The sequence below is a fragment of the Rhinatrema bivittatum genome, chromosome 6 (genome assembly GCF_901001135.1).
Source record: "Rhinatrema bivittatum chromosome 6, aRhiBiv1.1, whole genome shotgun sequence".
NCBI classification, from domain to species: Eukaryota; Metazoa; Chordata; class Amphibia; order Gymnophiona; family Rhinatrematidae; genus Rhinatrema; species Rhinatrema bivittatum.
In genome coordinates, this window is record NC_042620.1 from 310,636,853 (window position 1) to 310,781,031 (window position 144,179).

The following is a 144,179-nucleotide window of genomic DNA, read 5'->3' on the forward strand; positions in this document are numbered from 1 at the left end:
GCGCAGACTAGCACATCTACTTTAGGGAAGTGCACGCATTCTCTCACCACCGGATCCAGTGGGTATAGGGCTTCTAATGCTCAACCACCTTTAAAACTTGCTTCAGGGGCATCCCAGGTCAGTCAACTCCTGGATGGCTTCCACTACTAGAAAACAGCAGAAGGCTTTCCATAGACACCAGAATGGGATTCTTCTTAGGTTCCATCATAGAGTCTGCCCCAGCAACTCCCAGCATCTTCAGAGTCTGGGAAACCAGGGCTAGCAATTTGTCTCTATGGAAAAAATGTAAAGCAGATTACACCTGACGAAGGCTTGAAGGCCTTGAAAAAATTCCACCCAAGAGAAGGCCACTGGGTCCATACCTAGCCCAGGAAGAACTGGAGCAGGTGCTGATTTCCCTCTCCTATGGAAGACCCAGCCCAGGGATTATTCAGATCCGGGGTGCTTCCGGTTAAGGTTGTGGCTGACCCATCCTGAGAATGGGAAGAACCAGGCTTGGTAAAGTCTGGGGAGGTCACCTCTCCCTGGGCCTCCTCACAGTGCTGACATAAGTAAGAATCTAAGTCAGACTGAGTAGCCCTAATATGACAAGCAGCGCTGAATGGCGCTTATGTTTCTTCGCTGTCGGAGCCATTAGAGATGGCAGTTGCAAATTCAGCCAGCTTGCACTTGAAGACTTTGTGTGCACACAGATTTCGGGCACTTAAACGGGGCCACTGTGAAGCGCATGCACAACCTGTGTGCTCGGGAATTCTGTGTCCTAAGTTGTTGTGTGAGTAGACTGTGTGCGAAGTTGTGCTCATATGACTGCACGTGCACTTGTGCGCACATCAGGAAGGCACTGCGCGTACTGATGCTGTGTGGAGGGCAATGTAAGGCGCACAAAACTGTGCGCAAGAAGGTGCTGATGCGGCCTACCACGCACGTGGTGTGCTGACCAAGCCTGAAGCGGGGCCTAGCCCAGTGGGGGCTGCTCAACCTGCTCAGATTCCCACTTCCCTTTACAGCAACAGATCAGGAACAACGTCGGTACTGCACGCCAAGCAAGGAGACCGAAGCAAGTGTTAACTGAAACCCCTCCAATGTCTCTGAATGGGAAGTCCTTTTTTTTTTTTTTTTTAATTTACCTGGGCTCAGCACTTACCGGCCGAGTACAGAGACGGTCTCCGGCTGTGGGGGGGGGGGGGGGGGGGAAGAGGGCTGTGCTCGGCTTCCTACACCCACTGCCTTTCAGCTGATTCAGCAGCAAATTCCATGCTGGAAACCGGCTACCGGACCAAGGCACACCTCTGAGGGATCTTGGAAATCGCCTCAGGAATTCTTAACTGGGGGAGGAACCATTAGGTATCATTGCAGGAGAATGGGCTTCAATCTACATTTTTTCTTCTAAATAGTACGGCAATCCCGAAAGGAAAGCATGTCCACATCTGCTAGGAGATGGAGAGATACTGAATGGCTGAGGTCACTGCGTGTCTAGGGTGACGTCAGCTTTGTAACCCGACTCCGTCTCCATCTGCTAGCAGGGGAGCATATAACCCATTAGTCCTGAGTCTATCTGGCTACAAGCTAGGAAAAGAGGCAATTTCCAAACTCTGCATTTGGGAGAAAGTTCACTAGTGCTTTTACACCTATGGACTCTGCCCCAAGTTTGAGCACACTTTTGTTTTAAAACATGCTGCAGGTACAGAGTTCCTATGGACATCTGCACTTTATTTTCCTTTCAAAAAGTGTCTAAACCCCCCCCCCCCCCCCCCCCCCAACAGAGTCAAAAGTACATTTTATGGGTATTATTCCCGCCCCCCCTTCTAATGCAGCTAAAAGTAATCGTATTGAAGAACACCATGCAGGCATTTAGTTGCATTGAGGGAGGGTAAATAGCTTTGAAAATACTCTTAAGTGACCAGAAATGCGAGGGCCCCAGGGAATAATTGCCATTGTAAACTGACTTTTGCACTCCACACTGAAAAAACATGGCATTTATAGAAGCATTAATGCATTGTTTTCTAACCAGAGGCCAAGGTGATCTTAATTATGCTAAATTTAAAAAAAAACAAAAAACTGTGCTTACTTTCCAGCTCCATTTTTAGCCATGTGACAGACTGCTGCTGCACATCAAATACTGCAGGTTAACCAATTGGAAGGCACACATTTTACATATTTTTATTTATAACCCCTGTACTCCCATGACTGCTCATATAATGAAATAGAGGGAGGAAGGGCATTCATCAAAAGGAGGGCTCCGAAAAATGGTACAGGGTCTAAAGAAACAAGCTGTACACAAACAACCTGCATGGGAAAAATGGGGACGATAAGGGAAACATTCACCCATACAGCTTCTTTCAATGAAGTACAAGCAGGTGGCATTTTTAATAAAAGCAACAAGAGAGACAAAGGCTCACGGGCAAGGGCTCATACTAGGAAGGTGGAAGGAGGGAGAGAGGCTTGGAAAAAATACTTCTTCACAGACAGGGAGGCAGATGTGTGAAACTGCCCACCGGCAATAAGAAACAGAACCCTGCCTGAATTCAAGCATTTGGGGCACACACCGAAGGCAGCAGTAAGAGCCGGAGATGAATGGAGATTGTGCCGCAGCTTTGGTGACAGTGGGCAGAGGAGGTGAGCTAAGAGGTCCGTTACCTTCCAACAAGGAGTGGCGCGTCTGCGTGGGCTGGCAAAGGTATGGAGGTTATGCGATGAGCTGGTCCTGTGGCATTTAAAATGGATACAAAGGCAGATGAAGAAAGGAATCTCATTCCCGATTAAAAAAACCAAAAAAACACCCAACCCAATGAAACTGAAGATATCGAAATATGTATTTGATAATGACACGTAAGAAAGAATTTATTCAGCGCTTTGTCCATAAAACAATCAAATTTCAACCTGTATGTGCAGCATTTCTAATATGTTTATCTGATAATTCTGAAATCTAGCAAGGATCGCAACTCCGTGCGGCCGAGAGCTTGCTTCTGTGCCGCCACATGGACTCCATCCTCTTGAAGTTTAATTTTCCCTTGTCCCTCAGCACTTTTTCAGTTCATACAAGTGACCATGAAGGAAGAATTACTGCATATCCAGAAGTCATCTCATATGACCGGTGTCTCCAATTAAAAAAGAAAAAAAAGGGGGAGTGCAGTGGTAATCAACATTTCAACATGTCCACATTTACAAAAAAAATCCAGACTCTTACATTTTCCTTAAAGCTCCATGTTTTTCAAAAGGAAAAAAAAAAAAGATTTTTGGGGCAGTGTTCAGCGCATGAGTAGGGTGTGCTTTGGCCCGTCCACTCTCTCCAGCTTCTCAAAGTGCTTCCTGGCGTTCCGGATATTGATCAGAGTTGCTGCGGAGGCTGGAGAGAAACCAAGAAGATGAGCTACAGCTTTGGAAACAACCAACCCTACTTGCACAGTCCAGAGGAACAGAAATTGGGAGCACAACACCTACATCACAAGATCTATGAAAAATGTCCCTTGTAAATCTGCTGGGAGAAAGCCGTATTAGCCAGAAGACTAGACATGGCATCCCATGATAACACAGACTGCTTCTCACCTTTAAGCTGTCAGATTGTCACTGAAGTATGTGATGTTATAACTGGATTCATTCTTTTGTCAAATATGGACCAAATAGCAATTGTTACAAAAGAAAGTATCTGTGATATGCTTCTAACAGTCACTCCCCAGTGAAACAGGGGATTAGCATGAGATGCTTTAAAGAGTTAATTAAATGAAAGCATAAAATATCTTGTTACCACTTTGTACAAACGAAACCTGTATCTCTCAAGTGCTCAGGTTTGTAGGTTAGAATCACTTTTCTTTGTCCCAGTTGCTGAGCAGTGAAAACAGACCAGGAGCCATAGCCCAGCCTCACATACAGGCCAATACAGAACGGTGCGCTCGGCTGAGTGCAGTTAGCCCCCGTTTGGCTGCGCATTTTTGACTTGCTATTATTACCCCTTATACAGTAAGGGGTAATAGCGCGTGGAAAATGCGCGGCCAACCGCCCCCCCCGAAACTAATAGCACTCATCACATGCAAATGCATGTTGATGGGCCTATTAGTTATTGCTGCGCGATACAGAAAGCAAAATGTGCGGCCAAGCTGCACATTTTACTCTCAGAAATTAACTCCTGCCAAAGGCAGGAGTCAATTTTAGACGGCACCGGGCAAGTGTACAGAAAAGCAGAAAAAACTGCTTTTCTGTACACCCTCCGACTTAATATCATAGCGATATTAAGTCAGAGGCCCCAAAAATAAAAAAATAAAAATCTTCATAAAAAAAAAAAATTCTGCCCGCGGCCCACGGGTTGGGAAACAGACGCTCAATTTTGCTGGCGTCCGTGTTCCGAACCAGTGGCTGACAGCGGGTTCGACAACAGACGCCGGTAAAATTAAGCATCAGTTGTCAGACCCGCTGACAGCCACTGCCTCCTTATTAGCACGGGCCCTAATAAGGTGCCTGGGCGCGCGATGGGAGAGCAGGTGCTCGTCTCGGAGCACCGGCTCTCCCACACAGTTTACTGTATTGGCCTGCTACAGAGGCAGCATAGCTTCTGGTCACATCTCTGAAGTAGAAATGAAGGAGTTATCTAGGATGGGATACCAATATACATTCAAAATTAGTGTTCCCTCCCCCAGACACTTACAAATCTGCCCCCTCCCGAAAACACCACTCTTGTGAGTTCTGCACAGGCTGTGATGCTTTTTAGTCAGACTTATCTATAAACCATTTTATAAAAAAAAAAAAAAAAGTCACCACTGTCCAGTTTTGTGTCTCCTGAACTAATAATATGGCCAACACCATGAACTGGTGACAGCAGACAGGCACATTCTATCATCATTTAACTGGTGGCCTTGTGTAAACATTTTTTTTACAGGCAGCAATACACTTCAGTGCTCCCCTCTCAAACAATTGCTCCCATCTTACAGAAGGCAAGAATTAATTGTTACAAACAATGTCTAACTACTCCATTTACACTTACGTATAGAAGGGTCGGACATCACCACCATCACGTACGTGTTAGAGGTAAAGATGTCGATGAAAGCAGCAAAGTTTGAGTTTCTAACCTCCATGCTCTGGAAGGATGCTGCCAGTTTACTGCAGGACACAGGAAACAGCAAGGTCAATAGGGGATAGACAACACCTCGGTACTCATGTAAATGATAGATGGAGACACACTTCTGGTTTGCAGCATCCAAGATCTAAATCCAGCATATAATTTAAACAAAAAGTTCAGAAACTAGAGCCCACTATTGGCTATTATAAGCCAAATGATACAAACACATAGTGCCATTCAACTCATCAATAGTGATCTTTTCCTGGCAGCAATCAACAGGAAGGCTGTGGGATGATCAAGCTATCACTCCAAGGATTTTAATAGGTGAGAAAATGGTCTGAGAATGTATGGGAGCTTCACCAAGATATCGTGAAGTGAGAGTGAGAACTACAGAAGAGAGATGCTTTTGATACGGTCCTGCACACGAGGCTTGAGAATAAAATTAGAAGCTTAGGAGCGAGTGCCGAGGTGGTGGCCTGGATTGCAAACTGGTTGACGGACAGAAAACAATGTAAGGTGGTAAATGGAACTTACTCTGAAGAGAGAGCGGAGTGCCACAAGGATCGGTGTTGGGATCGGTCCTGTTCAATATCTTTGTAAGCGATATTGCGGACGGGATAGAAGGTAATGTTTGACTTTTTGCGGATGATACTAAGATCTGCAACAGAGTGGACACGCCGGAAGGAGTGGAGAGAATGAGACAGGATTTAAGGAAGCTGGAAGAGTGGTCGAAGATATGGCAGCTGAGATTCAATGCCAAGAAGTGCAGAGTCATGCATATGGGGTGTGGAAATCCAAAAGAACTGTATTTGATGGGGGGTGAAGGGCTGATGTGCACGGAGCAGGAGAGAGACCTTGGGGTGATAGTGTCTAACGATCTAAAGTTGGTGAAACAATGTGATAAGGTGATAGCTAAATCCAGAATAATGCTGGGCTGGATATAGAGAGGAATATCTTGTAAGAGAAAGGAAGTTATGATTCCCCTTGTACAGGGCCTTGGTGAGGTCTCACCTGGAGTACTGTGTTCAGTTCTGGAGACCATATCTCCAAAGGGACAGAGACAGGATGGAGGCGGTCCAGAGAAGGGCAACCAAAAAAGGTGGACGGTCTTCATAAAAATGACTTATGAGGAGAGATTGAAGAACCTAAATATGTATATCCTGGAGGAGAAGGGGTGATATGATACAGACTTTCAGATACTTGAAAGGTTTTAATGATCCATGGTCAACAACAAACCTTTTCCGTTGGAAAAAGAAAATATCAGTAGAACTAGGGGTCTTCCAGGGAGGAAGACTCAGAACCAATGTCAGGAAGTATTTCTTCACGGAGAGGGTGGTGGATGCCTGGAATGCCCTTCCGAAGGATGCCCTTCCGAAGGATTTCAAAGGGGCATGGGATAAACACTGTGGATCCATAAAGGCTAGAGGATGGGAATGAAGTGAAGAGCCATGGGGGTGGCTTGCTGGAAAGCGGAGTTGCTTTCCTGTAACAGGTGTTCTCACAGGATAGCAGGATGTTAGTCCTCACATATGGGTGACATCATCAGGATGGAGCCCAATCACGGAACACTTTTGTCAAAGTTTTGTCTAGAACTTTGATTGGCACCTACTGGGCATGCCCAGCAATGTACTGACCCTGCATCCAGCAGGGGTCCCCCTTCAGTCTCGTGTTATAGCAAAAGTATGTGCGAAAAATAAAATAAGAAACATAAATGAACCCAACTCCGCGGGGTGGCAGGTGGGTTTCGTGAGGACTAACATCCTGCTGTCCTGTGAGAACACCTATTACAGGTAAGCAACTCCTTTCTCACAGGACAAGCAGGATAGTAGTCCTCACATATGGATGAGTACCGAGCTGAGGATGCCCAAGCAAAGCACCAAATGCACCCAAAGACGTGCAACAGGCACAACAGGGGTGGAAATTTGGTTAGGAGGGCATCCTGAACCCTTAAAGGGTCGGTGGAAGGATGTTGGGAAGTTAAACTGAAAATAAGTTGCGTAGAATGGATTGGCCAAAGATGGAATCCTGTGCCCCAGCCTTATCTAAGCAATAATGGGCTGCAAAAATATGGAGAGAACTCCAGGTAGCAGCCTTACAACTATCAGCAAGCGGCACCAAACGGAGGTGTGCTACTTACTGATGTCGCCATGGCCCTGATCGAGTGTGCGTTTACACGGTCTTGTAACGTCTTGTAGCGGAATGCCTGCCCGCTGGTAGCAAAAAGAAATGTATTCCGCAACCAGGAGGAGAGGGACTGCTTTCCCACAGCATTTCCCAATTTGATGGTATCAAAAAAAACAACAATTAAGTGGATTTCCTGTGGGCCGACATGCGGTTCAGATAGAAGGCTAGAGCATGTTTGCAGTCCAAGGAATGCAGAGCCTGTTCTCCTAGGTTTGAATAGGGCCTGGGAAAAAAGGTAGGTATGATAATAGATTGGTTAATATGAAATTCCGACACTACCTTCGGCAAGAATTTAGGGTGAGTGCGGGTAGGTAACTAATGCCTGTAATTCACTAACTCTGCGAGCGGACATGATCGCAAAAAGAAAAACTACCTTCCAGGTGAGATAGCGGAGATCACAGGAGTGGGGAGGCTCAAACGGAGGTTTCATGAGAGTCCCAAAACCACATTAAGGTCCTGAAGTGCTTTACCGATGGCCTCTTGGATCATCCGATCCAATTCCTTGTGGAAGCCTAGGGCATGGAACCCCGGCACCGGAGTAGGAGGCAGCACTGGCGTAGCCGGAGGGTCCACCGGTGAAGGTGGAATCGCGGATGCCAGCACCACTGAAGCTGGGGAACACCTCGGTGACCCGGTCACAGAAGAGGATGGGGCCTTTTCTGGACAGGGTTAGATAAGGCTGGGGCACAGGATTCCATCTTTGGCCAGTCGGTAGCTCTGTTAACGTTGATACTGAGGACTTGCCTGGATCGACAGACTGAGCCTTCCGATGCCGTTGTCGAAGTTTTTCGCAATGTTCTCCTCGGTCCTTTTCTTGAGGAGGCAATCGAGACCTTTGGAATCATCGATGCCGGTGGAACAGCAGTGGTGTCCCGGTGCTGCCGAGAAGTCGATGGCACCGGCTCGGACGACGTCAAAGCTATCGATGGAGTCGGGGTATTTAACTTAAAGAGAAAGTCCATTTTCTCTAAATGAGACTTACGGCCCTTCAGTGTCATTTGGGCACATTTGGTGCAAGTTAGGACATCGTGGTCGGACCCCAAACACATAACAGACCCCATGCGGGTCAGTGATGGACATTGTTCGAGTACAGTTGGGGCACAGACGAAAACCCGATGCCATGGCTCAGACAAAAATTTAGCCGCGGTGCAGTCGATGGCTGGTAAGCTCCGAAGGGATAACTCGATGGGAATCGACCGCAACAAGGGTAAAAGCTTACCTTTCAACCACGGAGTATGGATATCGAGAAGGGGACCCCTATGGGGTAGAATTTTTTTGAAAATTTTGAAAGACGTTCCGTGAGGAAAATTCCTGTCAGGAATCTCAAGAGAGCTCCTTAACCCACTTGGCTACTGCTGCGTGGAAAAAAGACGACTGAAGGTGGACCCCTACTGGATGCAGGGTCAGTGCACTGCTGGGCATGCCCAGTAGGTGCCAGTCAAAGTTCTAGAAACTTTGACAAAAGAGTTCCATGATTGGGCTCCATCCTGATGATGTCACCCATATGTGAGGACTACCATCCTGCTTGTCCTGTGAGAATGAAGGCTACTACCTGGTGATTACTACCCTTACTCAATAAGCCTTTGCACGGTTAATGCAACTCCAACATTGCTCTCTGCTTCAACGCCAAGGGGAAATGTGGAAAGAGAGGATTTGCATTCAGACAACAACCAACAAGGACTCAACTTCACAGTCTGGGTAAACAAATAAGCGTGGGGGTAGCTTGCTTATTACAGCGGTTACTACCCTAAACCAATTAAGCCTGATACATCACTTTGAATGCATATACAGCTTGCTATCTACTTCAATGGCAGGGAGAAATGTGGAAAAGAGGATTTACATTCAGCCAACATGGCATTGATCTATGCAGTCTGGGTAACCAAACATCGGGGTAACTTGCTTGATGCAGCGATTACTACCCTTAACCATTAAGCTTTATGCTCACCTTTGATGCAACGCCAACATTACTCTGCATCAATGGCAGGGGATGGCAGGAAATTTGAATCAAACAATTACCAACAAGGGCCCTGAAGTTGGTGGTTGGTGAAACAGATAAGTATGGGAGCTTGCTGGGCAGACTGGATGGGCCGACTGGTCTTTTTCTGCCGTCATTTCTATGTTTCTATGAGATTGAAGGCTGCACTTTTATAAAAAGTCACAAAGGAGTAGGGTTTCTCCTCACCCTCGGGATATCAAAGAAGTACTTAGCATGTGATGTAGATCTAGGGAGGGATGGTTGTTGGGAAGACGGAAAAGAAAATTGGTTCTTACCTGCTAATCTTCATTCCTGAAGTACCATACCTGCTAATCTTCATTCCTGATGTACCACGGATCAGTTCAGATGAGTGGGTTTATGCATCCCTGCCAGCAGATGGAGGCAGAGAACAAAACTTTGAGGCACTGCTACATAATAGAGAGTGCCACTTGTAGTCCCTCAGTATTGAACTGTACCCAAGCCAAGATGTCTACCTTAACAAACCCCAATAAACCTTGGGTGAATAGAGACCTAAATTTGGAGCCCCCTGCAAACTAGGCCCCCTTGATTTAACAAAATATACCAACTATGTACAGTTTTCATCACTCTGATCAAATCAAATACCAGCTCAATCAGCTTAGCCATATCCAGAAGCGAGAAAGTCTTTCGTCAGAAGGAGACTGATCCGTGGTACTTCAGGAACGAAAATTAGCAGATAAGAACCAATTTTCCTTTCCTGTTCCTATCTTGGATCAGTTCAGACAAGTGAAATGTACCCAAGCCCCTCTATTCTGGGCGGGAACTCGAAAGACCCGCACACAATACACTCTCCCCAAACATTGCTTCCTCTGGAGCGCGCACATCTAAGCAGTAATGTTTGGTGAAATTGTGAAGAGAAGACATAGATCTCTTGCGGAGAAAGCAGTTGATACTCTGCCCATGAGGTCACCTGTGCCTAGTGGAATGTGCTCCCAACTCCTCCGGCACTGGCCAGCCCTTGCAGATGTAAGCCAAAGCTATCGTCTCTTAACCAGCGAGCAATCGTGCCCTTGGAAGCCTTATTTCCCTTCTTTGCTTCACTGTACAGGACAAACAGATGATCCGATCTCTGAAAGGGATTAGTCACCTTGGGATATCGCAAAAGGATACGACGCACATCCAATAAGTGAAGTTCCCTAGCCATCGAAGAATCAGCTGCTAAGTTTGAAAAGTCTGGAAGCTCGACCACCTGATTGTGAAAAAGAGGATTCCACTGGGATACAGAGCCCCCTGCAGAGGACACATGTGAGCAAAAGCCCATGGCACTAAATCCAGTGTAGAAGCCATGAACCCCAGGAACTGCAGGTAATCCCAGATCTTGGGCACAGACAGGCTCAGCAACCGAAGAATCTGACTCTGCAGCTTGAGGATTCTCTCTGAAGTCAGGAACACCTTCCCAGTTGGGTATCGAAATGAGCGCCCAGATACTCCAAGGATCAAGTCAGCTTCAGATGACTCTCTGCAAGGTTAGTCACCCAGGCCAATGCCCCCAGAAGCTGGAGTACACACTGGACTGAAGGACCACACTCTACCTCCAACTTCACTCGAATCAGCCAATTGTCCTGGTACGAGTGTACCAGGGACACCCTCCTTCCTGAGAGCCGCGGCCACTACCACCATCACCTTTGTGAATGTGCGTGGTGCAGTCGCCAACCCAAAGCGAAGAGCTCAAAATTGGAAATGCTCTCCCAGAACCATGAATCTCAGAAACCACTGATGTTCGGGTCAAATAGGGATATGAAGGTAGGCCTGTGACAAATTCAAGAATGCTAGAAACTCCCCTTTGCACACCTAAACCACGGCATCTAGAGGGCAGCATTTACCTTCTGCAGATTGAGAATGATCCAAAAGGTCCCTTCCTTCTTTGGCACCACAAAGTACATGGAATACCTGCCCTGCCCCCTTCTCCTGAGGGGGCACCAGAACAATGGTGCGTAGAAGTTGCAAGCGCTGAAGTGTCCCACACCACCTCCCACTTGCTTGGGGAGATGCAGCAGGATACTACAAAGGTGACCCTGAGCTGCTGTGAAAATTCTAAGGCATAACCATCTCTTACCACCTTTAGGACCCACCGGTACGATGTTATTCTGGTCCACTCCTCGTAAAAAAAAAAAAAAAAAAGAGCCTCCCTCCGATAGCTTCCCAAGAGGAATAGACCACCACACTTTCACTGTTCAACCTTACTTCCGCTCACCCCTTGGGACCCTGCACTGATTCTGAAAGGGCTGCTGTCTGCCCGTACTCTGTTTCTGTGATGCTTGTGCAGAGGCTTTGCCCGTTTGAAATCTCCTAGCCTTTCGAAAACAGGCTTGCTGTGGAAAGGACTTCCTAGGACCCTTCCTGTCTTCAGGTAACTTATTGCCTTTTGACTCTCCCAACTGCTTCATGAGCTTCTCGAAATCCTCCCCAAAGAAGAGCTTCCCCTTGAAAGGGAGGTTCGACAGCTAGGTCTTAGACCATATATCCGCTGACCAATTTCGCAGCCACAAGAGCCTTCATGCCGCCACCACCAAAACCATACTCCTGGCAGACATCTGGATCATGTCATACAGAGCATCGGCCACATAGGCTACTCCCATCTCTAAACAGGCCACCTGTGCCACTTCAGATGTCATTCCTGAACGCTTGTCATGCGCCATCTGCATCCAGGACAAACAGGCTCTCTGCATCAGACTTTCGCACACCGCTGCCCGAAGGGCCAAAGCTAAGACTTCAAAAAGCCGCTTGAGCAGAATCCCCAGCTTCCTATCCTTGAGAACCGCCGCTCCCAATACTGGGATGGTAGTCTTCTTAGTAACCACTGAAACGGCTGCACCCACCTTGGGAATTCTCCATAACTCCAAGGTCTGTTCTGGAAAGGGATATAATTTCCCCATAGCTCTCGTGACCTTCAGGCCCTCCTCAGGAGATTCCAACTCCCAATTCACCAACTTCTTCACCTGCTTCGGTAACGGAAAAGTGGTAGGGTGACCCCGCAATCTCTTCAGAAGCGGACTCACTCCTTCCTTGTCTGAATCTTCCTGGACATCTTTAATGCCGAGCTCCTCCAGAACCTGGGGAATCAATGGACCCAGTTCCTCTCTCCAGAAGAGCCGGACCACTCGTGGGTCATCTCCTTCCACGACCAAAACCGCCTCTGGGTCCTAAGTGTCTGGATCCTGCATAAGATCCCCCAAGACCTCCAATGGATCCCGGTCCAGGTTCTGCCTTGGCTCTCCCAGGGCACTAACAGGGTCCTTGTCCGGTACCACCGGACCCCCTTAAAGCTGCTCAGGATCATCCAGGCTATCTGATGAATTGCCCTCCTCCGGGGTTTGCCCAAGTCCTAGCATCCGTAGGATCCCTCCTGACTCCATAGGCCCTCTAGCCTTCTTAGGCAAGGACCTCTTTGCCCCTAACTCCTTCCTGGCTAAATAAGCCTTATGAAGGAGAAGCACAAAACCGGTGGAAAAAGCTTCCAGGACTGAGGATGAACAGTCCTGAGTGACTCCCTCATGAGCCTCACCTCGTCCCCTGCCACCAACAGGGTCCTTTCCCACAGGAAAAAGAGTGGGAGGGGAATCCCAGGGCTCAGAAATGGTAGTCTGCACTTCTGCATGGGCGCCGGCTCCTCTGACTCCCCCCCCCCCGAAGGAGTCTCAGAAGCCGATCCAGCCACCTGCATGTTCTTGCCACGCCCCGGGGATCCTGCCAAGGTCCCCCCCCCCAAGCACATTTACAGCAAAAGGAGGCCGCATTAAGGCGAGTTTGCCTCAGACTGCAGCCAAGGCAAAGTCTGCAACACTGCGCTGGAGTTGGCACTTCAGGGTGGTCAGGCCCGCACACGCGGTCAGGTCTAAAAATAAACGCAGCCCCCCGCGATCGCACTCACCACTGTCCAGGTGCTGAAATTCAGCACTAATCCGACTCCAATGCAGGCAGGCGATTTGGCCTGCTCCCTCCTGCCCCGGCAGAAAAACACTTACCCACTCCTCAGCCCTGCACACAAACACTGTTGGAGCCTCTCTCCTGGCATGACTGCTTTTTTTTTTTTTTTTTAAGAAACAAGGCCAAAAAAAAAAGGGGAAAGAACTTCACCCCTGCTTCTGGAGGCTACCTGCTGAGGAACCAGGCGCACTGAGGGAAGTGAAGGGCCCAGAGTGGGAGAGGGAACCAAGACCCCTGGCTATCTACCCCCCCTACCAAAAAAGGGCTGAGTCCTGGCAGGGATTGCCAACCCCCTGCTCACCTAACACCTCGGGGAGCTGAATCCTCTTTTTATCTTTTTTTTTTTTTTTTTTTTTTTTTTAAACACCTCCAGACTCAGGAATGCACCTGTTCCATCTGCTGGAGACAGATAAATACCGAGGGACTGCAGGTGGCACTCTCTGTTATGTAGCAGTGCCTCAAAGTTTTGTTCTCTGCCTCCATCTGCTGGTAGGGATACATACACCCACTCGTCTGGACTGATCTGGAGTACAAACAGGAAGGGTTGCTATGGGAGCATAGCCAGGATGAAGAGACAGATATTGAAATATTAACACAAATTAATGCTAAGAAAGGCAATACAATAAGGAGATTTTTAATACCCCATTATTGACTGGGTAAAGTCTTGCCAGGGCATGCTAGGACGGTGGTTTCTAGATGCTATAATTGACAGCTTCATGGAGCAGCTTGTCCTGGAACCAAGAGCGGAGAATATTCTAGATCTAATCCTCACTACAATTCAGGATCTGGTGTGAGAGGTAACCATGAAGGTGCTGCTGGGCAATAAAGATCATCATAATAATCAAATTTAAACAAACACTGAAGGGAGGATTAAGAAAAATGAGTGTAGTACTATTTAACTTTAAACAAGGAGACTGATAAAATGAGGAAATTATTTTGAAAAAAAAAAAGAAAAAGCAAAAACTAAAAGAAGTAGCAGCAAAAGTTTAAAAGTCTGCATGAAGCACAACCAGTATTTAAAACACCATCTTGGAAAATCAGCCGACGTAAACGACTGCCAGCATGGTTAAATGGTTAAGGTGAAAAGTTATTAGAGGCAAAAGGACATCCCTGGAAAAAACTGGAAGGTGGATATAAATGAAGAAAGTAGGAAAGAGCAAATTAGATGGAAAGCATTAATGAAGCAGGCCAAAACAGAATATGAAAAGCTTGCCAGAGAAGCAAAACCCCCAAATAAAGAGGTTTTCTATTCCAAGCAAGAAGCCAGTGAAGGAGTCGGCTGGACCAGTAGATGACCAAGAGGTAAAAAGGGCCTCAGGGGACAAGACAGTAGCAGAAAAAGCTAAACAAATTCTTTGCTTTCGGTCTTTACTGAGGAGGGTATCGGGGAGAAACCTAGGCCGGAAACATTCTTGGAGGGGGATGATTCGGAGGAATGGAAGCAAATCGCAGTGAACCAGAAGATGTAATGGAGTAAATCAACCAGGACCCCCAGGATCAGATGCTATGCACCCACAGAGTTCCTAAAGAACCAAAATATGAACTTACAGACTTATTACTAGTAATCTCTAACTTCTCATTCAAATCAGCTACAGTACCTGAGGATTGGAGGGTGGCCAACGGAACGCCTGGTTTTAAAAAGGGCTCCAGGACGATCCAGGAAACTAGAGAATGGTCAAAATGGTAGAAGCTATTCTGAAGAATAAAATTGCAGGCCATTTGGATAGACACAAGATTAATGGGACAGAGCTAACATGGATTTAGCAAAGGAAAGTTTGGTCTTCTAAAATGTTAGATCTTTAGAAGGGGTTAATAAACATATGGACAAGGGCGAGTCAGCTAATATAGTCTACCTGGATTTTTAAAAAGTATTTGAAATTAGAGTCATGGGATAGGAGGGCAATGTCCTACTGTGCATTGTAACTGGCTACTTTTAGGAAACAAAAAGGAGGACTGGTCATTTCTCTCATGAAAATAGTGGAGTGCCCAGGGTTCTGTACTGGGACTTGTCCTTTTTAATATATTTATAAAGGGAATAGAAAAAAAAAAGATTGATGAGTGATCAGATTTGCAGATGACACAACATTATTCAGTCATTAAATTGCAAGCTGGCTGTGAGGAACTGCAAGAGGAATTTGCTTCAGCCTAGACCCTCTGGATTCCCTTACATCAATCAGGCAAAAATAAATAAAAAGTTTACAGTTTTCTAAACAAAAGCAGCTCATGGCAAGCCAAAGAGAGTACAGCAGGGAGCCTGGAAGCTAGCGTGAACTCCCTTTATATCAGAGTCTACAGATTCCGATGATATTAGGATAAGCATATCCTACCATCTGACATACTGGCCTAACCTTACCTGCAGCTAAGTTTGAACTGTTTAATAATGTTGCTGATTTTCTCAAATCTGTGGATGTCACGCTGCTCTTTGCACTGATAATGAGAAATAACCTGTGAATAAAAGGTAAACAGCAATTAAACTACAGCAAGTACTATGCAGGCCTTCCCTTTTCTCTGCCTTCCTGTACCTTGCACAGCATTTTATACCAATCCTTGAACATCAGACCCAACTTGAATTGTCTCTGAATCGGACTTACTTGCCAACATCAAGAAACACCCCCCCCCCCCAGCCTCTCAGAACACACCTGCAGGACATGTGCTAAAGACAGATCAAATCTGAAGGAGCCTGTCAGGACAGTGTACAGCAAAGGAGGCAGGGTCACTCTCTAGATATATTTAAAAAAAAAAAAATTTAGCACATCTCTCTACATAACTAAGCGGATAACAGTCACATTCATAAAACATAAGGCAAGTCTGCTTACCATAAACAGTGCTTTCCGTAGACAGCAGGATGAAGTAGCCATGCTCCATGGATGACACTGAGCGGCACCAGGCAGAGCTGTCTCTCAAAGCTTTAGAGCTTTTGCCCTCCTGGGCATGTGCGGCAGTTCCTGCGTGAACGATCATTCCAGAAGGCTCCTCAGTTCTTATCCAAGCAGAAAAGGACATCCAGATGTATACAGAAAGCTGTCCGAGGAGGGGGGCAGGAATGCATGGCTAAGTCATCCTGCTATCTATGGAAAACACCATTTACGGTAAGCAAACTTGACTGAATTAGCCATGCTGCAAGGAGAGACCCAAGCTGAGAGGTCTTAAAACAAATTACAGTCTTTGCACGAAGCCAGTCTTTTTTTTTTTTTTAAACACAATCCCAACTCCTCTGTGGACTGCGTTATCTGGATGAGAGCTGGTTTAGTATCGCTTTTCCCACTGAGCTATCCTCAGTAACCAATTTATCTAGGCAATAAGGAGATATGAAGGTGTGAACAGAAGAACAGGTGGCTGCTTTACCAATTTCTTCTACTGGTAAATTGTGCAAGTGTACTAATGCAGCTGTTGTTGCACGTTATTTTGTGTGCTCATACGGGATGTTGCAATGGAATGGTCTAGGACTTATAGCAATATCGTATACATGAGGTTATTCAATTAGACTGTTTTGCAACTGGAGCTCCCAATTTATTGAGGTCATATGATACAAAGAGCCAAGAAGATTGGCTATGATCTTTCATCTTGTGATTATAAGCTAAAGCCTGCTTGCAAACTAAGGTGTGAAGTTGTCTGTCCCAGTCATGTGTTGTCTGGCATAGGAAAGAAGGTGGGGAGCGTGACAGATTGGTTCAAGTGGAATGCAGATACTACCTTTGGCAAAAACTTTGGATGGGTCTATAGGACTACTTTGTCATGAAAAAATTGCAGGTATGGAGGGGAGTGTGAAAGTTTGCAATTTGCTCACCCTTCTAGTGGAGGTGATTGCCACTAGGAAGACTATTTTCCAAGTTAAATATCTGGGTTCGGCTGACCGTAGAGGTTTGAAGGGCAGTTTCATTAACATGGTGAGAACTACTTTCAGATCCCACAGTGCATTTTGATAGGAGGCTGAAGTTGAATGAGACCCTTCAAGAATTGGGAGATAAGGGGGTGTACCGATATCTGGTTCCCATCTTCCCATGCGAAGTTCCGAGGGGGAGAACCGGTATCACCGCTCCCAAGCTTTGGAGACATGCTAAGGTCTCCCGCACCGCCGCCTGCTTGCTGACTGGACCGCAGGGGGAAATTAGAAAAAGCTTGTGAACAGGTCGAGCAAAATCTAAAATGTAGCTGTCTTACCATACTGAGAACCCACCGGTCCTGCGTGAGCTTGGCCCACTTGCTGTAAAATTGAGTCAAGCGACCTCCTATAATAGGAATGATGGTGTGAACCAGCCTCGCTGCATTGTGAGGACTTACCTCCGGACGCGGATCCTCCTGTGGTTCCCTGAAATGGCCTGCGGACCTCCCGAAAGGACTGCCCCCAAGGCTGCCTTTGAGGAGGGAATGATCTCAGAGGCAAGAGGAAACCTCGCTGGTCTTGATCTCCTATTGGAGCAAAACAGAGACCGAACCTGAAAGAATCTATTAGCTTTGGGCTTGTCCTCGGGTAAATGGAGAGGCTTGTTATCACAGAGAGACTGAACCAGTTGCTCAAGGTCTTCCCCAAACAAGAGGCGACCTTTGAAAGGCAAGAAGCCTATCTGCATCTTTGAGGAGATATCCGCCGACCAGTTACATAGCCAGAGCAACCTCCTAGCCGCTACCGCCGAAGCCATAGCTCTAGAGGATGTTTGCACCAAATCACAGAGAGCATCCGTCCCAAAAGCCACAGCCGCCTCAACATGCTCAGCTGTGTCCGTGAATTCCCCCATCGTCGGAAGCGCACACTGCATGAAACTTGAACAAATCACTGCCCGAAACCCTAAAGTAGAAGCCTCAAAATTCCGCTTGAGGTGTACCTCTAATTTGTGATCTTGCTTATCTTTCAATGCCGCGGAACCAATCACGGGAATAGTGATTCTCTTAGTCACCGCGGACACTGCCGCATCAACCTTAGGGAGAGCAAAACATTGCATGTCCTCCTCAGGAAGCGAATAAAGTTTTCCCATGGTTCAAGCGGCTTTCAGACCAGCATCTGGAGTCCCCCATTCCGCGTCAACCAACTTCCTAACCGACTTACAGAATGGGAATGAAGCTGGGGGACCCCTCACCCTGTCTAGGACGGGGTCCATCCCTTCAGAATCCATATCACCCTGGGGCATCTTAACTCCCAACACGTTAAAAGCTAACAGGAGTAAACCCTCCAATTCCTCCCTCTTGAACAAACGAACCTCCTTTGGGTCCTCTGACACGGGAAGGGAGATCCCCAGGTCATCCCCCATAGCGGTATCAACGGTCGCCGGATCAACCGGACATGCCGGTTCTCCATGGACAGGCTTGTCCCCAGTATCCCTGGGAGCTTGATCAGAACCAGAGTTCAGATCCTGGGGGATCAAGAAGCCTGCAATCCAGGGACGTAGCAGACCTGCCCAGCTGGGCTGAACCAGAACCAGCGCCCAAACCAGAACCAGCCCGAAGAGAAGGAGCCCCAGCTGCCCCCTCCAGACTGTGACTGAGCGGGCCTGACCAACATCTGAGCACCCAAGAGCTACTGACTAGCCAAAAAAAAGCATCATGGAGCAGCAGCACGAATTCTGGAGGGAAAAAAAACCTCTCCCTGCTCCAGCCCCCTCAGGGCAAACAGAGAGAAACGGGCAGAAATGCAGTTTCCTCCCCCCCCCCCAGCTCCCCCCAACCACGAGCAAAGTCGGATGGGGCCAGGGACAAACATGGCGGACCCTCCCCCACGCTCCCCGACGGTGTGGGAACAGCCGCCGAAAAATCTAAGATGGCCTCTGTTCCGGAGCCGTCTGAGGAAGAAGCAGCAGCACAGAGGACAGAGCCCCTGCCGAGCTCCAGAGCTCAATCGGCCAAACTGCGACGCTGCTTCACGGGCAGAGGAGCCCTTCCCCGTTCTGAGATTTGAACGGTCCAGTCGTGAACGTGCTGAGCCACAGGCTTTGCAAGCGGCACCATGGGCCATGCTGGGGGAAGGAGCCTAAGAGGGGAAAACCGACAGAAACAAACTTAGAAAAAAAAAAGAACAGCCCCCCCCCGCCCCCCTGAAACAGGCTGATCTTACCGGCAAGCTGAGGAGGAAGTCTCCTGCGCTGCTGCCTGCTTTTTTTTTTAACTTTCTCAAAACAAACACTGAGACTTAAAGCCTGTACAAAAAAGAAACAGGCAGTCTCAGGAAACAGAGGGAACTAAAATTTAAAAAAAAACAAAACCCTTGGAGCCTGCAGCTGCCTGAGTGACCTCGTGAGGGGAGGGATCTGGACAACCAGATGTACGCCCCACAGGCGCACAGACGGGCACACAAAAGGGTGACAACCCCCCAGCCCGTCCGCCTCAACCGGACTGGGTAGGTACCACAGGAAAACCTGAAGGAACACAAAAGAAACCCCCGGGAGGAAGGCTCAAAACCATACAGTCCTAAAAGAAAAGCGCAGAACTGCAGGCTCTACAGCCTCTGCCATCTGCTGGAGACAGAGAAATACTGAGGAACTGCAGGTGGCACTGGGGTTTATGAGGCAGTGTCAGTTAAACTCTCTCAGTCTCCGTCTGCTGGCAGGGATGCATAAACCCAGGAGTCTGGACTGATCCGGGTAAGTACAGTGAACACTGATTAGCAGTGGCTTACTGCCAGAGCATGGGCTAACTGTATTGATAAGTACTGTGTACAGCAATTCACCACACAAAGAACAAACACCAAGAACAGCAACGCTAAAAGAAACAAAAAGAAGCTGAAGCTAAAGTAACCTCTTTTAGTTTAAAAAGGATGGCTCTGTACGGGACTAAATCCCTGAACAACTTTCTAGATACCACAGAGAGGTACGGCCTGACGCAGGACAGAAGGGATTTAAAGCAAAAAAAAAAAAAAAAAGTCAAAGATAAAGAAGGAGAGAAAAAAAATATAAAAGCTTGTCTTTACCAGGAGTCATTCATTTCTTCATGTTCTGGAGGCAGGTTCTACCCTGACCCTCTACCCTCTTCTCCCACCAAGTCTGAAGCTTCTCTTGGCAGTGAGATAAGACCGCCCTTGGTTGAGACAAAGAAGGGGAGGAAAAAAAAGCAAGGAGGAAGAGGTAATGCATAAGGTGGGAGAAAGGGGCACCAGTCATGACTGGGGAGTCATCAGGCTCTTCCCCCCCCCCCCCCCCTGCGACCATTCCACAATCAGAATGCACAAAGCAATGGGCATGTAAGCTGGGTAAGGGGCACAAAGCCAGAGTATCAGTCCTAAGAAGTTCATCTCAAGTCGTTACAAGGCTTATAGTCCTGTTTTTCCTATTGTAAAAGCAAAAATAAAACCCAACTCCCAAGATACGTAGAAAACAGTAAATTACTCTGAACTAGCCCCTGACTTGGGATTACTTGGCAGGAGGAATGCCCCCTGCTCCCCCATCAAACACACACACATAACGAGAAGAGTCTTACAGAATTAGACTGAGATGGTAGCATTTGGTGGGATACGTAAAAGGGATTGTGTTGTCTTTTTTTTCTGCATTTTAACAATCCTGCTTTGTCCCCACAGTAGAGAAAGTCTCCTAGTGGCTGGAACTGCTGACAGTTTCCTCTGGAGCTATAAGCTACACACAGACCAGGTGGGGACACCATGGGGACTTCTTCCATCAAAAACAAAGTGTTACATTAGTAACGTTCACAGTCCCAACCGCTCTATAGAAGACCTAAAGTCATTTCTCAGCACCAGGAAGGCAGAAATTTAAGGATCCTGGCAGATTCCAACCCTAACATCCCAGATTGTTTTGATCTAAAATTCCTTTAAAGAAAGTGTGAAAAATATCAGAAAAACATTGTGGCCTAGTCTGGCACCACCTCTTACATCAGGAGGGAACCAGACCAGTGCTGAGCTCCACAGAATAATCACCAAGCAAGTGTTCTCACCAAGAAGGTAGCTCTCTCGAACAGCAGCACCTCATCCGCCTCTATAATCTGTGCAAAGTTCCTCAGATTTGTCTCCAGTTGCTGGACATTGGGAATCAGCTGATAGACAATGCTTGACCAGGCCTGTGGGTACAGTAATTATCCAATGTATACAGCTAAATCAATACATCATTTACCGTTAACTTTTCCCATTGACAGAATCCAACTGGACAATCAAGAAAGCTCCAAATCTCCTGTCCAAATATGAAACATTTTCATCCATATCAAAGCTTTTCAACCGCACAGTCTACTTCCAATTGTAAAGCAGTGCGATTCCATTTCTGAGAACACGTCTCAGGGAATCCATTACACACTATACAGCACACAAAATTTCCTATTGCATGATTTTGCTAACTTAATATTTAAAATGTATGATCTGCTCTCTCTTATAACAGAGGTAATGTAGCTACACAGGATTAATGCTCCAATAAGCTTGGTTGTTATACAGTCTGAATTTCATGGAATGACTGGATCCAGAAGTTCTGGGAGCAGACAGAAAATTTCATTGCAGATGGCAAGCATATATGCACAGTCTGAAGTCTGCTTCTCTGCCTGTCTCTTTGCTTGATGCTCAGAAGCTGTCCTCACAGTCGGGTCGATACAGTAAGGCCGCATTAGAAAGAGTGCGGCAGTGCCGGGCGCACCCTCGTTTGCTGCACGCACAGTTCTGATCACATACCGCTCGATACTCTATTTAAATTGCTTGCAAATGCAAGCCGCGTCTGCGAAGCGTTAGGCCTGCGCAACCCATTTTACTGTATAGGCACTTAATACAGCGCCTATACAGTATCCTGGGTGCGCTGGTACCTGTCATTTCAAATGACATTTGAAATGACAGGCACAAGGAAGTGGATCCCAACTTTAACCCATGAAAACCGAAAATCCCCTCCTCCCGAAGCGGCTCGACATGTGCCAACTTACCTTTTGTTGCTTTTCAGCCCCTTCCCTTCTCTGCCGCCCTCCAGAGGGGGCAGCTGGCGGCGAAAACGGCTTGCAGCGGCCCCCCCCCCGTGCAGGTCCCGGTTCTCCTGGCTCGGCCCTCCTCAAATTGTGAAGTCAGGTGAAAGCCCACTGTTCTGTGCTTTTCAGCCCCTTCCCTTCTCTGCCGCCCTCCGGAGGGGGCAGCCGGAGGCGAAAGCGGCTTGCAGCGTTTCCCCCCGTGCAGATCCTGGTTCTCCTGGCTCGGCACTCAAATTGTGGTGAGGTGAGAGCCGACTGTTCTGTGCCCTCTCCAGTCATGGCGCAAGCGGAGCGAAGCGTACTTTCATTGGCCTGAGCACCCGTCAATTTGGGCGCTCCAGCCAATGGAAGCACCTAGACGGGCGCGCGACGCCCGTCTAGGTGCTTCCATTGGCTGAGCGCCCGTCAATTTGGGCGCACATGGACGGGCGCGCGTGACGTCATGGCGTGCGTCACGCATGCCCGGCTATGTGCTTTCATTGGCTGGAGCGCCCAAATTGACGGGCGCTCAGGCCAATGAAAGTACGCTTCGCTTCGCTCTCGCCGTGACTGGAGAGGGCACAGAACAGTGGGCTCTCACCTGACTTCACAATTTGATGAGGGCTGAGCCAGGAGAACCGGGACCTGCGTGGGGGAGGGGGAACGCTGCGAGCCGCTTTCGCCGCCGGCTGCCCCCTCCGGAGGGCGGCAGAGAAGGGAAGGAGCTGAAAACAACAAAAAGTAAGAAAGCAACAAAGTAATGTCGAGTCGCTTCGGGAGGAGGGGATTTTAGGTTTTTAGAGGTTTCCTTTTGGGGGAAAGTTTGCCGCCTACCCTTACCCCTGCTTCTAACGCAGAGGTAAGGTTAGGCGGTAAGTTAGCAGGTTAAGCACGCGGCAAAACTGCAGGGTAAAATAGCGATAGTCGGGGCGCGCGTTACTGTATGGGAGGGAATAGCTAATTCGATCGTTTACATGTAATATACATGCCGCGGGCGGAAGGGGTTACCCGGTGATTTAAAGAGGCGGTAAGAATCGGTTAAAGGGGATTGTGTATCGCAGGAAGGGCTAACGCGGCCAGAAAGTGAGTAGAAAGCGGGTTAGGAGCAGGGTAACAGCAGCCCCACTTTACTGTATTGACCTGAGTGAGGGAGAGGCAGTGAATGTGTCATTCAGGCACGTGAAAGAGGCCCATGAAATTCACTTCTCCAGTCAGCCACTAGAGAAACTGAGTGCGTCAAACCATCGATACTGCTCAGCTTTTGAGTCTTGACTTCCATTATTCTTTACTGTCTGGAACCGCTGCTCTGTGCAGGGTGGGAACTGTTCTGTCAAAATCAGTCAGTCATACTCCTGGTGGCTAACCTGTTTAACATCTTTGGGGTTTCTGTTTACCTACTTACCCTTGGGCACAAAAGGAAAACATGTAAGCATAGATGGTGTGAAACTTTTAACTAAATACAAACCCAATGTTGCATTCGAAACCCACTGGAGATGTGTAGAAGTTGCCTCTAGAGCAGATGGCGCAGAAATCGCTGTACACAAAGTATCTTCCACAAGAAAAATGTCACTATTACCCAATGACAGATGGGTAAACTGAGGCAAAAGGGACTTCAATGGATTTGTGCAAGATTACAGAGCCAGGAAATCTTATCCTTGGTCCTGTGTTCTCAGATAAAATTTTTTCTTACCTGTTAATTTCCTCTCCTTGAGTCTTGCTAGACCAGTCCTTACAATTGGGATTTCCCCACCTCCCAGCTGTCAGAGACAGAGGACACGCCTATTCCTATGACCTCTTCCTTGACTATAAGGGAGGTGTGGCCTCAGGCTATTGCCAGTAGCCTTCTGGACAGGAAATATCACCTTAAAGGTCTTTCTGGTATCATAGCACGTGCAGTACAGTCAACAACTTGGGCACTTATCTTAACCGAACTGTTGTATTCAAATCGATAGCCTCTCTTATTTCAGGGGATGGCTCAAGGGAAACTGTCAGCCTGACACTGCCAGTGTTTCAAGGTGTCAATCATCTGCTTTAGAGGCTAGGTGATAACTTCCTATATTACAGTATCATTCTATCAAAACATGGCCACCCCGACACTGTCAGAGTGGCCATGTTTTGACAGAATGAAACTGCAATATAGAAAGTTGACACCTAGCCCCTGAAGCAGATGATCGATACGTCAAAACACTGGTAGTGTCAATCTGGGGGAATGGGGCAGGGAGGGTGAGAGTTTCCCCTTTCTGTCACAGTCTGGGACTGGTCTGTTCCCAGGGTGGCCACTGTCTGGTGTCCTTTAGTCTGAGGGAGGGGCCTCCTCTCCCTGCCCAAAGACACTGCCTCTAATCCCCCGTCACATAAAGGGAAAAGAGAACCTGCGACACTGGGGATACCAGAATGTCCTCCAAGAGCAACGCTGACTAAAACCCATCATGTCCCGTGTTGCCTACAACATTCTCTTTTGTTTTGTCAGCCAAAAGGCCATCACTGAGCATGGCTGAAGCAGAGAAAAAAAAACCCAACATCTCTTGGTTGCCTCTCCCTTCCCCACTTCCTCCTTCTCCCATATACTAACCACCCCCGGGAAGCCATATGAGATTGCTGGCGCTGAAGCTGCCTGGCTCTCTTGGATGCAGGATAGACGAGGGAGTAGGAGCGGAAACAGAGAGAGAGGGGTGTCTCAAGAGGTCCCTTATAAGGCAACTCATACTGCTCTTCTGTTTCCACTTGGCTTTATGGATATGGAATCCCCCCCCCGAGGGGTGATCAACAGACCCTAAAAGTACTGGGATCAATCCCTGAAGGTGCCTTCAACCAGGCTCTCCTGGGAGGACATACACGAGTCAGAGGAGGAGGACAGCCTTGAGGGACTGTTGCCCCAGTTAGGACAAGGCCTATCTTTAGCTCTGAAAGCTACGTTAGACTATTCCTCACGTCTGCTGCTGCAGAAGAGACTATAGGCAATAGTAGCCAAGGACAAGAACATTGAATAAGTGTGTCTGCTGTCGCCAACAGCTGGGAAGGGGGGGGGGGGGAAATCCCATAAGAACTGATCTAGCAGGAGAAAAAGGAAATGTTATGCCTCACGTCCATCCTTTAACAGATACAAGGGAGCCCTAGACATGAAGTCAGTAGTAATTTTCTACCATAGCATTAAACAGTAAGGGGGTGCAGATCACAGAATACACACCTTGTACAAGGTTTCATCCCAGATAGATGTCCGGAAACATGCACAATCCAGTGGGCGAGACAAACGCCTCAGGTCTTCCTCACGCTCTTTAAAGATCTGGAAAGAAGAGGAAAAATAAGGCGAGAAACAAAGGAAAATTGGTTCTTGCCTGCTAATTTTCGTTCTTGTAGTACCATGGAACAGTCCAGACTCCTGGGTTCATTCCCCCCTGCCAGCAGATGGAGACAGAGAAAAGCTTCGCTGACACTGCATCATAAACCCTAGTGCCCCCTGCAGTTCCTCAGTGTATCTCAAAGCAGACAATAACAAAAAACTTTGAACAAGTAAACAAAATCCAATAACACTGAATGCACTAAAGAACAATCTTACAGCTGAGCGGACGACTCACCCCTAAATATTCCCCTTCCCTAACTGGGCAGGTTCTGGACCAATCCGTGGTACTACAGGAATGAAAATTAGCAGGTAAGAACCAATTCTCCTTTCCCTGTACCCAGATCAGTCCAGACTCCTGGGATGTATCAAAGTCCTTACCCAAGGTGGGACCTGGGTAATCCCGCTTGCAGAACGCTCTAGCCAAAAGAAGGGGATGCCATATCCCCCACATCTAGGTGATAGTGCCTTGCAAAGGTATGCAGCAACTTCCAAGTTGCCGCCCTGCAAATTTCCTGTGGAGAAACAAGTTGTGCTTCCGCCCATGAGGTTGCTTGCGAACATGTCGAATGAGCACACAACCCTTCCGGAACTGGATGACCCCATGTGATACATGCAGAAGAAATCGCCTCCTTCAACCAGTGCGCAATAGAGACTTTAGAAGTCTTGGAACCTTTGTTCGCACCACTCCAGAGCACAAACAGATGATCGGACCTCCTAAACTAATTCGTAACCTCGAGATAACGGAACAAAGCTCTCCGTACATCCAAACGTCTGAGCTCCCTTGCTGGAGGATCGGACCCCGGTAAGGCAGAAAAGGCCGGAAGCTCCACTGACTGATTGACATGAAACGCTGAGACCACCTTTGGTAAAAAAAAAAAAAAAAAAAAAAAGGTACTGTCCTTAAGGAAACTCCCGCATCTGAAATCTGAAGGAAAGGTTCATGGCAAGACAGAGCCTGCAACTCAGAAATCCGCCTAGCCGAACAGATGGCCACAGAAAAAAACCACCTTAAGCATTAAAGCCTTCAAACACAGACCTCTGGATCGGTTCAAAAAAGAAGCTTCATACAAACCTCTAAGGAAGAGATTAAGATTCCAAGACGGGCAGAAATTCTGAACCAGAGGCCACAGATTCATCGCCCCCCCCTAAGAAACCTAATGACACCCGGATAAGTCGAAATAGGGGAACCATCAATCTTGCCATGAATAGAGCTCAGTGCTGCCACCTGTACTTTAAGCGAACTGAGAGACAAGCCCTTGGTGAAGCCATCTTGCAAGAAAGATAGAATGTCAGGGATTAAGGCCCTGAGTGAACATATGCCCTTGACGGAACACCAGGACTCAAAAACCTTCCTTCTAGATTGTAACAAATGTAGTGACAACCAATTCCAGATAACCTTTCCTTCTCAAACGCCTCTCAAAAACCATGCCGCTAGACAAAAGTGAGCAGCATGGTCTGAAAATATTGGACCCTGTCAAAGTAGACGCGTCAGGTGGCCGAAGCGAAGCGGCACGTTCATCGCCAGGTGGACTAGATCCGCAAACCACTCGGGGGCCACCAGAATCACCTCGCTGCAATGCTTCTCTATGCGACACAGAACCTTGCCCACCAGTAGCCGGGGGGGGGGGGGGGGGGGGGGGGGGGGAAACAAAGTAGAATCCCCTGAGGCCACAGCAAAACTAGAGCATCGACCTCTTTGGCCCCGAACTGCCTTCGGCGACTGAAGAACCGAAACACCTTGGCATTTCGACGAGTCACCATTAGGTCCACATGAGGGGATCCCCAACGATCTCGAATCAGCTGCATCGCAGTCTCTGATAATTCCCACTCACCCGGATCTAAGCGAGCTCGGCTCAAGAAGTCCGCTTGAACGTTCTAGACTCCAGCTATGTGAGATGCCACTAATCGCTCTACATGTTGTTCCACCCAGAGCACCAACATCTGCACTTCCCGAGCTACCATCTGGCTCTTGGTTCCGCCTTGTTCAATGAAATAGGCCATTGTTATCATGTTGTCCGACAGCACTCGCACTGTTTGATTCCGTAGCAGAGGCAGAAAATCCTGCAAAGTCAAGCGAACTGCCCTGGTTTCTAGCTGATTGACAGACCACGCAGACTCTCTCTTGGACCAGGACCCCTGAACCAAATGAGACAAACTGCTCCACATCGAGAGAGACTGGCATCGGTAGTGACCACCATCCAATCCGAAACTTTGAAGTCCACTCCTCGAAAGAGTTGGGGGTCTGAAGCCACCACGAGAGACTCTCTCATGAAGCCCTTGAGAGGCAACAGCAAATGATACTCCTCAGACACTGGCTTCCAGCGAGCCAACAACGCTGTCTGCAAGAGGTCTCATATGGGAAAAAGCCCACAGAACTAAGTCCAGCGTGGAGGCCATCGAACCTGGACCCTGCAAATAGTCCCAGATCTTGAGTACGCGCAACTGCAAAAACTGCCAAATCTGCGCCTGAATTTTCAGGACCTGGTCTTGAGAGAGGTACACCCTGCCTACTAGAGGGCCCCCAAATACTCCAAGGTCTGCATCGGAGACAACAGACTCTTGATGTGATTCACCACCGAACCAAGAGACTGGAGAACGTCAAGCACAGATTTGCGGCACGGAACCTCCGACGTTGCCCTGACCAGCTAGTCGCCCAGATATGGGGGCACTAGAATAACCTCCTTTAGAAGGAATGCTGCCTCCACCACCATTACACTTTGGTGAAAGTTCACGGAGCTGTGGCGAGACCAAACGGAAGGGCCTGAAACTGAAAATGCTGTCCCAGAATCATGAAGTGAAGAAATACTGAGAGACCTGATGGATGGGAATATACAGATAAGCCAGGAACTCTCCTTTGCAAACCACCACTATGACCGATTTCAGGGTCTCCATCCTGAAGTGCGGCACCTTGAGCGCCACATTGACTTTCTTTAAATCAAGTATCGGCCGGAAAGAGCCCTCCTTCTTGGGGACAAGAAAATAAATGGAATATCTCCCCGGCGGAGCTCTGCCTGGGGAACCGGCACCACAGCCCCTAGCCGATATAGGCGATCTAGAGTCACTTGAACCACAGGCCTCTTTGTCCAGGTAGCCACATAGGGATGAGAAAATTCTAAAGCATAGCCATTTCTTACCATGCTGAGAACCCACTGGTCCTAAGTGATCCTGGTCCACTCGTCATAAAACTGCCGTAACCAACCGCCTATAGTAGGAACGATGGAGTGGACCAGCCTCGCTTCATTGTGAAGACTTGATTCCCACCGAGGAACCACCGGGGGCACCCCAGAAAGACCTTCGGGCTCCTCGAAGGACTGCCCCCAGGTCTGCCCTCGAGAAAAAGATTGCCTCTGAGGCCCAGACACTCCACGCACAGGCTGCGTCCTTCTGTCGGACTGAAAACGAGACCTTGTCTGAAAAAATCTCTTAGCTTTATCCTCTGGCAACCTGAGGGCCTTATTGTCCCCAAGTGCCTGCATCAACTGCTCGAGATCCTCTCCAAATAAGAGCCTACCTTTAAAAGGCAACGAAGCCAAATGCGCTTTGGAGGAAACATCCGCCGCCCAATTGCGAAGCCAGAGCAACCTTCTGGCAGCCACGGCTGATGCCATAACCCTCAACGAGGTACACACCAAATCAGAGAGCGTCTGCCCCAAAAGCCACCGCTGCTTCCACTCTCTCAGCCGTGTCTGCACCCACACTCGACTGTGGTAAGTTTCCCTGGAGCTGCTGTACCCAGCGAAGACAAGCACGCTGCAAAAAGCTGGAACAAAGAGCTGCATGCAAGCCCAGGGACGCCACCTCAAAAATCCTTTTAAGGTGTAACTCCATCTTACCATCTTGTACATCTTTCAATGGGGCCAAACCAATCACAGGAATCGTGATTCATCTAGTAACCACTGAAACTGCCACGTCTACCTTCGGGAGAGAAAAAAAAAACAAAAAAAACAAAAAAAAACCTCAAATCCTGTTCCGGTAAAGGATAAAGCTTCCCTATGGATCTGCCAACCTTTAAGCCAGAATCAAGCGTCCCCCATTCCGCCTTCCAGCTTCTTAACCGACTTGTGGTACGGAAAAGAAATTGGGGGATGCCGCATGCCATCCAGGACCGGGTCCTCTCCCTCCAAAATCCTGGTCCTCCTGTGGCATTTTCACCCCAAGGACCTGAAAAGAAGAAGGAAGCAAAACATCTAGCTCTTCCCTTTTAAAAAGGCACACCACCGGGTCATCCCCTTGACCTGCATCCCCAGTTACCGGATAAACTGGACCTACCGGTGCTCCTTGGCCCAGCCCCTGGGTCCCAGTGCCCCCAGGGGGCACGCTAGACTCCTCGGGCTCACCTCCACCACACGGCCACCACACGGATCACCCCAGCAGGTGAACAATTAAGCCCTGTCCTGAGGGAACTCTCCTACTGGGAATAGAGGCCCGACTGAGCCCCCCCGGTCGGCTGAACTGGCGTTGGCTGCAGCTGAGAAGCCTCCCCAAGCTGCCTTCTGTCTGGCTAAATAAGCATCATGGAGCAATAAAACATAATCTGTGGAAAATAGCCTCCCTGCAGGGCCTGGCTGAAAAAACGGGCAGCACCGGGCTTTCCTCCCCCACCTGGGAATTCCCACGGAGAAATCCAAAATGGCCACAGTTCCCGCGTCGACCGGGTGAGGGGAAGCATCCACGCCAGAAACTTTGCTCGCAGCCGGCCAGAAAACACCCGAAACGCGGCATTGTTTAGCTGGTGGGGGGCCGACTGAGGAGCCCTCCCTACCATCAACACATCCCACGCACAGCCCCGATCTATTTAAGCGGGAGAAAACAGAGCCACACGAACGGCATGCCCTGCCGCGAGCCACTGAAAAAGGAGAAACCTGAGAAAGAAAAGTTAACACGCTCACCTCCAAAAAACAGAGAGCCCCCCAAAGACACTAGGACCTCTAAAGAACTCCTAAGGCGAGGAAGCGGCCCGCACAGCCAAGCTGTGCTCCAGTGCAAACACTTTTTTTTTTTTTAAACTTTATCCCAAAGACACAAATTGCCCTTAAAGAAACAGGCAAAGTCTCAAAAGGGACCAAATAATAATGAAATTGAGCCTGCAGTTGCCTCAGCAGCCTTGGAAAGGTGAGAGATCTGGACAACCAGATTTACACCCTCACGGGCGCACACACACAAGGGCACCAACCCCCGACTCAGTCGCCTCAACCAGATAGGGCAGAACCCACTAGGATTCTCAAAAAAACCAAAAGAAACCCCAAGGAGGAAGGCTCAAAAGGAAAAAATAGCTGTAAAAAACTAGCAAGCTGCAGAACTGCAGGATTCACACCCTCTGCCATCTGCTGGAGACAGAGAAATACTGAGGAACTGCAGGGGGCTCTAGGGTTTATGATGCAGTGTCAGCAAAGCTTTTTTCTGTCTCCATCTGCTGGCAGGGGGGAATGAACCCAGGAGTCTGGACTGATCCTTGTACGCATAGGAAATATTAATTTTATTTTAGATTGACGCCAGATGAGACAGGCACAAGTCACTAAGCATAGTTCACCTAATCCAATATCATAAGGGAGAGCTAATCATCCCTCACCATCACCCTGTGAAGTTATACTCTAATCGGAGAAGATTATTTTTCACTCAACGCACAATTAAGCTCTGGAATTTGTTGCCAGAGGATGTGGTTAGTGCAGTTAATGTAGCTGGGTTAAAAAAAGGTTTGGATGAGTTCATGGAGGAGAAGTCCATTGACTTCTATTAAGTTGACTTAGGGCACAGCCCCTGCTATTAATTGCATCAGTAGCATGGGATTTACTTAGTGTTTGGGTACTTGCCAGGTTCTTGTAGCCTGGTTTGGCCTCTGCTAGAAACAGGATGCTGGGCTTGATGGTCCCTTGGTCTGACCCAGTATGGCAACTTCTTATGTTATTCTTGGAGTTAGCAAAGATGGTTGAAAAGTGGTCTGAGAAACTGACCACCACCACCTTTTTTGGGCATAACAGCTACTGAGATTTAAAAAGATTAAAAATGTGTTTTAAATGCCTGCAGAGCCCAGCTTTTCTGAAGTTAGCATTCTCAAATCAATGCCCTATCAAGATCACTCACTAAACAGAAATACCATTTAGAAATTGTATTTCTGAGGGCCACCTTAACCTAACTGACCCAAAAATGTCAGCTACCCTGAGAGAGACAATAAATGCTTCCTGCAAGCATTTACAGCATTATGGACTCTCATACAGAGAAAATGTAAGAAACTAAGGGGGTCATTTTTCATAACACGATGGGCCATTATCGCGTGTGTTGGCTTTATTGCACGTGATAAGGCCCTAACACACGTGATAACGACCACATCACGGTGATATAATTTAAAAGAGGGAAAGGGGAGGGGTTTCAGCAGGATTTTAAAAATTTGGGGGCTGGATGCGCTGCAGGCGATAATGTTTTACATATTATCACCAGCAGTAGCACCAGAAATAGCTAAACCTTTTGCAGGGGCGATAGTGTGAGCTGCGGCTGCCACCGCAGTGGGCAATAACACACCGCTGCGATTCAGCAGGGTGCACACTATTGCCGCCCCCCCCCCCCCCCCCCCCCCCTCATTCCTTTTCTAGCCGCGGCTCTTCATTCCACTATATTTATTATATTTATTTTTTAAAATTTTTTATTTTAATGTTATTATTATATTTATAGTGGAATGAAAAATCCTACAGTAAATCAGTGATGATGAAATACAGTCTTAAAAATCAAAGACATTTCTGAAGGATCTTGCTTTGCATTGCTTTAAAGTCTAGATACTTGTTCCAGCTAAATGCAAATAGAGAATTAGAGCAAACCATCAGGAGAAACTAAGGCCAAGATGGCCAAAATTGCTTTATGGTGGGTCCTCGTCCTCCTCCTCCATCTCTTCTACTATACTTTACTTTATTCAAAGTCACTAGGCTTTTCGTTTTGATATGCCCTCCAAACCAAATCATCCAAGGGCATCATCTGTATCACAACCTCCTTACCAGGTCCCGCTGGTCTTCCTGTACCAGATCCATTTTGTGCACCAGGCAGAAGATTTTGGCATCAGGGGAGTTCTGCAGAATGGCTTCCAGACACGACTGGTAGTAGTGCATGTCCTTCTCCAGCTCGCGACTCTCCACGTCAAACACATAGATCAGTACCTCCACATTGCGGAAAATGTTATCCCGCTGGCTGGTGAAATAGTTCTCCATGAAGGTATCCTGCCTGTGTGAGGAGGGCAGAGGTACCAGTTACTAAAAGTCAAAGCAGATCAGCACTTTATCAAATAGTTGTGCAGTATCCAAATAACAACAGAAACCCCCCCCCCAACCCACCACCACCACCAGTGAAGCGTTAGCCTGAGCCAAATGTAAACCCTTAGTCCTTAGCATAGAGGACACTGCATTCCAGGCGCAGTGTTTTAAATGATTAACTTCTCTTACCTGCTGCTGAAGCTACAATGCAGCAGAGATGTCTGCACCCCACAGGAGTTACCTGTATCCCTAGTGGTGCTTCTTACTGAGGCTATTGTTTCTGAAAGGGTTAGTATAAAATATTACATACCCACCACAGTCCCATAGGTTCAACACCAAATTTCCTAGAAAACGGACATGGGAATGTTCCACATCAACTGGAAACCAAAATAGAAGGGAAAAAGTAATAAGCAGAAGTTGCTTACCTGTAACAGGTGTTCTCACAGGACAGCAGGATGTTAGTCCTCACATATGGGTGACATCACAGGATGGAGCCCAATCACGGAACACTTTTGTCAAAGTTTCTAGAACTTTGACTGGCACCTACTGAGCATGCCCAGCATGGCACTAACCCTGCATCCAGCAGGGGTCCCCCCTTCAGTCTTGTTTAAAAGCTATAGTAAGTGCCAAAAAAGAGAAATCAGAAGATAGTCAGGAACGAGGCCCTCGAGGAGCGAGTACCGGTTCCTGTCTAACCTGAAAGGCAAAGAGAAAAAGAACGAGGCCCCCGAGGAGCGGGTACCTCTGGTAAGTCCGAGGAGGCAGAGTAGCTTAGGCAGGAAACCCAATCTTAGCCCTTGCTAACTCAACTAGTAGCAATATCAGAGACCTTTAAATATCGGAAGCGGATGACATCATCTCAGGGGGACACCCCTGAGGTTCGCGACCTTGCTGGTACTTCACTCGGAGCGCGTGCGCGTGTGTGCCCTAGACTTCGTCTTGCTCAGTCTGTAGTTGGAAGGGAACCAACTCAGACATTTCCTTCACAAAATTGATGAAGGACAAATCCTCTGGAGGAGAACGCTTCCTGCTTTCGGTAGGAGAGGGTGGTGATGGTAAATCATCAATGTCTGGGGACGAATTGTCGGTCCAGGAGTCATAAGGATCAGCACCGGTCCCTCTAGGAACCTGAGAGGGAAGGGATGAAGGTATTCCAGAAGGTCCGGGTCTAGGCTCCGAAGGCATAGAGGGAGTTACCGGAGGCACCGATGGACGGATCGGCGGCGCCGATGACAGCAATGGTATTGATGACGTCGATGGTTGAGGCATCGGTAGAACTCCCGATGGAGGAAGACGGAACAGTGTTTCTCCTCCCGATGACAGAGGAAGTGGAGAGGGCACCGGAATCATCGGTGACCCCGGATCCATTGGCGGAAAAGCGGCTATAAGCGCTTCCATTCTCGAGAGTAGCAGTGCCAGTGCTTCCGGAATGGGATCGGTCGTCGGTTCTGCAATCGGCACTGGGTTCGGCATCGGAGGAACCTGGAATCTTTGCATCGCCTTGTCGATGGCCTCCTGAACCATCCGGTTCAGCTCTTCACGGAGACCTGGAGCAATCAGCTCCGGTTCCAGAAAGGGAGAAGGAGGCAGAGGCGTTACTGGAAGGACCACCGTTAAAGGCGGAGTCGTGGCTCCCATTACCTGTCCGGGTGAGGGTTGCCTTGGTGACCCAGTCTCAGAAAGGGTAGATGCCTTTTCTGGACGGGGTTTCTTTGATGGCGGCTCAGACGATGGTGAGGTCGATGATTTGCCTTCGTTGATGGTCCGAGGCTTTTCTCTACAATCCCCTCGGTCCTGAGGGGGAACAGAGGTAGTCGATGGCCGGGAAGTCGTCAATGCTGGAAGGTCACCGGCCGGTGTCCGATACTGGCACAACGTGGATGGTGCCGGTTCGGAGGACGTCAAAGCTATGGATGGTGTCGGAGTTTAAGACCGAAAGAGAAGTTCCATCTTCTCCATTCTGGCTTCGTGACCTTTTGGTGTCATTAAGGCACATTTGGTGCAAGTCAGGACATCATGCTCACAATCTAGGCACATTACACAACTTTATGGGGGGGGTCTGTGATGGACATGGTGCGAGCGCAGTCAAGGCACCGACTGAAACCCAACGCCATGGCCTTTGAAAAAAATTGAGCCGCGGTGTGGTCAACGGCCAGTAGGCCGCAAGGGCCAAACTCGACGGAATCAACCGGAATTGGGTAAAAACTTACCGGAGAACCGCGGAAGTAAAAACTCAAGAGGGAGACCCCTATGGGGTATTAAAGTTTGAAGTAATTCCGTGAGGAAAATTCCTGTCAGGAATATCTAAGAGCTCCTTAACCCGCATGGCTACTGCTGTGCGGAAAAAAGAAGACTGAAGGGGGACCCCTGCTGGTTGCAGGGTTAGTGCCATCCTGGGCATGCCCAGTAGGTGCCAGCCAAAGTTCTAGAAACTTTGACAAAAGTGTTCCATGATTGGGCTCCATCCTGTGATGTCACCCACATGTGAGAACTACCATCCTGCTTGTCCTGTGAGAACAACTGTATTTTATGTAGATGTCATACAAAATATATTACAAATCAATTTAGAATCACACACAAAAGATACAATACGTCAATATACTTGAACAGATGAGGCTAAGAATTTAAAGCCAAGGAAGAAGAGATGAGCTTAGAGATAAAATATGAGGAGTGTTAATGAGGCAATGAGAAACTGGGATGTCCCGCCAGATGGCTAGGACCATCACTAGGCTAAATAACTCCCAGGGTGACTGTGGGGGCAGGGGAGGCCCTCCAATGTCATGGCCAAGGGGGCGGGGTCACCCCTCCAATGACTCAGTCAAACGGGAGCTTTCTTCCACAACTGTAACGACAGCACCAGAAAGGCACACTGATGCCCCAAGGCCTGCCCCTTCTGAGAGCTCTTCAGAGGGTATAGCAGCTGAGAAAGGATAGCCACAGACTATCTACAGAAAGAGGACAGGCTTTAGAAAAAAAAAATGGAGGGAGGGAATGGGTGTGTTCTAACTGGTTCCCGAAGATGGACTGATGCAAGGTGATATACAGAAATAAGATCAGAGTATCTGAAAAAAGGAGGGCAATTTTGAACTGGACTCAAAGAGAACAAGCCAATGGTGCTCCCCAAGGATTGATCCTGTATTTTGGAACAGGAATGAGGTAAGCAAACATGAGAGAGAGGAAATGTTTGATATGGAATTGCTGCCTCATTGACGGCTGGGCCTCTTTCTTAGGCAAGCATGGATTTCAAATACAGAATCCAATATTGCTCTGCTTCACTTTCCAAGGGTCAAGACTAGGCAGAAGAAGAAAAGCTGACACGTGTCCTCTGCAACGTCTTCTCGATGTTGGTATCTGTTCTATTCATGTTGTTGCTCAGTAACTGACAAGTCTTACTTGTGGCTCCAAGGCGCCGCGTGTCCCTGGCAATGTAGTTTGCAAAGATAATGGACCTCATGCTGGTCTTGCCAGACCCACTCTTTCCCATCAACAGCACCTGTCAAAAAACAAAAAACATCCAACTTAGTTCTGATCGCTAAGTCCAAGCAGCAAAGGAAATGACTGAAAAGGTCTTTATTATTCCCCAAATGAAAGTTAAAACCAGAAAAGGAAAAACTGGTAACATGGTCAGAGCTAGACTGCCCCAAGGCATTTCAGGCAAAATGCTCAGCTCCAATGATACAATAATTCAAAAGATTACAGGGACAATACTCAAAGCAACAAGCAATCCTCCCATTACAAACTGTGAAGCATAACAAAAAAAATAAAAAATCTTTCTTCATCTTAAAAACACTTATTCAATGAAAAGCAATACCTTGAAAGTTACAAATCACATGCATTCAGCAGCTTGCTTGCTCTGCAGATCCAAAGTCAAGGAGAGTCATCCCCCTCATGGTGCCACTCCCTCATGCTTTTCTGTTTGACCTGAAGTTCATGCAGGGTGGCTTTTTGCTAGCTGACTTCAGCATGATCCAAAAAGCGTCGAGCCCTACACTCTCTCTTTTTTTTTGGTTTTGGGGATGATCTTGGAAGTGGAGCAGGATTGGTCTGAGCACTGCTGGCTACTGTGGATGCAATTAGCTCTGCCCCCTCCCCCTGTTTCTGCTAGTTTCTTCTATTAATTGGAGCTGGGTGTTAGAAGCAGCACAGGCTGCTTGCTGCATGGTAGCATATCCAGTTACTTCATGTGATACTCAATCTCTTCTTCTGGCCGTAAATTCCACAAAGTACATGTTTTACTAGTACCATGAGCAGCTGAACTCCATCTTTAACCAGGAGTTGAATTTCTCACAGAAAAGCAATGCACACAAAGCAGTCCCACCTTCAGCATGCTTCCCTACATTGTAGGATAATAACTAACTTATTAGCTAACATGGAATTTGCATTTAGACATGCTAATCCTAGCATGGGTTTTCACCTGCATTTTAGCACATTTTTGGCATGCAAAAAACCCCTAATACCAGGATTACGTTTGCACAGAAAAATATGCGCTAAAAAGGAAAATTAGTTCTTACCAGTTAATTTTCGTTCCTGTAGTACCACGAATCAGTCCAGACCGTGGGTTGAGCCTCCTGTCCAGCAGATGGAGACAGACCAAAACTGAAAGGGTATCCTATATCAGGACAGAGCCTACCCTGCAGCCCTTCAGTATAACTATTGTCAAAGCAGAAAAGTATAAAGATAAACAGTAATGGATAAAGCAAGTAACAAGAGAACTTGAGCAAGGAACAAGAGAACTCAGAAACTTTAACTGCAAACATTGAATGGACCCTGTAGAAGAACGCACTTGTCTGAATGTCCATTGTCAAAGAGATGCTTCCGGTGCCTCCAATTAGAATCACGGATGAACAACATGCCGCATCCTGCAAAAAGAGGAAGGAAGCTTCGAGCGGACGGCAGGAAGCATAGGGAAGGGTGTCTGGACTGATCCGTAGTACTGCAGGAACGAAAATTAACAGGTAAGAACTAATTTTCCTTTCCCTGTACGTACCCAGATCAGTCCAGACCGTGGGATGTTCCAAAGCTTCCCTAAACAGGGTGGGACCGAGACAGTCCCGCTTGAAGCACCCTCTGACCGAAGGAACCAAATACTGGTGCCTGGACATCCAGGTGGTAATGTCGAGCAAAGGTATGCAGGGATTTCCTGCGGAGAAACAGATTGACTCTCCACCAAAGAAGTAGCCTGAGAAGCAAGGAATGAGCCTTTAGGCCCTCCGGAACCGCCCGGCCTTGGCAGATATAGGCCGACAAAATCACCTCCTTCAAACACCTAGCGATCGTAGTCTTAGAGGCCTGGTTGCCCCTATTTGGGGCACTCCACATGACAAAGAGGTGATCAGAGACCCGAAACTCATTTGTGACCTGGAGGTAATGCAGGACGACGCGTTTTACATCAAGGCAGCGAAGATCACTCCCGACGGGACCCGCTATATCCTCAGGAGAGAATGCGGGAAGCTCCACCGACTGATTGACATGAAAGGAAGAAACAACCTTCGGCAAGGAGGATACAGTCTTGAGAGAAACTCCAGAATCAGAAAACTGCAAAAAGAGCTCCTGACAGGACAACACTTGGATCTCTGACACTCGTCTGGAGGAGCATATAGAAACCAGGAAAACGGGGAGGACTCAAGATGGCCGCCGTGTAAGACGCGGAGGAAAACCTTCGGCAGCGCTTGTTCTATCTTTCAATTTTGCTGCAATTATTATGCCCCATACGAAGCGCAAGGCTAAGCTTAGAGGGGTAACGACAAGCTCACCCTCAAGCAACCATCTCCAGCCGCGCATAGAGGGTTTCTTCTCCGCGGATACTAACCAGACGCCGGGAAGTGCGGTCGCTGTAGGAAGTCTCGAGGAGCGCGAGACTAACCTCTTGAGCCTGGATACCACGCTGAGCCCCGGCGCGCCAGACAGACCCGTTCCCCCAGGCCAGCTGCCGCAGAGGTCCGTGCCAGAATCAGCGTTAAACCCTGTGGAAGCCCAGGGGAGTTTGGAAGCGCTGCAACATCGAGACCCCTCGAGTGTGGACAAGGGACTATGGAAGTCCCCGGACAAGGGAGAAAGGAAAGATCTTGAAAACGATCACAATCCTCGTGCGGAAATAGGGCTGGATATTCCCTGGGACATCAGCACAAGGTAGGGGAACGGGCGCAATTAGGAGTATGGGTGAAGAGAATCCAAAGATTGTGGAGACTGATCTATCTAAATATATGACTTTACCTTCTACAATGGAAGGCATTTGTGGGGCTTTAAAATCAATTGAGTCAGCATTCCCGGTGACACCACATTGGATGCTTTTTGGCTGTGTTTCCCCAGTCCGCATTCGAGATCTTGGCTCGCGCATGTTATTGCACAAGGCCTGTCTTGTGGGAAAGAAGATCCTTCTCTCCGGCTGGCGTTCAACGGACAATCCATCCTTCTGGGCGTGGAGGAACAGCTTTCATTTCATGATGACCATGGAAGGCTTGGCTGCCCGGTCCTCTCCGACCCAGCAGCGTCAGTTCTTAGTTAACTGGCAGCCTTACATACAGTCCCTCCCACACCGTGCGCGTAGCTACGTGTTAAATGATTAGGACCACATCTCCATGTGTTTTTCTTTTGTACTCCCTGTATTTTTGTAAGTTGTAACTTCTGATATCACTCTAACTGCTATCTTGCTTGCTCCTCTGGGGGGGGGGGGGGGGGGGGATGGTTGTGGTTGTTGATGGTTATTGCGGTCCGGAGGGGTGCAGGAACCACTCCCCTCTGGTAGTTGTATTGTCTTACTGCAAAAATTCAATAAAAACCGTTTCAACATAAAAAAAAAAATCAATTGAGTCATCTCTAGCTACTTTATCACAAGTTACTATGGACACTAAAAATCAAGTTTTGATTAATACAACATTGCTGTCTTCCTATAATCAAAAAATAGAGGATATTGATAAAAGACTTGATATATCTGAAAAAATTACTCAGAATTTGATAAAATCGGAAAGAATCATTAATAGAAGACTAGAAAGTCTTGAAAATGCTTCAAGGATTTGCAATTTAAGAATACTGAATTTTCCCCAAATAAGATTGATCTCCCCAGTTGAACTCTTTAAAAGTTATATGTTAAATATATTACATATTCCTGAATCAGCATTTCCTGTCATCACTAAGATTTACTACCTTCCATAAGTTTCAAGAGAAAATGCAAGAGCACAGGAAGAGGGAGATCAATCATTGGATGTGTCGGCTATTCTTGAATCATCTATCGAGACAGATATAGCTCAGAGAAGACCAGTATTGGTGACTTTTGCATTCGTATCCGAACGTAATAACATATTAAGAATGTTTTTTTTGCAAAAGGCAGTCGTTATTCTATGGCCATAAAGTCTGGATTTTCCCAGATCTGATAAGATCTACACAAATAATGCGTAAACAATTTCTTGAATTAAGACCAGATGTTATTAAACTCGGTGCGAAGTTTAATTTACGTTATCCCTGCAAATGCGCTATTATTTTCAATAATGTTAATTATGTTTTCTTTGAGATTGAACAGTTGAAAGCTTTTTTGGAAACTCATACCCACATAGCTTAATTGTGGACCACAGTAAGATATAGATATTAGTTTACATGGAGACCTGAATTGCTACAAGTATAGTTTTCCTTTAATTTTCGCTCTATTTTCTTGTCCTCTCCTTATTTCCTCTATTTCAGTACAAAAGCTTATGTAATAGTGAAATATTTCTTTATATGATTATGCCTTGATTGTACTATATTACCTTAACAAGATGTATGCTTGTTATAAATTTGGAAATTTAATAAAGAGAAAAAAAAAAAAGAAACCAGGAAAACAGCCTTGAGCGTCAGGTCTTTAAGGGTAGCCCAACAGAGAGATTCGAAGGGAGCCTCACAGAGAGCCCGAAGAACTAAATTAAGACTCCACAAAGGACAAATGGCCCGGATGGGCAGCTTCAAATGCTTGACACCCTTGAGAAAATGGACCACATCTGGGTGAGACTCTAGTCAAGTGCATGACCATCAACATTACCTAAGAGAGAGCTGAGAACGGACACTTGGACACGCAACGAGCTGAGAGAGAGACTCTTGGAGAGGCCCCTCTGGAGGAAGGAAAGAATCATGGAAACTGGAGCAGAATGAGCCGAGACACCTGATTCTGCACATTTTCAAAAACCTTCCAAACATGGACATAGGCGAGCGAGGTAGAAGTCTTGCGGGCACGCAGTAGAGTGGATATAACTTCTTCTTTGTATCCCTTCTTTCTTAGTCTCTGCCTTTCAAAAGCCAGGCCGCTAGACAGAAGCAGATGACCGAGAAGGAGAGGGCTGTCCTTCGCCAGATTTACCAGATCCACGAACCACGGTCTGCGGGGTCATTCGGGAGCTACGAGGATGACCGGGCCCCTGTGAAGTTCTACTCTTCTGAGGACCTTTCCCACTAGGGGCCAAGGAGAGAACACGTAAAGAAGGACATTGCGGGGCCAAGGAAGGACTAGAGCATCTACTCCTTCCAAGCAGTGCTCCCTCCAGCGGCTGAGGAACCTGGGAGCTTTGGCATTGCCCAAAGTTACCATCAAGTCTAGGTGAGGAGGGCCTCACCTGCTGACAATCAGCTCCATCGCTCCGAGTTTAGGAACTCCCCTGGCTGTACTGTCATTATTATGGAGCGGAGAGTCTCCATGTGGAAGTGTAGCATCTGCAGATGACAGTTGATGTTCTTGAGATCCAAGATGGGTCGGAATGATCCTTCCTTCTTGGGAATGATAAAATAGATGGAACAATGCCCTGTATTTTGTTGGGGCGTAGGAACCGGAGTTATAGCCTTCAAACTGAGTAGTCTAGTCAGAGTGGTTTCCATTGCCAGTCTCTTGGTGTGTGAGTGGCAGGGTGAGGATATAAAATTTGTCCCGAGGGATGCTGCGGAACTCCAGAGAGTAACCTTCTCGAATGATGTTTAGTACCCATTTGTCTGACGTGATCTCGACCCATCGTTGGTAGAAGAAGGAAAGTCGACCCCCCATTTCCTCTTCCTGTGGATGGGTCGGCCCATTCTCATTGGGGAACACGGCTGGAGCCTGCCCCTGGGTCTATTCCTCTCTTGGTTTGTCGATACCGAAAGGGAGGGACCTTGCGGAGGGACGAGGTGCCTGGAACGCCGAGTTCCGGTAGGGTCGAAAGCATTGAGAGCCTCTGCCCCTAGTTCTTCTGGGGAAGGGGTGCTGAGATCTTTCACCCCTGTCCTCTGGTAGCCAAGGCACTGGAGATTCGCCCCACTTACTGGCCAACTTTTCCAATTCGCTGCCGAATAAAAGAAATCCTTTAAAGGCATTCTTGTGAGATTCGCTTTAGGAGGTCGCGTCAGCAGATCAATTCCGCAACCATAACTGTCTTTTGGCCGCCACTACGGAGGCTACTCCTCTGGCTGAGGTACGCACCAGATCTGAGCTTGCGTCCGTCAGGAAGGCTGCTGCAGGTTCAATAGTTTCACCGATATATGTTCTGGAGTTATTTGCCTCGAGAGAGAGGAGCAAGCAGAACATGCCACCAGTGCGCAGCAGGAAGCAATCTGCAGTGTCATTGCTGTTGTGTCGAAGGTCTGCTTAAGGATGGATTCTAATCATCTATCTCAAGTATCCTTCAATGCAGCCCCTCCCTCGATGGGAATGGTTGTTCACTTTGAGACTGCACACAGACCATAGTGTCCGCTTTCAGGAAACGCAGGCGCTCCTTGGTCAATGGTTCCAGAGGATACAAGGCTCCCAAGGACTGACTTCCTTTAAAGCTGGCCTCCGTAGCATCCCATTCCAGGTCAATCAGTTTCTGGATGGCTTTCATCATTGGGAAGTAGCATAAGGCCTTACGAAGGGACACCAAGATGGGTTTCTTCTCTGGCTCTGCCATAAGATCCGTGCCTGGAATACCCAGAGTGTTCAGAGTCTGGGAAACAAGGACTGGTAATTCATCCCTGTGGAAGAAGCGAAGCATGGTTCAGTATGGTTCAGTATGGTTCAGTATGGTTCCAGGCCTGGAGGGATCTCTCCTTCTTCCAGAGAGATCCCTCATCATCTGAGGTGTCTGGGTCCTGTCAGGGAAATTTTTGCTTAGGTGAGGCATATCTCGAGGCATCTGAGCAGGGCCAGGAGGATCTTGTGCTTCCGGCAAAGGTTGAACCCTCAACCTTTGCCGGAAGCCAGGGCTGATTGCGCCTGAACGAAAGCTTGCAGCTCCTAGAAAAATTCTAACCAGGAGAAGGTCCCTGGGTCCATGTTAACCCCAGGGGGAGTCAAGAGTTGGGACTCCTGAGGTGCTCTCTTGTGGAGAAGCTGTTTCGGAGTTGCACAGCTCCAGGGTGCTATCGTTTGTAGTAGTTCCGGACCCATCCTCGGACAGTGAGGGACTGGGCTTTGGTCCCCCCTGGGCTTCTTCGCAATGATGTCTGCACCCGGATTTTATGTGTGTATCTGACATACACGGCCATTATTACATCCCATGCTGCCACTGGTTTTGCCGTGTATGCCAAAAAAATCAGCGTGGGTCTTATTATATTGGCCCCATGGTGTCTGATTCATTGTTCTCTACCTAGAAAATAAACCTTTTGATAAGTCAGGATCCATAACCATTGTTAAGTAATCCATTATTAAGGTGGAGCTGCTGAAACCCATTGCTTATCTCTAGGATAAGCAGCATGGACTCTATCTACCCTCTGGGATCCTGCCAGGTACTTGTGACTTGGATTACTATTGAAAACAAAATATGGGCTTGATGGACCTTTCATCTGACCTGGTTTGGCAAATCTTATGTTCTTAACTAGCTTGTGTCAGTTTTACCTAGCACAATGGGCATGGACCAAGCTTGTTTCTTCTCTGGCTCCGCCATAAGATCCGTGCCTGGAATACCCAGAGTCTTCAGAGGGTGTGTGTAACTATGAGCTCAACTTCCCCTCTTACTAAAAACCCCTTCTAGCCACTGATTTGAATAATATTTAAAATTCATTACCTTCTTCTTCATGGCTGTGCTCGGCATCCCACAACTACAAATATTAAAAACAAAACACAGATATGAGAACTAAATCTTACCAAGTACAGAATATATTACAGTTGGCATACTCCAAGTTGGCCCAAGAAACAATGCCATTCTCAACCAAATTTTTGCACAAACTGGCTATTCCTCGAATTCACAAAAATATGCATAATGCAAACTGTGTTCTCCAAATTGAAAGCCTAACTTCAAAAGGGTTTTTCTACATTTTGTATCTATGGGAAATTCTCTCTCTCTCTCTCTATTCACTTGGTTATGAATGCTTAAGGGTAAAGAAAACTATGAGCCTAATATTCTCCATATCCTTCTCCCACTGTTATGTGGCCAAGGAGTGGCAGAACAGTAGAATCTTATGTTGAATGAATGGAGAAATTACTTACCTGATAATTTCGTTTTCCTTAGTGTAGACAGATGGACTCACGACCAATGGGTATAGTGTATTCTTGATAGCAGGGAGACTGATCAGATTTCAATCTGACGTCAGCCCTAGTACATATACCCCTGTAGGAAGTGCAGCTCTTCAGTATTCTCCGCGAAAAGCACTGTGGATATATGTGGGACTGACTAATTTGATTAACTTGGATAATTTCATAACTTGGTTAACTTACTGAATTTGAACTGGTTGAATTGGCTATAGCTGGAGACCGCCAGTGCCCTCAACCGGGAAACGTCGACACCCGGTAGGATGGGTGTCCTAGATGAAGGAAAGCATGGCTTACCCTTGAAATCACTCACTCCCTGGGATGTCCCCCGAGAATTCCATGAGTAACGGCAGCCGTGGGTGGGGTGCTGAGTCCATCTGTCTACACTAAGGAAAACGAAATTATCAGGTAAGTAATTTCTCCATTTCCTAGCGTGTAGCAGATGGATTCAGGACCAAAGGGATGTATAAAAGCTACTCCTGAACCGGGTGGGAGGCTGCCTATGAACCACTTAGTACTGCCCTTGCAAATGCTGTGTCCTCCCGAGCCTGAACATCCAGGCGGTAAAACCTGGAGAAGATGTGGATGGAGGACCATGTCGCCGCCCTGCAAATCTCGGCAGGCAACAACATCTTGGTTTCTGCCCAGGACACTGCCTGGACTCTAGTAGAGGGCCTTGACTTGTAGAGGCTGCGGCGGCTTGCCTGCTTCTACATAGGCCGCCTTGATGACTTCTTTGATCCAGCGGGCTATGATTGCTCGCAAGGCTGCTTCCCCTGGTCTCTTCCTGCTGTGAAGGACGAATAGGTGGTCCGTTTTTCATACAGGTTCCGACATTTCCAGGTATCTGGATAGGAGTCTGCCGATGTTGAGGTGGCATAGACTTCGAGCCTCTTCCGAATTTCTTATGCTCATCTCGCGATGGTATAGAGATGGTTTGGTTGAGATGGAAGTGAGACTCCACTTTGGGGAGGAACGAGGGGACCATGCGAGGCTGGATAGTTCCCGGGGTGAACCTGAGAAATGGCTCACGGCAGGACAGTGCTTGTAGCTTGGATATACGACAGGCTGAACAAACTGCCAGCAGGAAGGCTGTCTTCAATGTCAATAGTCGGAGAGACAGGCCACGGACAGGTCTGAAAGATGCTCCTGCTAAGAAATCCAGGACCAGGTTGAGACTCCAAAGAGCTACTGGCCATTTTAGGGGTGGTTGGATGTGCTTGACGCCTTTTAGGAAGCATGAAACATCCGGGAGAGAGGCTATGCTGTCACTCTCACTCTTGGTTCTGTAGCATGACAATGCGGCCACCTGTACCTTGATGGAGTTGAGGGACAATCCCTTCTGTAGGCTGTTCTGTAGGAATTCCAAGACCGCAGGAATTTTGACTGAGCGTGGTATGATGTCGTGGTCCTCGCACCAGACTTCGAATACTCTCCAAATCCTTATGTGTGTTAGAGATGTGGAGAACTTGCGTGCTCGGAGTAGGGTGTCGATTACAGCCCCTGAGTATCCGCTCTTTTTTTTTCAGGCGAGCCCTCTCAATGGTCAGACCATAAGAGAGAATTGAGCTGGATCCTCATGTAGGATCGGCCCTTGTTGGAGGAGGTCTCTGTGTGGAGGTAGTGGCAGGGGGGGTCCCTGTCAGTAGTCTTTGCATGTCTGCGTACCATGGTCTTCTTGGCCAGTCCGGGGGCCATTAAAAGTACCGTTTCCCCTGTTCTATCTTGTGGATGATTGCACCTAATAGGGGCCATGGCAGGAAGGCGTATAACAGAGTCTCCTGTGGCCAGGTCTGTACCAGGGTATCGATCCCCTGGGACTGATGTTCCCGCCTGCGGCTGGAATAACTGGGCACTTGGGCATTGGACCGGTTTACCAGAAGGTCCATGGTTGGTGTTCACCAATGGTTCACTATCAGTTGAAACGCTGCGGTTGACAGCTTCCATTCTCCTGGGTCTAGACTTTCTCTGCTGAGGTAATCCGCCATGATGTTGTCTTTCCCGGCGATGTGGACGGCAGAGATCTCCTGGAGATTCACTTCCGCCCATGACATTAGGGGGTCTATTTCCAGAGACACCTGTTGGCACTGGTTCCTCCCTGATGGTTGATGTAGGCCACTGTTGTGGCGTTGTCCGACCTTACTCCGACAGTTTTGTCTCGGAGTCTGTGACCGAACCGTAGGCAGGCTAGTCTGACTGCCCGGGCTTCTAGGCGATTGATGTTTCATCCCAACTCTTCTGCGTTCCACTGCCCTTGGGCGGTTAGCTCTTCGCTGAGTGCTCCCCATCCTCGTAGGCTGGCGTCCGTGGTGAGCAGGATCCAGGTCGGTGAGGATAGTCTTGTTCCCTAGCTCAGATGGCCGTCTTGTAGCCACCATCGTAGTTGGGTCCAAATTCTGCCCGGGAACTGTAGACGTACAGTGTAGTTCTGGGACAGTGGATTCCATTGCGATAGATGTGAGCGCTTCAGGGGTCTCATGTGAGCTTGTGCCCATGGCGCTACCTCCAGTGTGGATGCCACGAGACCGAGGACTTTTAGGTAATCCCATACTGTGGGGCGAGGTTCGCTCAGCAGGGTTTGCAACTGGTTCATCAGTTTTGATCTCCTTGTCGGTGTCAGGATGACCTTGTCTTCTTTGGTGTTGAATCGGACTCCTAGAGACTGTGAGGGCTACAGACAGCTCTTGTTTGTGTTGACCACCCATCTGAGGCTCTCCAGTAGAGTTTTGACTCTGTTGGTTGCCTGGTGACTTTCCTCTGGGGATTTCGTTCTGATCAGCCAATCGTCTAGGTAAGGGTGTACGAGGATTCCTTCCTTCCTCAGTGTTGCCGCCACTACCACTATGATCTTGGTGAACATCCAGGGTGCTGTGGCTAACCCGAAGGGTAGTGCCCGGAACTGGTAGGGACGATCCAGGATTTTGAAGCGTAGGAAGCGCTGATGTTCTTGATGGATCGGAATGTGTAGGTAGGCTTCCGACAGATCCAGGGATGTGAGAAACTCTCCCGGTTATATCGCCCTTATTACAGAGCGTAGGGTTTCCATGCGGAGGTCCAGGATGGGCCTGAAAGTTCCCTCTTTCTTGGGGATGATAAAATAAATGGAATAATGCCCAGTATTTATTTGTTGTGGAGGCATTGGGGTTATGGCCTCTAGGGCCAGTAATCTGGTCAGTGTAGCTTCCACTGCCACCCTCTTGGAGGGTCGTGGCAGGGGGATTCCATGAACTTGTCCGGAGGGGTTCAGAACAAATCCAGGTAGTACCCCTCTCGAATGATAGTTAGGACCCACTTGTCCGAAGTTATCTCGACCCATCTGTGGTAGAATAGGGCAAGTCTGCCCCCTATGGCTTCTTCCTTTGGACGGGTTTGCCTGATTCTCATTGTGGGGTGCGGATGGGGCCTGGACCCGAGCTGGTTCCCCTTTTATTGTGCTTGTTCCGAAAGGACTGGTTCCTGCCTGTAGGCTGAGGCGCTTGATAAGTGTTTCTGTATAGATTGAAGCGCTGTGAACCTCTGCCCCTGGAGGATCGGGGGAAGGGTCGCTGGTTTCTCTTATTTCTGTCTTCCGATAGCCGCGGCAGTGGGGACTCGGCCCACTTGTTAGCCAGTTTCTCTAGTTCGCTGCCGAACAGGAGGGATCCCTTGAAAGGCATCCTTGTGAGTCTCATTTTGGAAGATGCGTCGGATGACCAGCTTCGGAGCCAGAGTTGCCTCCTGGCTGCCACAACTGATGACACTCCTCTAGCTGCGGTGCGCACCAGATCGGAAGCAGCATCAGCGAGGAATGATACTGCTGGTTCCATGGCTTCCCCAGGAGTGTTGCTCCTGGTCTGTAATAGGCAGGCACGTGTCACCACCGTGCAGCAGGTCACTATTTGTAGGGGCATAACAGCGATGTCAAAGGACTGTTTAAGGATGGATTCCAGATGTCTGTCTTGAGCATCTTTGAGTGCTGCACCTCCCTCCACTGGGATAGTAGTGCGCTTCGAGACCGTGCAGACCATGGCAATCACTTTTGGGCATGTCAGGTCTTTGGCCGCCAGGTCCAGAGGATACAAGGCTGCCATATCCCGTCTCCCTTTGAATGTAGACTCTGGAGCAATCCATTCCAGGGCAATTAGCTGTTGGACTGCTTGTAACAGAGGGAAATGGCGGGAGTCTGACGGGGATTCGTCTTCGGCTAACCCGAGGCACTTGTGCCTGGGATAGCAAGTTCCTTCAGGCTGTGGTTGACCAGGTCTGGAAGCTCGTCCTTGGTGAAGAAGCGTCTCATGGCCCGGTAAGGCTCTGTCCCCGGTATTCCCCCTCCTCCAGGGGCTCTGATTTCTCCTCCGAGTTGTCCGTGTCCCCGTAGGTGGGGCTTCTGGGCGGTGGATTCATTTTTCTGGGCCTAGAGGGACCCGGGGCGTAAAGGTCCTCTGGTGAAGGCTGTGGCCATGTTACCGGAGGCTCCGTCTGCATGTGAACGAAGGTGTACAGGCCTTTGAAGAATTCCACCCAGGAGGTAGACACTGGGTCCAAGCTAGGAGGTGCTGTGTCCCTGGGGGGCCCCGTTTGAGGAGGGGGGGGGGTCCCGGGTACTTATTGAGGAGCTAGCACTCGGTCCCGGATGGGGCTGGCCCTGGGCTGGATCCCCCAGGGCCTCCTCGCAGTGGATACACAGGGCGTTGGCCTCTTCGTGTTGTGCGGCTCTGATGTGGCATGCTGGGCAGAAGCCCTGAGCCTTGAGCTCCTTTTCCGGTGGTGCCATGAATGTAGGCGCATAAAATCTGTTATGCGCTCCGGTGCGTCAAATATATGCGAGTGGATTGGGTGTGCGCTCAGGATGTGCGCGCTGGTGTGTGCAGAAGTCGCAGTTATGCGCCCGTCACAGTAAGCGCGTGTAACTTGTGCATACGGTACTTGAGCATGCGACGTCGTGCACACGGCTCGCGACAGCGGACAGGGCGGCGAAAAGGGCCAAAATGGCGACGGCGACCACGCGGACAGTATGGCGACCACCTCGGAGGGTCTCCATGTGGGAGGACCCTTGGATCTAACCAGGGTCTAGCCCTGCTAGGACAGATCAACCCGGTGGCACTGGTCCCGGCCGGCGACCTGTGTGACTCCTCGAGCTTCGGAGACTGGAGTCTTTAAAAAAGTTTTCTACCCTACCTTGTTTCGTCGCTTCCCAGTTTCGTTCCGGGCGGTCTCCGGCTGCGGGGGGGGGGGGGGGGGTGGGGGGTGGGGGGGAGAAGGCAAATACCTTCACTGCTGTGCTCGAGGTTGCACCCGCTGCCTCTCAGCTGCACCCGAAATTGGGGGCTAGGTCCATGCCGGACCGAGGCTTACCTCCGAAGGATCGCAGAAATCACCTCGGGAATTCTTAATTGGGGGAGGGACCCAAGGGTGTCACCGCAGGAGAGCGGGGCTTGTCTGTAGAGGTAAGATTTCTTCTTATTTCGGGTTTTCTCCATTAAATTTTCTCTAACGCTGTGAGAGCGTGCAGGTAGTCCCTAACTGCTATGGAGACGGAAAATACTGAAGAGCTGCACTTCCTGCAGGAGTATATGTACTAGGGCTGACGTCAGATTGAAATCTGATCTGTCTCCAACTGCTATCAGGAGTACACTATACCCATTGGTCCTAGGTCCATCTGTTACACGCTAGGAAAACTAGTTTTCTGATATGTTGAACAGAGGTTTCATTTTCATCAGTTCATTTTTTATACCTACTGAGGAATATTAGAAATAGGACAGTTCATTTTCTACCTACTCAGGAAGCTAGAGTAAAAAAATGTTTACCAAAGGGAAAACTAAAATCATAACTGATTGGATATCATTAGGAAAATCAAAACTGGAGACATTTAGAAGTGAACATTCCCCATATGACTTTTAAAACAATAAGACAGGCTCCCTGAGAAAAAACTACTAATGTGCAGTTTATTTGTAAGTGCTTTAAACTTAAACTGCAGCACTCTCATTGAACATAAGAACATGCCATACTGGGTCAGACCAAGGGTCCATCAAGCCCAGCATCCTGTTTCCAACAGTGGCCAATCCAGGCCATAAGAACCTGGCAAATACCCAAAATCTAAGTCTATTTCATGTTACCGTTGCTAGTAATAGCAGTGGCTATTTTCTAAGTCAACTTAATTAATAGCAGGTAATGGACTTCTCCTCCAAGAACTTATCCAATCCTTTTTTTAAACCACATCCTCTGGCAACAAATTCCAGAGTTTAATTGTGCGTTGAGTGAAGAAGAACTTTCTCCGATTAGTTTTAAATGTGCTACATGCTAACTTCATGGAGTGCCCCCTAGTCTATTATCTGAAAGACTAAATAATCAATTCACATCTACCCATTCTAGACCTCTCATGATTTTAAACACCTCCATCATAAGAACATAAGAAAATGCCATACTGGGTCAGACCAAGGGTCCATCAAGCCCAGCATCCTGTTTCCAACAGTGGCCAATCCAGGCCATAAGAACCTGGCAAGTACCCAAAAACTAAGTCCATTCCATGTAACCATTGCTAATGGCAGTGGCTATTCTCTAAGTGAACTTAATAGCAGGTAATGGACTTCTCCTCCAAGAACTTATCCAATTCTTTTTTAAACACAGCTATACTAACTGCACGAACCACATTCTCTGGCAACAAATTCCAGAGTTTAATTGTGCGTTGAGTAAAAAAGAACTTTCTCCGATTAGTTTTAAATGTGCCCCATGCTAACTTCATGGAGTGTCCCCTAGTCTTTCTACTATCCAAAAGAGTAAATAACCGATTCACATCTACCCGTTCTAGACCTCTCATGATTTTAAACACCTCTATCATATCCCCCCTCAGTCGTCTCTTCTCCAAGCTGAAAAGTCCTAACCTCTTTAGTCTTTCCTCATAGGGGAGTTGTTCCATTCCCCTTATCATTTTGGTGGCTCTTCTCTGTACCTTCTCCATCGCAATTATATCTTTTTTGAGATGCGGCGACCAGAATTGTACACAGTATTCAAGGTGCAGTCTCACCATGGAGCGATACAGAGGCATTATGACATTTTCCGTTTTATTCATCATTCCTTTTCTAATAATTCCCAACATTCTGTTTGCTTTTTTGACTGCCGCAGCACACTGAACCGACGATTTCAATGTGTTATCCACTATGACACCTAGATCTCTTTCTTGGGTTGTAGCACCTAATATGGAACCCAACATCGTGTAATTATAGCATGGGTTATTTTTCCCTATATGCATCACCTTGCACTTATCCACATTAAATTTTATCTGCCATTTGGATGCCCAATTTTCCAGTCTCACAAGGTCTTCCTGCAATTTATCACAATCTGCTTGTGATTTAACTACTCTGAACAATATCCCCCCCCCCCCTCAGCTGTCTCTTCTCCAAGCTGAAAAGTGCTAACCTCTTTAGTCTTTCCTCATAGGGGAGCTGTTCCATTCCCCTTGATACTAGTAACAGCATCCTTAAACCATTTCACAGCTGCATATAGATAAGTTTTACTCATACTATAACCTCTTTAAAAGCCTCAAACAAATAGGACCGGAAAACTGTAAAAATGAAGCTCCCCCTTACAGGGAGACCTGTGTAAATCATTCAAACATAAGAAGAAACACCTGTGCCTACGATGCTGCTGTTCAATGTTGGGGAAGAGGAGCAACGTGGCTTTACTGAAACTTTCTAGTAACCAAATGGGTTCAGCACTCAAGATCCCCAGAAGTTCAGCTGATGGTTCATATATGATCATATTCACTTTTAATTTTTTTCCTGGGAATTTGTCAGTGTTTATTACAGCAAGAATGAAAATTATGTTTTTGACCCAGAAAATTAGTAAAGTCAGTTTTTCCACTGATTTCTCCTGTTTTTGTCTTTGCTGTAATAAACACTGATAAATTACTGGACAAAATAAAAACTGAAAATGGTCCTTACAAGAGCACACCATGGCATCTATGAAGCACACATTAACAACATGTATCATCAGCTGATAAAATAAAATAATCTTGTTTGGATAGGCCATCAAACACAAAAATTACAGTGAGAAACACATATACACAGATTTCATAAATCTTGCTTTAAGGACAGTAGGCTGAAAAGAAACCTTCAGCTGGTCTCTCTCTTAACTAGCTAAAATCAGGGCTGAATTTTGTTTTCAAATGTTTGGAATTTGAGAGGCAGGGTGCATTTTGCTGGAACTAATACGAGACAACACATAGAACAGTCTTAAGCTAAAGATATCAATCTCCTAGTAGCCTGACTCTAAAGGTACACAGCCAAGCTTAGTATTCTGTTCTCGCTTTGCAGCAGGAGCACGTACCATCAAAAGCCAATCTTAAAAAGTAAACTGATCAGATATGAGCTCGGAAACAAGGTAACTAGCACACACTTAACAAAAGTGCAAGTCTTGCTTAATGCTACTAACGAACGCACTTGTTAACACAATCATCTACCAAGCATACGGTTTTGATAGCAATGGGGAGCTACAGCATTGATTTCATTGAGTCTCGGCCATACAGAACCTTTATGAGAGTCCCTTCGACGAGCAACAATTAGAGCGCTCTCAAACCTAAAGTTGGCCCGAGGACCCTGGGACGGGAGAAAGCAACACTTTCAAATGCTCTCCCAATGCCAGAGCGAGGGCCGCGCCCACCCCCAGCCAAACACAAATGCACCACTGGCTCTTCACCTCTCCGTCTCCAGCTCCGCTGCTGCTCCTTCTCCGCCCTTCGGCCAGCGCAGAGATGGAAAGCAACACAGCAAACACCGCCTGTACTTCAATCCCTGTAGCCTGGGCCCAACGCTCCACGACCTTTCCTATGCCGAATCCCAACAACACGGCCACTTGAGCTCGCTTACATCCACACACAGAGCAGCAGTCACATGAGTGTCTGGCCGGTCATGTGACCGCTCAGCAGGCGCCGTATTGCGCGGGTCCGGAATTGCCGCTGAGACTCCTGGGAGTTGTGGTCACAAGGACCTATTTCGTGTGTTGCCTGTCAAGGAAGTGATTTTGAACGTCTCGTAGTTGTGTTTATAGCACTCTGGCAGGTGAATCATATGCATATAGATTTCGCGGTCAATGTATTGCCTTCTTGCTGTACATTTTAATATTTTATTGCCCTTAATTAGTTACATGGTTGAGATCATGTTTTGCAAGATCTCATAGTTTCTATATGCAGATTTCGAGGTTTATTTGAATTGCTTATATTGCGTAAGAAAGATGTATCATCTTCAGAATTTATTGCATCATTTGTTTTTTTAAGCTCGTATTGTAAGAGGCATATTACAAAAATAATGAATGTGAAACTGCATTTGCCAGCCTCCCATATGGTCTAGCGGTTAGGATTCCTGGTTTTCACCCAGGCGGCCCGGGTTCGACTCCCGGTATGGGAAGTTAAATATTTTTTTTTTATTATAGTAATAAGACACATTGCATTATTTATTTATTTAAACTTTTTTTATATACAGTTGTTCGTATTTACATCACATCAGTTTGCAAAGAATAAATCAAATCAACAATGTTAAAAATACATCAAACAATCTATGCTCACGAATTATATATTAATAAACTTAAAACACGGTAGTACTAAATAAAAATAAATAGGGGCATAAGTCAGGGAGAATATACAATTTTTGGAATCTAGATGTTATTATCAATCCATGAATTAGTCTGAATAGGCTAGCTCAAAAAGCCAAGCCTTCAGATCTTTCTTAAATCTTTTTGTGTCTGTTTGTAATCTTAACTCAGCAGGCATGGTGTTCCACAGACTCGGCCCTGCTATGGAGATCGCTCTTTCTCTGACGAGTACCAAATGTGCTGTGTACAATGGGGAGCCCGTGCAAATTTATCAGAATCGAGGTGATGTGTTCTCGTGTTTTACTATTAGAACTCTGGCTGCCGAATTCTGCAGCACTTGTAATGGACGTAGGGTGGATAATGGAAGGCCTAATAGCAAAGCATTACAGTAATCTAAGGAAGAGAAAATGAGAGATTGTAGGATTGAACGGAAATCGTTGAATTCCAGTAGTGGTTTTAGACGTCTCAGCACAAGGAGCTTATAGTATCAATGATAATTCCAAGGTCTCTGGCTGTTTCTGCTAGTTTAAGTTTGATGTTGTTTGGAAGCATTAGTGTATTGTTTGTTTCATTTTTTTATTTTCTGTCTAAGAGTATTATCTCAGCTTTTTCCATATTGAGTACAAGTTTCATTTAACACAGGAGTTGTTAATTGTTGCTAGATACATGGATATCAATTTAAAGGTATGGTCTAGTGTGTCAGTGATGGGAACAAGAATCTGTATGCCGTCTGCGTAGATGTAATAGTTTAACCCCAGTCCAGCTAATGAATGACAAATTGGTAATAAGAATATGTTAAACAAGGTTGCCAATAAGGCAGACCCTTGCGGTATGCCTGTGTTTAGTTCGGTTTTATCAGATAAGGTATTACTTAACTTGATCTGAAAGGACCTGTTTTGTAGAAATGAGTTAAACTATTTGATTGTGTTTTGAGTTAGACCAATTTCTTTCAGTCTGTTCAGTAAGATGGCATGATTCACTGTGTCAAATGCGGCGGAGAGGTCGAGAAGAATGAGTATATATTTTTGTCCACTATCAAACCCCTTCATGACAGTGTCAGTGAGGGAAATCAGTAATGTTTCTGTGCTAAGATGAGGACGGAATCCAAATTGACTAGGGTAAAGTATATTATTCAGTTCTAAGTGCTCAACAAGTTTTTTGTGCACCACTTTCTCTGTTGTTTTAGCTAAAAATGGAAGGTTTGATATTGGTCTATAGTTGCTGAGTATATTTGGATCTAAATTTTTTTTTTAATTTTTAAATAGGTTTAATAATGGTATTTTTTAACATCTCAGCAACATGGCCTTTGTTTAATGAGAGGTTTATAGGGGCGATTACTTGTATGGTGGATTTTAGCGCAGATGTAGTGATAGGATCAAAGGGATGATTTGCGGGATTCAATTTTTTGATTAGAGCTTCAATTCCGATAGAGGAGGCTTCCTCGAAACAGGACCATTCAGGTACCTCTTTTTTAACCATTTTAACTTCCTGTGATTGGGTAATGGAGGTTATGGTTAGAAGGTTGTCAAACTTATCTTTGAAATAGTGTGCTATTTCATTACATTTTGATTCCTTCAAGTCGTTCATGTCAATATTAGAAGTTTTAGTTAAGTTCTTCACAAGTATGAATAGGGTCCTTGAGTTATAGTTGAAGCTATGAATTTTATTTTTGAAATATTCTTTTTTTGTCTCATTAATGAGATTTTTATATTTGTTAAGGTGTGATCTGTAGACACCTAACGCATGTGTATTTTTATTATTTCTCCAGTTTTTTTCAAATTTTCTTAACTGCGTTTTAGCTATTTTGATGTTATCATTATACCATGGTTGCGAATTTTTCTTTTTTTTTAATATTTTAGTTTTCAGAGGATTAATTTTATCTGCAATTATCTCGGATATATCTCGCCAAGAGGTAGTTGCATTATCACAGTCTGTTAAATCTAGGTTTACAGCATTCGTTTCTAATTCGACAGTAAGATCTTCAATGTTAAATGTGGGTGGTATGTAATGGATTGTTGTGATGTGGTATGTAATGGATTGTTAAATGTGGGTGGTATGTAATGGATTGTTGTAATTGATTTGTTATGTTGTTTTTTGCACTTCTTTGAAGCTTACAGTTAATAAGAAAATGATCGGACCATGGTATTGGCAATTGAGATTTTACGTGAGATTCTAATCTATTAAGGTTGGTAAAAATTAAGTCCAGTGTATGGCCTGCTCTATGAGTAGGACCATTTAACAATTGGTCGTATCCTAGGCTAGAAAGAGATTCTATTAGGGTGTAGCATGTTGTGGAAGCAGGCTTCTGGTCTAAGTGAACATTAAAATATCCTAATATAATAGAAAGCTTATTTGGATTCAATGATGTCAGAAATTCTATTAGAGGGGATATGTTGAAATCAAGCAGACCCGGGGGGCAGTATAATAGACATATTTGCAAGTTTAAGGATTCAAACAAAGCTATTTCATAAGGTTCTTCTATATCTGTTGGTATCAATTTTAACTTTAAGTCGTTCTTAGCAATTAGCATCAGTCCACCTCATTTCGTTTCGTTCTTGGTATAGAGAACGTGGTATATTTTTCATTTGAAAGTTGATTGACAATTACTGTATCCTGGGGTTTTAGCCAGGTTTCAGTAAAGGCAATAAAATCTGGCTTTTGGTCGTGCAGAAAATCTGTAATAATTGCAGTTTTTTTGGATATTGCTTGAATATTCATCAAAAGGAAAGTTAGTATAAACAGATTGTTGCATGTTTGTTTGTCCATTGTGGCAATAGGAGTTAGTATTCGATTAATTATCGATCTTACTTTCTTATGTCGCAAGTCGTTAACTGTCTTACGCAATGACGATGGTCTTGTCTGGTAGACCCAAAATCATTTAAAAAAACAAAACACTAAGAACAGGTTAAATTCTGTTCCATCTAAACAATTTTAATCATAGATATCTTACCAACTTACAAATAAGCAGCTGAGTGTTTGCTTTACCATACTCATCCAGAAGGTTGTGCTCTTGAATTATGCTTTCATATCTTGAGAAAAACATTTATCAACTTGTACTCTTCAGGATTTTATGAAGGACTGGTCACACTAGTCATTTTTTTTTGTTAAATTTTTATTAATTGTTCCATCATTTTTTCTTTACATTTGTGATCAAATTTTTAATAAAGTAGATTTTAGAGTTGACAGATTTTGCAAGATGCTACCTTAAGTTTGTCAGCTTTAAACTGTGAATATTCTGGAGATGCTGTGTACTACTAGTGGTGTCTTCATAAATTCAGATTTTATGCTATTCCTACCATTAGAAAAAACATATTTTGTTAAGGCATGATACATTTAAAATAAACTATGATGCCCAGCCCACATAAAAAAAATGTACATACCAGTGCTTTGAGCTGCAGTGCAAGGGATCTAGGGGCTGAGTGAGCCTGGGCATACCATGAAGCTGGTATGCACAGACCTAGGGATGAAGTAGTTTGGCTGCTGTGTTAGTCCTCTTAAATGCACATTTGAATGTTAATCTTTTATTTGTGTGCAGATTTGGCTAAGGAGGCAGTTGCTGCTACAGTAAAGGTCCCTGCCATTTGACCAACAGCACTGAGGCAGAGCAGCCTCAATCCCACAACTGTGTAGTGGGAGCCAGTAAGAATAATGGGACTGGTTAGGCAGTCTACCTAGGGAGGGAGTGGCAGAGTCACTAATAGGATAAAAAGGGGAGGAGGGAAAGAATTAAAAAAATAAATGTAAGTGCTTCCAGTCTCCTGTATTTCTGCGGCTGAAGGAATGGCAATAAAATCCAGTCCTTACTGCAATATTCCCTATTCTGCATGGAACTATGGGAAACGGGAAGCAGCAGTGGCACCACTCAGCCAGTGCATTTCTCCCATTCTCCACCCCACATTAGTCGTCCCCCCCTCCGCTCTTGTTGATCTGAGTGTGGTGATGAGAAAAGGACAGCAGCAGCAGCATGGGGCCTTGGGCAGTTTCCTCTTCTTCTGCTGCCCAGGGTCAAGATGTCATGCTTTGACAAGCAAGGTTCAAACACTTCTGGACCCAGGCAGAAGAAGAGAATGTGGCCAAGCTGCCGAGCTACTGCTGTCCTCTTCTGATCACTGAGCCCAGACTGGTGGCAGGGAACGGTGTGAGATGAGTGAGTGTGAGTGTGGGGATCAAGGGGGTGTGTATGTGGGGGTGAGTGAAAGAAGGGATTGGTGGGGCTGTGGAATGAGCATACGAGTAAGGAGATTGGAGGGAACGTGAGGTGTGTGAGTGAGGGAATCAGAATGGGTGTGGGGTGTATTTGTGTGTGCACGTGCATGTGTGTGTGTGTGTGTGTAACTGAGTGAGAGGGTTTTGGGCATATGTGTGAGTGAAATGTAAATCAGAGAAGGAATCAGTATCAGTAGGAGATGTGCGAGAGATCGGATTTACCCTCATTTCCTGTCCTGATTCTGGATCTCCCTTTCTTTGAGCCAGGATCCACCTCCTTGATCCTACTTTACTTCCCTCACTCGGGGCCGATGCAGTAAGGGGAGTTAAACGTATCGCTAAACCTATAGCATGGGTCTTTTGGCACTAATGTAGCACTGGTATGTAAAAAGGGCTTTAGTGCCAAAAAAAACCCCCATGGCAGGCTTTGCACATGGTGCATGCAAATTACAGGGTAATAGCCTAATTACGCTGCTCAGAGGCAGGCATTAAACTTCATGCAACTGGCCTGACCAAAGCTCCCCCTCTTCCAAGGTCTGCCTCAATGGGCCAGGTTGGACCCAGGGGTCCTCTACATGAAATGGTGCATTCTGAGGTCCATGTCTTAAAACAGCCCTAGCCAGACCCAAAATCCCCCCGCCAGGCCAGGAACCCTTGCCAGAGACTCTCTTCTGGGAGGGCTGTTCCTGATTAGTCCTTTTCACTGCACTGACATATGTCAGGATAGCCTTCTGAAAGGGGATTGGTCCTTTCACTGACATGTGACAGTGAATAGACCAATCAGTAGTAAGTGAATAAGTAAATAAATTAATATTAAGTGTTGGGCCCCCAAATAAAACAAGAACATAAGAAATTGCTATACCGGGTCAGACCGAGGGTCCATCAAGCCCAGCATCCTGTTTCCAACAGTGGCCAATCCAAGGTATACGAAACCTGGCAAGTACCCAAAGACTAAGAAGATCCCATGCTACTGATGCCAGTAATAGCAGGGGCTGTGCCCTAAGTCAACTTGATTAGTAGCAGAGGTAGGGCCTGGCAGATTTCTCCTGGCATTTTTTTGGCTTTCCACTTAAAAATCAGAACCAGGGCTGGGATCCAGTGCCATGAGCCTTCATTTGCAAATATCTGGGGATATTTATTAATTATTATTTTCTTTTCTTTTATATCCCCTCCTAGCTCCTCTTAGCCCACTTATTGCAGAAATAGTCCTGGATCAGTCATAGGCCCTAAATCCAGCCACCAGCTGTCCTGTGGCCACTGCAGGATATCTGGAGTTCCTTTCCCACAAGGGCTATGGACACTACCTGTGCAGCCTCCCTTGCCTCAGCTGGCCTGGTCAGCAGAGAATCTGATCTGGGAATGGCACCAAACCTCTTTGCATGGCAGTGCACAGCACTGAGCTGCTGGGCTGCCCGCCACCTCCTTTCCTTCTTATTTCTGAAGGAAGCGACTTTTTTTTCTACTAATGTTGCCCATTTTTAGTACTTGGGTAGCACGGATGAACAAAACTTAGAAATGACTTCTGAACCATGCCCCGGCCTGAGCCTGTTTCTGTTAACAGGTTCTGCTGTGCTGCTTTGTGGGATACTGACAAATAAAACCACTTCAGCTTGAATAATTTTTAAGTCAGTTAAGTGGAAGTATCTCTCTGTGGTCCCAAAAAGAAAAAGATTTGTGAACGATCAGCTATATGGAGAGAGGTAAGAAGTTGCCACACTGGGTCAAACCAAGTGTCCATCAAGCCCAGCATCCTATTTCCAACAGTGGCCAATTCAGGATACAAGTACCTGGCAAGTACTCAAACATTAAATAAATCTTATGCTACTAATACTGGTAATAAGCAATGTCTATTCCTTAAGTTAATTTGATTAATAGCGGTTTTTGGGCATCTCCTCCAGGAACTTATCCAAACCTTTTTTAAAATTAGCTACACTAACTACACTAACCACATCCTCTGGCAACAAATTACAGAGCTTAATTGTGCATTGAGTGAAAATAATTTTCTCCAATTAGTTTTAAATGTGCTACTTGTTAACTTCATGGAGTGCCCCCTAGTCTTTCTATTACTTGAAAGAGTAAATAACTGATACTTCTCATTATTTTAAAGACCTCTATCATATCCCCTCTCAGCTGTCTCTTCTTCAAGCTGAACAGCCCTAACCTCTTTAGTCTTTCCTCATAGGGAAGCTTTTCCATCCCCTTTATCATTTTGGTAGCCCTTCTCTGTACCTTCTCCATCGCAACTATTTCTTTTTTTGAGATGCATCGACCAGAATTGTACACAGTATTCAAGGTGCGGTCTCACCATGGAGCGATACAGAGGCATTATGACATTTTCCATTTTATTCACCATTCCCTTCCTAATAATTCCTAACATTCTGTTTGCTTTTTTGACTGCCGCAGCACACTGAGCTGACGATTTCAATATATTATCCACTATGATGCCTCTTTTTCCTGGGTGGTAGCTCCTAATATGGAACCTAACATTGTGTAACTACAACATGGGTTATTTTTCCCTATATGCATCACCTTGCACTTATCCACATGCAATTTCATCTGCCATTTGGATGCCCAGTCTTCCAGTCTCACAAGGGCCTCCTGCAATTTATCACAATCTGCTTGTGATTTAACTACTCTGAATAATTTTGTATCATCTGAAAATTTGATTACCTCACTCGTCGTATTTCTTTCCAGATCATTTATAAATATATTGAAAAGTAAGGGTCCCAATACAGATCCCTGAGGCACTCCACTGCCCACTCCCTTCCACTGAGAAAATCGATCATTTAATCCTACTCTCTGTTTCCTGTCTTTTAACCAGTTTGTAATCCATGAAAGGACATCGCCACCTATCCCATGACTTTTTACTTTTCCTAGAAGCCTCTCATGAGGGACTTTATCAAACACCTTCTGAAAATCCAAATACACTACATCTACCGGCTCACATTTATACACATGGTTTTTAACTCCTTCAAAAAAATGTAGCAGATTTGTGAGGCAAGTCTTGCCCTGGGTAAGTCCATGCTGACTTTGTGCCATTAAACCATGCCTTTCTATATGCTCTCTGATTTTGATATTTAGAATAGTTTCCACTATTTTTCCCAGTACTGAAGTCAGGCTCACTGGTCTATAGTTTCCTGTATAACCCCTGGAGTCCTTTTTTAAAATATTTGTTTAATTCGTTTGAAACTAAAAAAAAAAAAAAAAAAAATTAGTTACCCATCAAGCCCAGAGCCTAGGGAATAGGCCAAGGCCCAAAGCAGGGGCCACGGCCTACGCCCAAACGCAACTCCAGGGTTTTTGGACTATGCCCGGAGCTGAAATATTTTGCCAGTCAGGAAATTTCCCGACCTCCACTTAAGCTTATCCTTGATACCAGAGCCTGACCAGGAGGCCAGATCCTGACACCTGAGCCTTGGCCCAGGCCCGATGCCAGGGTTCCGACTGGAGCCAGGTCCCAATGCCTGGGCTCCAGTATAGACCAGAGCCAATGCTGGGGGGAGGGGCCATGGCGCCAGCTGCTGGAAGTGCACCAGAGTAAATTAACCCTGGCGCAGCCTCCTTAGCGAGGGATGCCATTACGCTGTAGGGCTTGCCCTCCCCTGGCAGATCAGCTGAAAGTTTGGTAATAGAAACATTTTTCTGCAGTTATTATCTTGAAAATGTAAAAAAGGAATGTAAACACGAATTGATGACTAATATGACACGCTTTGAACTAGATGCACAAGAGGGGAGAAACCCTTCAGTACATCAAGCTAACTGTGTCAGGCTCAGTTACTGGAAATTTGAGTGAGTTTAATAAAATCCAAGGTCTGTAAAATAAAATCATAGAATACACCACAGAAATGAAAGCACTTTGCAACAATATTGCCAATTCAAAAAGCTTTGGAAATGCACCAAGGATTCTTCTGAGTAGGTCGATTTCAGTGTGGTCTCTGGAACTGCCCCTGGCCACAAGTATGTGGCCCACCACTGAGTTCTGCAGCTTTCGAGCCCACGATCCTGGATTGATCAACAAGATTTATGTACCTCTTAACAAACACTGGTATTTTAGGGAGTCTCCTCATTCCCTTAAATATACTTTACATGGGGCTGGCGTGGCAGAGGGCATCCAAGAGACTGCAGCACAGCTAAAGTTCTTCTCCCTTCTTCTCCTTATTGCTTGACCTTGAGAAAGCCATTTACCTCCCTTTGTTGAAAATAATTACCAACTAGATTTAAAATAGTATTACGTGAAAAGTTATGTTTGTTAGGTTGCCAGCCAGTTAAAACCATTGAGACTGACTTCTTTTTGTCCCTGGGTTTTTCTTTCTTTCCCTGGAGACAATCGCTTTAACGTTTTGAACACCAAGATAACAGCAGCAAAGCAGGCGCTGCTGTACTACCTACTGCAGCAGAATCTCGTGCAGACATCATCAGGCTCATAAACCTACATCATGAATAACTGAAGCATGAACTCGGAGGGGGAGGTTAAAAATAATACTCAGCCTGAAAAGCAGAACAGACGTGCCTGCAATCCCCCCAAGAAGAGGACGGGCGAGCTAAGAAAGAGGCGGTGATATTTTTAATTCCCCCTAGATAGTATTATATTTAAGAAAATAATATCCCCAGCACAAAAGAGCTCTGGAATACATCAGGCCTATGTTATCTTTATCGTCTCTGAAACACACATTGTTCAGCCTTTTAGTTGTGACCGCTGTTATCATACTTAGCCAGTGACTAATTGCTGCCTTTTGACAGACAGCTCGGTTATTCCACTATCAGGGTGCTTCATTCTCCGAAATCCCACAGACACCACCCACGCTGCGCGTGATTGGCTACCAAAAATGTGGAGGTGGAGCTTCGTGATTTTTTTTTCTCTCCGGGAATTTTTTTTTCACCTCTTTTCTTTGATTGGCTAATGTAATGGTGATGGGCGGAGCCAGAAGCACAAAAGTGCAAGCATTTTTCTGCGGTATTAGTACAAATAACTACTGAGGGAATTTCAAAGGGGCTAAATCAAGGTCTGGACTTTTCCCACAAGTACCATGGCTTCAGACAGCGTGGAGAATACAGGTTAGTTAAATCACTTCCACCCCACATCCCCCAGAAAATGTATTGTAATAATTTGAGGAGTGATTTTATTTTTAGCGTTTGAAAAATTGTTCGAATATATTTAATAGCTTTAAAATCCAAATAGCAATATTTTAATAGCCACCGTAAATGAATTTCTCCAAAATGCTATAAAATGTCATATTTAAATTATTGGTTGTAAAAGTGTCATCAGTATCAGAGATGTCCCTAGTTACATATATAGATATAGATATTGATATGTATTTGTTCATATCTTTAATTGCAATCGCTTTTGCTTAATCACCAAAATGTCATTTTTTTAAATACCGTTTAACAATTATGAGTTTTTTAAAGAGTCGCGACCTAACTCACTGGTGTTACCCAGTGCGGCTTTTGTTTTTTTTTGCGCTCAGTACTTGAAGCAAGCAAATGCTTGATTCTTTTCGGGGAAGCTGATGTTGTGGCACAGACTTTATTTTTCGATCATCTGGGTACAGTCCTGGAGCGAAGCTGGTGCAATTTACCTGGCTCGGTTCTGCTTAACAGTAACGGGACTTTTCAAGGTAGGCTGGGAGCGCAGGCGTGCAGTTTGCTTATACTATCGGCATTAATAGTTAAGGCTCAGGTTCACTTAACTTTCTATCCTCAGAATTATATTTTTTTAAAAAACGCTTTGAAGTGGAAGCCTCCTAACTCAGATTTTTATATTTTAGTGTTGACATCGGTAGTATTATACAAATAATAAAGAACGGATACATGAGGGTTAAGCAAAAGATCTAGCTTGTATTCTCCCGGATTATGACTGAAGGGAGGGGGGTTTCCATATCTCATAAATGGGGAAGCCATGAGTTAGTGATGGAAAGCACCCTCCCCTTGTCTGCCGGAAAAATAAACCCTACATCCAGTGGACCAGCAATGTATATTTTTATTGCCATATATACATTCCATTTTATTAACAAATATTTTAAATCCCTAATGTAGCTGTGTTTGAAAAAGGTTTGGATAAGTTCCTAGAACAGAAGTCTATAAACTGCTATTAATCAATAATGATTAGGAGCTTGCGATCTATTCATTTAATGTTTGGGTACTTGTGACTTGGTTTGGCCACTGTTGGACACAGGATACTGGGCTTGATGGACCTTTGGTCTGGCCCAGTATGGCATGTTCTTATGTTCTTATCATATGTGTCTGTTTCATGCTGGTTTGCTTGGATTGAAACCTTTGTACCTTTGTGATGTCATTGACTAACAGACCTCCTCTTCTGAGCTGTGTGACATCATCATGTCTCCCAATTAGAATATTGTATTTCCATTCCCCAACTTTCCAAAGTTCTGAATAGGTACCCGTTTATATAATATTTCTGAAAGTTTATTTAGACAAGATGCACAAATTGAGGCTCTTAAGCCCACATGTATGGCAGAAATAGTAACAGTGCTGAGAAGTACTTGGGCATGGCAGAAACGTGTGCGCCACAGGAAAGAGATTGGGGATAGAAAACCAGAAGCTGCCTAATAGCCTTGTCTTCTATCTTGTATTTTCATCGGAAACTAGTAGGGTGAAGAGACCCAGTATGCTGTTTATCAAGCAATGACGTGACTGCTTTTCTGTTCCCTGTCCTCTTCCCTTTTGTCTAAGTTGTCCAGAAAAGATTACTATTGACACTGTGGTGAACATCCATACAACCCACAACGTGACACTATTAGTTCTAAATTGCAATTTCGTGCATATTTTCTCCTTTTTTAAAAATGTAATTGTGTGTTTCATCCCTATGTACTGTTCTAAGGCGTGGGGGTGTGCACCTCACATCTCACCCAGGGCACATGCCTTGGCCCTGTCTTATTAAACTGAAAGCACCTGTCTCAAAGCTGCTCAGAGCTCCGAGAGATCCATGACATCTTATCCCTTAGTGATTTTGTGTTTGTACATCAGTAACTAGAGTTTGTTGCAAACCTGCTGCCACCACCAGGGATCTGAGCTCCATCTTTCCCCTTCATTCTCTTCAACTTTCTCTTTCAGCTTCCACATCTCCTTCTTTCCTTGCCATTGGTTTTCTTCTCCTCACTTATCCCTAGCTTTTCTCACATCTTTCAGCTCTCTCACCTCCACTTCATTTTTCTCCCTCCTACCCTTCCATTTCTTTTGTCTCCCATTCCATTTACTTCCACATCATCCCTACATAAGAACATAAGAACTTGCCATGCTGGGTCAGACCGAGGGTCCATCAAGCCCAGCATCCTGTTTCCAAAAGTGGCCAATCCAAGTCACAAGTACCTGGTAAGATCCCAGATAGTAGACAGATTCCACATTGCTTAGGCCCAGGGATAACTAGTGACTTTCCTCAAGTCTACCTAGTTAATAATGGTTTGTGGACTTTCCCCCCCCAGGAACTTGTCCAAACCTTTTTTAAACCCAGCTGCATTAACTGCCTTTATTACATCCGCCAGCAATGAATTCCATAGCTTAACTGTGCATTGAGTGTGTTTTCTCCAATTAGTTTTAATTGTGCTAATTAATAACTTCATGGAGTAACCTTTTTATTTTTTTATATTAGTGGTAGAGCAGTGGAAGTCGGGGTCAAATCCCCCTTCCACTTCTTGTGACCTTGAGAAAGTCACTTTACCCTCCATTGCCTCAGGTATAAACTTAGATTACAGGCCGATACAGTAAAAATCGCGGGAGAGCGGGCAAGCGCCCGCTCTCTCGGTGCGTGCACAGGCCACTCTCCTGTGTGCGTGATTCAGTAAATAAAATTATTCAAATTAGGGCCCGCGGTAAAAAGAGGCACTAGGGACACTAGCGTGTCCCTAGCACCTCTTTTTTGACAAGAGCGCAGGCAAAATTGAGCGTCCGGTTTTCAACTCGTGAGCCGTGGGCCAATTTTAAATTTTTTTTTTTTTAATTTTTAACTTTTGGGATCTCCGGCTTAATATCGCCATGATATTAAGTCGGAGGGTGCACAGAAAAGCAAGGGTAAAGCTAACCCATCGAAAATGTGTGTCCAAACTCGAGATAACAGTGCGCTCCGATGGAGCGCACTGTACTGTATCAGCCTGATTGTGAGCTCCCTGGGGAGAAGAAAATACCTACAGGGCCTGAATGTAATCCACTTTGAAGTGCCAAAAGGCTGGAATATAAATATAAATAAAATAATTTGGTGATCGGGTAACTGCAGTACTTTACAATTTAAAGCGATCAAAACTTAAAAGTGACTGGCTTTAATTTCCTGTTTTCTTCTTTAGTACTAAATTCTATTTCTTATTTTTACACTTTTGTTTTTGGGGGATGGAAGAATAAAATCAGGCCCTCTTTTTAAACTCTCTGGATTTCCCTTTTCAGCTCTCCATTTTATATTTACACATATATGCACCACTGTGATGTCTGCATGAAGCTCTGGCCATGGTTTGCACAACAGTGTCAGTGGTCTTAGTGTCCCACCAGCTTCTATCTTAAAATATGTATTAGCCCATAAAAGGTATTACCTTTGCCCAACTACTTTCTTGGATTATTTGTAATTAAGATTGGAAAGGTGCACGCCCTGGAGTACACAAATTCCAGGGGCATTCTTTACTTTATGTGCATCTGTGTCTGATTGTTGGGAAAATGTGAGCTAGTGAATTGCTCTTGTGATTCTGCCTGTTATGCAGCCTCCCAACCACCAGAGGTCCCCGTGGAGTTGCTCCTACTTTTGCTCTAGTCATAGCCTCTGTGGTCCCATGACTCAACAGGGCTCTGCCTATTTAACCCTGCCTCTGGCTTTACTTACTGCCTTGTCATCAAGTTCCCTAGCTCTGTTCTTGGCCCTGTCCTGCCTTGGACTGCTGTCTGGCCTTGTTTTGCCTCTTGGCATTCTGCTTTTGCCTTGACCTGTGGCCTTCTCAGGCCTTCTGCCCTAGCCCTGCTCTGGTTGCCTCTCTTGCCTTCTGCTTTTGCCTGTGGCCTTCCCTGACATGCCTTCTAGCCTGTTGCCTTTGGGCCTTTGTGTTTCTTGTCTGTTCCAGTTAGTCCCGTTCTTGTCCTGTCTTTGTCCTGTTCTATGTGTTCCAGTCTGCTCTAGTGTTCCACGCCTGCTTCTTACCCCAGGCCTGCCTTTCCTTGGGTCTTCCAGTCCAGCCTGCACCTCAGCTCCAGCCATAGCCTAAGTCCTGCTGGCCGTCAGAACCCAAGGACCCGGCCTGCAGGGGAGGTGGCTGGTATAGGCTGAAGATCCTTAGTACTGTCTGTGTATGATCCCAAGCCCTGGCCTGCCCCTGTGGGGGTTCAGCAGCCCTAGCCGGACTCACAGCTATAACAGCTCTCATTTGTTCAGGCTTTGAAGTAGCTGCAACTGGCTCCTGTCCATGGTCTCCCTCATCTCCTACTGCCTCCTGCCTACAGTGCCTGGAGCCTGCGGTCCACCTGCGTCTACAACACTTGCAGTGGAGTTCTGTCGCTGAAGGTCTGCAGGGAGCAGATTTTGGTTGGTGGGGAGAGAGGGTGGCAGTGGAGGCTGCAGGGGAGAGCTAGATTCTGGGCTGTCCGTGATACAGCACAGCTGGCAGCCAGACTGTGCCACCTGCTGTGGCTGGAGGTTGTGCAGCAGGTCCACGAATTGGGAGAACCAAAGATGGCTTGACTGCCAAGGCTTCATGATGCCACTGGTGAGCCTGCTGCTACTGCACACTCTCACCCCAACCCTGTGCAATCCTCAATTTCTGTCTTCCACTCCACATTTCACTCAGGTGTAGTCCCTGTCTCCCTCACTCTCCTCTCCTTCCCCACCCTATGGAACATTATGTCTGTGATATATGCACAGTTGAAAAATGACAGAGACCAACATAGTCAGGCACATAAGGAATTCCACAATATGCATACTGTAGAAAACAACCTTGGGACCAATACAATACAGTGTGCTCAGCCGAGCGCACTGTTTAACTTGCAGTTGGACGCAGGTTGTATAGGTGCTAGCTAATCCCCTTATGCAGTAAGGGGATTAGCGCCTCCACAATGTGCGTACAATGTGGAGTGAAACTAATAGCTCTCATTACATGCAAATGCATGTGAATGAGGCTATTAGCTATTCACTCAGCATGCAAAAAAAAAAGTGTGTCTAAGATGCATATTTTTGCACTCAGTAATGAATGCCTGCCCTGAGCAAGCATTCATTGCTGCACGCTCCTAAAAGTAGTACAGAAAAGCTGAAAAAACTGCTATTCTGTACAGCCTCCTACTTAATATCATTGTGATATTAAGTAGGATGAACAAATCTTTAAGAAAATAAAATTTAAAAAAAAGCGCCAGCAGTCGGGTGCAGGGAAAAGACGCTCAGTTGACAAGTGTCCATTTCCTGAACCCCCTGGCTGTCCGCCATTTAGGGAAACGGACGCTGATAAATTCGGCATCTGTTTTCCTAACCGATGGATGACTGATGCTCGAGGGCTCCCATAAAATATTGCATGGTGCCCCCAGGAGGGGCGCCTGGCGGCACGTTAGGAAAGCAGGCGCTGAGTGTTCAGCGCCCACTTTCAGTGCATATTCCTTGCATCGGCCCCCTTGTATTTTTGATAGGGTAGTGCAATACCCTCTTTTAAAATCCAAACAAAATCCAAATATCAGTAAGGTACAATTGTGCTGCTATTCAGAAGCAGACTTGTGCTGCCCTGTACCTCAATCAAAGACTTTCATAAGGATTTCAGAGTGAGGCAGGGGGTTTTCTGACATCGCCGAGCTGGAAATACGTTGATTTTTTTCTAGCGATTTGGAGCTGAAAATCCTAGAGTGTAGCTGAATGCTGGAGACTTTCAAAATGGAAAATAGACCAGGGCATCCCAAACTTGTCCTGGGGTCCCCATGGGGACTCAGTATATGCACATTTATCTCATGCATGTTTGTTGCGCATAGCCAGAAAACGTGACTGGCTGTGGGGCTCCCAGGGCAGGTTTGGAAAGCCCTGAAGCAGACAAAGCTACGGGACCAGGTGAGATACCTCCTAGGACAGTCCTTGGGACACACCCAGCCAGTCAGGTGTTCAGGATAACCACGATGAATATGCATGAGATAGATCTACATACAGTGGAAGCAGTGCGTGCAAATCTATCTCATGCATATTCATTTTGGATAGCCTGAAAACCAGACTGGCTACGTGTGTCCCAAAGATTGGGTTGGATACTAAGGTAGCCGACAGGGGTCCTGGTTGTCCACTAAATGACCTATTCAGTGGATCTTTCTATGTGAGCCTGGGAAAATCACCATATCTCCCTATATCTTAGTCTAATACAATACTGTTTGTTCTCTTCCAGCCCCCCCCCCCCCCCCCCCCCGAAATTAATCCAGACTCCCACAATGTGCCGGAATGGTCACTCATTCCAGCCTTGGCCATATTCACATATATTAAATTGTAAAACCTCAGGAATCTTGTCTGGATGAGACGCACTAAATTGATTTAAGTTCTCATTATTTACTAATATATCATCTTAAAATGTATCAACAACCAGAAACCTGGGTTACAGTGCCAAGGCAGGACTGCCTTTGACATGTGCCTTCCCAGGGTCACTGGAATGGGCTTTATGATCACCATCACAGAGCTGGAACAAAATCATCTTGGACAAATTAGTGCATCAAATGAGAACAGAGAATGAAAGTGTTAAATGAGAAGAGAATAGTCTCCAAGTCTCTCCTGGTCTCCCGCTGATAGCTGTTCTGACTGGCGTTTCCTGTGTCCTCTCGCCTGCTGTCAGTAGTGTACTCTCCAAGTTGTTGCTCTTTGCTTTCTGTTGCATGTGCAGAGCGTTGCTGGGTTTCCGCCCATCTGCAGAAAGCATATAAGGCACTTGTTTCTTTTTTCAGACCTGCTGGGTGAAGCTTGCCCATAAAGAAAGTTAAATTTGTTACATGCTTTCCTCTTCTACATTTCTTGTTGTCTTTACTCAGAAGCAGAAACAAACCAAAGCTTGTTTTGTGAATAAAAGATACCCGATAGGAAGGCTGTAAAACGTGCGTTCCAGTTTCCTCCCCTTCCCCCTACCCCCCTTCATGTGGTATGAGGCTGTTTTTGTCTTGTGATCACATCAGACTCAATGTCTCCTCTTCCAGAGGCACAGTCCCTTGTCAGCACAGTCTAGGTGCCTGAAACCTTCAGGCAGTCTCACCCAGCTTTTACCACTTCCATGGAGCCAGCCCATGGAGCCCCTGTCACTTCTAGGAGCAGTCTCTCAGGTTCATACACCAACATTGTGCTGTTCATTATATTCAAGGCTAACACTGAAAAGAAACGCAATGAAAAACTCTGGAGAACTCCAGATTAGTTATTCGTTCAATTAAACGTTTTTCATAATTGCCTTTGCTGTAATTTTAGCCCTAAATTTAGAGATATAGATTTTGCATAGGCTTCCAGTTCCTCAGATAACTTATAAAATTGTATGACATTGCTGGGTGTGCCGTATTTAAAAAAAAAATAAAAAAAATCATTTCATTAAGCTGTCATAGCACACAAGACTCCACCACTGGAATCACAAATAAGTTTAACTGGTAAATCCATGCACACAGGTTGAAATCCCACCGCCATCACATAATCGCTGTGTAATACTGAGCAGATCTCTGGGCCTTCCCATGATGCGTAATCTCTCTCTACTTAATTCTTTATTTCCCTTACTATTTGTAGAGTACAGAACCTTTTTTTGTAATCTCTCCGCTCAATGGAGGTGACTACATTTTTTTTCTTTGCATTATGGAGATAGGTATGGAAGGCGATATATGTACAACGTCCAAATCCCTTTCCTCTTCTGAGGAGAGGAGGTGACTTTCAGTGGCTGTGGAAATGGGGGACCCATAGTTAATTGAGAAGGAGGTCACAGAGGGATACTTTATGCAAATAGCTTAACCTCAATGAGTCTCGATCAAATATTGTTCTTGTTTAATTTGAAAATACAACTTCTGGCTCCATTATGCTCAGTTTTGTGTTAAAAAAAATAATTCTGTATACGACAGAGCTAAAGGTGTGGCATGCAGAGGCCATGCTATCTCCCCCACAGAGGTTAATGCATGATGATGGGCTCAGGTCAGACAGGTGGGGGGGGGGGGGGGGGGAAACTGTGCTAGCTTTCCCCCCTCTGAGAGGTCTTCATACTGTAAAAAGTCAAGTCTGCCTTTTCCAGCGCATACATCCCTCCTATGAGTGTGTGAGGAAGAAGGGAGACTAGGTGAAAATCCAGAAAATTGGAACAGGCCACATGTTTTATGTTCCTTCTATTCCTATAATTTGTTGCCACAGAAAAGCCCACTGGGATTTAGATGCCTGGCCCATTGCTGTATTTACTCCAGTGACCGGATTCAGCACTCTGCAATATACAGATTAGTTCTCACTCTTGCTAAAATAGAATTCCAGTCTCAAGGCCCTGTAACATTTGCTAAATGGTAGGTCAGATAACAGAGAAACTTTAAGCTTTTTAATACAAGGAATGGAATTTTGTTGTAGAAGACAAATGCATATGTAATGGCTTAGATACAGTTCTAGCCCTTTTAGACCTTAGCTTGGCCTTCATTACTATTTGTTGACCATTCTATTTTATTATCTGGTTTAGGTCATACCTTCAAGACAGAGTTTAGTGGACCCAATTGGCTCTAAGTATTCTTTTTCATGGTGTTTATAATATGATTCTCTGCTTTCACCTTTATCTTTTTAACATAAGAACATAAGAAATTGCCATGCTGGGTCAGACCAAGGGTCCATCAAGCCCAGTATCCTATTTCCAACAGAAGCCAAAACCAGGCCACAAGAACCTGGCAATTACCCAAACACTAAGAAGATCCCATGTTACTGATGCAATTAATAGCAGTGGCTATTCCCTAAGTAAACTTGATTAATAGTAGTTAATGGACTTCTCCTCCAAGAACTTATCCAAACCTTTTTTGAACCCAGCTACACTAACTGCACTAACCACATCCTCTGGCAACAAATTCCAGAGCTTTATTGTGCATTGAGTGAAAAAGAATTTTCTTTGATTAGACTTAAATGTGCTACTTGCTAACTTCATGGAATACCCCCTAGTCCTTCTATTATTCGAAAGTGTAAATAACCAATTCACATCTTCTCGTTCAAAACCTCTCATGATCTTAAAGACCTCTATCATATCCCACCTCAGCTGTCTCTTTTCCAAGCTGAACAGCCCTAACCTCTTCAGCCTTTCCTCATAGGGAAGCTGTTCCATCCCTTTTATCATTTTGGTTGCCCTTCTCTGTACCTTCACCATCGCAACTATATCTTTTTTGAGATGCGGAGACCAGAATTGTACCCAGAATTCAAGGTGCAGTCTCACCATGGAGCGATATAGAGGCATTATGACATTTTCCGTTTTATTAACCATTCCCTTCCTAATAATTCCTAACATTCTGTTTGCTTTTTTGACTGCTGCAGCACACTGAGCCAATGATTTTAAAATATTATCCACTGATGCCTAGTTCTTTTTCATGGGTGGTAGCTCCTAATATGGAACCTGACATCGTGTAACTACAGCAAGGGTTATTTTTCCCTATGTGCAACACTTTGCACTTGCCCACATTAAATTTCATCTGCCATTTGGATGCCCAATCTTCCAGTCTTGCAAGGTCCTCCTGTAATGTATCACAATTCGCTTGTGATTTAACTTCTTTGAATAATTTTGTATCATCTGCAAATTTGATAACCTCACTCGTCGTATACCTTTCCAGATCATTTATATATATAGCACCGGTCCAAGTACAGATCCCTGAGGCACTCCAATGTTTACCCTTTTCCACTGAGAAAATTGACCATTTAATCCTACTCTGTTTCCTGTCTTTTAACCAGTTTGTAATCCACGAAAGGACATCGCCTCCTATCCCATGACTTTTTAGTTGACTTTGTCAAATGCCTTCTGAAAATCCAAATACACTACATCTACCGGTTCATCTTTATCCACATGTTTATTAATCCCTTCAAAAAAATTAAGCAGATTTGTTAGGCAAGACGTCCCTTGGATAAATCCATGTTGACTGTGTTCCATTAAACCATGTCTTTCTATATGCTGTACGATTTTGATCTTGAGAATAGTTTCCACTATTTTTCCTGACACTGAAGTCAGGCTCACTGGTCTATAGTTAACCAGATGGCCCCTGGAGCCTTTTTTAAATATTGGGGTTATATTGGCCACCCTCCAGTTTTCAAGTACAATAGATGATTTTAATAATAGGTTACACATTTTAACTAATATATCAGATATTTCATTTTTGGGTTCCTTCAGTACCCTAGGATGCATACCATCTGGTCCAGGTGATTTGTTACTCTTTAGTTTGTCAATCTGGCCTACTACATCTTCCAGGTTTACAGTGATTTCGTTCAGTTCATCTGACTCATCACCCCTGAAAACCATCTCCGGAACTGGTATCTCCCCAACATCCTCATTAGTAAACATGTATTTGTTACTACTGGGTAACATCATGAAGAAGGCTGGTATGCAGCACATTTTGTATGCAGATGACATTCAAATTCATTGTATTTTAGGTCAAACTCGGTCTTTCCAAGTGAAGAATCTTAACCATTGTCTGTGTGAGATGAAAGCCTGGCTAACAAGCTCATCTTGAATCACCTTGAAACCTAGGTTCTTTGGCTATGCCATCCAGCCCTGTTTTGTCTCCCTCCACAGGTGGTTATTAAAGACAGATTGATTGCCCAAAGTGATGAGGTGAAAACTTTGGAGGTTATCCTTCCTAGATTCTCATGTAACGTTATGAAAATGTCTTTTTTTTTTCATCTGCATTGCATCTTTGCTCATTTATTTACTCGCGCTCCGATTTTGACCCATTTATTTTATTGTAATTCTCTTATTTGGGTCTACCTCAGAAACAACTGGGCCTTCTTCAGTTAGTGCAGAATACTGCAGTTGGCTTCTGTTAGGTTTGGGAACATATGACCATAGTATTCCTGATTTGAAATCATTACACTGGCTGCCGGTGGCTTTTATAGCAGAATTTAAAATTCATTTCTTGGTCTATAAAGCCATGAATAGCCTTGCTCCCAGGTATTTGAACTCAAACTTAAAACAGAATTGTGCTCAAAGATCAATTTCTTCATCCTGCCAGCTTTTGCTAGCGGTACCAACTAAGATTGAGTTTACCCATACGAGTAAAAAAAAAAACCTTTCCTTGCTGTGGACCGATGCTCTGCAATTCCTTTCCTCAGAGGCTTTGGCCAATGAGAAGCTTCGTGCAGCTTAGAAAGTCTTTAAGTAGGTATTTGTTAGCTTTACAGTTTGTCTCCTTTTAAGCAGGAGCCTAGAATTCTCCTGTTTACTGTGATTGGGATTAGTTCATGTTGTCTCTAGGAGCCAAATTTTTATACTTTTTTGGGGGACTGTTTTTCTTGTGTGTTTGGCTTATGTTCTCCTGTTTTGCATGTATTTTATTTTTAAAGTTTTGTTTGTTTTATTATTTTATTGTAGATCACTTGGAGCTTTTTTGAGGTTGGGTGATTCATATAAGTTAAACATAAATAAATAAATGTTTTGGATGAAATCATCCTTACAATATTCCTACCAAAAAACAAAACAAAACCGTAAGCACAGCACCCATGACTGATGCTTTTAAAATACAAGGTATATTTGTTGCATTCAGTGCCCATAATTGTATTACTTTTTGGCCATGCGGTCTTTTTCCTGCTCTTCTAGGCTTTCAACACTGTTGGAACAGTCCTCTACGAGGGTTGTTGTGCCATGAGCCTTCATCTGCACCTACCCAGGCAGGGGTTTCCCCTATTTTTGTTAGTGTGATCGGTCATCAGCAACAAACTGTGGCTCCTTTTGGAACCTAGCTCATGTGGGTCTGGCTTATTAGGTGTTGCTGTTTTCTTGTGGCTGAGACGTCCTCGTCCCAAGTGCTCTGAATGCTGCTTCCAGAGCATCCACATTCCCAGCCAGCCCAAGGAGTCTCACACTTTTAGGCACGTATGCAAGCTGTATACATAATCCGTGCATGAGGCATGAGTGCTGCATGCAGTTACTGCTGGGGCTGCAATGGTGGGCGTGGCCATTCCTAACCAACGCTTTCTTATCTTCCCCAACTGCAGCTTTTGTCGACGATGCTCTCGAGGACATTCTGCGTCAGTTCGACGAGACAATTCGGGATTTTGAGCAGGGTCCCTGCAGCCAGTATGAAGAGCATCTGGAGCAGCTGAAGCGAAGGAACATCCCGAGTATGTGTGACAGCGGCATTGACGAGCTGGAAAGTGAGTGGGAGGAAGCTGGGAAGCCTCTACTATAGGCGTGTGAAGAGATGATTTATTCTTATGCTGCTGACGAGTCTTCTGCATATTCATGAAGTCCAAGGGATCTAAAATCTCTTATTGTACCTAAGTTTCTCTTTAGTGTAAAGGCATATTGCAAACTTGTGCCCAATGTTGCTGAGCTAGACCAGGTTGCTTCAGTCCTGGTTTACTGAATTATGCTTCATTCTGGACCCTTTCCTAGTAAAACAGGACCACACATTCTAGAATAGAGTGGAATGGTCTTTAAGAAAAATCAGAACTGGATCAACCTGTAAAAGGTGACCTAGCTTGATAGCAGCAGCTCTTGAAATGACTAAAGATCACTGCTGGAAAGAAACTGCTTGCACAGTTCCAGTGACTGGGCGGAGAATACGTGCTTGGGATGGGCAGGTCGATCCATGTTAAATCTGGACCTCTCGTTCACCACTTGGAAGAACCTGACCTGCTTTCTTTGTTCAATATGAGGTGGCTTTAGTCTGGAAATCCAGAGCATTAGGAGGCAGGAGTAGTTAGCACACTGGGCTTTGATTCAGAGGAGCTTCTGACGCTTGACTTGTCTTTACTACTGAATTTCTGTGTGACCTTAGGCAAGGTCACACAGAAATTATCTATCTTAGTCTGAGTTTTCCCTGTCAGCAAACGGTATAAAATATATTTGTGGATGGTTAGTCCAGTGGCTGAAGTGATAAGTACTGTTCTCGCCCATGCAGAAGGTGCCAGTGTGACCCCTAAGTCAGGCCTTCTGCATCCTGGGTCAGCTGGGGTTAAGGGTGTTGCAGTAATCAGGTTCCCTGGCAGAGGAGAGGGAAGGAGTTGGGGGGGGGTCATTGCTTGAGGGTGACACCTAGCAGCTTGATCGCAGGCTTCTGGTGCATGCAGTGATGGAAGTTGGGAGAGGGTGTAAAACAGGGGGAAAAAAAATAAATCCCCGGCTACTTGTGAATGAAGGCCCATGGTGTCAGCTTTCAGCTCTGTTTCTGATAGAGCTGAAAGCACAAAGGATCAGGAGGAAATGGTTGGGCCCAAAAAAAAAAAAAAAAAAGATTGTAGAAGTCCCCTTGAAGTGGAAGAGAGGCAAAATATTTCCATGCCTTGTAGTTTAGCTAGCGCTCCTTAATATCACCCATCACAAATGTGGGAACAGTTATAGGGACTCTGATGGCATGGGTGAGTTGTGAGCAAACGGGCCGAACGATCAGAGGGATCCACCGAACAGCACAGGTGGAAACCAGAATCTTTGGGGAGAAATTCTTTCCAGCGATATGCGGTGAACAACAGCAAAGAAGTAACCATGGGCAAGAAGATGCAGATTTATACCTTTAGGGGGCTGAGGAGAGAGGAAGGAAAGGAGCGATTGTCTTGTATTATGAATGTAATAAAGGTGAAATTGCAAAAGCTGGAAGCCACGTGACAGGCAGCTTTGAACTAAGTTACAATAGCACTGGATGTGACTCACAGCCGGCCATAGCTGATGCTTTGCGGAGAAGCAGCACTCATGCCTTCCGTCTCAGAGGTGGTTCCTACTTCAGCTGCCTGACTTTGCAGAAGAGAAGACAGCTGACAATATACCAAGAACCGAATTCTCCATTAGTGGTGTGCTTTGAAATAACTTTCATTGGTCAGCAAAATTCTGACAGGGCTTGGCTTGCTGATAAACGTCCTAACATTGCAGCTGCTGCCAGTGGTTGTAAAGCGTCTCAGCTTCTTTCCTCCTAAAACAATTAGTAACACTGCATATGGTTCATGTCTTATTAGCCCTCTATGAGTGGCACTGTCTGACAGTAGCTTAGCCATTCACTGCTTTGCCTTTCATTGCTATGCTTATTAAAGCGCTTGATTGATGATAAATCAGTGTTAAGAGATGAGACCTGCACCTTAACTTTCAGCCTCCGTCAATCTCTTGGCCAAAAGTATTTTGCATGCGTTCAAAGGATGCAAGCGACAGTGCTGGCAGCAGCAGCATCCATATTTAAGCAATGATGTACAATCAAATCTTTGTCAGGCCAGCAAAAATGAGTTTAATCAGGTGTTATTCTCAGATGAATCACTACGTAGAGTTCAAAATCATGCTAGCATTTGATCAAATGCCTTTCCCCATTCAGGCGGTTACTTCAGAAGGCTGCTTACCTTATTCTCACTCCTTTCTCCCACTCTGCAAATTCCAATAAAAGTGTTGCAGTTGAAGGACAGAGGGTGCCTTAACGCGTTGAAGCCCTTCCCCTCAGGGGAGACCCTGATTTCGCTCTTTACTGTTTCACCAGACATCTCCTTAACTACTCCTCAGTTTGGGATAGCTCTAAATCCCAGAGCTTGTGCTGACTTAGCCAAACTCCTCCCTGAAGCAGACTGTCTCAGAGTCTCCAGGCAGCTCCTGGAAAGCTCTCCCTCCGTGTTCCTCTCCTGAGGAAACGAATGCTCCTCCTCCTCACTCTGCAGCAGGGCCTGCCCAGGACAATAGACTTAATAGTAGGGATGTGCTGTCATGTTTAAAACGACAGGGGAGCACCAATAAAAATTGTTTTGTATCATCTCCAATCCAAAATACGATTAAAAAAAACACATTTTCTTTTGCTTTTTTGTCATTTTAGCAAGCTTTAAATAATGAATTTAGCATGTGCTAAAACGACAAAAAAAAATTAAATAAAGAGAAAACGAAATGATAACCCCGATGAACCGTAGACCATTTCTTCTTTGATTTGTAAATCATTTCTATTAAGAAACCACAGGGCAGGTTACATAGGTATCCTCAAGTTCCACGTCCTATGTGCAGTGCCTGAATAGTCTTATTTAGTAAACGAAACAGAGACAAGCAGGCAGTCACCAAGCAGCATCATACAGGCCACCTAAGGGACAGGCTAAGGGATTATTCCGGTCCATAAAATAGGCCAGACTGCTCAATACAGGTAAAAGCAGGCCTGCATGCATACTATATATTTCCAATAACAATTGATATTAAACTTTAACAATAAAATGATAATTCATACATACATGTAAGAAAAGAACTGAACATTCTTATGAAAAACTGCGCAAGCTCAGGTATCAGATCAAGTACCTGATGTGCTTCACTCTGAAAGCTGCTATGTTTGTACTGCATGCCTGTGGCTTACTATTAACTTAAGTAATAATATCAACCCCCTCGCCCCCCCCTTCTCTTCACCCTGCTAGCCCCCACCTCTCCCTACCTTCAGTTCAGCCTCCCTTCATAACTGAAATGACGCTACATTTTGATATTTTAACAAACCAGTATCTGCATTATTCAGCATCCTAGGCCATGAAAGAATAAAGCAATTTCATTATTTATTTATTTATTTATTTTAGTTTTTTCTATACCGGCATTCGTGAGAGTATCACATCATGCCGGTTTACAATAAACAGTGGAGTGATAAAAGGTACAGTGAACGAAATAAATAACAGGTGCTAAACAAAGAAATAGTTACAGTTACAATAAAACAGGGATAAGTACAACTAAGGGCAAGAAGAAAAAATGATAGGAACTTTAACATAGTATATTAACCAAAGTATGACGGGGTACATTACAAAGAATTATGTGGTTTACAATGACTTGTTCATTTGAACTAATTGCAGTTTTTTACATAAGAGTAGTGATCAGAAGTAGTGGTTTTTTGCATACGGGTAGTGCTTGGAAGTTGGTTATAGGTGAGTTATGAGTTTAATCCGTCTGGGAAGGCTTTTTTGAATAGCCACGTTTTGAGTCTTTTCCTGAATGTTGGAAGGCAAGGTTCCTGCCTTAGCTCCGTTATGAGGGCAGCAGTGGCAAAACAGTAGGATGGCATCAGCTCAGTAGGATGGCATTGCTCAGTATTCTTTTACCTGCAGCTCCTTGTAAATGGCTGAATTCTCAGGTTTGCTGAGAGCACACAGCAGGACAAAACAAGTTTTACAGCGATTCTCAAACTCTTGGTTCATTCTGCCCCCAGGTGCCAGCACATCTCCTGGAAGCAGCCTAAACACCAGTGAGGAGAACCTCAACGCAACAGTTGCATCCTCCATCCCCAAAGGTAAGGCTGCACCTCTGCACCCTGCATTCATAACCACTGACAGCGGACGCCTACCGCCCCCCCCCCCCCTGCTCTCACTCCATGCAATCAACCAGTTTGGTATAAAGCAAAGCCCAGGGCTTTCTTGGTGACACCTGGCTTTGATGATCACTAACGCTGTGCGATGGAGTAGGGAAGTGAGGAAGCAGGAATCCCTCCTCAGCCCTGCGAGCGTTCCCCTCCCCCCCCCCCCCCCACTAACGACAAGCTCTGTAGAAGCTCCTCAGTACATGACTAGTACAGCATGTTCTCCACATGACTTCTCGTGTTCTCGGTTTAACTATTGGCTCGATTCACCTCCTACTGCACAAATGATCCCATTGTTGGTGGCAGGCTCCTTGTCTTTCAGCTCTCTAAGCCCCTATTTTTCTCCTAACGGAAGAAGCTCATTTTGTGGCAATCTTTTCATTATGTCACATGGCTTGACAGGTTTCCCCTGCTTCTCTATCCCAGAGCTGTAACTAGGCATGTCAGCGGCAGAGAAGCAGATTTGCACCTCCCTCCATTTCCCACTCTGATCTCCATCCCTTCCACTCTGATCCCATTCTCTTTTACTCTCTCCTCTCGTCCTCCCACCTGGATGGGAGGAAGAGAGCTGGCTTTTCATCTGCTGCTGGCCCATACTTGCATTTCAGTCATTTTTCTGTGACCCTAAAGGGCACTGCACCCTGAGCAGCTTCCGCTCTTGCCCAGCTCTAGTTACAGCCTTGCTTCTTCCATGATTCCCAATGACCAGACTCATATCTCAAGGCTCTGTGTTGCTTGTGGCAATCTTGGAGCAGAGCCTTATAGGATGATTATTCACAGTGGGTCTGAAAGCAAGAAATGGCAGCATAGAAGGATGTCTCGATGGCTGGATAGGATGTCTCGATAGGATGGAGAAAATGACATGGAACCATTATTCAATGAGATGCGCCAAAGGTTGACACCTGATCCAGGTCAAATCAGACAAGCTAAGCCAGTTTTGGTTTTGCTCATTGCAATCATGAGCGCACTGCGATTATTTTAATATTAAAAAAAAAAGCTGGACTGGAAATCTGTAAATGAGGTAGGGGAGTGGTTCTCAGCCCTGTCCTCTGGACACATCCAGCCAGTCAGGTTTTCAGGACATCCACAATGCATATGCATGAGAGAGAGAGTTGCATGCACTGTTCTTCATTGTATACTAATCTATCTCATGCATATGCATTGTGGATATCCCAAAACCTTAACTGGCTGGCTGTGTCCCAAGAAATGGGTTGAGAACCACTGTAGTAGAGTAAAACCAGGACTAACTCAGCCTGCCACGGCTTGTCTGGGTTAGGTGACAAAGCCAGATACACAGGTGCAGGGCACTCTCTCAACTTACCCATGGGTCTGCGTCTTTTTCACTGTCACTCAGAGCTTAAATTCTAAAGACGGAAGAAAATAAACTCACCTTACTCAGAGGCCGGCCCTCCCTGTTGCGCCTTGGACTATATGATGGGTATCTCACGGACAAGTAGATGCAAAGTTTGTGACTTTTCTCTCTTCTTTCTTAAAGCTAAACTTGGTGACACGAGGGAGCTGGAAAACTTCATTGCGGATCTGGATAAAGTACTAGAAGGTATGTACCAGGTCCCTCGACTGCAGTGTCATCAGGCCAGTTACTATCCAGTTACAGCTGATCCTCATTCTGTCTTCCTTGCATGTGTGAAAGCCTGTGCTGTCCATGTTGGGATGATCCTGTGAATCCCAGGTCTGTATAGGATGTTACAGACAGATATCTTAGTCAGCAGAGGTATTCTTCTGTCCTGGAAAAGAGGCTGGATCAGTACTAGTAGGAATGCAGCATAATTCCTTCTCACAAAAGTCAGGTTGTATCAGCTTGCGCCACTGAACTTATGGACTTACAGTTTTGCTTTTCATAGGGTCATCAGAACTACAAGTCCATATTTGCAGTAGGGCATAAAGCAGAACTGACTCCATCTGCCCCTTGTCATATGACGTCATCTGGTATCCTTAGGGCCTGCTAGCATCATTTTTATTATTTGGTGTTCATTTATCAAAATGTGTCCATGTTTCCCAGCACCACACATCTTCTTTCCCCCTCACCCTCTGCAATGCTTATAGCAAACCATTTGACATCCCCCACTTGTCCAGGGCTTATGGACAAATGTTCTCAAAGGGTCATCCCAACAGTGTGATAACATCACGGGCATCTCTGTGGCCTAGCAGAACTCCCCTGGCACCCACAGGCAGGTGACTCAAACTTGGAACTCCTGCACAGAGCACTGCCACCAAGCCACAGTGCTAGCCCTGTGTTGAAATAAGTTTATTTTAAGTACAAAATCTTTTCTTAATTGCCTTGGCTACTTGCATCAACTTTATTTGCAACATTTATGAGAACTAACCCCACAGTCATAGTTTTAACTTCTTGTAGTTTAGAGGCTATTTGGTCACTCTCTTTACGCAAGAATCATCCACAGCACTATTCTCTACATCCAATGCAGCGATATGCGGCATACAGCATTATACCAGACATTAACCTTATCACACATCATACACCAACAATGACAACTCACCGCATTAGGACAGTCAGCCATTTCTCAACCACATAAATTCAGGAACACATAAACCACTCATATTCCCTTCTTTGCAGTCCATACACTACATCATAGATGATAGGTTAATACTACAAAGAACACATAACATACATGAAGTTAGACCAGACACAATAAATTTACAAATTATAAAAGATTTGTGCACTGGAGAATATAAACAAAATTTCTTGGCTGCTTGTATTTGTTATACTTAAGTGTGTAATAGGCCTCTCCTGTGTAGCTGTGTGTTGAAGGCTGAGAATAACTGCTGTGTGTGGGAGATGCGCATCCCTTTCTCCACTCCCTTACTCTTCCTGTGCTAGGATTGTCTTTATAGTCAGTTCTAAACTCTCAAAGCATCCTATCCTAGGAGAGGTGGAGTGGATACTGATTTTCAGATTAGTAAAAAGCAGTCATATGTTTGTGAAAGGCTGTTCAATCCAGATGTACAGTACTGCTGCTAAAGCAATGAGGAACAAAGACAGTATGCAAACGGGATGAAACATTGTCTCAGTTTGTTTGATTTCTATATACACATGGACCTTCTCTAATTCCTGTATGGTATTTTTTTTTAGCCACAATTAATAATAGCTTTTCTACCAGAAAAATGTCTTTCCTGAATTTAGCCTTAAAAGTTGTGATGTATAATTAGGTTTATTTATTTATATACCAACATTTGATCTCAATTGAGATATCACACTGAGGCAATGGAGGGTAAAGTGACTTGCTCAAGATCACAACGAGCAACAGCAGGACTTGAACCCTGGTCTCCTGGTTCATAGTCCATGGCTCTAACCACTAGGCTATTCCTCCTCCCTGTTACAAGCTTACTGACTTCACAGGACCAATGTTAGACTTTCTGGGAACTAGAGCAGAAACTAAGGACCGCACTATCCCATGCCTTCTCTCCCCACCTGCTCCCGTGATCCTGGGTCCCCTCTCTCCTCACCCTAACTCCCCCCCCCTCCACCCATGGACCTCACCTGGGTCCTCATCATCCCACCTGGATCCTTTCTTCCCTCATCCTGCTTTGCCCATGAACCTTCCCCATCAAAACCTGAAGTTCTGTGCTTTCTTTTAGCACAAAAAAACTGCTGATTGCTGTTCAGAGCTCTGACTGTAACTTCACAAACAGGAAACACTTTCTCGGGCATGTTCCTGCAACAGTTTCCTCTTGCCAAGCTGTAACCATATCAAACCAACCCAAAGAGAAATAAAATTTGCTGTAACATGTAATATTTGTGCTAAGTAAATAGTTGTTTTGGAGGAAGAAGAGAACAGAGAGGGTCAATATAATTCCTTTTTTTATTATCAATATCAGGGAGTCAGCATTTAGAAATAGCATTTGCACATTAACTAAAGGAGACGTGAACATTTTATGATGCTTAGTTTCTGATTTTGGTAGATACATTTTCACATGAGTATGGGGATTGTTATGCAAATTTCTGTGTAATAAGTACATTATTAAATATTAGATATAGGAAATTAGGCAAGAAATGGAGTCCACTGGTAACCACAGGCACTAACCAATGGCAGGGCAGTTTTAAAAAGCTTGATGACATCACAGTGAGCTCTGACTTCATGACATTTCAACTGAACTGAACTGGCCAATTCCCCTTCTAAATGTTGGAATCAGCAAGGGCACATGAAAAGTGCCAGACGAGGGTCACTAGGTGCTCCTCTGTCTGTGACACTAATTGGAATGAAATTGGATAAATGGTTCAATAGCTATTAGGTGAGGACAGAAAAACTGTGGAGTTCAGACAGATACACTGGTGGGATGATTTTATGAGGGTAGTTTCCCTATAGGAAACTAGGCTAAGAAAATAAGAGCCCTGTCTATTATTTATTTATTTGTTTTTTAATTTATTTAAAGTCTTTTATATACCATATTAAAGATTTAAAAAAAAAAAAAGCACCTTACTAAGGGCCTCATTTTTAAAGCAGTTTACCGCGTGCGAATTAGTAATTTGGTATTCAGGGGGCAGAGTTGGGGCGGAGCATATGCAAAGCGGGAACCAGTTTATCGTGTGCAGCAAAACAGCCACAGTGTTAGCGCGGCTGCTAACTACAACCCTCAAATTTGCGGTACGGACTGTGCTACAGGCCAGTAAAGGAGAGAGAGAGAGAGAGAGAGAGAGAGAGAGAGAGAGAGAGAGAGACTTACTATAGTGCCTATGCCCTAGACAGGTATTTTAACCCCTATGGGAGGGCCACCTACTAACTCGGGGTGGGGATTAGGTTCGGGGGTTGGGGGCCACTTTCGCATTCCACATGAGACCTACGGAAAGAACAGTGGTCTCTAGTGAAGATTTGCTGGCCGTCGGAGTGAGGAAACTCACTCCAAGAGGAGATTTGGGCTACGTTCTCTCAACCTAGCTTGATGGACACTCTTCCTGGGCAACAACAAGCTAGATGGAGAGAACGTTGCCCAAATCTCTTCTTGGAGTGAGTTTCCTCACTCCGACGGCCAGCAAATCTTCACTAGAGACCACTGTTCTTTCCGTAGGTCTCATGTGGAATGCGAAAGTGGCCCCCAACCCCCGACGCTCATACCTAATCCCCACCCCGAGTTAGTAGGTGGCCCTCCCATAGGGGTTAAAATACCTGTCTAGGGCATAGGCACTATAGTAAGTCTCTCTCTCTCTCTCTCTCTCTCTCTCTCTCTCTCTCTCTCTCTCTCTCTCTCTCTCTCTCTCTCTCTCTCTCTCTCTCTCTCTCTCTCTCTCTCTCTCTGCGCGATGATTCAATTGCAAAAACTGGCAAATATTGTGCACTGCAATGAAACACCCAAAGAATCATCACACACTAGGAAAACATCACCGCACGCAATGTTTTCCCACTGCATGAAAGAAGCCTCATTTGCATTGGTAACGCCCCCTAATGCGTTACCAATGCGATATTGGACAATGAGACCCTAAGTGTGAAAAAGCACCTCACTAAGACCTTGAAACTTGACTGTTACATCGTCAATTTCTTTATTACTACAGTAAACACTGGCTCTTTGGTCTGTGAGCAAACATCCCAAATCCAATTTACAGAGCAAGGAAGTGGTATCAAAACCAATATTGAAGCCAATGATTAGCACAGCTTTCTGGACTAGGCTTGCTGAAATTGAATATGTTATATATATATATATATATGTTTTAATATAAGTTTAATTTAAATGAAAACAATGGCCACATTAAATAAATCTGAATCTCAAATGGCCACCAGTTTCTGTCATCCTTGGTCCAGAGAGTTTACACGATGGTGTGAGGGTCATGAGCTGGAGTGCTAGCTCGGCTGTCTCACACTTATGAGATCTGCATAAAATCTGAAGAGCACAGGTTCCCAGTATGGTCATCTTGGCCATCACTCCTTTAGAGTGGAAAAATGAGGCACAGTCAACACTAGGCAAAAATTAGTATTTCAATTTGTAGGAAGCACATTGTCCTTAGTGAGAAGACATGTCTCCGCTGACTTTGTATCTAAAATACAGCTCACTGAGTCCTCCTGTAACCAAATAATGTGCTAGAGAGATTGGGATTGTATGTGAGCCTCTTGGGTGGTGACAGTTCAACCAAGAAAGAGAGCTAAAAGAGCCTGAATTGTTTTCTCTCTTTACTTTACAGCTTAGTTTATAAGAAACGAGTTTTTGTTTTAATGGATATTTGTGGGATTTTTTTTTCAGAGATGTGAAACAGGAATACCAGCAGTAAGGATGTCTCAGGGCTGTACTTCTCCATTGCACCTCCTCAAAGCCTTCATCCTTCCTTCCTTTGGATGTTCATATTAAAGGAGCTTTCCCAGATGCCCTGACAGAAGGTCCCTTGAAGGAAGCAATGCTCAATCAATGCTATATATATCACCAGTCTCTGTCTGACCATTTTCTTACACAAACTGCAGAGAAGAAGCAGAAAAACAATAGCACAATAAATCAAAAAGCAGCTTACTTACTAGTGACTGTGGATCTTGAAGGGATCTATCTGTTCCGGGACCTTTTTTTGTGTTTGACCTGTGGCAGGGGAATGGAAATCATGAGAATGGTGGGGAGAGGACCTTGTAATATAAGCTTCTCTATTCTGAGGAGAAGATTCTCACTCCTTATTTGTTTGTAAAAGAAGAAATCCATTAATCTTCCTTAAGCATCACGTGGCAGGTAAAAAGGAGGAATTCCTTAAAGCAGCAACAGGATACAAAAAGCCGGAGGAACATCCAAAACTATAACATGCCTTTGTTGGTTCTGAATATGCCCGTTGTCTCTTGTAAATCCTTTATTTCACTAACATCACATCGTAAATTAATATTTGATGAAAACCACCAAAACTAAAGCTCTGACACACTGACGGTTATACTTTTTCAAAATTTTGCAAGGAGGGCTAATGCTCAAGGCCTCTTTCTTACTTCCTAACTTTTGGTCTCATTTTTTTTTCACTAAAACTGTGCAAGGAACCCTAGTACGATATGATTATTACCAGAGTGCTGCAGGTTATTTGAGACAGGCTGAGTCAGTCATGTTTGCAAAATTCCATCTTATTGTATTTATGAAGTTTTAAAGCCTGCTTTTTCTTTTAGTGAAACTGGAACTTCAGTTCCCTATATAGGGCAGCAAAAAGCCAGGACTAGTTCAGCCTGCCCTCTGTGGCCTGGGACCGTTGGTAACCCTAATCAGTGACTGACGTTTGCTTTCCTGTAAATCGCAAATACAGCAAATAAGTTGGCTAAGTGCCTTTGTCATTCCAATTGCTATCATTATTATTCTTTATTAATAACATGATCTGTATAGTGCATGGCAGTTATACTCAGCTTTGTACATAAATACATTATGAATATAGTTCCTACTCCTTGGGATTTACAATCTGGTCAAGATAGATAGTCAAGACTTACACCATGAAACAACAGGCTTTCAGCTAAGGCAACAAGTCCATGACGGAGAAAAATTAAGTGGATGAAACTGAGGATATTAATTTGAGTATTGACAGATATCATTTTGGGGTCATTAACTAAGGAGAACTAACTGAATCAAGTGAATATAGGTAGAGTTAAGTGCAGACTGAAAAGCTGCATTTACCAATCACTTATCTAATTGGTTAAAGGTCCAGAAATCAGGCCTCTTTCTCACTAGATAAGATAAACAAAGCTGGTTGGGCGAGAAGCCCCATTCCACTCCCACAATTCCAAAACAATGGCTATCTCCTTAAGGCAGAGAGGCACTAGACTTATACATTAAGATTTCCCCTGGTCCTCGAGACACAAAATTAAGAATTTCAGGGAAACATGCAGGAAGGGCAACTTTATCTAACTGAGCAAAGCTGCAAGAAATCAGGACTCTACCCCAGCAGCAATCTATTAAAAAAAAAAAAAAAATCAGGACATGGGCTGTGTAGACGAGGGGTTGAGAGGGAGGGTCCCATCTGAAGACCCCTTGGAGCCCAGAAATTTCACCGCTGTGGTAATGCAGTTGAAAAGACATGCAAGTCCACCCGCAAAGAAGACAAGCTTGAAAACATGCAATACCAGAGCAACAAAAGTGACATCTTCTGAACATGTCAGCTGGCTCCAGGTCTCCTGGCTGACTGGGGACAGTTTAGATATATTTTATCTCATTTCAAAAGCAGTCTCCGTAGGACTACAAGTCTGAGCATGCCCAGAGGGGAGAGAGAGACTCACGGAGGCCGACCAGGCATCTCCACACATTGCCTTGGGATTCATTGAAGTGGACTTCTGGGGTCTCCTTGTCCTGCAGGGACTTCCTTTTCCACTGCAAGGTCAGGATCAAGGGTCCAGAAGACTTTAGTAGGGTTAAAATGCCCACATTAAAGGATTCTGTGCATTCCCCAGAGAAAACCAAGAAATCCTTTAATAAAACAAAGTAAAATATAGCTTGTAACATTATTTGCCTCAGAATATTGTATTTTTTGTAAATGCTACACGATGATATTGACACTATGAAATTTTTTATACAGATATGTATTTTACATGAATAAATGTAATAGATTACATGAACATTTCGGACTGAATAACTTGACTGCCTTTATTTTCTAAAAATATGAGGTTCTGTGAGGTCCATATTTAGCGCCATTTTTTGACTAAAGTTCAGAGTTAGCTGGACAAATGATGGGATTTGACAATCCCGCCACAATGACCGGTGGAGCGCACTGTTAACCCACTATTGGACATGCGTTTTCGACGCGCTAGCTTTACCCCTTATTCAGTAAGGGATAATAGCGCGTCGAAAACGCGCGTCCAACTGCCCCGAACCTAATAGCGCCCGCAACATGCAAATGCATGCAAATGCATGTTGATGGCCCTATTAGGTATTCCCGCGCGATTCAGTAAGTAAAATGTGCAGCCAAGCCGCACATTTTACTTTCAGAAATTAGCGCCTACCTATAGGTAGGCGTTAATTTCTGCTGGCACCGGGAAAGTGCACAGCACCCTCCGACATAATATCCTGGCGATATTAAGTTTAAAAAAAATTTGAAATCGTCTCGCGGCTCGCAGTTTGAAAACCGGATGCTCAATTTTGCCAGCATCCGATTTCCGAACCCGTGGCTGTCAGCGGGTTTGAGAACCGACGCTGGCAAAATTGAGCGTCGGATGTCAAACCCACTGACAGCCGCCGCTCCTGTCCAAAAAGAGGCGCTAGAGACACGCTAGTGTCCTAGCGCCTCTTTTTACCGTGGGCCCTCATTTGAATACGGAATCGCGTGCACAGGAGAGTGGCCTGTGCGTGCTGCTCTCCCGCGACTTTTACTGTATCGGCCCGAGAGTCAGCTATTCGGCTGTTAGCCAGATAAAAAACGATTTGAGTGTTATCAGGCTAACATAGCCAGATAACTTTAGGACAGCCAAACAGCAGTCCTAAAGTTAGCCAGATAAATGTATTCAGCTAACATAGGCCTGGATTCACCATTCTACCGCAGAATGGTGAATCCAGTGAAAACGGGGGGCAGGCCTGCGAAAGCCAGCAGCCATCGCACCACTGCGGTGTGCTGGCTGCCGGCTTTCGCACAGAATAGCGACACCATAAAAGGTGCAGTTATTTGGTGCGCTTCTGGCGACGATAATGTGTCTTACCTTATCGCCGCTAGTGAAGACATCGCGGAGTCCGCCCCGACGCCGCCCTGACTCTTCCCCTCGCCACCCCTAGCAAGCTATCGCACACGAAAAGCAATAGAAAATGACCCCCATAGCTGGGTAGATTCAGTGGTATACCTGCAATGCTGAATAATCCTGTAAAGTTAGCCAGTTAAGCTTATCTGGTTTACTTTGGCCTAGAGTCACTAAGCTGCAATGTTTTTTCACAAGAGGGAGGTCCTACTATCATGGGGGGGGTGTAGCCACAATAATGGGCCTCTCCCTCGATAAAAAATTATGGCTGTATCGCCGCATTGTTTTCATTCGTGGCCAAACACCACAGGACAAAAGAACGTGGTGAGCAGCCCTTTAATGCAATGGCAGCCCCAAACTCAAGGGTCCACCATTACCTTAAAGGGCCACTAGCCCTCAAAAAGATGTGTTGCCAAAATGGTAAAGTTGAATGGGGTCAGTTCTGTCCCCTGGCTAATCTGGGACCACCAATTGAGGTGGCCCTGACTACTCAGAAATGAAAAACAATAGTTGCCTGCACAGCGATGCCTCCCCCTTTCTCCCTCCCACCCCCCAAAGTGTTTAAATAAAATATGCATTGCCAGACGGCCTCCCCATGCCCCCTCTCACCCTCCCAAATTCCATCATTAAATAGGGTCCCAGACCCCTGACATCCCTCACCCCCCCCCCCCAAAGGTGAAAATCCAAAAATTAGGATCCAGGCTCCTACCCCTCACCCCCTGACCTCCCTCCTGCACCCCAAACCTTTAAAATGTGTAGAGGGCCCTGCATTGGGGCCAGGGTGATCCCTTGCACCCGGCCTAGTTGGCACAATTTTCCAAAATGGCACCAACCTTACCTTGCCCGAGTCATGTGACTGAGGCAAGGACTGGGGATCCAGAAAAGAGAGAGTCTGAGAGATGAGGAGAGAAAGCAAAAAGAGCACCAAAGCATAAGTAAGAGTGCTGTAACGATAACTGAGGACACCCATCCGGCATCTTCACCCCCTGGGGAGAGAGAGGATTTCGCTCTCTGTGAAAAAAGCCTCTATTAACATTTTTACCAATTGGAAAGGGTTTTCCCGACCAGCTAAAGGATCCTCTGCCCATCTGGGAGCTCCACTCATCCAAGTTCTGGTCCTGAGAGTCTTGCACGGATAGCGGGAAAGGCTGGGTTGCAGAGGATTCTGTTAACCTTGCCATTCTATAATCCGATTGCCCATCAGTAATGACTTTTATTTGGACACTAAATCAGTGGCTCCTGAGTGGTTTATGGGCTCAGTTCTGCACACACATTGGGAAAGAGAGATACCACTCCTCGGGGTAAAGTGAAATGTGCATCCAAGCTACCCTTAGCACTCTGGGCCCTGGAAGATCTAATCTTCTTCCCCATAGAGAAAGGATGCAGGCCCTGAGAGAAAAAGGCTGAGGGAGAGCCTGAGCTTCCAGTAATATTTATTTATTTATTTATTTATTTAGTGATTTTTTTATATACCGCAGCACGTTAAAAACATCACCTCGGTTTACAATAAACAATAATTCAGCAACAGGCTTTACAGAGTAATTGAAATAACATAATGATATATATCAACAAATACCAACAAGATCAAAGCAAATACAATAAACAATGGTAATCATGATCCTTAATGGCAAGACTAATAATAAATGGAAGTTCAGAGACCAAAAATGTCAAAATTCACAGTGAGAAGGTTAAAATCGGCGTGTAGTAATGATTCAGTGAGAACAGGAATAATTTTTGATTCAGTGAGAACAGGAATAATTATTATTTTCTGCCATTGGTCAGAAAATAATAATTTTCTGACCAATGGCACGGCAGGGTGTTAGTCTTTCAGCTCCCTAAGATATATGTTGCTCACGTCTCACGCCTCATTGAGCAAGCATCCCAAAGCTCAGTTTGACCTACAATGCTGCAAGGCCAGCTCAAATGAAATGAGTTGTCTCTAGAGGAAACACAAGTTGCAGTGAAAAACAAGGCATCAGAGTGCACATAAAACCCGTTTCTTCATGGGGATAAGGACAGGCAGGCGCTTCCATTAGGCAAACTAGGTGGTCGCTTAGAGTGCCAGAAATTTGGGGGGGGGGGGGGGGGGGGTAGCAGAATCCCACCAGTGTGAGCCCAAAGGGTACTGTGCCAGAGCCAATAATACCTAAGGAGGGAGTGCTGTGTTGGAGCCACTGTTGCTAAAAAAAAAAGGAAGTGCTGTGCTGGAGCTGCTGCCAATAGGTAAGTTGGAGGAGGGAGGGTACACGTTCGAGAATTCACCTAGAGCACCAAATACTCTTGCACCTGCCCTGTGAGAAGAGGAGTAAGGATTCGCTATTTGGGTTGGACAGGGATCAAGGATTTGTGTGTTTGAAAGGTAGCAAGAGATTCAGAGTTTGACATATTTGGGATGGCTAGAGAACCAGATTAGCATCTACTGCATACACATTGCTTTTAGATTCAGAATCTTACACACTGAGGGCAGTTTTCAAAGGGATCTAAGCCTGTATTTACCAGGGTAGATTGCCCTGGCTGAAAATTCATCAGAGCAGCTAAGCATACGCGCAGGTTTTTACTACGCATGTACTTTTAACTAGGTAAAAAAAAAAGGGGTTCCAGAGGGTGTGTTTAGGGCAGGGAAGAAAGCAGCATGCACAGCTTTGCAATTTCACATGTATGAACAACATTTAACCCCCATCAGCCTCCTACAGAAATAATGTGCAAAGGTATGCTTTGAAAATCAGCTACAAAATTTGCACATATAGAGGTTGATTTTAAAAGCGTTGCTCTCACAAAAAGGCCCATATACGAGCATATGCAGGCCGTGGGCGACCAATGCAGATTTTAAAAGCCGTGATTTATGCGCGTATATACCCGTGCACATACAAAACATAAGGAGGCATTCCAGGGCATGGCCAACACTTACGTGGGTAACTCCGCATTTTAAAACCGGAGGCTGCAGTGTGCGGCGGCTTGTTAGCTGCGTAACTTTACAGCTGCTCTTGACGTGGCGCCATTCTGCAGAGATCGCTTTTCACACTTTACACGACAGGGTGAGGGATCCGGGTCAACTGGAGGATAAAGAACCAGAGAGAACTGGATGACTTTGAGATAGACTGGGCAAACTGGTGGGCTAATGTGTAAGACTGAGAATGGCCTTCAAGCGAGCATGTTTTAAAATCCGTTTATCTGCGGGCATAAAAGTTGACAATTTCTTAAGGAAGATAGCACTTTATGCTAGCTCGAGTAACCTCTTAAAATTAGGAGCATACATGTGTGCCGTGGGGTATTTTAAATTTTACGTGCGTACGTGCGTGCATGATTTAAAATTCCAGCGTACGTTTGCTTGCACGTCTGTATACGCGTGTACAGGCAGCCCTTGCGCTTCTTTTAAAATTAGCCTGATAACAAGTGAGCATACCTATTCAAAATTACCTCCACTGTCCCAGAAATGGAAAATAGGTTAGGGTATTGTACTGTAGCCCAGAGGGGTTATTGTTTTAGCCAGCTAATAATATTTTAAATGATTTTGAAGCCGCATTCAAGGAAGGAAACTGTATTAGAAATGTGGTGAGCAGTATAACGTTTGCACTGCCGCAAACAGCAAAGGGGCCTGGTCTGCTTCCTAAAGCCTCCAAGGAGCCTGCATGAAGTATTTACACAAAGACACTAAATACTAACCAGAATCTTATTAATAGATATTTAATAGGGATGTGGGCAGAAAAAGATTTCAGTTCAGTTTGTTCATTTGGCTCAATGATTTGTTTTATTCAGTTCAGGCCTCATAAAATTATTTATTTGTGTCATTTGAGCATTTGTTTTCTATTAAAGTAATGGGGGGAAGAAATGCATCCTATTTTCGGCTCTAAAACCAGGGGTTTCTATCCAGGTTTAGTGAAACTTGCCGGCAGAGAAAAGCAGTGGAAAGAAGACACCATGAGTGGGGTAAACTGGAACCAACAGTGGCACAAATAGCCCAAGGCGCTTTGAGAGGGACAGAGCAGCACCAGCAGTGACAAGGATACCCCATGGCTCCAAACGAGGGGCATAGGGCACAACATTAGTGCCATGAATAGCCCAATGCACCGAAAATAAAAGCAAAGCAGCAACAACAGTAGCATGAACACTCCAAGCAACCACGAGAAGGTCAAAGCAGCACAAACTGTAGCATGAACAGCCCAAGTCACCAAAAAAAGGAATACAGGGCACCAAAAGTAGCAAGAAAGTGGCAGCAAGCACTGTAGCACAAACACCCAAGGCAACATGAGAGGGGCAAATAGCACCAACAAGTGGCATTAAGATCCCAAAGCACCTTGAAAGCGCCCCCTCCCCCCCGCAAGTGAGAGTGAAGACCGACCCGCTCCGCTCCTCAGCCCGCCCACCGCCACCAACGAGGGCAAATATGGCAGGCCACAACGCCAGACTTGTGCACCCTTCCCCCCCAGCTGCACCGGAACCCCGACGGCGGCAGGAAAACATGCCGGAGGAAGATCACCAGAGGGAGTCCGCATGAGGAAGCGCCCCCTCCCACGCAGGTGAGAGTGAAGACAGGCCAGCTCCACCCCCTCAGCCCGCCCCTCTGCCTGCCCACCACCACCACCACCGAGGGCAGATAGGGCCGGCTGCAACGCCGGAGGCGCTTGCGCAGCCAGGCACACGACAAAGGAGCTTACCCCCTTTTGTGTGGCCCCTTCTTGCGCACCTGAAGTGTCGCCTGAGGAAAGTTAATTACAAATTCTATTCACAGCCTTAACTTAACACTCCACAAAATGGAGTTGATTCACCTCATTGAAACAATCACAGGACTAAGAAACCACCAAAACCAAGAGAGAGCGCAGAAAAACAAGCGAAGAGATGAAACAAACCTGATCTATCCCAAGTTAAGCATCAATTATCCTGAAATCATCTCCAGCGTAATGTTCACTGTACTACTACTAAACATGCAATCGCTATTAAAAAAAATCCCCCTTATAAATGACCTGCTAGAGGAACTAAACCCCATAATTTTCTGCAGCCCGAAACATGGCTGATAGACTTTGATAATGTACTCTTTAACCAATTTGATCACCCTATGATATCTTTCACTTCCCCAGACCCAAACGAAAATGTGGAGGCCTCTTAATAATCTGCAAAAAAGATCTTAAGCTTAAACCATACAAAGCTGAGATAAACCCACCCAATGAAGTTGCTCCCAATATTAAATATTGGTCTGGTCTATAGCCCACCAGGAACACTCCAAAAAGACTGTTCACCTTTAATCGAAATTTTCACTAAAGTGTTCTCAGCTCCTGAATCAACTCTAACTGTAGGTGACTTTAACCTTCATGTAGACAGCACACCAAAAGCTACATCATGCAAAATCTTCCTAGATACTACGGAAGCCATGGGGTGGACTCAATTTGAAGGCAACCCCACCCACAAAGCAGGACATATCCTTGACCTAGAATTTGCTAATTGTAACAACTGCAAAATCAATCTGTCCCACATAATATTACCATGGTCTGATTACCAGCTAATAAAGGCAGAAGTATCTCTCCTAACCTCACAATAAACAAACACACATAATAATCAATCTTTTAGGTACTGAAAAAAGATAGAACCTGAAACACTTGAAGAAACCATTAAATATAAAATATCAGAATTCAATCACGATAATGATTCTTCATCTTTTGAATCCTGAGAAAAAATCATCATGAAATAGCCGATAACCTTTGCCCAATCCATGAAAAAACACTCCAAAATGAAGGCCACATAACTAAACAAAAGAAACCTTGGTATAGCGAAGAGCTACAACATGCTAAACAAACCCTGAGAAAATCTGAAAAGCAATGGAGAAAAAAACCACTCAACGGAATATCTAGAAAAATGTAAATCCCTGTTAACTAAATACTGTGAACATATAAATAAAGTGCAAAATAATACTATGCAAAACAAATTCATGGTGTAATATTTATCTCAAAACTACTCTTTGAAACAGTAAAAAACCTAATCAAGGATCTATCCTCCTCCATCTCAAAGAACTGCGACTTCTCAAAAACATTATGCAGTGAAAACGCTAATTCATTGTCAAACAAAATCAATACACTCAAATCACAATTCTCCCTTGACCAACCATCAAAAGATCCAGAAATACAATCTATCCAAGAGAAATGGAACTCATTCGACACAGTATTGAAGTAAACCAAATAATCACTAAAATGAAACCCACAACCCACCCACTGGACCAGGGACGGATTATGAGAAAGTAGTGGCCTGGGGGATTTTTCTCCAACTGGCCCATGGGTACCCAATTACACATACAAGTTAATTTACATATATATTCACCAGTGGTGGATTGCAGGAAAATATAGGCCTGGGGGATTTTTTCAAAACCAGCCTGTGGGGTAACTGATGCACTCATGTACTTTCCCTGCAGCACATATGTCAACAGCTCCCAAAAGCACGCCATGTTAATTCTGGAACCTGATGGACTTGAGCTAAAATATCTCCAAAATAAACGTCTTGTGAGGTAAAAATATTACTTACAACATGTATATTATACTTGTATGGAGTGCTGAAAAACCCTGCAAAAAAGTAAAAAAGATCCTTGGAATTGGTATTACATCTATTGTAATGAGTGTTGGATATGGGCTTTGCCCTCAGAAAGCCACAAGTAAACTCAATTACAATTTCAATATAATAAATCTTCATATCAAAACTGCAATAACTGCCAACACGCAAACACTAACAGCCCTACTTATGAAAAGGCAACACTGTGATCATTACACTAGACCCTAAAAAGCCAATACACCCACTATTACAGTGGTCCCCAACCCTGACCTGGGGGCCCACCAGCCAGTCGGGTTTTCAGGATATCCACAATGAATATGCATGAGAGAAAATTTGCATGTTATGGAGGCAGTGCATGCAAATTTTCTCTCATGCATATTCATTGTGGATATCTTGAAAACCGACTGGCTGGTGGGCCCCCAGGACAGGGTTGGGGACCACTGCACTATTAGGAAAACAGAAAAAGCCAAGCTGCTACAGATCCCTACACAGAACCTCCACACTAGCAGAATATGTCAACTCAGTCACAGATGCAAAATAGAAACAGACCCTCACAAAAATGCAGAATAAAGTAACCATAAAGTATTATTACAGACATTCAGACAAAAATTGAACTGTTAACCGCAACAGGCCAGACTACTATGCAGTGCAACAATGGAAAAACAGAAATATTACAATACCTGAAAAAACATCAAAATCAGTAAATATAAATGATCAATAGAAGTAAAACCATACTAAAAAAAGGAATATTTCAAAACAACTGACAAATAGAACAACATCTAATAACTGAAAACTCATAAATTTTCCAGACCAATAAAATATTTCAAACACTATGCAATACTTGAAACTTAAAAAGGATAAAAAAAATCCCTGGTTGTTCATACCTGGAATCTTTTGATTTCCAGATGCCCTGAGATTGTCGTGGATTAGCAGGGGAGAGGTGAGGGGTTGTTCCTCCCAATTTCTCTCATATATACATGCATGCTCAATCATAGAACATGCTCTCACACACACACAGACACAAACATGCTCTCACACACAGCAACACACACACACACATATAATCTCACAGATACACACACACACACACACAGACATGCTGTCTCAGACATGCAGTCATACACACAGTCATATATGCTCTCACACACACACACTCATGCACATGCTCTCACAGACAGATATGCTCTTTCACCCACACATGCCCTCACAGAGATATACACACACACACACACACACACACACACACAGATATGCTGTCTCAGACATGCAGTCATACACACAGTCATATATGCTCTCACACACACACACTCATGCACATGCTCTCACAGACAGATATGCTCTTTCACCCACACATGCCCTCACAGAGATATACTCACACACACACACACACACACACACACACACAAACACATGCTCTCACTCATTCACTTCCTCCCCCCTTCCCAGCAGAAGTACAGCAGCAGCCTCCTCTTTCAGCCCCCGTGGCAGAGGACCTCTTCATTTTTCTTGAAGCCATGGGGGCTGATGCTGCTCTGTTTTCTGCAGGGGGGGGGGGGGGAGGGACATGACTGTTGATTTTCCTCTGGACCTTGATGCCTCTTCCTGCGACAGCCCGGGGAATGCACTTGCGTGGAGGTGAAGGCTGAGGCGGGAGCGCTGTTATTGCTGCTTCTTGGACGCCACGCAAACTTGGAGCCAATGCTGCCTCTTCCTGCAACGGCCGGCGCTTTTCTTTTTCCTGCATGGCCTCTTCTTCTTCATTATCAAATTTGACTTAATAACTGGAGGGAGGACACTAAAGAAATCTACTGGTGACAGCATTTAACTTTCAAAAGAGTGACTATGATAAAATTGTTAGGAGAAACCAGAAAGGAGCAGTTGCAAAGGTTAAGGTCCATCAGGCATGGACCTTGCTTAAAAATACCATCTTGGAAGCCCAGACCAGATGTATTCCACACATTAGAAAAGGCTAAATGACTACGGGCATGGTTGAAAGGTGAGGTGAGAAAAGCTATAATAGCTAAAGAACATCTTTCAAGAAATAGAAAATGGATCCAAATGAAGAAAACTGGAAACAGCATAAGCACTGGCAAGTTATATGCAAAGCATTGATGAGGAAGGCAAAGAGTGTTTGAAAAGAAGCTTGCTGTGGAAACAAAAATTGCTAATAAATATTTTTTCAGGTATATTTGAAGCAAAAAGTCTGTGAAGGAGTCAGTTAGACCATTAAATGATCAAGGGAGTAAAAGGGCCACTTAGGAAAGACAAGACCATAGCAGAGAGACAATCGAGTAAATATTCAAAGGGCCACACACATTAAAAAACAGGGGTTACAAGCGAGGCTGGGCCTTGCGAGCACCGTGCGCATTTTAGAACAGGCCCAGCCACGCGCATAACCCCTGTTACGCGCAGAAGTGCCGGTCCCTGAAAAAGGGGCAGGCTGGGAGCCAGCTGGCGTGGAAAATACTTCTCCTCCAGACGAGCAGTAAGTAGTAAAATTAAAAAATTGGGGGTAGCTAAGTAGGGGTCGGGGTGGAGAGGGGAAAGGGAAAGAAGGTTAGGAAGGGGAGTAGGGAAATTCCCAGTGCGCTCCCCAATTGGAGTGAACTGGAAGGAAACTGGAAAAAAGGCCGATCACGTCGCCGTGTGTAATTTTAAAATCCCCCCCCCCCCCACCCCCCGCATGTGTGTGAGTCACGGTCTGCCCACAGATGCGTGTATGGATATTAAAATCTGGCAAGGAAATGCGCACAGTCATCTGATTTTATAACATGCGCGCGCCGGCATGCACATTTTATAAAATCGTCGTGTCCATGTGTGCGTGCATGGTTTTGAAAATTGACCCCTAAATGAATTCTTTGCTTTGGTCTTCACTGGAAAAAATGTAAGAGATTCCCATGCCAGAAATGATATTCAAAAGTGATGATTTAGAGGAACTGAAACAAATCTCAGCGTACCTGGAAGATGTAATAGAATCCAGGGGTGATCCAGGAAAGTACAGACTAGCGAGACTGATGTCTTTGCCAGACAAAATGGTAGAAACTATCATAAAGAACAAAATTGCTGAACATATAGAAGGGCATAGTTTAATGGGACAAAGCCAACATGGATTAGCCATGGGATTATTGCCTCACCAATCTACTATATTTTTTTGAGGGCATACAAAAACATGTGGGTAAAGGTGAGCCAGTTGATATAGTGTATCTGGATTTCCAGAAAACATTTGACAAAGTCCCTCATGATAGACCTTAGGAAATTAAAAAGTCAAAGGATAGGAGGCAGTGTCCTATTGTGCATTAGGAGATGATTAAAAGAAAGAAAACAGAGATTAAGGCTAAACGGTACATTTTCCCAGTGGAGAAAGTGGAGTGTCTCAGGGATCTGTTCTGGGACCACTGCTTTTTAATATATTTATAAATGACCTGGAAATGGGAACAACAAGTGAGCTGATCAAATTCGCTGATGATGCAAAGATTTTAATGTGGAGCACCTAGCACAGAATTGCCCAATTTCGCACAGTGTCTTGTGTTAGTAGCCAAGCAGTTAAGATCGGTTTCCCCTTTTAAACAAATTATTTGAACAATTCTTGTACCAGTTGTCTGCATGAAGGAAAAATAAAGGATCATCTAAGACAATTCTATAATTAATATGCAGTTTATTATTTCCCAACTTGCTTCAAAAGATAAGAGAAACTAGATATAATTCCGCAATAACAATGTTCTGTTATTTCCAATGAAAACAATTTGTTTCAAATAACAACAGCAATAAGGATTTCTTTCAGTAAAGGGCAATTGATTATTATACACTAGTCATATATCATCAAATATAGCAAGCATGTATGTCCTATATCAAGACATATGAAATGAATTACACTCTTGGCCAAGGTAATATATATCCCAATGTGATACAGGTATAGCATCATACTATTAAAATCAATTTAGCTATTAATCTGGTACCAGACTTGTGTTAAGCCTATGTCTCATGTCTCAGATGACAATATGTATTATAGACTTAGCTCTATTCTTCTATAGTTGATTGAGAACGAGGATAGCGACCGCAGCTGGCTATGAATGGTAGCTGTAGCAAAGCAGATGAAAAGCTTTGGTGGCTTGTGACTAGAAGCTGTCTAGTATTGCTAGCTATCGCTGGCTGGAACTCTTTACCCTTACGACCTATGTCTCAGGTCCCTCTTGACTCGTACTCTCTTTTACCTACTATCCTCTCTTAATAATTGTTATTGTTTGTAAGGTTTTGGGTGGACCCTTGGACACTGTGGCAGCTGACCATGCCCACAGGGGGAAGTCCCGTGAGGGGCCACAGGTCAGGCTCAGCTTTGGGACACACAACACAGAGTTGTATCTTTTAGACAGAGTTGAGAAACCACCAGAGGTGGCAGTAGTGAGTAGAGATGAAGCCCGGCTGGGCTTAGGGTTCCTCAGGATACTGGAACAGCGATTCCCTCTATGGCTGCGCTGTAGTGGAGAAAAATGAGATAGTGAGATAGTGAGTACAGTGGAGCATACATAGAGTTCTGGTGTGGAGCCTCATTGGTAAAGTTACTCACACAGCGGTTTCTCCCGGAAGGTGACACAGAAGCTGGAATAGAGGCAGGCCCTCGAGGAGTGAGTACCTGGTTCCAGGGAACAGCTCTGAGGAAATAAAGTTGGTAACTCGCTGATGATGTAGGCAGCGGTTTCTTCCAAGCAGAAGCGAGAAGTTCAGGCAGCGATTCAGGGAACATGGGCCCTCGAGGAGTGAGTACCGGTTTCTGATAGCGACCTGGAAGAAATGAGAGAGGCCCCTGAGGAGCGGGTACCCAGTTAGGATAAAGTCCAAAAGTTGGAGAGGCAGAGTAGCTAGGTACGGAGAGCGAATCCCATCCATAAGGATTCCCTTGCTAACTCGATTAGCGAGCAAAACGTGTAGGCTTTTGTATCTGGGATGCGTGACGTCATCACAGGGAGATGCCCCTGAGGTTCGCGCCAAAGAAAGAATAAGCAGGGCCGCGCGGTGCACGCGCCCTATGGTACCTGGACAACATGGCAGGATGCAGCGCCCAAGCCGGACCGGGGACGCCGGAGAGGACGGCAGGCAGACGCCACGGCAGCCAGACGTCAATCAACCATGGGAGGAGTTGCAAAAAAGGTAAGGTGGGCGGAGTGGAGATGGGCAGCGACAGTCGTAACAATAATAAACAATAATAAATCAACAAGAGAAACTTAACTCCCTATGTAAGCTTTCTTCTTCCCCATCAACTATGTCTTGCTACATTTTTGCAAATAGGAACCTTAGGGGCAGATTTTAAAAGCCCTACGCGCGTAAATCCAGCTGGATTTACGCACGTAGGGGGGTTACGCGCGCCGAGCCTATTTAGCATTTTTTTTAAATTAATTAATTAATTAATTAATTAAATTTTACTGTGCCAGCAGTCCCGCATCAGGAGACACATTGGGAATCTCGGAGCAGCCACGGCACCAAAAATAGCCGCCTGCTCCGGTCCCAATGTTTCTCTTCCTCCACACTTGCGACACATGCTGCTTTCACTTTAAACAACGCGGCCACCCCTGCTTTCACTTTAAATGCAGCTCAAGCTCCCTTATCTACATTAAATCACAAAAGGATTATGACCTTGCAAACTAGAAGACTGGGCATGCAAATAGTCAATGAAATTTAATGTGGACAAATAGAAGTGATGCACTTAGGGGCAGATTTTAAAAAGTTGCGCGAGCGCGTACTTTTGTTCGCGCAGCAGGCGCGAACAAAAGTACGCCTGATTTTATCTGGGGTTGGCGCGCGCAAGGCTGCGCAAAATCGGCAGCCTGCACGCGCCAAGCCGCGCAGCCTGCCTCCGTTCCCTCCAAGGCCGCTCCGATTTCGAAGCGGCCTCGGAGGGAACTTTCCTTCGCCCTCCCCGCACCTTCCCCTCCGTTCCCCTACCTAACCCACCCCCCCGGCCCTATCTAACCCCCCCTTACCTTTGTTGGCAAAGTTACGCCTGCTTCCAGCAGGCGTAACTTTGCGCGCGTCGGCCGGCAGCCCCGCTCCGTCCTCCGGTCCCGGGGGCTGGTCCAGAGGCCTCGACCACACCCCCGGGCCGGCGCCACGCCCACGGGCCCGCCCCCGAAACGCCACGGCCCGCCCCCGAAACGCCGCGTCAGTAGGCCCCGCCCCCGACACGCCCCCTTACAAAAGCCCTGGGACTTACGCGCATCCCGGGGCTTTACGCGCGCCGGCGGCCTATGCAAAATAGGCGCACCGGCGCGCGCGGGCCTTTGAAAATCCGCCCCTTAGGGAAAAGTAGCCAAAATTATATGGTAGGAGTAATAGGCGGCCGGCGCCATCTTTAAAAATGGCGCAGGCCATCCAGTGCTCCTACCATGTGACAGAGGCCGGCCAATGGCACGGATACCCTGTCACATGCTAAGGGCAGAGGGCCATTGGCGCCATTTTGATTAGTGGCAGCCGACGGCCCGAGAGTGGGAGATCGCTCCCGGGACCCCTGCTGGACTACCAGGTACTTTAAAAAAGTTTGGGGGGGTCGGGAGGGTGGGGGATTAGAAAGAATTAAATTTCAAGGGTCGGGGTGGGTTTGGTGGTTATTTTTAAGTGCCCTTTCTTCCCGCCCCCCCCCCAAAAACGATAAGAAAACCCCATGAAAAAATTTCGTGGGGTTTTCTTATCGGGTTCGGGGGCTCCCCAAATTCTGATGAGTTTGAAAATATCTTCAGATATTTGAAATCGTCAGAAAAACGATTCACATCCCTACTAGTTACCACACCTCAAAAAAAGTTATCGCAGAATTAGAAAAGGTACAGAAAAGGCAACCAAAATAATAAAAGGGATGGAATGATTCTCCTAAGAGGAAAAACTAAAGAGGTTAGAACTCTTCAGCTTAGAGAAGCAGCAGCTGAGGGGAGATATGATAGAGGTCTACGAAATGAGTGGAGTGGAACGAGTAAATGTGAATCAGTTGTTTACTCTTTCAAAAAGCTGGTAGTGGACCCTTGGCCCGAGGGGGGGTTGACACTATCCGTAGGGCAAGCCCCACGGGTCCCCACTGTCGGGAGGAGGAGCAGACCAGGAGACGGAGGCTGACTGGAGCTTCGCCAATACCAGCCCACATTCCCCGCAGGTTGAGCCCTTGGGTGCTGGGGCCGGCTGATCTTAGGTGGGCCTCCGTCAGACGACTCCCAGTGAATGTTGTAGCAGGTAGCCAGGGACCAGCAGAGGTATCGGAGGGACTGAAGCAGGTCTGGACGAGGCAGGGATCCAGAGGCCCGGGCACTAAGGATGGGCCAGAAGCAAGAGCAGGTGATGCCCGGGCAGCAGAAGGCCGAAGCCTGACAAGGCCAAGTCCAAGGAGATACCGAAGGCAAGGTCGGAACAGACTGGAGTCGGGACAGGTGTCAGAGCTAGCCAAGGTACAGCGGAATGAGAGCTAAGGACGGGAATCAGTCCTGATCGTAGTTCCAACGAAGCAGAGGTCAAAGCCAGTAATCAGTCCTGAGTGTAGTTCCAATGAAGCGAGGGTCAAAGCCAGTAATCAGTCCTGAGCGTAGTTCCAATGCAGCAGAGGTCAAAGCCAGTAGTCAGTCCTGAGAGTGGTCCAAACGTAGCAAGGGTCAAAGCCAGTAGTCAGTCCAAGCAAGGCTAGGTAGGAACCAGGAATGGAGTCAGGAACTGGGACCAGGAACGAGGTCAGGAACAGGAACCAGGAACAAAGTCAGGAACTAGGACAAGCAACGAGCACACGACAAGCATGGAGACCTGTTGCCATGGCAAGGAATGAGTGGCGGGTGCTGCCTTAAGTAGCAGAGCCCAATGACGTCATAATCCGGGGCTGTGGGTAGGATTCCCGCCGCAGCTCCTTTAAAAGTGGAAGAGGTGCGCGTGCGTGCACCTAGGAGGAAGCAGGCTGCTGAATGGCGGCGTCTCCCCGCAGCACATGTGGGGAGACCTGCCCGGAACTGGAGGAGTCCATAGAGGAACAGGGAGAGCCAGAGGAGCCCGCAGTGGAACAGCAGGAGCGTGGGAGCGCAAGCGGCTGGCCACCGCTGCCAGATGATGGGCCGGGTCCGGGAGCCGGGCGCCAGAGGTGAGTAGATCTGGTCGCGGTCCTGCCATGACAGGGACATGCAACAACAAAGGGACACACAATAAAGTAACTAAGTTGTACATTTAAAACTAATAAGAGAAAACATTTTTTACTCAACGCACAATTAAGCTCTAACTTCAGTTAGTTAGCCAGAGTGACTCACTACTCTCTTGATTAACAAATGTTGGTCCCTATTCAAACCCAATCACACTACCTCAACACCTTTCCAAGGTGAGTAACTGAGCTGAACTATTTAACCTTTTTACTTAGGTATACACTGCTCCTAGCTTATTTCTAGCTTCTGACTACTTTTTGGGGTTGTTGTTTTTTTTAAATACAAACACTCAGTTTGTATTAAATACAAACACTCAGTTAAAAATAAACACACTACCTATTGCTTACTAGCTACCTTATTGACTGACTATTTAAAAATACAGTCTAACTTGTTTATTCACTGCCTTTCTGACTATTAAAAGCACAAACACACTAAATAATATTCCCAAATAGTTAACTTTGCCCCAATACTTTTAAAAAAGACAATGTCCCAAGCATAAACTTACGGATTCCTTTCAGCCACCAGCAAGGTGATCCTCTCCCCTCAGTGTTGGAATACGAGGAACATGTAGGAATACGAGGATTACATTTTATTCCTAGCAATTCATTGTTAGGATTCAAGTTATAGTGAATTATTGTTAGAAGTTTATAGATAATTCTGGATTGCACAGGGAGCCAATGTAGAGCAATCAGAGTTGGGGTAATGTGATCACATTTTCTTTTACCAGTCAGGAGCCTGGCCGCTGCATTTTGAAGAAGTTGGAGAGGTTTCAGGTGATTGGCTGGGAGTCCTAGGAATAGGGATTTGCAGTAGTCCAGGTTAGAGAATATAAATGATTATAGAATGGATCTAAAATCTGATGAAGTCAGAAGGGCTTTCAGACGGCTTAGTACTCATAGTTTGAAGAAACCGGATCTGATCAGTTTGCTTATGTGAGGTTTCATGGATAAGTTTTCATCAATTTGGACGCCAAGATCCCATTCTTGCGTTGCTGGAGAGAGAAGGTAGTCTCCTATATCAATGTTGGGGGGAATAGTTTTAAGTGGGATTTTGCTTAGCCAAATTAGTTCAGTTTTTTGGGGGTTCACTGAGAGTTTCAATTGTGAAGATTTTCTTAATTATATATGACAAAGTTAAGGATAACTTTTAGTCACCTTAAAGTTTGTTTTTTGTTCATCAGAAGCATAAACCTTCCTTACCAATACTACTGTATACAACTTTACTATCAGTGTGATATTCTCTGGGAAGGAGGAGAGGACAGAGGGTTGTACTGCAGCTCACTCTGTCAATGCCTGTGACTGGATGACATGTGGGCATATACGTCTGATCTGAAAACTAGGACAAGCTCCCTCCTACCACAAAACTATACCCCTCCCCCACCCCCCCGTGTTCCCTCCCTCCTATTACTGTGCTTCTATACACTGGGGAAATTCCCTATTCCTCAAACAAAAAAACTCCAAAAACAAAAACAAAACTAGCATCAAAATGGCAATCAGACTTTCAAAACAAGTTTTGCAGAAAACACTATAAAAATGACTGCAGGGAGTTTCCAAAATGCCAAGCAAATGTCATGAGAAGACAGCACCCACATTGCAGCGAAACCTGCTTATGTAAACTTATGAGCACAACTGTGTGTATAAAACTGTTCCTCAAGGACCTAATTAAAAGCTATGTATCAATGAAACAATAGAATAAAAGATAGTTTGACATTAACTGAGCATCCGTGGGAATAGAGCTCTAGGAAGCTGGAGCTGCACAGGAGAAAGTAGGAGATCTTGTTTCACCCAGCCTCTACCCCTGGTAATGAAGGATTGCAAAACAAGATCTCCTGGGCAGATCTCAGCGCTCTCAAGGGCTCAGAACAGGAGATCCCATCTCGTTCAAAGCCCTAAATGTCAGTGATAGGATTTTAAAAACAATATGTGATTTAATCAGCAGCCAATGCAATTTCTTAAGAACAGCAGAAATACTCATTCTGAAACCACATCCCAGCACTGTACGTGCAGCTGCATGTTGCACAATTTGCATTTTATTAATCAGCTTGTCTAGTAATCCTAAAATGAAAGAACTGCTGTGAGATCACCAAAGCCTGGACTATATTTTCTAATGAATTAGAATCTAAAAAGGGTATAATTGTTGTACAATGCATAGTTTCTAAAAGTAATTTCAAACTACTGTAATAATGTTGGCTTCCAATATAACGCTTGATCAATAGTCACTCCTACTAGTATAGGATGTAGGGCAAGATTGTCTAGATTTGCCAAAATCTTTCATTTGTAGGTTCTTACAACATCTCTATCTTATCTGAGCTCAGTTTTAGTTTATTCACCCTCATCCAACTGCTAACAGCCTGTAAGTGCTCATTGAGGTTTGCTACCTTGTCTCTTTTCAAAGGTTTAAGATTAAAAATTGAACAAGGTGACAAAAAGGAATCTTGAGGAACCCCATAAGGAGATGTCTAGGGAATACATAAATAGTTTTTAACATCTACCTTGAGAAAATAATTTAGCTGACCACCGCTCTATCTAGACCTATTTGCCATATAACAATATAGCATGGTCCAAGGTATCAAACATGGACAAAACCAAGAAGGAGCATCCATGATCAAGGTCCCATCTAAGTTCATCCAAACATTTAGACCAACACAACACTGTCCCTGTACTAGGCCTTATCTGAAATCTGGTTGATGAGGATCAAGTATCTGATTGTTACCTAAAAATTCTGCAGCTGGATGGCAACTACCTGCTCAATAATCTTTCCAAGAAAATGAGATTAGATACTGGCCTAAAACTAGCATATATTTGTATATACTGGAATCCAATGATGTTATGTTTTTTTTAAAGCAGTTTATTTATAGCCATTTTTAGGACCTCTGAGAATAATTCCTCACTTAAGGCTGTGTTAGTAATTGAGGTTAATCTTTCATTCATTCCTAGCCTTCTTTACCAGCCATGATGGATAGGGTTTAATAGACAAGATGACATGGGCTTAACTTTTGCCAGAAGTATTTTTATTGGTGTTTGATCTAACACATCAAATCTAGTCAGTCTTGACTTGTTTAAAATTTCCACAGCAGCATTAAAACACTCCCTAGTTTGGATGGTCAACAATAATAACAATTTCTGCCTAAAAATATTCTGCTAACCTATTATTACCTAAAGCTGGATTATCTATGGCCCCCTGGTTCAAAAGAGGATTACTCTGACTCCTTACCACCTGAAATAGTTGCCTGGACTCATTCTGAGCAGAGGTAATAACTGAATCATAATATTTTTTTTCCTTCTTAGCTTCTATCAGATCTATACTGCTGCCTGTGGTGCATATATTGCACAGAATGTTATAATCTGAATGTAATTTATGCCAGCTCCACTCTAATGTCCTGCCTTCTTGTTTTTGGAGATCAGTTGCTAAGAAATCCAAGCAGCAGATCTTACTGTGTTCACGTGATTACTTTTTTTTTTGGGGGGGGGGGTGAGGGGGGGATGTAACTGTATACAAACTTTCTTCAGGGACCTTATCCCACTGACTCTGAAAAACCAACTCCCCATCTCAGTCTTATCTCCGACAACCCTATGAATCATAGTGTCCAACGTCCTAGAGTTACATAACATAATAACATAGTAATGATGGCAGAAAAAGACCAGATGGTTCATCCAGTCTGCCTAGCAAGTTTCTTATGTTAGTAACCTCTGCTCCGTGCACGTGACCCCCATGTTTCTGATGAGGGTAATAACTGCCACTCCGTGCAGGTTACCCCCAAGCCTTATGTTAAGGGTATACTTGGAATATGCGTCTGAACCCTTGTTCTGCCACTTACTCATAGTGTGACTTCAGGCAGCTCAACTAGCTATCACTAGATTCTAATAATTGCACCAGCTTTGTTCCCTTTGCAGTTTGAAAGCATTCACGCATTTCAAGTGCTATCTATCCTAGAGGGGGATTTGTGTATGTTTCCAAGATGTAAGTATTTTGGGATCCTGCTTTGATGAAGTAGGCAAAGCATTATTATTTACTAATATGCCAACATCTTACCTTTCTTTCCTTCTTCTAATCCATATTCTTCTTCTAATCCATATCTTGTTCATCTCTTACTTTGAATACTGTACTATTTGCCAACATACATGCCAGCTGTGTGGGAATATTATCTCCTGCACTCTTGTGGATTGGGAGTTGAGAGCTCCCAGCTGCAGAGTCACAAGGGAAGGCAGGCAGGAAGCACTCGTGCCTTCCTTATACTGCTCCCATCCCACCTTGCAGTCTATTGGCTGGCAGTGAAGTATCTCACCAATGTAGATTAAACATTTAAAAACAGCTGACAAATAGTATATCCAATAATTAAAAATTAATACCAAAATGTTTAAAAATTTCCAAAACATCAATAAAATATTTTAAAACAGCAAACACATCAAACACCACCCAATAATTTAAACTAATAAGGTTAAAAAATACTCCCACTCTTCATACCTGGGAGGTTTTGATTCCGGTCACCCTGAAATTGTCATGGAATGTCAGGGGTAGGGGAATATATAAACTTTCTCCCATCTCTCTTACATATATACACTTTCTAACACATGTTAATTCTCATATACACTCTATGCTCATGCACAAGTGCACACTCACACACGTTCGCTGACTCACACATGTGCTCCTTCACATGCTTGCGCACAGACTCACTGACTTACTCGCGCTCTCTCACACTTACACACAGGCACACTGACTCATACACTCTTGCTCACATTTGCATAAAGGCTAACTGACACAACGTTGGTCTAATGCTCGCATGCAGGTTCACTGACTCAGTTGCTCTCTCTCATGCTCACTGTTTACATGCTTGCTCTTTAATGCTCATAGACATGCTCACTGACTCACACACTCACTCACATGTTCATACACATGCTCAGTGACTCATTCCCACTTTCACTCTTCTCCAGCCTCTGAATGAGTAAAAAAATATGTGTTCCAGGAAGGTTCCCAAAAGAATAGGTTCTGGGTGGGCTCCCTGTTGCTGCTCCCGGAGGGGAGGTGTCATTTCGTGTGGGAAGGGGCAAGATGGAAGGCTCTGAGGATGTTTTTTATTTTTTTTACCACAGACCGACCATGAGGGAGACCTCAGCAGAGAGCTGCAAGAGATGCTCAGCTGATGGTGAGGCAGCGCCTGGAGGTCTGCATGCTGCCTCTTGCTGATAGAGGCAGAAGCAGGGTAGGTGTGATGGGTGTTGCGCCTTTCGGTCGCAGATGGCTGCAACCTCTGCTGTTCACCTTTCTTTTCCCTGCACCAGCAATTCTCAGAGCCATGGAGGCCTCAGCCTGCAAATGCCACCTTCCCCGGCGTTCCCGGGACGGCATGGGCAATCCCGTCCGCCATCTTGAATTGGGGATTACCTAGGGCACGCCAGGCCCTCTTTTATTCACGTCATGGCGGGAACCTCGAGGGTATCCCCTCCGCATGACATCACCTGCCAGTGTATTTAATCCATCCAGCCTATGCTTCCTATGAGTTAGCAAGGACTTCCTTCCTGCTTATTCCACTCCTCTTGGAGATGCTTCGCTTCACTACTCTGAACTGGTTCCTGAACTCCTGGACTTAGAACACCTTAGGTACCTGCTCCTCGGGGGGGCCTTGTCACGTTCTGGCTATCCTTTCCTCGGGGGGCCTTCCTGCCTGGAGAATCCATCTATCCTTGTTCGGGAACCTGCCTAGTTCAGCCTTGTGAGTACACTTCTCGTTTCTATCATCTTGCTGACGGAACCGCCGGTGTACCCCGTGCCTTGGGCCACTACCTCGCTCATCTCAGCTACCTTCTTCTACACGTCGGAGGGAGTACCGTCATCTACCTTGCTCTGCTGACCTCCTGCACCTCTCTGAACTACTACTTGCTGATTCTCAGCGTACCCTGCGCTGTGGGCCACTACCGGATCTACCCTGAGAGGTGTGTCATCGGGAGATGAGTTCCCTGGTGTATCCCGCTCTATGGGCCACTACCAGGGATATCACCATTGAGCAACCCTACTATGGGGATTACCGATGTTCCAGTCCAATAGTCTTTTACTTCTGTGTCCATCTCAGCTGAGGCCACACCTATCGTAGTGAGTCCCCACAGGGCTCCTCCCTGTGGCTGGAGTCAGCTCTCACTATGATCCAGGGTCCACAACCATACCAGACTATAACAATGGGAGGCAGCAGGAGTACTTCCTTCTGCTGCAGTGAAGGTGAGGGATGGGAGGAGAGCAGTGGGTGAAGGCCCCTGGAGCTTCCATGCTTGCCATGTGAAAAGCTCAGAGGCAGGAAGAAGAGCCCTGGAGGGAGGCTCCTGCTAAAAAAGAAAAACTGCTGCATGGCAGGTGTTGGTTGCAGCGACTTCCCAGGCATCAGCCACCTGACCAGCCCACCAGGTCATACTCAAAGCCCTGGTAGTCAATCCATCCCTGGTGCTGAGAGAGAGGAGACAAGGGCAGTGAGAAGGGAAAATGTGCAGGGAGAAGGGAGAAAGGGATACAGACTGGGAGAGAAAAGACATGGAGGCTGTGATAAGAAGAGAAGCTGGGGGAAGGGGTTAGGCGAGAGAGGTGAAGAAGACTAGGGAATGAGCTGTGTGGGACAGAGAGGAGGGAGGCTGGGAGGCAAAGCAATAGAAGGCCCCTGGCCTCATCATCCACCTTCCCTTTTGCAATCTATCCAGGATCCAGTGGTGAGAGTTATCTTCCTCTCTCACTAATCTGGCTCCATGTCCTCTTCAATCAGTTTCTCCAATGGCATGTGGTCTATTGTTATGTTAAATTTAAAGTTTTCCTTTTCTCGACCATCCCAACCAACGCATCACTCCTGCAACCATCACCCACCTTCACAGCGTTTCTTTGTCCCCATGAAACCTATCTCTAGGGCTTTAGCTGTCTTCACATCCCATTTATTATATTCTTCTCTTGCCTTGTCCCATTTTACCTTGGGCAAGGAAGTGAAATCTTCATAGTAACTCCATTCTTAGATGCCTAGATCCCTTTTAAAATCAACTTCTAAATTTTAAGCGCACATTTTTTAAACACAGAGGGGGTCTTAGATCCAGGGCTTTTTTTTTTTTTTTTTTAAAGGTTTAATATTTTTGACCCTTTCCATGCCCTCAGCATTCTCTGCAACCTCACTTCCTCCCCTCCCCAAATAGTCCTGCCCAGGATGGTTTAGGTAACCCTTGCTTGCTCTGGGGCAGAAGGGGTGCCTCCTCCGAGACATAGCCTCGGCTTTGCTGACTGACCAGTAGGGGTCGCTACTTTAGTGGACGCTGCCTACTCTCCCTTCCCTGGCCTGAATGCACCTGCTCAGTCGCATGCTCAGGCCTAACTGGCAATATCAGACAGAGGCTCCAAATGTTAATCCCCTGTGCTACAGCCTGAGCTGCAGGGCTCGCCCAGCTCCAGGCCTTTCAAGGTTTCAAGCTTCTTTCTTTCTTTCCTTCTGCCTTTTTGTAGTCAACTTGTGTGTTTTTCTTATGCTTTTCTGTTGGTTTCATAGTTTCAGCTCTGAGCGTCATATAACCTTCACCGCTTGTGGCTGGTATCCATGGTGACTAAAGACAAAAAAAAAAATACAAGTGGATCACGGCACAAACCGCATACATCTGCGATAAAAACAAAAGATATGGCAGAGTGCACCAGCCGTGGCACGAATATTGAAGGAACCAGCCAGTTGTGGGCAGCGATCAAACCCAGGAAGCTGACACAAACTGCAAAGTCAGTTTTTGCACCTGCTCTCCTTTCAGCAAAATTGTGGCCCGTGAGCTATTAACACGCTCTTTCTCATTCTGTTACAGCTTCTGCCTTTGTGTACAGCTCAGTGCCACAAAATATGCACCGTATCTTAGTTCATGAACTTGAAAGGGAGGAGATTTCTCTCCAAGGCTCTGAGTGTTTTTCCAATCATGCTGGAGGCCATTATGAGGTACCAATATTATTTTAATGATGGTTTGGTTGAAGAGAATTATAAAGCGATGTTAAAGTCCAACCTTCAAGCAGTTCTGTACAGAAAATATTACTTTCTAGGTAAATCGGTAATTCCATATTATTGATAACGTATGATCCGCCCATCCAGATCCCTTCCCAATTTCAGGGGCAGTTTTAAAACACCTCCCAAAATGTGTATATGATACTTGGAATGGGCTAGATCAATGATTCTCAACATAGAGTCTGTGGACACCTAGGGGTTTACATGACTATCACAGGGGGGTCTACCAGAAGGGAGGCAACCAAAGTGCAACTACCTAGCATAAGAGCATGCTGATCTCACCTGCGAGGAGGTTTGCTACCTAATCTCACTGCCTGATCTCCCACTGAAAGGAGGAGAGGAAGAGCACTGCTCAAAGCCCAAACCAGCACAGAGGAGGTGGGGAGGAGGGTGGCTGATTGCCATCACGAGGAGCCTGAAGTCATGCCTAAAGGAGGAGGGGAAGCATGATGCCACCAGTACCTTCAACAGACGCTGCTCCACATGACCAGAGGAGGCAGGGTGATAACCCCAAAAAGCATTGCTGGTTATTGATACATGTACTCTGGCTGCCCTGTTGGCCTGACAGTGAGAGAAAACCATGGCCATTCTGAGTGACTAGAATGGCCATGGTGGGGGGGGGGGGGCAGGGGGAAGGAGGGCAAGAAGGAAGGGGCCAATAATTCATGTGACATACAGCTACCTTACAGCATTAAAAATGGCGATCAACTAAATGCCTCAAGGAACAACTATGACTTGATTTTCCTCATGGTCTCTAGTGGCCTGTTACTATGATCTCAGCGAAGAGGCAAACATTCCTTTTTAAGTTCATTTTTAGACAATTGTGTAATGCTGTGGTTAACTACTGATATACCCCAGGAACACCCCTGAAGGGAGACTGCATGTGCTTTGGTTCAGGTAGCATGTGACCCTGCAATCAGTAAGATCCATAATCTTTCCTCAGAAAAGGAGAGAAAGAGGTCTGGAAGGAGCCTATAGTGTACAGAGAAGAGAAGTTAGCATGGAACGTGCCATTTTTGTAGATGCAATTTTGAACCCTAAGGTTTGAAAGGTGCACTTTTATAAGAGATACCAAACACACGATGAATCTTTTACAATATGTCACGATCAACGAGAGATTATTTTTGTAACGTTGGCCATATGGGTCTTATATACTCATATTCCTCAACAAGCAGCCCTTAATATTGTGCAACAAGTTCTGGATACCTGACAAAGACAGTACTGAGTACCAATAAAATTTATTGAACGTTTGAAGAACTGACATTATAATTAAATCATCTGCATGTCATTGAGTACAAAAGAACAAAAATAACAAAAATAAACAAGATTGTTGTGGTGGAAGTGGACCCTTGGCTTGGTACGGGGTTGGTACGACCCTCTGGATGGGACCAGAGAGCGCCTGACACTAGGAAGTGGAGCACAGGAGGAGACAGAGGCTTAGCTGGAGCTTTTCCAATAGCAACCCGGGGTTCCCTTAGGTTAAGCCCTTGGTTACCCGGGCCGCCTGGTCTTGGGTGGGCCTCGCGGGGTCCTGTGAAGAGGAAGTGCAGAGGAGTGCCCACCACCAACAAGGGTGCACGATCAAAGTCCAGACAGGGAAGCCTTGAAGTGACGGAAGGCCAGAATAGAGAGTCCAGAATGGTCAGACGAAGTTTGTGAATAAAAACATCAGAGTCCTGACACAACAGGTTTCCGATAACAACATCCTTTGGGGGAAGGACGAGATTGATTAGGAGGAGCAAACAGGGAAATGAGAGAAACACTCCATAGTCACAAAACCTCCCCCCCCCCCCCCCCATGTATCATTGTTGCAGGGTGAAGCAGTGGCAGTAGTGCCACCTATGAAGCCAATTGCCAGAGTAGAAGGCAATAATCTGTAAAAGTCCACTGGTTCTTCCAGTGTATTGTGTTAAAGAAGACCCAACAGCCTGTGGGACTTTGAAGCTGATCTGCGCGCCATAGCCAGGACTTAGATTTCAAGTTTCCTAGTGGAGGAATTCATGCTGAGAAATCAGAATTTAAACAATCTGTGATTATTTTACAACACCCAAAGGGCATTTAAAGTGAGTATGGGCTCTGTCAAAGGTTTTGCCTGCATCAAATTGTACCATAGTTGAAATTTCATTTCATGTACTTACATTTGTGTACCACTCCAAAAACAGCTCGAGGCAATTTACAACAAATGAAATCATCAGAATTTCATAATTACAATATGCAAAACATTAGTTTTAGCTCATAAGAGTACTATATAGGCATGTGCATTCATTTTCAATGAATGTGCAATCCGCAACGAATAGGTCCTTGTTCGTTTGATTCGTGGGTTCATGGCGATCCCCCACGAATGAAACATATCATATTAGTTTCATTCTTTTGGTTCGCAGTGCTTTCTTAGCGGCCGTTTGAAATAGAAGGCCATGTGGGAGTATCCATAGCAACAACCAGCCCTTTCCTGTGAGTCATAAGTGACCTCACAGCCCTGTCATAGAGCGGACGCGGTGAAAGGTGCTAGGCACCTGGAACTCGCGGAGGGAAGGGTGCTCTGCCGGATGGCTCTGCGTCCCGTGCAGTGGGGGGGGGGGGGGGGGAGGGAGGAAGGTGGCGCCTGCCTACCGATTTCCCCGCCCCAGGGACGTCGATCTGTCTGGGGTGCCGGGCGACCCACCCGCCCTCTTTCTCCCTTTCAGGGAAGCTGGCGTTCCCTCGGCTCCCCAGCAGGATGAGAAAAGGAGGAAGCGGGCCCGTCGGTCAAATGTGCCGCGCGTCCGGAGGCGCGCAGCAGTTGCTGGCGCAGTTTCGGCCCAGTGCCGCGGAAACGTGAGGCTGGCGGACTCCCCCTCTCTCGCCCCGCGCTCGCGGCGGGTGGTGTTGACGCAAGGTCTTGTGGTGTATTCTTGCCACTATCATGGTTCCTCAGTGAGTTGGTGTTAGTCTTTCTGCTGCTTTGTCCCTTTATCGGCGCCTTGTGGTTTTTTCTGACACTCTTTCTGCTTGCTATGTTCCCCCTTCATTGTGCTGTAGGATGTTGATGCCACTTGTCTTGCCACTTTGCCTGTCGTGCTGCCTTCGAGGGTTCATGCAACTGTTATCGCTGCTCTTTTTTGAAGCTGTGGTGTGTTTTTCACACTGTCACTGCTGCTTTGCACCTCTGCTAAAGCACTCTTGCCATTTCTGGTACCCCTTTCCTCCTTTACAGTGTCTTAGGCTATTCATGCCACTTTGCCACAGTCTAAGTACCTTGGAGCTCTTTTCTTGTTCTGATGATTGCTCCCCAGAAGTTTCATCAGAATTGATAAGAAAACCCCAATTCTGTAGCCAAAAATAGGCTGCAAATACTTCCCCCATTGACTTTAATGGCAAGCGAAAAACGAATGAAACTAATGAACGAATTGGGGTTTTCCCCTATGAAACTAATGAAAAAATTTGGGTCCCAGCAAAACGAAAAACGAAATGAAACAAATTTTTTCCTTCTGCACATCCCTAGTAATATAATCTTCCAAACAATCCTATATATCCTACTGTTACCCACTCTCATTGTACTCCCTTCAATGTCAATCCTATAAAATATAATCACAATTATAGAACACTATTAATTAAACAATCTTTCCACACTGTCTTGCAGCCCACAGCACAGCCACAATTCCAAGCTAATACTCCATACCCACAAAGAATAAGAGGTAATAAAATAGTTGGTGGCTAAAAAGGTTATCAAGTATACGCTCTACCAAAGAGCCACGTTTTGCTTCTATCTAGAAACAACTGTAATCTTTTTGTAGCCAAGTGTAATTGGCAAATCATTCCATAGTACTGAAGCTAGTTTCTTCTAGTTCTTCTAGTTTCTTCTAGTTGGTTTCTTCTAGTTCTTTGAAATTAAACTTCTTTAACATTTGGAATGCACAAATATTGCTCCTTAGTGGAACTCCAGCTCCTTGTTAGAATAGAGGCATTCAAACGTTTTGCCAGATATTCTGGGCATTGTTCATTCACTGCTTTAAAAGTCAGCATTTGAATCTTAAAAATCATTTGGAGATGATTATAATCATTTAGTTTTCTTGCTTGGCTGTTATTTTTTAATAAATTGCAACAGTTTACAAATCAAAAAGATACAGATACATACATAATGTACAAGCTATAATTCATAACAAAAGCGAAAAAGAAAAGAAAAGAAGCTAAAAAGAAAATCATATAGTATCTAAAAACTGATAAATAAGACAGAAATACACAGTAAAAAAAACACAACAAAAACCCCCCTAAAAACTGGTTTAACATCAAAGATAAAAGTAAGGGGAAAAGATTACATTGCAAAGGCTAGACAAACAAGTCAATTTTTAACTCCTTTTCTAAATTTTGGATTGTTGTGTTCATTTCTCAAATCCAGGGAAGTGAATTCCAAACAGAGGATACCAAGTAACTAAAAAGGTGTCCAAGTTGTAATTTGTAATCAGATTAACGAGGGAGAGGGCATAGTAAGCAGATACAAAGTGGAGATTCTGCATAGGGATGTAAGGAAACAGGAAATCTGATAAGTATTTAGGAATATCTCTGTGCAAACATTTAAACACAACATTGAGTATTTAAATTTAACTCTATAAGAAACAGGAAGCCAATTAAGGTCTATCAATAAAGGAGTCACATGAACACATTTCTTGGCATGAAAAAGAATTTTGCCTGCCATGTTTTGCAGGAGTTGAATGTGCTTTAGAGAAACATCTATGATAAAATGGTAAAGTGTGCTACAGTAATCTTGTCAATTGATAATAAGTGCACAAGTTACAGTTTCAAGATCTTTTCTGATGTACCAATCAGAGGTAGTAGAAAACAGTACAAACTACAGATGAGATTTGACTTTTGATGTCATTCCTCCAGATAATGAGAGGAGCTTTAAATAGGCAGTCCCCTCTACTGAACTTCAGATTTCCTGGGATTTAGTTTAAGTTTATGACAAGTAAGGCAGGAAGCAACAGCCTCTAAGCAAACATTAACGTTCATGACAGTTGCTCTGAATCAAAATATGCTACTAACTGAATCTCATCAGCAAAAACACAAATAAATAAAAATAAACAGCTAAATCTAAGGTCTTGTATTAATGTTTCTAGAGATACCAGATATATATTAAAGAATAAACAGTAGGTGCTAGAACAGACCTTTGGATGACTCCATACAATAAAAGTTTAGCCCTTAGAGATTAGAATCTCAGGTTGCCCTGTAGGTATGATCCATCAAAAAAGATTTGAACCAGTTTAAAGCAATAACGTCAAATCCCAATTCAGAAAATCATTAGATCAACATCTGATAATCAACTGAGTTGTACAAATGTATAAAAAAAACATTGAGTGCATCCATTCCTCTGTCAGCCTTAATACCAATGGCAATTTCCTAAATGAAAAAATCCCAGGTTTGGTCCAACGGCAGCCTCCAGCTTCCACTTTTTTCCCAATGGGGAAAAGGAAGCAAGTTTATTTTATTGTATTTATATATACAATGTTATATGCCACTGAATTCTAATAAGATTAATTGAAGTGGATTACAATAAAAACATTCATAATTCAATAAAGCTGACAAAACAAACATATACATTAAACAGTTTAAATATCTCCTTAGACCTGCCCAAAAAACAATGCTTTCAGTTTTTTGCTACATTTTAGATATTTTTCTTCTTGCAATTCACTGGATAATGCATTACACATCGATGGTCTGGAAAGAGAGAATGAGCTAGCCCTTGATGATTCCTGCAACCTATAGTTTCTTTTAAAGAGGGAATAATTAGCAAATTTTATCCTAATGAATGCAATTCTCAACAAGAAATATACATTCCCAACAAGAGAGACAATGTGTCCCTCCGCTATGAACAATTCTACGCACTAATGCAAGAATCTTAAACTTAAGACTCGCAGGTCTATGAGGAGATAATGCAGCTCTTTCAATTGGTAGCTGATTCTCTCTCTATATCCTGTCCCTGTTATCATTCTGGCAGCCACATTTTGAACAAGGTGTAAAACTAGTAACAATTTCTTAGGCGAACCTTGATATAAAGAATTAACAATAGTCTATGTAACTCAACATTAATGCCTGCAACACCAGTCTAAAATCTCAAAGTTCGAATGATACGATTTTTAAAAAATATTTTAGCTACCTTTTGAATTTGAATCTTAAAGGTTAGCTGAGAATCCAACTGAACTCCCAAATCTCTGATTTCATCTACGACTAGTAACTGGTTCAAAAAGGTTCATGATTGGTGACCTTGCATGACCTGGTAGAAAATCATCACTGCTTAATATGGATTTCATTCGTCAGTATGTATTGTTTAAAGTAAGCCTATTATGAAGTGCGGAATAAAATCAGCCAAATGGGAACACCAACCAGAAAGCTGTTCCATCCTTGAAAATAATCTAAAAGGTTTTGTCTGCAACTCATCCTTGAGAAAATCTCCCAGTGAGTTCTCATACCACCCCAGGCTTATGACACTTATCTGATTGACCTAATATGAGGCCCAAACCCTTGTGAGAGTAATAATAATTTCATTTCATATCATTATTTACATATCGCACTTATCAGACTTACAAAAACTGTCCAAGGCACTTTACAACAAATTAAATAGTATAATAACAAAAATTAACATATTTAAAACATATAAAAACATGTATTTCCCAACCCAACCTCTCCCCTTCCCTCAAAAAGGGAAACAGAAAAGGAAGAAAAGAGCATTTAATCCACTTTACAACTCTTCTTATACAAGACCCTATAACCTCACAACGAAACCTCTCCCCCCTCTTCCCTCCATCCAAAAAAGAGAAAGGAAAGAAAAGAGAAAGAGAGCAAAAAACAGGAGAGACAACTGACATTTCTTTACTCAACTTTAATCTGCTTTACTTCACTTCGAAAAAAAAAAAAAAGCCAAGTTTTTACTTCCTTTCTGAAGAGCAGATAATTCATTTCCAGACAAATCTCCCCTGGCACTGAGTTTGCATGCAAAAATGCCGTAGCATGATGCAAATTAGAAAAAGGGGAGGAGTTTGGGGCCAAGTGGGCTGGCTTCATGATTTGCAAAGCCATATCACACAATGTTTGCATTTGCAGAGAGAGAGAGAGAGAGAGAACACCTAGCCATAATGCCATTACCCTAGATACGTATTTATATCTCTATGGGAGGCCCACCTAGTAACTCGAGGTGAGGTTTAGGTATTAGTGTAGGGGGTTAGGGGCCACTTTGACATTCAGTGTGAGACGTACGAACAGAACAGTGCTCTCTTGTGAACATTTGATGACCCTCGGAGTGAGGAACATAAGAACATAAGAAATTGCCATGCTGGGTCAGACCAAGGGTCCATCGAGCCCAGCATCCTGTTTCCAACAGAGGCCAAAACCAGGCCACAAGAACCTGGCAATTACCCAAACACTTTTCACATACACTTAGGAAACTCACCCAAAGATGAGATTTGTGCAATGTTCTCTCAACCTAGCTTGATGTTACCCAGGTAGAGAGTCCATCAATTATTAGAAAGGGAATGGTGAATAAAAAGGAAAATGTCATAATGTCCCTGTATCGCTCCATGGTGAGACCACACCTTGAATGCTGTGTACAATTCTGGTCGCCACATCTCAAAAAAGATATAATTGCGAAGGAGAAGGTACAGTGAAGGGCTACCAAAATGATAAGGGGAATAGAACAGCTCCCCTATGAGGAAAGACTAAAGAGGTTAGGACTTTTCAGCTTAGAGAAGAGACGGCTGAGGGGGGATATAATAGAGGTGTTTAAAATCATGAGAGGTCTAGAACGGGTAGATGTGAATCGGTTATTTATGCTTTCAGATAATAGACTAGGGGGCACTCCATGAAGTTAGCATATGGCACATTTAAAACTAATCAGAGAAAGTTCTTTTTCACTCAACGCACAATTAAACTCTAGAATTTGTTGCCAGAGAATATGGTTAGTGTAGATAGTATAACTGTGTTCAAAAAAGGATTGGATAAGTTCTTGGAGGAGAAGTCCATTACCTGCTATTAATTAAGTTGACTTAGATAATAACCACCGCTATTACTAGCAACGGTAACATGGAATAGACTTAGTTTTTGGGTACTTGCCAGGTTCTTATGGCCTGGATTGGCCACTGTTGGAAACAGGATGCTGGGCTTGATGGATCTTTGGTCTGACCCAGTATGGCATGTTCTCATGTTCTTATTTATATTAGCTGTGTGTAATCAGGCCTGGTTGCTAGCTGTTTTGCTGCCCTCACCCCATGATTCATTCAGTGTCTGTTCCAGGCCAGTCAAATAAATTCCAATTCCCTTCATAACCTAGATTCATCATTTTTATATGAGAGAGAGACTCTTTATAAGGCTCTTCTATAAGTAAACTATCTATACAAATGTAAGAGGGACAACTAATAACTCGGGGTGAGGTTTTAGAGGTGGTCTAGGTTTTGGAGGGCAGTTTTGGAGGGCAGTTTATGCACAGTCAGAGGTACGAACAACACAGTAGACATCAGTGAAAATTTGATGTGATTAAGTGTGCTGACAGGTACACAAAGATGAGATTTGTACATTGTACTCTCGACTTAGCTTGATAGCAGCTAGGTAGAGAGTGCATCAAACTAGGTCAAGAGTACATGTACAGATCTCACCTTTGTGTACCTTTTCTCACTCCAAATCACATCAAATCTTCATTGGTACTGGGCTGTTTGTACCTCTGACGGTGCATGTAAAACTGCCCCACAAAACCTAGGCCACCACCAGAACCTTACCCCCCAGTTATTAGTTGCCCTTCTTACAGTGGTATAAAAAGTTGACTAATATATGTGCCTTCCCAGAGAGGCTCTCTCGCTCTCCTCCCCACCCTCCTCAAAACAGGATTTGCAATGCATAATGCCTTGAAAAAAGGTGTAGTTATTTCCAGCATTAAATCATGTGATAGCCTGTACCCCTCATTTTCATGAACTCGTCCCTTTTGACTACATTTTTAGAATTTGCATATGCATCTCGTAATGCGTTATTTATCACATGCATTATGGCATTATCGCGATTTGATAAATGACCCTGTATATTTTTAAAAACAGACACATACACCCCACCTCAGAACTCATGGATAGGGAAAGGTATTAGGTACCCTAGACAAACCTTACAGCCTTGTACACATGCCACCCCCCACACCCCCACTCCCACACCCTTTACAGACACACACAATTAAATTATGATTTATAACACATTTTACATGAAAAAGAACATTCAAAAATACAGTCTTCTGAAGCAATAATAACACTTACAACATTCATATTATATTTACATGAACTCCTCTGGTGCAAACCAGAAAACTCTGCAGATAAGACACTCTGAACTTCTATGGAATTAGACTTTTTTTAATGCATAGTGGGTGTGAGCTTGACCCTCAGAAAGCCATGAATAAACAGAATTACCATTCAAATATAGTAAACCTCCCATATAAAAACAACCCACAATCTTATCTATGAAAAGGCAACGCTGCACATATTATACCAGGACCTAGGACAACAGTAAAACTTATTAGGAAACCAGACTGCTATAGATCCCTGCACAGAAATTACATGCCAACAAAATACCTCACCTCGGTCACATATGCAGAACACAGAGAGACCTGCCCAAATACAAAATAAAGAGATCAGAAAGTATAAACAGAAACGTGAGAGAAGAAATGAACTGGAACAGCCAGCTTCTGTATGCAGAGCAACAATGGAAAAATAGAAACATTACCATTTTCATAAAAACATTAAATAATAAAATCAAGAAATATAAAACATCAATCAAAAGTAAAATCATATTCATAAAAAGAGTAAATATTTCAAACCAGTTTATGAATAGAATATCTGAAATTTCCCAAACACCAATGAAATATTTCAAAACATCTGATGAATAAAAAATCCAATAATTAAAAAAATGTTCTAGTATCCCCCAAAAAATAATTAGATATTTCGAAAGAACAGAATCATCAAATTACACCCGATAATTTAGAACTAATAAGGAGTAAAAGAATCTTCTGCTTTCCCTACCTGTGATCTGATTTCCAGTCACCCTGAGATTGGATTGGATTGGGGGAGGTAGGCCCATACAAATTTTATCTTATCTCTCACACACACATGCACAATAACACATTCATTCTCTTACACACACTCTCTCTCTAACATACAGAGGCTCCCTCTCCCTCACAGATACATTATGTGTGTGTGTGTATGGGTGTGAATGCTTGTGAGAGCCTATATGTGACACATGGGCTCTCAGAGGCACATAAACATACACAAACACACAAGCACACAGTTTCTCACCCAGACACACAGACATACACACACACACACACACACACTTAGGCTCTCACACAGACACACACACATGCACACAAACGCAGGCTCTCAGACAATTACAGGCTCTCTCACTCAAACACACAGCTCCATCACAGCTCCACAGGCCTCCTGTTGTCTTCGGGCTGTAGTGGGATGAGCTGTATCACAGCCTACTGACCTTCTTGCTTGGCCGGGACGGGAGGGGGGGGAGGGGGAATGGAAGCTATGCACGGGTGTGCACATTTTCAGCCGCAGGTGTATTGCACACCAGTGGCCTGCAGCATCTCTCCTTTGGCTGCCGGCGGCCCCATGGCCTCTCTTGATGCTGCCAGCCTGCCGCCTCCCGGGTGTGCCGCCCCGTGCAACTGCATGGTATGCACACCTGGTCGCACCAGGCCTGCATGCAATCCAATTTGAAGTGCCTGAAAAGCTGAATATAAATCGATCAAATAAATATCCAGCTCCCTTTCCTCTCATGGCCTTAAAAACTAAGACCATCACATTAATGTGAATCTGAAATCTCACCAGAAGTCAGTGCAATTGGCGCAGCAAGCAGTAAAAAAAATAATAATAATACTAAAAAAAAATTAAATTGAAGATGAAACCATAATGACAAAGAAAGGGCCCAGACTAAAGGTCTGTAAATCCAATTTTAAATAAGATTGCGGGGCCATATGGTCTTTTTCTGCTTTCAGTTTCTATATGTTTGTATGTTTCCATGTTTCTCCTTGGGCAGCCTTGCTGCCATATTCTGCACTATCTGCAGGCAGCGTATAGATTTACCTGGTAATTCATTTTGCCGGCATCGGTTCTCGAGCCCGCTGATAGCCACGGGTTTGGAAACCGGACGCTGGCAAAATTGAGCATCCGGTTTTCAACCCGCGAGCCGCGGGCCTATTTTGAATTTTTTTTTCTTTTTACTTTTTTTACCCTTCGGGCACTTCCCCAGCGCCGGCAGAAATTAGCACCTACCTTTGGTGCAAATTTCTGAAAGTAAAATGTGCGACTTGGCTGCACATTTTACTTACTGAATCGCGCGGGAATACCTAATAGGGCCATCAACATGCATTTGCATGTTGCTGGTGCTATTAGGTTCGGGGGGGTTGGACGCGCGTTTTCGACCCCTTACTGAATAAGGGGTAACGCTAGCACATTGAAAACGCGCGTCCAATCAAGGATTAACAGTGCGCTCCGTCGGAGCTCACTGTACTGTATCGGCCCGCTGGATAGCAAGGAAAATGGGAGCAACAGAGACCCTCGACAGATGGGATCTCTAGGATATTGATATCTGGGATTGGATGTATCCAGGAGTGTCCTGTAGTGATGCTGTATTACGAGACAGGAGAAAATCCTAGTTAGTAGTCATCTTTTTGTTTTATCAATTAGAATCACATGGAAATTGTTCATTACTTGAAAATGACTACAGTATTACTATTTCAAGAATGAAGAGGAGTAGGAGAGACTGAGGAAGGCATTGCCCAGGGTCATTCTGACACTTTTGCATAACACAAGGAAAAATGTGAAAAGGAGTTTATCCATCCAAGGATAGTAAATAGACTGTAAATGGTGTTTTCTTTTTCAAGACATTTTTTCTTCATCATACGAAGTAGAGAGACAAATTTTGGGAACAATCAACCTGTGCCTTGCACCAGTAGACATCTATAGGGTCTTGAAATTTAGGTTCCCACCTATGGAGACCCCCCCCCAAAGCCTCTCTCATTTCAAACAGGGAGACTAAGCTCCAATAAGAACTCACATTACTGTGTCAAAAGTCTTCACTAAGAGGCCGCTAATCGTGTCAGGTTTTTTTTCTTGAAAACTGTATTTTTTCAGCAAAACTTTGGCTTGTACACTTTCAAAAATATATCAACCATCTGTGTAGGACAAGAGGAAGTGCCCTAAAAGGTCAATATTCAGCCATGTGGTGTTCAGCTAAGTTAGCCTGATAAATTTATCTTGGATATTCAGCAGCTCAGACAGAACACTGAATGCACCTGGCTATCAGCAAGTTAGCCTGGAAACAGGGCCGACTCAGTAAAACGTGCGGGAGAGCCGGCGCTCCGAGCTGAGCGCCCGCTCTCCCGATGCGCGGCCAGGCACCTCTCCTGGGCATGCGCGATTCTCTATTCAAATGAGGCCGGGTGCTAATAAGGAGGCATTAGGGACAATAGCGCGACCCTGGCGCCTCCTTATTAGCGGAAGAGGCGGCTGTCAGCGGGTTCCGACAACCCATGCTTAATTTTACCGGCGTCGGTTTTTGAACCTGCTGACAGCCACGGGTTCAGAAATTGCAAAATTGAGCGCCAGATAAGAGGCCCCACCCCCTAAACACTTCTGAATTATCCAGTTAAGTTTTAGCCAGCTAACTACTTAGCCGGATAACTGGGTTATTCGATGCATGGGAAATTTGAAACCCTGGCATTTGTCCGGCTACGTGTCAAACATAGCAGGACAAATGCAGTGAATATTGCCCCTAAGCATCTACACAAACAGGGTGAGTTCACTATTAGTATATAGATAAGAGGAAACCTGTCAAAGGTCACAGAAGGGATTTTTTGTTAAATTCCACCCAGGGGCGGATTCCGGGTAAAGATCGGCCCGGGGATTTTCCCCCAAACCGGCCCAGAAGATACCCCGTGGTCTGCCGAGCGAGGCTCTGTTGCGGACGCACTCGGCAGACCACGTCACCAGAGCGACCGGCCCACCGGGGGATGCCCGATCCTCTGCAAGGCCAATCCGCCCCTGATTCAACTTCTGCATCTGGAACCCAGGGAAGGAATCCTTCAGCCCTATGCTTATTGTTTCTATCCACCTGTGACCCATGGACAGATTCTTCAGGCCTGCACCAACTCCTGTCTCATCTCAGGCCCTGGGAAAGGGATCTCTAAGCCCACTCTGAACCTCTTCCAGCAGAATATCCCTGAGGAAAATACCCTTGGGTCCATGACAGCTCCTCTTAGCCCCTGGGGTCTGGGTTGAGGATTGCCCAGCCTCATGCTCACTGTCTTTCTCTCCCTGGGTCAGTACTCTTATCTCTCTCCTTGGAGGAGATTCTCAAACTAGTGCGGAACACATGATAGAGGAGACTGAGCGCACCTGCCAAGCAGACATTATTACCAGGATTGCTGTAACATCCACCAAACAGACCTATTTTATTGTTCATTTTTAGACTGCCAGTTGTTTTAAAATATTTTTTTCTGAAAAACCCTTTTATTTTCTAAAGTCACCTCAATCACGTGTAGTATAGCAGCAAGTGCCCTAATCTAATTAATTTTAATAATTTATATTCCGCTTTTTCTGACAGTTGTTAGAATAAAGCAGAGTACAGCATGAAATTAAAATACAAAATAAACATAAATGTAAAAAAAGCATGAACACAAAATAAATTAAAATATAAGATGAACAGTTACAACTTTGCACAATAAGAACATAAAAACATAAAAAATTGCCATACATGGTCAGACCAAGGGTCCATCAAGCCCAGCATCCTGTTTACAACAGTGGCCAATCCAGGCCATAAGAACCTGGCAAGTACCCAAAAACTAAGGGGAGGAGTTGGGGCGGACTCGGGGCAGTCTCCGTGATGACTTCGCTGATGGCGAAAAGGTAGGACACCTTATCACTGCCAGCAGCACGCCCAATAGCACCACCTTTCACGGTGGCACTATTGGTGTGAAAGCCGGCAGCAATCGCACCGTGGAGGTGCGATCGCTGCCGGCTTTCACAGGCCCACCCCCCGCTTCGCTCCCCGTCCCCCATTACCACCGGATTTACTAAGGTCTGTAACCTTAGAAAATCCAGGCCAAGTCTATCCCACGCTACTGATGCTAGTAACAGCAGTGACTATTTTCTAAGTCACTTGCGGGTGGATTTTCAAAGCCCTGCTCACATAAATCCGCCCGGATTTACGCGAGCAGGGCCTTGCGCGCCGGCGCGCGCAGAACCCCGAGACGCGCGTAGGTCCCGGAGTTTTCGGAAGGGGGTGTGTTTGGGGGCGGGACCCGATGATGCGGCATTTCGGGGGCGGGGCACGGCGTTTCAGGGGCGGGACCAGGGGCGTGGCGCTGGCCCGGGGGCGTGGTCCAGGCCTCCGGACCAGCCCCCGGGTCGGAGGACGGCGCGCCAGCAGTCCACTGGCGCGTGTAGATTTACATCTGCTTCTCGCAGGCGTAAATCTACGGACAAAGGTAAGGGGGGGTTTAGATAGGGCTGGGGGGTGGGTTAGGTAGAGGAAGGGAGGGGAAGGTGAGGGGAGGGTGAAAGAGAGTTCCCTCTGAGGCCGCTACGATTTCGAAGCGGCCTCGGAGGGAACGGAGACAGGCTGCGCGGCTCGGCGCGCGCCGGCTGCCCAAAATCGGCAGCCTTGCGCGCGCCAATCCAGGATTTTAGAAGATACGCGCGGCTATGCGCGTATCTTATAAAATCCAGCGTACTTTTGTTTGTGCCTGGTGCGCAAACAAAAGTAGCGAACGCGCTTTTTTAAAAAATCTACCCCTTGATTAATAGCAGGTAATGGACTTCTCCTCCAAGAAATTATCCAAACCTTTTTTAAACCCAGTTACACTAACTGCACTAATCACATCCCCTGGCAACAAACTCCAGAGTTTAATTGTGCATTGAGTGAAAAAGAACTTCATGGAGTGCCTCCTAGTGCTTCTATTATCCGAAAGAGTAAATAACCGATTCACATTTACCCGTTCTAGACCTCTCATGATTTTAAAGACCTCTATCTTATCCCCCTTCAGCCATCTCTTCTCCAAGCTGAACAGCCCTAACCTCTTCAGACTTTCCTCATAGGGGAGCTGTTCCATTCCCCTTATCATTTTGGTTGCCCTTCTCTGTACCTTCTCCATCACAACTATATTTTTTGAGATGCGGCTACCAGAATTGTACACAGTCTCACCATAGAGCAATACAGAGGCATTATGACATCTTCCGTTTTATTCACCATTCCCTTTCTAATAATTCCCAACATTCTGTTTGCTTTTTTGCCTGCCGCAGCACACTGAGCCGACAATTTTTAAAGTATTATCCACTTTGACGCCTAGATCTCTTTCCTGGGTGGTAGCTCCTAATAAGGAACCCAACATCATGTAATTACAGCATGGGTTATTTTTCCCTATGTGCATTACCTTGCACTTATCCACATTAAATTTCATCTGCCATTTTGGATGCCCAAGTTTCCAGTCTTACAAGGTCCTCCTGCAATTTATCACAATCCGCTTGTGATTGAATAATTTTGCACTCCACTGTATACCCTTTTCCACTGAGAAAATTGTCTATTTAATCCTTCTTTCTGTTTCCTGTCTTTTAACCAGTGTATAATCCACGAAAGGACATTGCCACCTATCCTATGACTTTTTACTTTTCTTAGAAGCCTCTCATGAGGAACTTTGTCAAATGCCTTCTGAAAATCCAAATACACTACATCTACCGGTTCACCTATATCTACATGTTATTAACCCCTTCAAAAAAGTGAAGCAGATTTGTGAGGCAAGACTTGCCTTGGGTAAAGCCATGCTAACTTTGTTCCATTAAACCATGTCTTTCTATATGTTCTGATATTTAGAACACTTTCCACTATTTTCCTGGCACTGAAGTCAGGCTAACTGGTCTGTAGTTTCCCGGATCGCCCCTGGAACCCTTTTTAAATATTGGGGTTATATTAGCCAGCCTCCAGTCTTCAAGTACAATGGATGATTTTAATGATAGGTTACAAATTTTAACTAATAGATCTGAAATTTCATTTTTTAGTTCCTTCAGAACCCTGGGTGTATACCATCCGGTCCAGGTGATTTATTAAATAAAAAGCCATAAAGAAAGAAAATGCAACGGTTAATCATAATCAAAAAAATAACAACGTCATAATAAAATATATATTACAATCACAGTAATAAAATATCATATCATATCAACAAAGAAAATGAATTAAATAATCTAAACTCTAAAATAGATCCAATTTTCCAGTTTAACAAATGAATACTTAAAATTTACAATGCCACACAGTATTTATTTATTTTATTTATTTGTATTTTTCTATACCGGCATTCACGGAGTTCGTATCATGTCGGTTTACATAAAACAAGGGGTGAGAAATACATTATAACGTAAATAACTAATAACATAAGAGTATACATTAAAAAGTAAAACAAGTGCATGGAAGAAAAAAGTTACAATAAAACGGGGGTCATTCTAACTGGGATTAGAGTTAGAGGAAAGATAAAAAGTTTAACGAGAAGTAAAACATTGTAATGATTGGTATCATTAACCCATTATGTCCCAAACTTTTAAAGAAGTCCTCTAAACAACACACTGGGACATAATGGGTTAAGGGATCATAGAAAATTATTTACTACTAGTTGATCAAATAGCCAAGTTTTTAACAAATGCTGAAACTGCATATATTTCCCATTGTTTTTTATTTCCCTAGGAAGTGTATTCCTAACATCCGGGGCCACTCCTGAAGAATCTCTTGTCCTTAATTTAGCCAGGAATTTTAACAGTGAATGGAAAGGTCTACAGTTTGACTTAAAAAAAAGTGGCAATGATAAATGGTTTTATCTTTAAGATACACTGGGCTTAAATTGTATAAGGACTGGAAAACAAGGCTCAATAACTTGAATCTTATAAGTAAGTGTGTGGGGAGCCACAAACAATAAAAAAGTGGCTCAATCCCATCTTGAAGTACTAGTAAGAACCTCGGCTGGAATATCTGAAGCTTGGCCACAGACCTCTTGGGAAGGCCAATATAGATTGATTACAGTAATCAAGATTACTCAGAACCACGGCCTGCATTCCAAGCTGAAGGTCACCTGGTCTTAAAATGCCTCTGAGCTGTCTAACAAATCTAAGGCGACCCAGGGCTTTACGTGTTACTATTGTTTCCTGTAATTTCAGAAGGAAGGATGAGTCTAACAATGCCTCCAAACTCCTAACCTCAGATCGTAATACAAAAAGAATATCTGCAAAATTTACAGGTGGAAAATTTTCTGGGATGGGATGCTAACAGAGCATCCACACAAATGGCATGAGCTTTATATTTATAGATAGATAGATAATAATAATAATCATAATAATAGAAATTTTAACAGCTGAAGAAACATTTTTTAAAGTTTATTACTTTCATGCTCTCAGTTTTGGAGGTTAGTATAGTAGAGAACCTTTCAATTGCTGTTTACCACGACCCTGTTTGAGAAGGTCCTCCCTATTAGCAAAAACTCAGCTTGCAACTAACTAGGAAGTTATTTTTAAAAATATTGCTGCAACTGGGAACGTGGTCTCCTGTCATGGTCTATTGCGGTTCGGAGCTGTGAGTCACTTCCTGCTGAGCCACAAATCATCAAGCAGGACAGAAAAGTTGCAAGAATCTGTCCGATCAGCAATGTGTCACCAAGCAACACTCAGTGTGGGCAAACAACTACACTAAAACAAAAAGACAAGCTAAGAGAAAAATAGAACCATTGCAGTCACTTCTGCAAATCTAAAAATGTAACGTGTTGCATTAAGAGGGTGGCAAGTTTTGGAAAAATACAGCGGCTAAACTGATTTTGGGTTGCAAGAAATTTGGCCCTCTACTGAAAGAGCTTTATAGGCTACCGGTAACTTCTAGGATAAAATTTAAGACTCTTTGTTTAGTTTTCAAAGTGCTCCATACTTATACCCATCAGGCTGTCTTCTACCTTATAAAACCAATAGCTCTGCTCACTAGATCTACTGAGATTACCATCCTTCTACAGATTTTACATTAGCGTCTACTGGTGAAGTTGGCATTCCTCACCAGAAGCCCCCTTCTTTGGAAGGCTCTACCCCTTGACCTGCAACTTGAGAAAAATTATCAAAAATCTAGGAAATTTAAAAAAGATGACTTTTTATTTAGCCTGTTTGGTTAATTTCCAAGGATGCTATTTTTTGTCTTAACTTTTATTGAATATGTATCCCTTTAAACTAAGGGTTTTATGATATGGTTAGGTTTTAGGTTTAGGGAGCACGGCATACTGTTTTGTTTTAATGACATTTTATATGGCCTATTTGTTATTTACGGAATGAGGAGTAATTTTCTAATGGAAACTTTTATGATAGTTTTTAAATTGTTTGATGTTTCAGCTTGTGTGCTTTTGTCAACATTTTATGTACATTTCTTTTTATTGTACACCATTTTGATTACTTGTGGTAAAGCGATTCATTAAATCAATAAACTATAAACCATCATCAGTGAAGGTGTTATGTAGCGTTCACACATCTCTGTAAAAGTAGGGTTTGCGTTTTGTGGACCGGGATGAATTTTGGGTTTGGGATTGGGGTTAGGTAACCTTCAAACCGTTTCTAAAAATCATTTCTAGGAAATGTTAAGAGTTTGTTTTCAGTAAAAGTAAGTGCAGATCACTGGAAAAAAAAGAACACTATCTTATTTGAGAAAAAGGACAAATGAATACGGTAAAGGTGTTAATTTTGCAGCTGATGCCAGCTCATATCAATATGATGAAGAGAAGTCTCGTGTGTTTAGGAGAATATGATTTCATTTAGGTCAGCAAAAAGGTAGCTTGGATCTCCCACCAGTGGACTCGGCAGAGTTGACAACTGCCTCTCTTGCCAATGGAAACAGTCATGCGTTTGGTCTTCCAGAAAATATTAAAATTCCATATTCTGTCTCCCAAAAGTTCGTATACACCAAAGCTTGTCTGCGGGAAATTAAAGGCATCACTTTTTTTCCTCCTCTAAATTAAACTAGGCAGATATCTTTAGCCACTCAGCTCCGCAGGTCTAGGCTGCTAACGTCTGGGCCGATGCAGAAACCTGAGCTGCAATTCAGCATACAGTTTCCTAACCTACAAGCAATTAAAAAAATAACAACTCCCAATGCAGTAAGTTAATGTTATGCCAACGCATCGGGAGTTCAAAAGTATGAACACCAATTAAAATGTGAGGTTTGACACAGGCTGAACACGTTTTAACTCGGGGGGGGGGGGGGGGAATCATACTGTTGGTGAACGTGTAGACTCAGAGAAGTGAACACCTTTATCAGTCGTGGGTACTAAAGAACTAGCAGGCCGATACAGTACAGTGTGCTCTGACGGAGCGCACTGTTAGCCGGCATTTGGACGCGCGTTTGACGCGCTAGCTTTACCCCTTATTCAGTAAGGAGTAATAGCGCGTCCAGAACACGCGTCCAACCCCCCCCCCCCGAACCTAATAGCGCCCGCAACATGCAAATGCATGTTGATGGCGTGATACAGTAAGTAAAATGTGCAGCCAAGCCGCATATTCTGTGCACCCTCCGAGTTAATATCATGGTGATATTAAGTCGGAGGTCCCGAAAGTTAAAAAAAGTAAAAAAAAATAAATAATTGAAATAGGCCCGCGGTTCGCAGGTTGAAAACCGGACACTCAATTTTGCCGGCGTCCAGTTTCTGACACGTGGCTGTCAGCTGGCTCGAGAACCGATGCCGGCAAAATTGACAGCCGCCGCTCCTGTCCGAAAAGAGGCGCTAGGGACGCACTAGTGTCCCTAGCGCCTCTTTTTACCGTTGGGCCTAATTTAAATAAAATCATTTACTGTATCGTGCGTACAGGAGAGTGTCCTGTGCGCGCACCGGGAGAGCGGGTGCTCGCCCGCTCTCCTGCGTTTTTTACTGTATCGGCCCGTTACAGCATTCGCCAAAAATGAAGGTTCTTGTCATTTTTATATTGCTTCCCCTTTAATTAAAGCCTGGTGTATTCCGGGTGGAGGGAGAAAGGGGAGGGTTTATGGCCGAACATAACCTCGCGTCTGTTTAACCAAGAAAAGTGCAGCGGCTGGTAATTTCAATTCCTTTTTTTTTTTTTTTGGCAGGGGGGCATTTTTAGTATTTATGAGGCCACAGAAGGGGGTGGAGAGCTGAATCCTGGCAGGCAGTGCAACTGAAGGCTGTGTCTTGATCGCTAACCCCCGTTGCGCTAGAAACATTGCTCTATCTCTGAAGAGGAGTAAAGTTTGCAGCATTAAGAAAACCCCAAGTCCCCTCTCCAGACCAGGAACGCCTGCCGGAAATCCTCCCCCAGCAGGGCTGTTCCCGATTGGTCCTTTTCACTGACACATGTCAGGGCAGCCTTTGCCTGACACAATATTAATTTATTCACTCCTTCACTTACTGCTGATCGGTCTATTCACTGTCACACCTGGGGGGTGTGTGTGTGTGTGAGAGAGGTTTGGTCAGGTCGGCCGCCGGTGCTGGTCTGGGTGCCCGATGCTATTGTGGGTGCACAGTCATGCCTCCTGAGTGCCCGATGTTTTTGAGCGCTAGGGACGCACAATTTGGCCCTAGCACGTTGTTTTTTTTTTACCGCACCAGCTCATTTAAATTTTACACCGGGCGCCCAGGAGAGGTGGCTGTGCGCACACTAGGACACGGGCATCAATAACGAGCGCCCGTTTTACCGCGCATGATATTGCATCGACGCCACAAAATGCACGTTCCAAGTGCTGGTCAAACTGTCTTCGGCTGAACGCACTTTATTGCATCGGCCTGTTCAGGAGGTAGCCTTGCTAATCCACTTTGAATATCCCCCACCCGCCCGCACCCAGCGGAACATTTATGCCTGGGGGGTTGCCTGTGGACATCCGCTCCCCCCTCCCCCCAAGCTGTCATATGTAAAGGTTAGAAAGACATAAGCAAGAACAGTTATAGCGGCTCCACAGACGCTGCACATAAGAAGTGGCTTCCTGGGTCAGAGCAAAGTTCCTCAAACCCAGCATCCAGTCTCCCACAGTGGCAAGTGTGAACCACAAGAACCTGACGGATCCCAAAGGGTAGATCCTCCAGTTCCTTATTGCTCATTCGCAGGGATAAGCTGTGGCTTATAATTGTTATTATCAGCCCTGGCTAATGATTGTTTATGGACTTTTCCTCCAGGAACCTGTGCAAACCTCTTCTAAGCTCCGCCATGTTTGATGGCTTGATCATGTCCTGCGGCAACAAATTCTACGGCTTAATTGTGCATCGAGTGTGAAAATACGTTCTCCAGTTTGTTTTACCTCCGCTAGCCGCTAGTTTCATGGAGTGTTCCCCAGCTCTAGTACTATCTGAAAGGGTAAATAACCGTCCCTTATTTATCACTTCCACCCCACTCATGATTTTATAAGCCTCTGTCATATCCCCTCTCAGCTGAAGAACCTTAACCCGTTTAGCCTTTTTTTTTTTTAATTAGGGAGCTGCTCTATAAATTCCTGGAGATGGGATGGCCAGAACTGCACATCATATTCACACCATAGATTTATACAGAGGCATTACGATTTTATCCACAGTCTTATTCTCCGTTCCTTTCCAAATAACCCCTAACTTCCTATTTGCATTTTTAACTGCCATAGCTGAGCAGAGGCAATAGTCAGGGTCTCCAGCGCCCAGGGGCCAACGCATTTCTGTTGTTTCCCCTGTGCCCTCACCCCATTAGCTGCCAACGCACCACCACACGGGGAGGGGTAGTAACCCTGCCAGTGCGTTAATTACTGGGCTAGCCCCCTCCTCATTTAGTTTTTTTTTTTAATTTGTATTCTTTTTCTAAACAGGTAAAACTTACAGCTTTGTGCCCGGCCTTCGCCCCCCATCACGGCCCTCTCCACACACAATCTCAAATTATGCATTTATAATAAAAGATTTTACATGAAAAAGAACACTGAAAGTACAGTCTTCTGAAATAAAAATATCACAACAGCAGGTATATTATATTTACGTGCTCAGCTGAGGTGTCAACCAGAAAACCCTGTATAAAAGCCAAAAAGACCCTTGGAACCCATATGGGTATTAGGACTATTGTAATGTATAGTGGGGGTGGACTTGGTCCTAGAAAGCCATGAGCAAACTAAATTTACAATTACAATACCATAAACCTCCCATCCAAAACAGCACTAACTGCTAGTGCTCAAACCGTTACAATCGTACGAAAAGGTGACCTTGCAATATACCTCCTATTAGGAAAAGAGAACAATCTACGTTTCTATAGATCGCTACATAGAAGCGACACATTAGCAGAATACTTAACCTCAATTACACATGCAGAACCCAGACAGACTCTCATCAAATACAGAATAAGGTGACCATAAAGCATAAATGGAAAAGCGCAGACATAAACTGAACTGGAAACTGCAATAAGAAAGACCTTATGTAGTGCACAAATGGAAAAACAGAAACATGACCATTCCTCAGAAACATTAAACAATAAAATCCAAGAAATATAAAGCATCAATCAAAATAGTTAAACCATAATAAGAAAAAGAATTAATATTTCAAAACAATGGATGAACAGAATAACATTCAATAATTAAAAACTCATATTTTTTTAATTTCCCAAACAGCAATACAATATTTAAAAACAGCATACACATCCAATAATTCCCGATTAATTAAAATCAATAAGGATAAAAAAAACAAACCATTCTCTATACCTGTGAACTTTTAACTTCCCGTCAACCTGAGATTGTTATGGACTAATGGGAGTGGAAGGGAGATACATAAACGTTCTCCTCTCTCATACATACACACGTTCATCCTCATGCTCACACAGACATACACAAACACTTTTTCAAAACTCACACATGGTCATAGACATACACATACGCACACACAAGCTGGCTGGCTCCCTCTCTCTCAGGCACACAAATGCTGGCTCCACTCTCCTCCACACACACACAAGCTGGCTCCACTCCCTCTCCTCCACACACAAGCACATGCTGGCTCCATTCTCTCTCCTCCACATACATTTATTTATTTTATTTAACATTTTTCTATACCGACCTTCAAGGTTGAATACCATATCAGGTCGGTTTACATCGAACAGGGGTAGATCAGTGTAACATAACATAACAAAGGAACAACTTTTTATAATTAGTGGAGACAAAGCAGAAAAGTAAGAAAGTTACATAATAACAAGGACCATGAACTAGGAAGCTGAATTCAGCTGGAAAAAGAGAAACCTTAAGAAGGTATTAAATTAAAATACATGGTGAAAAAGACCAAGCATGGTCTAGAGCTAGTTAGCTTATTAGGGTAGGAGACTAGTAACTGATGAGAATATTGAAGGTACATACATACATACACACACACACACACACACACACACACAGGCTGGCTCCACTCCCTCTCCTCCACACACAAGCACATGCTGGCTCCATTCTCTCTCCTCCACACACACACACACACACACACACACAGGCTGGCTCCACTCCCTCTCCTCCACACACAAGCATATGCTGGCTCCATTCTCTCTCCTCCACACACACACACACACACACACACACACACACAGGCTGGCTCCACTCCCTGTCCTCCACACACACACAAGCTGGCTCCACTCCCTCTCCTCCACACACAAGCATATGCTGGCTCCATTCTCTCTCCTCCACACACACACACACACACACACACACACACACACACACAGGCTGGCTCCACTCCCTGTCCTCCACACACACACAAGCTGGCTCCACTCCCTCTCCTCCACACACAAGCATATGCTGGCTCCATTCTCTCTCCTCCACACACACACACACACACACACACACACACACACACACACAGGCTGGCTCCACTCCCTGTCCTCCACACATACACATTGGCTCCAATCCCTCTCTTTCAGTTGGACTGCCAGGCGGGATGGGCTTCCCCAGCAGCCGTGGGCCTCTTCCTCTTTTGCTGCCAGGTGGGATGGGATCCTCCGGTGGCTGCGGGTCTCCTCCACCTCTGCCACCAGGTGGATGGGCTTTCCTTGGGGCCACAAGGCCTTTTCTTGGCTGGGCAAGATAGGACCCCCCTGCCCCTGTGCGCCCCTTACAGCCTGGCGACTAGAGGCCTTGGCCCCCCTTGCCCCCCCCCCCTCACTATGCTGAAGATGTCAATCTATTATCCACAGTGACTCCCTTTCCGGGGTTGTTATTCCTATTTTGGAACCTAGCATTGTGTACCCATAGTCTGGATTATTTTTCCCTATGTGCAGCACTTTGCACTTGTCTACATTAAATTTCATCAGCCTTCTAGATGCTCAGATCCGCAGTCTCATGAGGACTTCCTGAGGAAAGACTAAAGAGGTTAGGACTTTTCAGCTTGAAGACGAGACGGCTGAGGGGGGATGTGATAGAGGTGTTTAAAATCATGAGAGGTCTAGAACAGGTAGATGTGAATCAGTTATTTAGCATGTGACACATTTAAAACTAATCGGAGAAAGTTCTTTTTCACTCAGCGCACAATTAAACTCTGGAATTTGTTGCCAGAGGATGTGGTTAGTGCAGTTAGCGTCGCTGTGCTTCAAAAAAGGATTGGATAAGTTCTTGGAGGAGAAGTCCATTACCTGCTATTAAGTTCACTTAGAGAATAGCCACTGACATTGGCAACGGTAACATGGAATAGACTTAGTTTTTGGGTAATTGCCAGGTTCTTATGGCCTGGATTGGCCACTGTTGGAAACAGGATGCTGGGCTTGATGGACCCTTGGTCTGACCCAGTATGGCATGCTCTTAGGACATAAAATAATGATGCAAAATTATTGACTCACAGAGGCAGGGCACTGCCCAAAGGCATTTATCTACTCTGCCTACTGGTATATCTGCCCCATCCTCTATGTGAATTCTATAAATGATTTAACAGCTTTTGTGCAGGCACAAAAGCCAAGGGAGCTCCTTGCCTCAAAGAGTTTATAGATAATGAACCACAAATTCCTTAACTCTAATAGTTATAATTTTAGCACACTAATTAGCAGTTTTAGAAAGTCTTACTGCACATACGTAAAATAACTTCATTTCTAGCAGCACAATGTAAGGAATTTGAACACTATTTTCTGGACACTGTTATTACTTACATAGGCTTTGATTCTTTGAGAGCGCACACACTGTTTCACCATTTAATCTTGTGCTTTAAAGTTGCTTCCAAAGTTTGCATAGAAAGCCTGACGTGGTCTGATCCCAGCTCAATGGACGTTCTTCCTCCTTCCTTCCTCACAGCTCGCAGACCCATTTTGTTCTGAAAATGACTGCATTCTTTGAAGTTGCACGGAAATTGCCAGCTGATTACATGAGAGATGCTAGAGCGGGTGCCATCAGAATGCTGTTTACATCCTGCAGTCCTCTCAGTGGTAACAGCAGGGCTAAGTTTTCCTTCGGGGCGGGGGGGGGGGGGGGGAATGGAAGAGGAGGAAGTTTGTGCAAGGCCTGGAAACATACCTGGGAACTTTTGACTTCCAGTCACCCTGAGATTACCATGGATTAGCAGGGGGGAGGGGGGGGGGGAGGGCAACTGCACAGTGGGACCGGATGCTCACAAATTTGCTCTCATAAACACTCTTACATGTTCACACTTACTTTCACAGCTCATTCTCTCATGTCCATTTACACCTTTACTTCTGCCATTCTCCCACCAACACACACACACTCACTCACTCACGTCTCTCCCTCTTCCATACACACATGCCCACTCACTTTCACACCCATGCTCACTTGCACTCAGCTCTCTCCTACTCACCTGCATGCACTCTCAGATCTCTTCTTCCTACACAAATACACACTCACTCACTCTCACGGACTTGCTCATTCATTCTCTCTCCTCCCCTTTCAAAATGCACTAGCAACAGCAGACTCTGACTTGGGCTCCTGGAGCAGCAGCAGCCTCTTCCTTCTCCTCCTGTGCTGCGGAAGTGGACGCTGCCTGTTTCTTACTCCTCGTTTGATGCACCGGCGGGAAATCGCAATGTCGATTGGCCAAGGCAAACAGGACGGGGCGGGCAAGTGGCTGGATACAGGAAACAGGCTGTGCAGGAGCAGGCGCTGTGGCACGAGGAAGCGAAGTTAAGAGTTAAAAAGGTCCGGAGATGGTAGAAATCACTGTCGAGTTCCTCCTTTTTCAGCCGCGCAAGACCAATGACGTTCCTTTCTCCTTTCCGGGTCCAAGCAGATTGGTTTTGCTGCAGCACCCGGAGATTTCCGGTATTGGCCCGGAGACCCGGTAATTCTTTTAGAATTCCGGAGTCTCCGGGCCGAATCCGGAGAGTTCCCAGGTATGCCTGAGAAGAATCAGCTGCACGGCTCTGCCTCTATACCGACAGGGCTACTGTGGCTGAGGCAGGGTTACCGTGGTGGCACAGAGCACCCCAAAGTGCAGGGCCCGGAGCAGTTACCCCACTTCATGTCCCTGGGTAACGGGTTTGTTCATTCATATTTGTTTTTTACATTGGCAAGCAGGGGGATTGCACTGCCAAGCTGTACTTCTGCCGGTTTGGAAAAGGTAACATAGTAGATGACAGCAGATAAAGATCACAATTGTCCGTCCAGTCTGCCCAACAAGTTTTTTGTTTGGTTTTTTTAGGGTAGTAACGGCTGCTCCAGGCAGGTTACCCCCAAGCCTTCTGCTAAGGGTAGTAACTGCAGCTCCAAGCAGGTTACCCACAAGCAGAAATGTAAATTTTAGGTATAACAGAAGTTACTCCCTTTCTTCATTTCCATTCTCTAGCCAGTAGGATCCTCTGTGTTTAACCCATGCCCTTTTGGATTCTATGACTGTTCTTGTCTTCACCACCCTTTCTGTGAAGAAATATTTCCTGGCATTGTTCCTGAGTCTTCCCCCTTGGAGTTTCATATCATGATCCCTAGTTTTACAATGTCCTTGCTTTTGGAAAACATTTGATTTTTGTGCATCATGAATTCCTTTCAGGTATTTGAAAGTCTGTTCCGTATCTCCCCTTTCTCTCCTCGCCCCCAAAGTATACATATTAATTCCTTCAGTCTCATCTCATAAGTCGTTCTGTGCAGACACACCCCATTTTGGTCACCTTTCTCTGGGCTGCTTCCATTTTGTCCTTATCCTTTTTGAGATGAGGTCTCCAGAATTGATCACAATACTCCAGGTGAGGCCTCATCAAGGACCTATACAGAGGCATTATCACCTCTGGTCTTAGCCATTGCCTTGTCATATTGCTTTGCTGCCTTCAGATCAACAGACACTATCACCCGGAGGTCTTTCTCCCTGTTTGTGCACATTAGTCTTTCGCCTTCTCCTCTCCCATCATGAATAACTCCTTCGCATTTCTGAACTCCAAATGCATGACTCTGTAGTTTTTGGCATTGAATCCCAGCTGCCAAACCTTTGTCCATCCCTTGAGCTTTCTTAGGTCACTTCTCATTCTTTCTACTCTTTCAGGTGTGTCCACTCTATTGCAGGTCTTAATGTCAACCTCAAAAAGACAAAATTTACTTTCTAATCCCTCCTCAATATCGCTCACAAAGATATTGATTAAATCTGGTCTCAGAATCGATCTTTGAGGAACTCCATTTACCACTCTTCTTTCTTCAGAATAGGTTCCATTTATCATTACATGCTGACATCTGTCAGTCAGCCAGTTCGTAATCTATTCCACAACCTTGGAACCCACTCTCAGGTGTCTTATTTTATTCATGAACCCCCTAGGCGGGATCGTATCAAAAGTCTTGTTGAAATCCATGTAAACCATATTGCATGCTCTTCCTTGATCCAGTTCTCTAGTCCAATGGTTCTCAATTTTTTCTTCCATTGAAACATAGAAACATAGAAATGACGGCAGAAGAAGACCAAACGGCCCATCCAGTCTGCCCAGCAAGCTTCACACATTTTTTCTCTCATACTTATCTGTTTCTCTTAGCTCTTGGTTCTATTTCCCTTCCACCCCCACCATTAACATAGAGAGCAGTGATGGAGCTGCATCCAAGTGAAATATCTAGCTTGATTAGTTAGGGGTAGTAGGGGTAGTAACTACCGCAATAAGCAAGCTACCCCCATGCTTGTTTTACCCAGACTATGTTATACAGCCCTTATTGGTTGTTTTTCTTCTCCCCTGCCGTTGAAGCAGGGAGCTATGCTGGATATGCGTGAAGAATCAGTTTTTCTTCTCTCCTGCCGTTGAAGCAGAGAGCTATGCTGGAAATGCGTGATGTATCAGTCTTCTCCCATGCCGTTGAAGCAGAGAGCCATGCTGGATATGCATCGAAAGTGAAGTATCAGGCACATTTGATTTGGGGTAGTAACTGCCGTAACAAGCCAGCTACTCACCGCCTTGTGAGTGCGAATCCTTTTTTCTTCTCCCCTGCCGTTGAAGCTATGCTGGATATGCGTGAAGCATCAGTTTTTCTTTTCCCCTGCTGTTGAAGCAGAGAGCTGTCACTTGACAGACGATGCTCCCATACATGACACGTTGCACACTACACACCACAGCTGAACTAAAAAAACTAATCCTAATTATTATTTTACTGTTAAAAATGGCACAAAAGAAAGATAAAACAATCTTATAAGATCCATGATGCCACCTATATGGTAGGATGCTGGACCCTGGGCATTCATCTCTACTGTTATTTTTTTTTCTGGAATAACTTATTTCTTGCAACTATGGGGAAGAAAAGAAAGGGAAGCCTTTAGGTGCCTACCTCTTTTTTAGACCAGATGAAGCAATCTTCAGTTATTGAGTTTGTGGTTTCCAGGGGTTCAGCATTTTTGCTGGGACCAGTCCCTCTTGTTGCAGAAGTGCTGGTGTGGTGCCAAATGACTCCAGTGGAGGTGGATCTAGAAAAGATGGAGAACCCAGGTCACCCCCCCCCCCCCCCAATGTCCCAATGACCAAACATGGCAGCAGAGACAATCAAGTCACCAGGGAAGGGGCGACTCGACCCCCTGAAAGCTCTACTCAGGCAAGGGCTGCTAGGGATGATGAGACCTAAAAGGAGACCTGTATTGTTTTTATTGTACATTTTGCTATTTTATGTTTTATATTTTTGATTGTAAACCACTGGATAGCTTTTATTGGAAAAGTGGTATATACATTTTGAATTTAAATAAAAGTTTTTGAAATTAAATATTACTGTAGCAGTGAGGGGATGAAGCAATGTCACTAACCTGATGGGAGTGTGAGGAGATCATTCTCCCCCGCATCCAAATTAATTGCCTGCACAGTGCAGCCATCCGAAGCTTTTCTTTTGGCAATTTTGCTGCTCAGCTGCTGTAGAGAGAGATACCGATGTCCTTCAGGAAGAAATCAGTACATTTGCAGAAACTTTGTTATGGTGCTTTTGATATGCTCACAGATGATGGAAACAAGAAGGCTGACATGGGTGATACTGGGAACATGTGAGGCCTTAAGAGAAGTGACGTTGGCAGAATCTAGTCAGACACTACCGGAGGGCCTATCCCAGGCAGATTTCTCTGCTTGGTTTCGTGAGTTAAACACTATTATATTGACTGTAAAACCTGAAATCTTGCAAACAGTGGCTAAACTGCACCATGATATGTGGGACATCGGTATGCAGGTAGATGAGCTTGAATAACACATGGGTGAGCAGGAGTATCAATGTTCTGCAATGAAAAATAGCAGAATCCTCCCAATTAGCATCGCAGGGAAAAATGGAAAATCTTGAAAACAGATCCAGGAGATGCAATTTGTGCTGTGGAGGTCTCCCAGAATCTGAGGAATTTGCTGATGCTATCACAGTGGTACAGCAACTAAGCAGGGCTTTGCTTCTCCCAGACATGGATTCCAAAGACAGTTTTACAATGGGAATTGAAAAAGCTCATAGGGCCAAGGACCCAAGAGGGGAAACCTACCAAGGGATATCGTAGCCTGCTATCAGAGCTTTCAGATGAAAGAAAAGTATTGAGAGTCGCAAGAAAGGAAGGGCAGGTAACCTGGAGGGCCACAAACTTACCATCTCTCTCCCCTATCTTTACAGAAGAGGAAGAGTCTCAGTGCCGTCAACACAGTTTTGAGAAAAGAAAATATAAGATACAGACGGCTCTTCCCTCTTGGACTGGCATTTACTGTCAGTGGAGTAACATCTAGAATTAAGACACCTTCTGAAGCTGCAACGATCTTAAAAGCTGCTGGGATATCTGTTCAGATAGAAGCAATGCCTTCCGTAGCGACAGACAGCCTACATGGCAAAGAGCTATGAATGGTCTTTGCCGATTGAGGAAGCAGGGTCTACCTCTTCTAAATTGTCTTGACACCTGAGAGCAATATCTATTGCCAAAAGATTTCCTTTTTTTTTCTTCTTCAGCATTTTCCCAACATCTTATAAGGTGCTGAAAATAATTTCATGTCTTAGCAATTTTTAGGCTGGCGCTAACTTATGGCATTGATATATTTATGGTATTGTTTTTTCTCTGTTGTGATCTCAGTATCAATGCTTGAAGTCAAGGATTGGATTCTGTATTCCTATCTTAATGGTTGCTTGTAACAATTGTTGCTCAATTCTCATTGGATTATATTGTCTGTTAAGGTTTGGATGTGGTGGTGGTGGTGTGACGTTATCCTCTATGGTTTGGAGACTACCATGGTTCCGTTTGAATATAGGGAAATGGGAAATGAGGGGTTTTGGGGGAAGGTCAGGGGGAAGGGGGTCATATGTACACTTTATATTTTTAATTGTAGATTGTATGGGTATGGTTATTTAATGATCATGGCCTTCTTAGGGGGTCAAACTGGACTTGGTCAAACTGGACTTGGTCTTTTCTTTTACATTGAAAGAGGTATCTGTGGATAGGTTCTTTATTATTATTCTCATGGCACCTTTGAAGTTTGTATCCCTGCATGTTAAAGGGTTAAAACTCTCCTTACAAAAGGAACATGTTATTTAAAGAGGCACATAGATCGAGTGCTGATGTTTTATTAATACAAGAAACACATTTCCACAAAAAGTATGAGAGATTATTAAATAATAAGAATTTCCTGAAAGTAATTCTATAAAACATAAGTATGGAGGAGTAGGCATATTGATTTCTAAGAATGTATGCGTGGATTTTACAGTATTGAACAAAGATGCAGATGAGAGGTATATAGTGCTACAGATGGTTACCTCATCTGGTATAAATACTCTTGTAAAGTTATATGATCAAGCACTGACCACAGTAGGTTTTTTCATATGATTTTGGATCTACTTTTGGTCACTAAAACAGGACTTATGGTTGCAACCGTCCCTTCCCGACAGCTTCACTCCGCCTACCTTTCTTTCTTTGCACCTCTTCTCGCTGTGGATGGATGTCTGGCTGCCGCGGTGTCTGCCTGCCGTCCTCTCCGGCGTTCCCGGACTGGCTTGGGCGCTGCCTCCAGCCACGCTCCGCCGGTACCTAAGGGCGTGCGCGCCGCGCGGCCCTCACTCTTATTTCCTACTTGGCGCGAACCTCAGGGGCGTCCCCCTGTGATGACGTCATACTGCCCGGATATTTAAAGCCTACGATGTTTGCTAGCCTTTGAGTTAACAAAGGGTAATCTTACGGATGGGATTCGCTCTCCGTACCCGGCTACTCTGCCTCTCCAATCTTGCATTGGACTCAATGCTAATGGGGTACCCGCTCCTCGGGGGCCTCACTTGCTTTTCAGGTCGCTATCAGAAAACCGGTACCCGCTCCTCGAGGGCCCATGTTCCCTGACTCGCTGCCTGCTCCTACCTTCTCTTCTGCCTGGAAGGATTCGCTATCTTCAACACCAGTGAGTACTACCATCTTCACCTCAGAGCTGTTCCCTGGAACCAGGTATTCGCTCCTCGAGGGCCTGCCTCCATTCCAGCCCTAGTGCCATCTCCTACGTGGAACCGCTGTGTGAGTACATCTTCTGCAAGCCTCCCAGCTCTCAGGTTTCAGATACTCGCTCCTCGAGGGCCTGCTCTCCCTATCCTGGGGATCTCCATACTGGGATCTTGATTATTCTCCTCTGTACTCATTCTCTCAGTTCTTTCCACTACAGCACTGCTACCGGAGGAGTCGCTGTTCCAGCGCCTGAGGGACACTAGCCCAGCCGGGCTACTTCTGCTGCTCACCACTACCACCTCTGGTGGCTTCCTTACACAGTCTAATAAAAGATCAATCTCTGTGTTTGTGTGTCCTGAGCTGAGCCTGACCTGTGGCCCCTCACGGGACTTCCCCCCCCCCGTGGGCGTGGTCAGCTGCCACAGTGTCCAAGGGTCCACCCAAACCTCACTAATTATAACACTTATTTGCAAATCTCCTAATTAACGTGCACGCAGGGCTTTTAAAAATTCACTTTTTAGTATCTTAGGCTCTAAATCAAACTGCTTGTTTTTTATTTTTTGATGTGTCAGTAGAAAATTCTACTTTATTTTTATTGTAAAGTGGGATTTCTTATTGTAGTGCTGAACATCTTCATGGGAAATTCCTGTGGCAAATGCAGTGACCTCAAATCAAAACACGAGAGCAGGGTGGAGAAGCCAGAGGAAGTGAAAGTAAAAGCGTTGGCCAAAATCTTCTTTATCAGAAAGAGTGTGACTCTGCATATGAGAGAGAGGAAACATACCCCTCTGACAGCAATAAAATATAAAGTTTTACATGGGATTTACAAAAAATGGATTTTATGGACTCTCCAGCAATACTTGTGGACCATGTAAAGT

General features: G+C 45.0%; 2 protein-coding genes and 1 non-coding gene across 3 annotated transcripts; 2 read left to right on the forward strand and 1 right to left on the reverse strand.

Moving 5' to 3' along the window:
* Positions 1-2,794: 2,794 nt before the first annotated feature.
* LOC115094423 (ras-related GTP-binding protein A) lies at positions 2,795-52,985 on the reverse strand. Its single transcript, XM_029607465.1, has 10 exons — positions 52,711-52,985; positions 43,574-43,607; positions 35,994-36,093; positions 32,911-32,977; positions 32,349-32,571; positions 25,213-25,308; positions 21,048-21,170; positions 15,529-15,620; positions 4,976-5,091; positions 2,795-3,346 (listed from the first exon to the last, which is right to left on the reverse strand). The coding sequence occupies exons 2-10, from the start codon at positions 43,598-43,600 to the stop codon at positions 3,249-3,251; spliced, it is 942 nt and encodes a 313-aa protein (XP_029463325.1). The 5' UTR covers positions 43,601-43,607; positions 52,711-52,985; the 3' UTR covers positions 2,795-3,248.
* Positions 52,986-53,345: 360 nt separating this feature from the next.
* TRNAE-UUC lies at positions 53,346-53,417 on the forward strand. Its single transcript has one exon. It is a non-coding gene; the product is annotated as a tRNA-Glu (tRNA).
* Positions 53,418-62,770: 9,353 nt separating this feature from the next.
* LOC115094424 (regulator of cell cycle RGCC-like) lies at positions 62,771-87,720 on the forward strand. The gene is made up of 5 exons (XM_029607466.1): positions 62,771-62,862; positions 74,912-75,070; positions 79,048-79,128; positions 80,690-80,752; positions 85,402-87,720. The coding sequence occupies exons 1-5, from the start codon at positions 62,835-62,837 to the stop codon at positions 85,407-85,409; spliced, it is 339 nt and encodes a 112-aa protein (XP_029463326.1). The 5' UTR covers positions 62,771-62,834; the 3' UTR covers positions 85,410-87,720.
* Positions 87,721-144,179: the final 56,459 nt, after the last annotated feature.

Bases quoted from the DNA above. Each gene is read 5' to 3' on its own strand.
- LOC115094424 (XM_029607466.1), top strand. From the start codon at position 62,835: ATGGCTTCAGACAGCGTGGAGAATACAG. The intron at 62,863-74,911 runs GTTAGTTAAATC...CCCCAACTGCAG, and splicing joins AGACAGCGTGGAGAATACAG to CTTTTGTCGACGATGCTCTC. The intron at 75,071-79,047 runs GTGAGTGGGAGG...TTCTGCCCCCAG, and splicing joins CGGCATTGACGAGCTGGAAA to GTGCCAGCACATCTCCTGGA.
- LOC115094423 (XM_029607465.1), bottom strand. From the start codon at position 43,600: ATGCCGAGCACAGCCATGAAGAAGAAG. The intron at 32,572-32,910 runs GTATGTAATATT...CTCCTCACACAG, and splicing joins AACCTATGGGACTGTGGTGG to GCAGGATACCTTCATGGAGA. The intron at 3,347-4,975 runs GTAAGTGTAAAT...GTTTCTCTCCAG, and splicing joins GATGTCCGACCCTTCTATAC to CCTCCGCAGCAACTCTGATC.